Source organism: Dipteris shenzhenensis, chromosome 5 (genome assembly GCF_047967505.1).
Source record: "Dipteris shenzhenensis isolate YYH24624 ecotype China chromosome 5, Dip_SZ_1.0, whole genome shotgun sequence".
NCBI classification, from domain to species: domain Eukaryota; kingdom Viridiplantae; phylum Streptophyta; class Polypodiopsida; order Gleicheniales; family Dipteridaceae; genus Dipteris; species Dipteris shenzhenensis.
The window spans coordinates 14,068,218-14,212,396 of record NC_141600.1 but is presented as its reverse complement, the minus strand read 5'-3'; the positions used below and the strand labels follow the sequence as shown (position 1 = coordinate 14,212,396).

The 144,179-nt window shown below is 41.9% G+C and overlaps 3 protein-coding genes and 1 pseudogene across 4 annotated transcripts; 1 reads left to right on the top strand and 3 right to left on the bottom strand.

Annotated features, from left to right (window-relative positions):
• Window positions 1–21,709: 21,709 nt before the first annotated feature.
• On the bottom strand, window positions 21,710–23,074 carry LOC147901655 (uncharacterized; annotated as a pseudogene).
• Window positions 23,075–36,705: 13,631 nt separating this feature from the next.
• Window positions 36,706–43,151, bottom strand: LOC147901654 (putative ubiquitin-conjugating enzyme E2 16). The gene is made up of 6 exons (XM_087374539.1): window positions 42,871–43,151; window positions 42,659–42,762; window positions 42,451–42,553; window positions 42,244–42,307; window positions 40,101–40,189; window positions 36,706–37,469 (listed from the first exon to the last, which is right to left on the bottom strand). Exons 1-6 carry the CDS (start codon window positions 42,889–42,891, stop codon window positions 37,374–37,376), a joined length of 477 nt encoding a protein of 158 aa, XP_087230665.1. The 5' UTR covers window positions 42,892–43,151; the 3' UTR covers window positions 36,706–37,373.
• A 15,153-nt stretch (window positions 43,152–58,304) lies between these two features.
• KEA3 (K+ efflux antiporter 3) lies at window positions 58,305–121,158 on the bottom strand. 2 transcript variants are annotated; one of them, XM_087374599.1, is made up of 19 exons: window positions 120,448–121,158; window positions 92,517–92,900; window positions 91,930–92,031; window positions 90,662–90,742; window positions 90,412–90,513; window positions 90,038–90,115; window positions 88,683–88,751; window positions 88,465–88,515; window positions 88,247–88,360; window positions 88,063–88,164; window positions 87,831–87,965; window positions 86,711–86,892; window positions 86,297–86,438; window positions 86,109–86,177; window positions 79,138–79,239; window positions 60,205–60,366; window positions 59,951–60,040; window positions 59,347–59,508; window positions 58,305–59,043 (listed from the first exon to the last, which is right to left on the bottom strand). In XM_087374599.1, exons 1-19 carry the CDS (start codon window positions 120,517–120,519, stop codon window positions 58,471–58,473), a joined length of 2,772 nt encoding a protein of 923 aa, XP_087230725.1. In that variant the 5' UTR covers window positions 120,520–121,158; the 3' UTR covers window positions 58,305–58,470. The 2 variants fall into 2 exon arrangements, with proteins under 2 accessions (XP_087230725.1, XP_087230726.1); XM_087374600.1 differs by lacking the exon at window positions 92,517–92,900.
• A 20,896-nt stretch (window positions 121,159–142,054) lies between these two features.
• On the top strand, window positions 142,055–143,066 carry LOC147901652 (calmodulin-like protein 5). The gene has a single exon (XM_087375054.1). The coding sequence runs from the start codon at window positions 142,284–142,286 to the stop codon at window positions 142,908–142,910; it is 627 nt and encodes a 208-aa protein (XP_087231180.1). The 5' UTR covers window positions 142,055–142,283; the 3' UTR covers window positions 142,911–143,066.
• The last annotated feature ends 1,113 nt before the right edge of the window (window positions 143,067–144,179 follow it).

Genomic DNA, 144,179 nt, shown 5'->3' with positions numbered 1-144,179 from the left:
GTTGAAGGTCGACATGAAGATCAAGAAAGAGATCTTGCCAATTGGTAGCCGTAATGAGCGGAGGACCAAGCACCAAATCCTTAAACTCGTCGAGAAGTCACATAAATATCCACCCTCCTCGTGTGGTGTGCATCCATGAAGTGGACTTGGAAAAGTTCCAAATCGGCGATCTAGCAGGAGATGTGAATAGAGCACATGAAATGAAGTACTTTTGCTTTTTACAGCAAGAGTAACCTCCCCATGGTTAGAGAGTTACAGTTCCCGAGATTTCAATATATAAACAAAAATCATTACATTTTCATCACTTCCAACTTGTTGGCCCAATGATAAGTCTCCCTTTTGTGAAGGGGGAGGCCTTGGGTTCAAATCCTACTCTTTAATAAAAAGAGAGGAGAGGAGAGGAGAAGGAGAAGAGAAAGAGAAGGAGAAGAAGAGAAGAGATAGGGGGGGCACGGGATCTGCTGTTACAGTTTTGCAGAAACTCAGAAAAACTGTCCGCGACCAGGAGACGCAGGAGCCCAGGAAACTGTCGCGCGGGTGAACACAGTAGATGCGCGAAGCGAGAAAATTGTCCGCGACCAGAAGACGTAGGAGCCCAAAAAACTGTCGCGCGGGTGAACACAGTAGACGTGCGAATCGAATGCGTGTGCAAGAACTCAAAAGGAGCACAAATGTTACAGTTCTGTAGATGCGACCGGTATGAGCAGAAGATTTGCTAGCCAGAATACACGTAGGAACTATGAGCAGAAAGCAGGCAGACTGAAAGTGCAGAAGCAGGGAGGTTTTGCAGTCGTAGGGACAGGGAAGGTACACAGTTTGGAGGTGCCAAAGTAGAGAACTGTGCACGGAAGAGGCTACAGAGCCGCACCCAGTCGTAGGAGTAATAGGTTTTACACCACTAGCCATGGAGATTTCAATCCCAGCAGCCACACCATTTCTATTAGCCGAAAAAGAAATCAGGACTAGAGGCTAGAGGCTAAGCATGGCGACGCTCAAGGGCCATAGAGGAAAGGAGAACGTGAGGGCGAAGCGTTATCATGGGAGGGGAAAAGGAATTAGAAGGGGAGGGAATGAAGAGGGAGACTATGATACAAGGGGGAAGGGAGAGGGGGAAGAGAAGCATGTACATGATGGGAGGAGGAATGTAAAGATGGAGACATCAAGGAAAGAGGACCATGCTTTATTTTGAAAGGAAGAGAAGGGAGAAATCAAAGTACTAGCTAGGTGGCTTTACAAGAATGAGCGTGTCACATCAAGGAATAGCCCCCTCCTTTTATAGACAAGAGAGGGGGTCTCTCCCAATAAATGCATCCTCCCACATGCATGGTGTGTGTGGAAAAGTCTCCCATGTGGGCTAGGCAGTTATGCACTCTCAATTGTGTGCGACAACCCTTTGCCTCATTTTTCCACATAAATCAAGCCTTATATCTCAAGTCTATGATACTCCCTTGGTCTCTTCCCAATTTTATAATACGTTCAAACCTCTAGGAGGATAAGTGGAGGGTTGGCACAAGGAATCTTGCCACCTCATCCTACTTTCCCCATTATTTAACTTGCTCTCTTGGACCTTCTATACCTCCCCCACATGGGCCTATCCTATATGGAGGGAATAACCCAATATAATATCCATCTCGACCTATTTTATATTACTTCTCCCATGGACATTGAGCCAGATCTCACTAAATGCAGCCTAGGGGGAGGGGTGGCACATGGAGGAGCCATGCCACCTTACATTTTATAATATTACTATCATGGATCACACCTTATGGATCCTCTTACGTGGAAGGGTGGCACATGGTCATGCCCTGCCACCTCAACCCTGGGCGCTATGCACTCTATATTTTATTATACTATTGCCACACATACAAGCACACACACATATTTATGCCTTTTTCATTGGTAAAATTTATCCATAATAGTGCGCGTTCTACCACATGCTCTCTACTTCCACAATATTTGCATGAAGGAGCCATATGCTCTCTCTTCTCATGTTCACAATCGAAAATGGCTAATTGCTTTGCACCAGCATCAGATTGCTTGTAGGCACAGATTGTGTTGACTTAATCTCTTTGATCATTAACTGTCTCAGGATTCGATTCATTCATTTTGATTGTCCATCCCCTTGCGGCAGGTAAAATGCATGCGGCTTCAACATGTTGACTGTCTTCTTCGTCTTTCAACTCCTTTGCCGCATTCGATTAAAATGCCCAATTTATTTGCAGGATTGCCAGTGTAACATGTAGAGATTAGATCCCGATTTTTACCTATTAGTAGAAATATAGCATCTTCAAGAATGCATTCAGAACTTCCAAAAGAGAACACATCAACTCGAGATCGAGTGCAACATAGTCGATTAAGGTAAATAACTGCATCTTTCTTGTATTGCAAATGATTCTGTCATAACAGCATGTATGGAATAGGCATAAAACTAGAGAAAACAGAGTCTGATCAGGAACATCATATCCGCATTCAGAATACTGCATGACAGGTATATGAGTCGAACAACTGACTTCCTACATATGGTAGTTGCTTGCTAACTTGCAGACATGCTGCATCAACGGTTGCACAACTAACTCCCATTAAGGTTTTCCATACATCCTATATCATTGTTAAAGATAAATAGTTCATAAATGTGTTTGAGCTACACTCGCCCACAGTGACTATCCTTAATGATAAAAAATATCTCAACTAAAAGGGTGACTTCTAAATTGGTACATTTAACAACAGCTAGTTATCTCAATCATCAATGCTTTTGATACACCCATAGATGAGAGTAGAACCTTTGTTGGATGCCTTCTCATACCAAATATTTCCAACCACTACTTCCCACTTCTCATAGGTTGGGCCCCAATGATGTGTAAATGCTTCCATCACCTTATGTATGGGTTTGATACACTACCACACAAAGTAAGGTTCATCTTCCTCATTCTCCTTAGACATAGCTTTAATTGGAAATTTATTCCCCTCTTCTAGTGCATGAGTAAGGTCCTTGGATTCCTCCCCAAACCACATTCCACTATCTTCTCCTCAACATAATCATCATGTACAAGATAAATTTGGCATAGCTTCCATTGTTTCATACATGGATGATTTTTTCATGTTAGTTTCGTTAAGAAGTGAAACTTTTATATTGGTATTGAAAGTTTATATGGCTTAATAAAAATAAATGTTTGAAACATTCGCCAAGATTTGAAACTTTTATACAAAAAAATTTAAAGTTTCGCCAAGTTTTACATCTTTTACTTCAAAATTTAGAAGAAAATATATAAAATTAGACTATGCTCTATCAATATTGTGAAACTAAAAAAATTAACTCGATAAACTATCGCCAAGATTTTATATTAATATATAAGTGTAGCTTTGATAAAAACATCCATGGTTTCATAGTTGAAATGCCCTCACACTCATCATAATCACCCATGATGCATGCACTACAAAAGTAAGAAAGCTGATGTTTTTTGAGACAAAGGTGGTTGTCTAAAAATCGCACTACCACACAAAGTAAGGGTCATCTCCTCATTCTCCTTAGACATAGCTTTAATTGCAAATTTATCCCCCTCTTCTAGTGCATCAATGAGGTCATTGAATTCCTGCCCTCCACTCTCTGTCTCTTTAACACAATCATCATGTACAAGACAAATTTTGCATAGCTTCCATTATTTCATAGTTGCAATGGCCTCATACTCATCATAATCAACCATGATGCATGCACTACAAAAGCAGGAAAGCTGTTATATTTTGAGACAAAGGTGGTTGTTTGAAAAGACCCATATGCTGTGCAAATTTCATGTCCCCTTAATGGTGTTATAGAAATATGTATTTCTCCTCTCTACTTCATCCACCTTCACCTCGTGGAACACTCTATGCAGTAAACTATTATTTAGACTCTATTTACTATATATCGACTCTTCCCCTGTGGATAGGTTGTACAAGCCATGTTGTTTCATCATGGGCATCTTGCAGTTACTTATCTTGACGGCATGTTAACTAATGTCAATAAAGAGCTCGGTTAATAACACACCATATCCATAATGTTTCCCCTTGCCATGATTGATCCAAAGAAATTCCACATCACATTTAGACCATTGAGGGATCTAAACCTTGCAACAAAGTAGAATCCATGGGTTGATATAAATTGAGAGGATGCACCATCTGAGAACACCAAATGTTGTTTTACTATTTCCTTTAATTGGGGATCATCTTTGGTAAACCATCCCAATGCAATAGAAAAACATGCTGGAAAAACAATGTGTCATGTTCTTTTTAATCCAAAATGTAGAAATGGTATGTGTGCTACACTTTCTTAAACTCCATAGAGTCTATTGGAAGATTGGTATTAGTCATAGAGTCTAATAGATGGCTATAGCTGATATGCACCAAAATTGTTATCTAGTTGTTGTACCAGTGTGCACTTTGTATCTTTTCTTGTTCTTGAAAAGAGTTATTTTCAGCAAAATCAATCACAAAGATAATTGTGTTTTTTGGGAAATTGGCAAGGTAGAACCTGAATTGCTTGTCTTGCCAATATGCTACAAAATTGTGAAGTGCATATTTTGTGATGGATATTACCATGCGGTTAATAAGATCTTGAGGTGGAGTGGCTCTTATATGACAATAGCCATCTCTTCTTGTTTGATCCTTCAACCTAGGTCATTTCAAACTTTCTCCATTTTATTTCCATAGGGTTCTCTTTCTTGTATTCATTTGGGTAGACAAATTATTTCTCCTTCACACCATCATTTGCCATGATGCACTCAATCTAGTGTCACTCTAAATCTCCCTTTGGACAAACCATTGGCTCCCACATAGAATGTAGTGTCTCAAACTTGCATGTCCTTGCAAGGCATGATGAGGATCCAAGTGGCCCCACATAGTGGACATTCACCTAGGAGACATGAATCTATCTCCATGCACTATTACAACCACGTCACAGATCATTCAAAGCTTGGCAAGCTAAGTAGTCTATGCGTGTTTTGTAGCAACACACATTCTTATCTTTGAGTCTCTTGACACACGAAGGTTTGAAATTCTTGAAGCTCCTCTACCCAACCCTTATGTTAGGGTTCTCAACCTTAAATATCAGGGATAACTCTATTTTCTCATCAACAAATAATAAGGAGTATTCATAAAACCTATGCAGATTGAGAACCTATGAAGACTAAGGTTGCAACTAGCATGATGGTTTTGACTAACACAGCTGCTTCAACCAGCATGCCAACTTCATTTAGCATGATGGCTTTTATTATTTCAAAATAGTACTCTCTCTCTCTCTCTCTCTCTCTCTCTCTCTCTCTCTCTCTCTCTCTCTCTCTCTCTCTCTCTCTCTCTCTCTCTCTCTCTCTCTCTCTCTCTCTCTCTCTCTCTCTCTATCTATCTATCTATCTATCTATCTCTATCTCTCTCTCTCTCTCTCTCTCCCTCCCTCCCTCCCTCTCTCTCTCTCTCGCACCACCAAAATTTCATGAGATGCAAATGAAAAAGTATCAGCACAATGATTTTGAGGAAAAAAGATAACCAAAGACAACCACTCTATTAAAGAGAGGATTTTCTCTCAATCTAATGGAACATTTTGCCCTTGGTTCCCACACTCTTCTCCATGATGTCCATCTTCTCTCCCACTCCCCAACATGTGCTATCAGAGCCTTTCTATCCTCCTTGAGCTTCCACCTCATGATCCTAGCCTAGTCCCTAGCCTGCTGATCCTACCTAGCCTAGTCTAGCCTCTAGATTCCTTGATTCTTTCAAGATTCCATCATCTTCTCCATTTTCCCCCTTTCAAGCCCTATTTTGGAAGGCTCCATTCTCCCTCTTTGAGGCCTCATTCCCCAAGCCCTCTAAAATGGAGATACCTTGTCTTGGGGTGAAATTATGACCCAAAGGAATTAAGGATTGGTAGTCTCTACTACACATGCCAACAAGAAAATAGTATGTCAACAATGAGACAAAATTCTGATGGAATCCTCAACTATACTCTAATTCCTTCTAGCCATGGGTGGGCAATGCCATAAGCTACCATGTGCTGAAGTTTGAGCCCAAATGCTTGCTGGAGCGAGGAGAAATCACATAAATACCAGTCGGAATAGGTGAGTAGGTCTTACCACTTGATATGTGGCAGTGTCTAAACTCTTACAACCAGTATTTCTCAACACAAGTCACCAATCTCCAAAATGATGACTATCCCTTTGCAAATGGCACTCAAACATAGACAATGTAAACATCGTCACCATAAATGACAAGTACCATGACACTTGTGGCATCCATTTTGGATTCAATACTTAGTCAAACAGAGATATATTAGTGCAGCCAACTAAAACAAATATAGAACAACATGTTTGGCTCGTCAAACCTTTGGGATGGTCAAACTTTGATCAAATTTTGACTGTTTCCCCCAAATCAAACAATCTGAAGCTGGAGGCCAAAATTTGAGTTGAAAGAAGAAGCATTCAAGAGGGTTTTGGCATGGAAATGAAGCTCTTACTGAGGACTACTTCTAGTAAAGAGGAATGGAAAAATGTCATGTTGTATCACCGTGGAGAGAGAAGGAGAAGGAGTTGCCCAAATGTACTTACTTGTTCATAGTAACATATATAGAAGATCATCACTTTTCATTGGGTGCTCTGCCCTAACCTTGATGTCTAAAAAGATTGTAAGTGATAAGCTTGGATGTGATATGATAAAGATGATAATGCCTTAGCTATGAAGAGAAAGAGGAAGATAGTGAGGGGGAAGCCCTGTCGAACCAAATGAGAGAGAGAAAAGGACTCGTGGGTGTGACCACATAAGCATCTGGTTAGAACTCCCTGCATAAAGGGTTGAGACCCCTCTAACTACTGCATTAAGGGCTCTAAGAAGGACCACGCCACCCTATTATAATCCTTCTCAAAATCCAAGAAAAGGATACGAGGCTGAGACTCCTCTCTAGCCCAATCCAAGGCCCCTAAAAAGTGAGGATGTTTTCTAAGATACTACGCTTCTGAACAAAACCTGTTTGTGTGTCATGAATAATATATGCTAAATGTGGTAGTAACAACAAACTCAAGACCTTAGCTAAGATCTTTTATGCGGCATCCAATAGCATAATCAATCTCCACTAGTGGCAAAGATCAGCCCTGTCCCTGGGATCAAAAAAATCCAACCGTAACTCAGAGACTGTGGAAGAGAACCTAAGTCGAAACCTCCTGGAAGGCCAAATGAAGGGTTAGGTTTATAAATTCCCATAAGAACCTAACGAAGGTCAGTGATGATGACAATCCATCCTCTCTAGGGCACATTTGCAAGGGAAGGTTTGTAGGGCCTCCAAAACCTTTGCATCAGTGAAAGGCTCCTAGACCTGTCTACTCATGCTCAAAGAGACCACTGTCGAGTATGAGTCCAAATCACCTCATGAGCTACAAGAGCTTGAGGAGATTCCTCCTCAAGCCACAACAATATTTGGTAGAAGTTTGTGGTCATCTCTACAATCTCCTAAGGGTTAGATTGCATTTGTTCACTCTCATCCCTCAACTCTGCAGCAGCAACTGGGTCCCTGTTGATGAAGGCCCAATGGTCTAAAAAAGGTGTCTGGTCTAAAAAAAGGGTCTAGTCATCTTGTCACCAAATTGTATCTATTGGGCCTTAGATGAGTGGTAAGAAGACTCTACATGGTAGATCTTTATGCCTTGAAGGTTGATCTTTGCACACTTGTATCTATGAACAAGGCACTCAAAGCCTAGGTCCTACTCCATGAGATGCTCAATGGAGACTAGGTCTCACCTCAATGCTCTTAGCTATGCTTGGAGGTGGCTTTAGTGGAGAGTCTAAGACTAGAGCTCCTCACTACCATAGATTGGATCTATTACTTGTAGGACCCAGGCTCCCTCCGGTGGTTCTTGGGCTACCACCAAATCTCAATGATTGCATGTTGTTTGTACCTCCTCCTCCTAGGACAAGGCATTTAGAATGTGGGCCCCTTTTTGAAGGAGACCTTGACTCTATTCCTCGAGGTGGAGAACAATTGGTAAGTAGTCCGACATCATGAAACCTACCAAAATGCCAATGGCTCCCGCCCCTACCACCCACATAAAACATATCCAGTCTCTCAAGGAGGCCATCATGGCAGCACTATCTAAAAGAGAAACAGAGGTTGCTAGAGAGTTTGGAAAACTCCACCTCCCACCAAGGATCCCTACCACAAATTGTGAAGATAAATTACTCCCATGTACCACTGTCAAGTACTGGCATGTCTAAGAAGAGGGCTCCACCTTGTTTGTCCTCCCCAAAATCAAGTTTGTTGAAGTCTCTTCCAACACTGCAACAATCCACCTTAGGGAGACCTTCAATCAATCACCTCCAAAAGGTGGGGCAATGCTATCTAAAAGCAAGGTGTACACATTCAGAATGCCAATCCTAGAGTCACCCAATCATAACCCTGGTCATAAGCATATGCAGCCACCACTTGCATAAGTAAAATGCAAACCCATCTATTGTTTACTACTAGGGACCAGACATTAGGGCCTCTCCTTGGGAGAAGATGGTGTTGGATTTTGACACCTATCACTGAGAACATATGCTCTTAGATCATAAGAAAGTCAATTTACCATCAACCACTACCCTCTATGGCTCCTAACAAAGTATTAAATGCTATGTCTACTATAACACAGAGTTGTGAAGGCCTTGCACATTCCAACTCAGTATGTTTCAACTCATGACAAGGAGGCTATTGAGAATAGGGATTGCTTTTGAATGAGATCCTTCACAACAACCTCAAACTTCTATGGCTTTGAGGGAGGTCTAGAAGGAAAGTTTTTTGTATATGTGTGGTAGTGCACCAAAGGCTTAACTTGCTCTATGCCTACATTGAGGGCCCACTATATCATGAAGGAGATCTATATCCCTTGGTTGGTATCACTACTACACACGGGCCCTATTTCGATGCTTAAGCAATGACATTTAGCGCGCACAAGTGCTAATTGTTGGTAAGCAAAGTAGGATTAGTCAAGTGTCGCTACCTAGTAGTAAACAAGAGTGCACTGGTGGAGATTGGCATATCTATACTAGGCCTCTCCTCAAAGAAGCCAAGAAGATAGCTGAGTCATCGAGTGAGCCAAGGATCTATCCTCTGGGAGCTGATTTATTCATCCATCATGTGAAATAAGAGCTCAGAAAATCAAACAAAGTGTGGTTCCACTTCTCTTCTCTTGTGGAGGAAAGGTGGAAGCCCCAAAAAGGAGAGCATGAAAACCAACCACTCCTATGGAGCCACCTTTTTGGTGCTGCAAAATCATCACTACGAATCTAAAATACTGATAGACAGCCAGTACATAACTTTTATGGCTCTCTCATGCCATCCTTTACATGGGTGCAACTCCTGTTGATTGGGAACATTAGCTGGTTCTTGTTCAGCTCCAATAATGAACTCCCAATAGCCTTTTCCCTTAAGGAAATTTGTCATTCTAAACTTCCATGCTATGAAGTTGTTCTTGTCAAGCTTTTCACTGATAATCTGTGAAAGCGCATCAAGCGCCATTACAGAACACCACAAAATATTCTGTCACTACAAAAAACACAACTTTTGCCTCACAAGGGCAAATCTGCAAAACCGATGAAAGTGGTATTTGACCACATAGTCACTTCCTAGTGACGATTTTGCATCAACAGGAAATAAAAATGATTATGTCACTCCCAATATCTCTGCGCACAGGCATACGATGCAATTTCTGCATCAACTTTTCACTAACCTGCGGAATAGTGGTTGCACAGCCAAAACAGGGCACTTTTTTGAGTGCCTGCGAAAAACTTCTGCCACCAAAATGGGCCCCGAAATGGCCTCAAACAAAAAAAATACTGCCCTCTCGCTACACCGCGAAGGGTGTCCCAATCTGAGATAGTGCACTCTTGCATTTTCCAGCTGGGCTACCTGCAGAGATTTGCTCCCAAACTTGAAAAAGGAAAGCAACACTGATTCTCTTACCAAGACACTGCGAACTTGGTTTGCTTCCTTGAGCTCCTTACCATGAACCGAGCTCTGATACCATGTGAAAAGAGTGGGAGAGAGGTAAGGAGTCTCACTTGCAACTTTCTCACATCATATGGGGGAATACACACAAAGGTGGAGGCTAAAAATAGTTTTCCTCTTCTTAGTTGTGAAAGCCAAAATAACTCTCTCTTAGTACAAAAGGAATAGATGAACCCTATATGTGGGTCTCAAACCAAACTCAGCTAACCTAGGTGGCATACTAACTAAGCCACTAACTAGAGTACATAAAGATAGCTGTCATCCAGCTATTATTCATGGGAAGTGTACCAACCGCATCCGCAGCTAACAAGTTAGTGACATAAATGCACAACAGTCACCCTAGCATATCACAAGTGGAGCTCGATATCTCAACACTTAGATGTGTACTTGGACTTGTGGCAGCAGAGGATATGGAGCTTATGTAGATGGATGTCAAGACAACTTTCTTGCATGGGATCTGCATGAGGAAATTTAATGGTATAGCTGAAAATCTTTAAATAAAAGGTCAAAGAACATTTGGTTTGTAAGCTGAAAAAGAGTCTCGATGGCCTTAAGTAAGCACCTAGAGAATGGTATCAGAAGCTTGATGCCTTCATTCAGTCCGAGGGTTTCAAAAGAAGTGAGATCAATCACTGCCTCTATAATACTAAAAGGGCTAAGGATAATAGCCTGATACTCCTAACACTTTATGTGGATGATATGCTATTGGAACACTTATGATCTGGATGCATTAAAGGCCAAGTTGCATGAGGCCTTTGACATGAAGGATTTGGGACCTACAGGTCATATTCTTGGTATGTGCATCACATGTGACTAGACTAGGAAACTCCTTTGGCTTTCACAAAAGGAGTATGTTACAAAAGTATTGCAACATTTCAATATGGAGGGGGGGGAAGGTAGTAAGTACTCCATTTTCTCCATATGTGAAACTAAGTTAGACAGATATTCCCAAATCAGATGAGGAGAGCGCCATGATGGCCAAGGTTCCTTGTGCATCAGTGGTTGGGAGTCTTATGTATGCTATGATAGCTACTAGATCAGATATTGCATTTGCAATGGATTTGTTAGCCCCGGTATATGGCTAATACAGGAAAGAGGAATTGGCATGCAGTTGAGTGCATCATGAGTTACATGAAGGGTACCAAGGAGATGTGCATCTACTTTGCCTGAGGAGAGATGCATGTACTTGGGTACATAGATTCAGACTATCCAGGGCAATTATGTGTTCACCTTTGTAGGTGGTGCAATGTCATGGACATCACGCACAGAAGTGTGTTGCTTTGTCTACCATAGAGGCTGAGTATGTTGTAACCATAGAGGGTTGCAAGGAGGCTATATGGCTTGATCAGCTAGTGGGAGATTTGAGGATCCATGCAAGTGTACCGACATTGCATAGTGATTCCATGAGTGTTATTCAACTAGCACGAAATCCGGTCTTTCATGCAAAGACCAAACACATTGAGGTCAGTTACCATTTCACCTTGGAGGTACTTGAGGACAAGCGTATAGAGCTTGTCAAGGTTCATATAGATGATGATAACCCTGTAGACATACTGACAAAGAGTCTACCTAGTCAGCCATTGTGTGAAGATTTTTGAAAACCTCAAACTTGTCTTGTACAAATGAACATGTTTGATGTTCAACCTATGTGTGTGTTTGCTGGCATTCAATCAGATTTTGTGTAAGTAGCTTTTGAGCACTTCATGGTATCCAGGGTCGGGATTGTGTCCATCATATGTGGATGGTCAGTGGGTGATTAGATGCTAAGTGATTGTGGCATGCATTGGTGTGTCAAAGGTTGGATATAGGCGCTAATTGCCTTGGTATAATTTTAAGGAAGGATTGAGAGAGTGGTGAAAAGTCAAAAATGATGTGGCTATAATCAAAAAAGCATGCATGCAAGGTGGCTACGTGATTCTTCTGGACTGCGAGCTGGAGCTGCATGAAGGTGACGGCTGGTAGTAGGGAAGGCCGGGGATGCACGAGAGCTCTATGAGCAAGGGATGAGGCTGTGTGAAGGGAGGAGGGAGCCGTTGTGCAGAGAGGAGCTCTAGAAGAGAGTGCAGTCGCTGTTGAGTGGCTAGAAGGAGCTCAGGAGCGCGAGGGGCAGATATGCGCATCGCCACTGGAGGCCTGAAGGGAGGTCGAGGGTGACACAGATAGAGGACACCATAGACAAAGTGAAAGGCTTGGAAGGTGGGGAAGTGCAACCATGAGTGGGAGAAGGAGTTATGAGCACATGGAGAATCGCGACTGTAGTTTTTGGTAAGGAAGCTGTGAGGAGATGAACTGTGATCAGAGGGGGGGTCTCTAATGACGTGTCTTGGCGTAGAGAGACTTCTAGGTGCTCGGTGATGATGAGTACAGAGGAGTTGGTGGTGCTTACAAAGGTCCTGTTTCCTGAGTAGTGGGTTGTGTGTTGAAAGTGTGGTTGAAGGAGAGGCTAGGTGATAGAGTCCGTGAGTTCCACGAAAGTTGAAGGCATGGGTTGACTGTATTTGGGGGTACACGTTCACTTCAGAGCTGACTCTAGGAAGGTTATGACTATGTAGATGTTGGTGGTGCTGAGAGGACTTTGGTATTGGAGATTCCTAGAGATGATGATTCGTTTGTAGTTGGCTGAGTTGGGTTTTCTGCTAAAAGGTGGCCTTTGTTTGTACATACAACTCTGGGTAGGAGAAGCTGTAACATAGCTTTGATCACATGACAGAGAGAGGGACGAAGGAATTGCAGGATAAGGCAAAATAGAATGTGACCTTCATCGATGATGGTTGTCCTAAAGGAGCTGGGCACTCTTCGTGGAAGAATGAAAGATTGATGCTTGCTGCAGATGTTCGTCAATCACTGATTTTCTACTTGTGAGGGAAGAAAAGCTATCCTAAAGGAATTGGAAGCCTCTTTGACATGGTTGTGATCTTATGTTGATTTTGATCGTGAGAGATTCCTGGGTACTGATAGAGAGGGAGAGGAGGTGGCACTGTTGCAGCTTTGCAAAAGTTACAAGCTGTTGTCCTTGATGGAAGCTTAGGAGTGTGGGCTGTGGGCTTATAGTATTCTGAGGCTGACTATTCTTTGAGTTTTGTGAGGAAGTTGAAAGATGAGAGAGTTGCAAGGGAGAAGGAAAGCCATGAGCGGCTGAAGGTCTGGGGAGGTATGAAATCACCTTTCTTCAGGTACGAAATCATTGCATTGCTTTGCATTGAAGGTCTGGGGAGGGAGAAGAGATCGTCAGTTCCGGGGATGGAGAGTAGCTGGAGGCGGAATATCATCACATAATGGGAGTTTGGGCAGCAGAACCGAGAGCTCTATGGTGTAGAGGAGAAGTTGCATGGCTGCAATACGTATGTAAACTTGTGTTGAGCTATCAAGCTATAAGGTAGTCCTCATAAAGGAAGAAGATAACATAGGTGGCAGCATGCTTGTGACTAGCTAGTCATAGAATGCACACAAATATGCTTGACACAATGTAAACCAGTAAATGTCATTGCATTGTGCTAGGTTGTCTTAGATCTCATGCAATTGTCTTGAACCAGCTAAGTGGTTGATATTGTTGTTTTTTAATATTTCCATTGTTGAATTTCCATCTTTTTTTTTTGCAAAAAAAGAAATTCATTTTAATAAAAGCAAAAATACAACCGAGTTACTTTCAAACACCGAGTTGGATTAGAGTCCTAAATTGACCTAGTGCTTGGAATAGCTATATATCATTGAGCTGATTTAGCTCAAATACTAGCTAATGTGATGTTACCAACCTTGTGGTTGGAATAGATATAAAAAGTAGCCACAACCAGCATAGCGACTGCAACTAGAAGGCTCATTAGTTGGACATATCTAAAAGCTTTTTTGATATGTTGACAGAATGCTATTTTCCTTCAATGATTGGATATGTGTAAAAGGATTTTCAAATCTATCAAAAAGTATTTTACACATATCTAGCCCTTGAAGGAAAATAACATCTATGTTTAGACATTAAACAGGCTTTTAGGCATTTCCAACTCGTGAGGGAGAATCAAAATCACTAACGGAGGATTTAAGGAGAAGCATTCTTAACTATACACACATTGCTCCACCCAAGCCAAATGTATATATACTTTGCATCATGTGTTATGTTTCACATAGGGCTAAAGAAATATATTTAACATCACGTGCTAGGTTTTGCAATAGTTCAATGTGTGATTTTGCATCATGCACAATGTCTTGTAGTAGTTTAGTGCATGATTGTAGGTCAAACACTAATTAATATGATATTGTGATTGTATTCAATTAATAAAAGTCAATAGGCCTCCCCATCAAGAAGAAATGCTGTATTAGTGAATTTGTTCGTGTTTTGGGGGGCACCACGATGCTTAATTAACATAAGGTATGTGGTTACTATGTGTATTTAATTGAGGGAGGGGGGCAGACTAGTTATCGTTGCAGTAGGAAGATTCGAGAGAAGGGAGATTCTACTCTCTAGAAGCTTCTGCTCCCTAGAGGCTACTATATAAGAGCAAGCTAGTCTCAAAGGAGAAGGATAGAGGAGAAGGGGGGCTGTGAAAGCCTCCCGTGAAGGAGGAACAGGAGGGGAGGGTTGAGTGGAGGGAGAGGGAGGGGAGGGAGAAGGGGGGGTGAGCACAAGGGAGAGGGAGGGCAGGGAGAGGGAGGAGAGAGAGAGGGAGACATGAGAGGTTGAGTTCATGGGAGAGCTGAGCGCAATAGAGCAGGAGTGGAGATAGCAGCGAGCCAGACGGAGGGGAGATAGAATTGCACGAATTAAGCATATGTTAATCTAAATGAGGGGCACGATGGAGTGATTAATTAATAGGAATATGTGAGAACGCAAATAGGTGAGAATGTGATATAAGTCAATATGGCCCTTGAGGGGTCCCCTTTAGGGGCAAGGACCATATTGCAAGCCACATATGTCTCTGTGGCATCATTCAACTACAAAATAAAAAATAATAATATATTTCACATGTATTGTATTTTGTTATTGTCTAATTGATATTCTTTGCATTCCCAAAACTTAGTAATGTGTTAATGTGATAATGTGATTGGATTCAATTATTCAAATTCACTATGGCCCTTGAGGGGTCCTCTTTAGGGACAAGGGTATTGCGAGCCACGAGTATTGATGGCATCATTCACCTACCCAAAAAAAAAATCAATATATATTGGTTATGATGTGTTTTGTTATTGTTCAATTGATAATATTTGCATGCACCTAATTGTGCATATTCAGGATGCAAGCATGCCGAAGGAGGCATGGGATACTTTGACAAAAATGTACAGCACAAATATGCAAGCCAAGAAAATGCAGCTCAAGCAGGAGTTGCATAATGTGCAGAGAGAAAATATGAGCATCAATGACTACCACATGAAGGTGAAGAAGATTGCAGGTGCACTTGCTTCCATTGGGTCGCCAGTGGAAGATGATGATTTAGTTTCTGTGACCTTGAATGGTCTAGGAAAGGATTATGCACAATTCCGGACATCCATTGCTATCCGTGAAAAATTTCTTGATTTTGACGAGTTGATTCTCTTCTAATTTCTGAAGAGCAGAGAAATGGTGGTGCATCTTCTTTAGGAGGAACTTCAAAAGAAACTGTCTTCTACTCAAATGCTAGAAGAGGTAGAGTAGGCCGATCTGGAGGCTGTGGTAGAAATTAGAATATGCAGCAAATTCAAGAAAACCAGCCCTATGGAGGAGGATGTGGTAACTTTAGAGGCAGGGAGAGCCAAAGAGGTCATGGTGGATGGCAGACAGGCCAAAATGCAAACAGCAATGTTGAATGCTACTACTGTGGTAAATGGGTCATATGGCTAAAGACTGCTACAAAAAGTAGAATGACATCATGAATGGAAAATTACAGCAAGGCAATTATGCATCCTCTAGTAGACAGGGTGATGACAGAAATGAGCATTTGTTTATGGTGCAGCACATGACCAATTCTATGACAAGTGGAGAAGAAAGCAATGATGTGCGGTATGTTGACTCAAGTGCATCAAACCACATGAGAGGTCATGCAAAATGGATGTAGGATGCAAGGAAAATGGAAAGACAAGGATTTGTGGAGACTAGTGATGATACTGCACATCCTATTGTGCAGATTGGTAAAATTCCTTTGTCTATGTAGGATGGGACCATTTTATCTACCAAGAATTTGTGTGCCCCATCTAAAGTAGAATGCTACCTTGAGGGGCCCCAAACTACAAACCAATGTAGCACATAATCATGCAAATAGATCTCACTAACCATCAGAAGGGATGGCAAATATGTCAACCTAGCAAGCCCAAGTAGCACCCCATTACATGTTGATGCTTAGAATGCACTTTTAGCACTATTTGTCAGTTTTTGGGAGTACTTTTAAGCTCTCTTAGAGCATGCTCATGATCACACAAAGACTAGCACAAAGGAAAAAACGTGATCACATAGCAACACTGATATTTATATCAAGAACTAGACTATCATGTGCATTCAAGGGTGGTCATGCACATGGACTTATTGACATGTGAAATAACTTCCTCTATCTAAGAAGCATACAACATTCTAGCATCCTACACATGACTTAAATGGATCAATTCACCATTTTATATATTTACTCAACTCAACCTTTATGGAGATTCATCCTTCCTTAGCATTGCAAAAACTCCAGTAATATTATTTATATGGCATGATCCACGTGTGCATGTGACCCATATAATATCCGCAAATAAATTGAATCATTGTGGGGCTCAAATGCTAACCTCATGGATTGGATTGAGTAGATTGCTGATCCAATTAAGTTCTTGCAACATATCGCCCACTCTGTGGTCATGGGAGAGAGCTATTACCTCTTTGGAGATAGCTAGGAATAAGAACAAAATAAGCTGGACTTGGAGGTGGGACATAGCATCTAGAGGGTGGAGACAAGGGTGAAGCAAGAGGTGCAGTAGGAGGAGATGAGGATGGGAGACAAGGGTGAAGCAGTGTGAAGTTGAGAAGGGGTATGGAGATGAGGATGGATCAATGTGAAGTCAATGAGGGTGAAGTACTGCAAAATCAATGAGGTTGGTGGAGATGACAAGGGTGGAGAAGTGTGAAGTCAGTGAGGCTACATGGCATTTAAATGACTAGTGGCCACCTAGCCACCTCGATGAGAGATTGGCTATTTTGATTAAATTTCCAGTTGATCTACCTATTATTATGTTGAAGGGGCACTACAAGAAATTTTTCCAATGTGGAACTTGGTTTTGAAGAAGGGACGAACCCCCTTTATGCAGACTTTGCTGTACGTAGTAGCGGTGGATTAGATGGTCATCCCATCATGCAAGCCAAATGGATGTAGGAGCCTAGTGGCTATTAAATTGGTTGCAAGATTAACAATCCCCATAGGGCTGAGAAAACTCGTAGCACTTTTATATTTTGGTTATTACAGAGTTTTGTATTGGTCATCTTAATATAGCTGTGCCTGTGTTCATTGCTTTGCTTTCATACTTTATATCACATGTGAAATCCTATCTTCAAGTTTGAGGTTTAATTCAAATAAGGTCTCCTAGTTTCAACCTTTTCTCTAGTAAAGATAAACAATGGGCTTACTAGCAAATGAATCTTAACAAAATGCAATCTATTATGAAGCAGAACTACAGGATCTCTCAGTTTGGGTTGATGATGACGCTAAGGTAGTTTTTCTTAGTAGTCTCCCCCCGAAGTATGCTAAATCAATAACTATTCTATGCTTGAATTTAGATGCATTAACCTTCTAAGAGGTGGTTTCAATATTGTTGAGTGAAGAAAGATGAGAAGAGATGCATTTAAATGGCAATGGTGAGCAAGCATTTTTTGCTAAGGAGAAAAAGAACACTAAAGACAATGCAAAGAAGCTGATGGTCACATGCAAATATTGTGGGCAAGAAGGTCATGAAGAGAAACATTGCTACAAGAAGGCATATGATGACAAGCATGGCACCATTTGAAGGATTTCCTACTTAAAGACAATGGTACAAATAATTCACCCATACATTATTAAGTCCACCCATGCCTTGATCCATTAAACAATAGACTATTGCAATGAAAAATATCCAATAAACATTGTTTCATATTGTATTAACATATATCCTTTTATATAAAGAATTATATAAAGTAACACAACACATAAGATCACAAGGATTTTGATTCAGATGATAATAGGCTTGCTAGATAAGCTTGTCAAGAGTATGAATTATATTCATAATTCATCTTTCTCTTGCAGAGTGATTTTCCATGATTCTCTTCAACTTGGCTTTCAACTTGGCCTGTGGTGCAGCAGTTCTTCTTGGACTTAGACAACCTCCAACTTGCATAGTACACCATGTGGTACCACTTGACTCATGTTCTTGCATCACTACATCGAGACTACATCACTGGCTAAATTGGAAGCATCCACAAAGACATGGAATGGAAGTCTAGGGCTTGGACACTTAAGGCATTGGCCAATATGAGCTTCAGACGTCAGAATTCCAAGTCACACTCTAGAGATAGAGTGATCAAGACTTTGTTGAGTTGTTCATGGAGGGGTGCAGCCACATCGACGAAGTATTAGAGCATTTGATTGTGCCACCAAACTTGGCGTAGGAACCAAGCCCCATTCTATTATGAAGGTGGTCTTCTCTAGTTGACTTTTCTCTACCATTTGGACGTACTTATAGAAGCTAAAGCCATCCAGGAAGGAAGACATATGATGGCTAGCAACCATGTCCAACATAGAGTAACAGTAAGGGGTTGGGTTACCATGGCAACATTAAACTTGCGATAGTTGATGTAGACCCACAACTTATTTCTCTACTAGGGAATAATAACTATATCCAAGTTGCATGGTTGATCCAAGAAATGAAAATCGACATGTAGGAACTTGTTGAACCTCCTTGACCTTCTTGGCATAGTTTGGATTTGCCCGATATCTATGCTGGTGAACTGGCTTCATAGAATCGTTGAGAATATTTTGGTGTTGATAAAAGTGAGGGTTTATGCCCTTCATATTTGAGTAGATCTAGGTGAACACATCTACAAAAGAGACTAGCCGCATGTTTGTCATTTTTATCAGGATTTCAAAGTTAATTTTGAGTTTATGATAATGATTTGTGGGTTTGTTGAGCTTGAGATCAAACAACTCATCTTCCTTTACTTCAAAGGCTTCCTCTGCATCAATGATTTTGTTGAAGTTTTGGATTGAGATCCAATTCCAATATATACAACAATTTGGAGTTGCTTACTTTGGAAGCATCATCAAACCATGGCTATTCATCTTGGGGCAAGTGATCCTTTTTTATAATGGACACCACCTCTACTTTGAACAAGCTTACCAGGTCAAAATTGTTCTTGAGGTACTCATCTTCTTCGTAATCATCAAGCTCGTCCATCATATTGACACATTCCACAATCTGGTGTTGAAGACAAGTATTGACTAGACATTCCTTGGGTGACTAATAACTTCACCTCTTCTTACCCTTGTGGGTCATAATATGGTTTGGAGTGCAATCTTATTTATCTTAGGCTTGTCAGAGCCAAGGCATACCCAACAACATGGGGTATGTATCCTAATATCTTTCATGCGTAGGATGACTTTTGCGATGATGAATATCATTTCTGCTATATTATTATTGTAACTCTATAGTAGAGAAGACCTATCAATTGTACACACCGTTGGTCCCCCATTCGAATCGCAAAAGGGGTTGGCTCCCATCTAGAGAAATCTAAGTGCCTGCACATTCTGTCTAATAGTATGTTGACACGAGAGACTCTATTAAGAAATTCCTAGACTTATTTAGCCCCTTAATGTTGTTATGATAGCTACCATATTTTTTATCATAAATTGGTCCTCTAGTCCATCTAGTCAAAGGTCGGGCTGTGCTGTGTAGACTGTCAGAAAGATAACCTTTGGGATTGGCGTGAGTCAGCTCCCCTAAACTTTGAATTTGCTTGCATACTTGTTATGAAATGCTAGAGACTATTCAATAGTTGGTGAACTGCCATTTTGAGTGGAGGTCCTTCAAACCTTTCCCCAAGTCGTAATTAGATCCAAAAGATGACTCCCCCCCCCAAATTGGGGTCCATTGCGACATTATTTTGCACCCTCAACCACTAGTAGGGGAGTCTTTCTTTGATCACTTCTTCTATTGTTGTGATTTGTATTTGTTTTTTGTAGATTTATACCCACACCAACCTAGAGGCTTCCTCTCTTAGACCTAGTCTAACATAATGGCACAAATTTCTTGCTTTTCTTGCCAATTGATTGGCATTTTACCTCACTATATGGGTTGGTAGTCAAGCAAGGTTAGACCCGACAATTTCTTCATCACCCTTGCATAGCCATGATTGGCATCATCATCATTTGGTAACTTATTTGGCTCATCCTAATCAACAATCTGGACCATTTAACATGTGTAGAAGAAGTCAACAGTGTGACTTCATTTGGGTGCAGTGATGCTCCTTTTCTTGCTTGATGTTTTTGGAATAACTCACACTCAAACTTTCTATATCCAAGGAATCTATAATATTAACAAACTATTTGTTGAGGTGCACCACTATTAGAAGCAGGTTCTCATGGGCGATATGGCAAAGGTGTCCACTAACTAGACGTTTGCTGGAAGTTGGACAAAGCTCGGATAGGTTAGAGTCAAATGAGTCAGACCTACTACAAATTTCAAGCCCACAATAGTGCTAGACCAATTTTGATTTTATACATAGGTTTTCATTTCAACACACAGTAGTGCTAGGGGTATTATCTAGGGAGTTTTAACATAGGAATGGAGTCACTCCCTCATCATCCAATTTTGGGGCTACTTGTAAATATTATACCATATTCTAAGTTTATAGTTTGAAGTGTTACAAAATTATTATGAAGGGATTCAAATAACTATATGCATGTACATTTGATAACTTAAACTAAAGATTACCATAAGGATACATTATATCACCAAGGATAAAATGGAGTAGGCTACCCTACTAGGATATTCTACTCTTTGAGAGAGGTATGGATTTGGAAGAGGATATTTTAATAGTATATCCTAATACGCTACCCTACTAGGATATTCTACTCTAAGAGAGAGGCGTCAAGCCTTTGGTGGAGGTATGTTATATGTAGATGGATCATATTTTTCTTTGGTTCTTTATATATTTCTTTTCATGAATTAATTTTTCCTGCAATGACCTTTTCAAGAACTAGCACTTGATCAGTCATGCTAAAATATAACTACAATGGTAATGTCTATTGACAAATTAATAAAGATAGTTAGTGTATACATGGGAACTTTACTTCTATGATATAAATGCAAGAGGTGGAGGGAGAGGGATGTGACCCAAATGTGGAAACTAGTAGGTGAGCAAAGATAGCAAGATGACCATGAGAACTCAAAATACAGTAGCAGTGATGATAGTAGATTAGGTAATTAATATTAAAACTAGCGTCACATATAGAAGAGAGGGAGAGGAGGGCACTTACTTATAGCATATATGAGTACTAGTTGATCGGGAATATTGTATAATTAGCACATGAGGGGAAATCAATATATTATGGAAGGGTGAGCCCTGCGTATGAAACACATTTGCATGAGCTAATATACTTCAAAACTAGCGTTTCTTACAAAAAGAAATAAGATAGAGAATCCAAATTAGGGTTACAAAAAGAAATAAGATAGAGAATCCAAATTAGGTTTACAACTTGACATAGATGATGAGACTTTCTGCAATATTCTTTAGGGTAGCTCTACTATTTCTAGCTAGTATGGCCTCAAATTCTTTCGAAATTTCACGCCCTCTCCTTCTCGGAACTCATAGATGGTTGTGACTCCAAGAAGTATTCCTGTTCCTGAACCCAGAGCTCCCTTGAAGTCAGCAATCATCGTCAAGGCGCCAATACACATGCCACCAAATGCAGCTGCCGTGGGTATGTAGCGGTTGAGTTCCTTCTCCAAGTCAGACTCGCGATGTCCAGGCATAACCAGCCGTTGTTCCTTTAGCTGTTTGCCAACATCTCGTGCTGATGAGCCAGAGACTTCAACCCAGGTTTTTGACAAGAGTGCACACGTTGTCAGCACGAAAAAGAGATAGAAAAACGCTCGGAAAGGGTTTGCTGCAATGTCGGCCAAACATGGAGGGGTGACGTAGTAGAGTAGACGTCCAATAGGCCTGAGTTGGTGATATTCAGAAAGAAGCTGCGCAACGGAGTAAAGGGTTGATACCAGGGCCGAATGAAGGACGATGGGCATGTTGGAAGTGTAAAACATTCTAATCGGATAGGAGCCCCGCTGCCCACGAGCAATTTTGGAGCGCACCGGCAAGACGACTCGAAACCCCTGAAAGTAAACAACGGTGAGAACGACGAGCACCGTGGCTAGTAAGTTGGATACATTGGGAAGGTGCTGGCGGTAGAAGGTGTTCGTTAGAGCCCCAGCTTTGTCTCTGCGGGTGATCAATCGGTGCAAGAGAGCAATGGCGGTCCCTTCGAACTCAGCACCAAAACCCGTGTCTATCGTGGTGGGACTGAAAGCCTTCCACATGATATTCTGGCAGAGACTGGTCATAAGAAATAGCGAGATGCCAGAACCACCCAAGCCATACCCCTTCTGGAAAAGGTCATCCAGGCAAGTCGTAATCATGGAAGTACAAAATAGCTGAAGGATTACCAGTATCGCATTCCCTGCGCCCAGATCGCTGAGATGACCATACGTCCCGGAAAGCGCGTAAGACATAGCCATGCCGAGGGTGACGATTATGGTAACAAGCTTCTGAGCAACGTGAAAGAGGGCCCGATCTTTCGCTACACTGTCGAAGACCTGAAGACTTCTCAGAAGCTGCATGACCAGGCCGGATTGAACGATGGGGGTGATCCGGAGCTCCATGACGGAGCCTCTGCTGGAAGCAAGGAGGAGACGCAACCAGGAGAAGGTGTCGGAGGTAGCAGAAGCAGAGGAGCGGGTGCCATAGTAAATGGGAAGTTCGCTACAAAGTAGAAATATGATGAGAGAGAGCAATGAGTAGATGGCTTTGTGAAGGAATGGCAGGTTGGCAGGGGCGTTGTGGACCTCGGGAAGGAGTGAAACAAAGGGACGGAGGATGCTCAGGACGTTTCCAATTCTCGCCATATCCAACCAAAGGCAAGCTGCTGATCGCTGGCGTCGAAGGCAACAACAACGTACCACTCATCTTGCCCTTCTTAATACTTATACCCAAACAAACGACGCTTTTGCATTTGTTGCATTTGCTCTTGCCCTTTTCCACACGTCAAAGTCTTTTGCTCTTGCTTTTTGCCTCACTTCCCGGTCTTTGCTTTTCTCCTTAACAAAGAAAAGAAATAGCTCTTCTACATCGCTTACGCCCTTTAAATCCCTCAAAACTGTAGGTTCATAGAAATCCACCCATTGCAAGCCATCTTCTACGTGGGATCCTCCAAGCCACATATTAACTCCTTCTCTAACAATCATATGCAATACAAACTATCCTTCATCACATCCTTATCACCTAAAAAAGTAGACCTCCACTGAAGGGGAATGTCAATGTGCACATTCGCCAACCACAACGATGCATGTGATCCTAGGTAGATCTCGTGAAAGCATAGCTCCACAACAAATGAAAAGAGTTCTCTAATAAAAAGGGCACATTGGAGAAATTGGCTTCCATTTGCTAACCCGATCCTTTGTTGACAAATATCGCAAAGCAGTGATTGCCATAAAATAAAATTTAATATATGAGAAGGCTTGCTGTGCCACACTCTTCTGTGGCTTTAAGGTTGCAAGTGATGTACCTCCAAATGTAAAAAGCCAATCCTCAACATAAATACATATATTTGAACAATGATGGACTAGCCACCATGATAGTTTCGCAAGCATACACTTTCCTCCACCATTTAGTCAAGTGGCATTAGCAATAAATTTATTAGAATCCATTTGGTATAACCACTTGAGAACCTTCCTCCATCGACATGCCAATGTGCCCATGAACATTCCACCTCTCCAATAACCCATTCAATCTCTCTTGTTCTTGCTCATGCTCCAATCGCTACACTAGCCAGATGGCAATTGCTAACAACGATGATGGATTTTGCATAGAGAATGCTAAAGATGTAGATATTGTTGATTTGGTAGCCCAAGTCTTGCATCCAATGTTTTGATAGCCCGATGTGGAGCTATTGCTACGTGTTCTATCTCCATAGTTCCTTACTTTTGAATGCAAGAAACAAAGAAGTCTATGCACTGATAGGGATGGGTATTAGCACAGTTGCAGTTCAATTTCACTCACTCTATATTGTCACTTATGAGTAAGGAACATTATGGATGGTGTGAGTGACGTTTTATCATGTTTTGGATTGTTTTCATCGCGCTTCGTCGTCTTGAGAGTCCTTAATGGATTACTTGTGTTGATTCATGTACTTATGCGAACCATACACCTTCTTGCACTTATACTCACAAGATGGAGCCATGGCATTACACCTATTGGACATTCTCTCATGTGAGAGGCACAATGCACTTTGTTTTGGGGTGTTATTGCTTCTATGTTCCATGTATTGAGGTGATGTATCATTGATTAGAAGTTTGGTGACCATATGTTCATGCATGAAGATATCATGGCCCACATAAATGAGTGAGATTTTTTGTGCTAGTTGATGATGATTTGGTACCTACATTGATGATGTTTTGCTAGTATATAGGAGTGTGTGACTATGTTTATTTGGATTGAGCCAGTCCATTTGTTTAGATAGGTTAGAAGTTTTTTAGTTAGTCATCATGGGGGTACACTCAGCTACTTTCAAGGATTTGCTATCAACTCATTATACAATCTATCTAGTTGGAGTACACTAAGTACTGCAACATAGCATGGTCTATGTTAGGGATAAAGGCCTATGGAGGTAGTCATTGTTAGCATTAGTATGCCATGGGTAAAGTTTGTAGGGTTGTAGTTAGTAGGCTATCCAAGGTGGCAGACACTTGACAATAATGCATGCAAGTTTTGACATGTTCATGGGCAAGACGACGATTCTCTAGAAGGTGTCTCTTCTCCCCTCCAAATACTTAGCATATAATCTGAACTTTGGCACTAGATGAGAGTCATTCCAAAAGCTCGTGATGACCACAATTGGAGCACATATGCTAGCAACTGATAGTCGATATCCACGGTGGCTCTTACAACTGTGCATAAGCAGTGAGTTTGCTCCTATATGGTGACTTCTACTTGCAGAGGAATGTGTCTCCATTCATTAGAGCTGTGTGCTCATTCTAGAGTGTAGGACATCTCGGTCTGTTTGGCCTTCTTACTTCTCTATGTGCCAGACAACCGTCAAGATTGCATACTCGACTCTGTGTTGAGATTGATAGGACCTCTTGTAAGCTACAACTCTCTCTCTCTCTCTCTCTCTCTCTCTCTCTCTCTCTCTCTTCCTCTCTCTCTCTCTTTCTCTCCACCTCCCTCCCCAAAATTCCATATGATGCAAAGTAACCATTTTGCAAGGGGAAAAGATAGCTAAATTTTCACTTTGCAGGTCCAATACTGAGCTGTGTTGTGTCAAGCATGTGTATGATGTACTCCTTGTACTTCTTGCATCCCCTCTGTAGCCTACAGACACCCTTCTTGTTTAGAGGAAATCTTGTGTTATTGTGCCAAAATAATGTCAATGCAACGATGACTTCCTCACCTCCTCTTTGTAGCTAGCTCACTAGTAAGCTATGCACTCCTTTCACATTGTCGAGGTGTAGGGTATAGCTTTTAAGGAAACGAGCTTGTTAGTCCCCTAAATGACCTAATGTTGCGGCCTCAAAGCCATGGAGGTTTTCTTCTTTGCATTATCTCTCCCTCTGCATTTGTTGCAAATGTGTCTTCTATTGCATTGGGATATTATATCATCGGTTTCCATGGCCTTCAACCTATTCCTCATAGTTTGATAGGGTATATCAACATTCCTAGCTCATAGCCTCTATCTAGTGAGCTATGCAAGGATATCGTTTTCATGGCAGTTGAAGCCCAATCGTTCTATGGCTTCCACCCCTCATCTCCTCAATGCCTACTAGTGACACAAACCAGGGCAACCGAAGGAGAGGTGATCAAGAGCATGCACTCTCATTGTCTCTTTGTTACTAAATGCTAGACGTGATCCAATACCTACCATCTCTTAGTCTTTAGTCGGACCTATATAACTCTAGGGGATATAGCGCCATAGCATGCATGGAGTGACACTACCAAAAGAACAAATGTGCAAAGAGGGATCCCACAGTTATCCAATGCCATCGTTTCTATGAGAGGCTTTCATGTTAGTTCCATCGCTAATAAAGCAACTGTGCCAAACCATGGCTATAAAATGTTCTCCAACTCATACGAGGTGTGTATGCACAGTTGGGCTAACGTATGGCTTCACCAAACACATGGTCGATGAGCTCTGCATAAGCATGACTGCAACAGCGTCACCATGACCTCTTCTACCATGTTTTCTCTATCATTTGCACACAACACAAGCATCCACCATCACAACTACAGAGGAGTATCGCACTTCCGTTGCAACCTCCCAACCCGCGACCCAGTGCCAATGGTGTCAACATATTCTTTTTGGGTTGGGAATACTCAAAGTGGAGAGATGATACAGTTCATCCTGTGATCCATCCTTGTGCATGCTTTGTAGCAATTAGGACTCATCGGTAGAGGGTAACTAGCATGTGGCTTCCTACCAACCTGAAGCACCGCGCTTCATGCTCTAGTAGTAATCTCCACTCTATTACTCCACTCAACAACCGTGGAGGTAATACTAATGATTCCAAGACCCCTCACTTGGTTGTCATCCATGCTTCTCCTAGGGAGGTGTGTGCCAGTTCGCGGTGTCTTATATCATGCTCCTAGCTCCACGTCAGAGGCCACCCCTCAAGGTCATTAGTCTTGCCAGAGCTCCTAGGTGCTACTTGAAGGCTGATCCTATATGTGCCCCAATAATGGAGTACCAAAACTTTTTTGATCCATGGTCTTCCCAATAATATTTGGAATGCTCTCAATCATTTGGAAAGATATGATATGGTGAGCTATATAGTGAAACTAACTCAATAATTTTGGTTGACACATTATCAAAATTTCTCAATGGCTTCATCTTGGAGTGATGGGCTAGTCATATGTTGAATGTGGCATCTTGCATTGGTGGTGACATCCTTTATTTTAGGACATTGGCCAAATAATTTATGCTCCAATAGGGCAATCACATTTTTTATTTCATCCCTGTCACCAAATTTGATTGAGATATCCTTATCTTTCACTTCTAGTGATAAGGGACCTTATGCAATTCAATCCAACCCTTGAAGCTCTACCCGATTGTAGGGCAGTGTCTCAATAATTTCCAATTGGAATTGTGATGCAGTAGCTAGCTAAGCTCAATAATGGAGCACCTTATGATTGGGACTAAGGTGCATGTAGATCCATTAAACTTTGGTTAGAGGGTGTGTTTAATCACTATGTCCATACTAGGTGGAACTGGTACCTTGGCCTCTACTACTATCTTGTTTGCCTCAAATTTCTCTTGTTCTTGTTTTACCCATTGCTTCAAGGCTTGATACTGAGCTTTCTCAATTTTGGCATTAGTGGGGAAGAATTATTTTACTTCTTGAGCAGCATTAGGGGTAGATATGCTTAGCATTTCTACACTTTGTTCTCGGATTGGCAAGACTTGTTTCACTCTCAAAATCTTTGCTTTTTGAGTGAAAGATAGTTTTTATCATGGGCTGCTTCTTTTTTCTTCCTTGTTATCACAATTACCATCTAGGATATAACACTTTGCATTGACACACTTTGAATTTCAATGCTAATGATTCCTATGTTTACATCTAGTTTGACTTCATTGATTTGTTGAGGCTTTTCTCTAAGTGGAGAATCCATGCATGCATGCCTCACTCTCTGCACACAGGCTCAAATGTATTTGGGCTGCCTTTGTGTGAACAATCTACTATGCAGTGATTTGTCCCACATCCAAAGCAGTTGATGGGTTTTTGGTATGCGGTTGTATCACTTTATTTGCATACATCAAGATGAGTCCTTTTGCATCTTCCATGTAGTACATGGGGTGCTCTAGTTCATACTCATATTTTTATTCAAGTTGGAGTTGTTAAATTGGGCTAGAGTAGGACTGAGAACTTTGGGTATTGTGGAGGACTAGATTTTCTCAACAGTTAAGCACTTGTGTCCTCACAAGAATGGGATTGAGCCTCGACATCTATACATTGTTGGGGGCAAGTGTTGGTTGCTTGTACACTGGGATTGGGGCCTATTGATATTTTGAGGCCTAGGGCAAACAGAATAGCCTTGGGGCCTAGGACACTTCTACTGGGCTAAATCTTCTTCTTAGGATCAAGCTAGGACACTTCTTCTGGGCTAAGTCTTGTTGGGGGCTAGGACACTTCTACTACGCTAAGTCTTCTTCTTAGGATCAAGCACTCTTTTGTAGTGTGGTTAGCCATGCAATGTGGACACCACACATTTTCTCTTCTTGGATATTATGGGGTTGAGATACTCATAGCTTCTACTCTATGGCCCACATCATTTCTTCTTTCACTCTTGGGGCCATGGCTTCCACTCAATCCCCAGTGGTGCGATCCTTGGTGGAACTAGTTCCCTTCTTGGAAGACCTATTGTCATGATGACTTGATTTATGGTCATCACTATCAGTGTTGGAGTAAGTCATGCCATCCTTGAAGTAAATTGCACCTACATGGGCATCGATGTAATGCTCATAGTTTCTACCTTTTGTCATTTCTTTTCAAATGGGATTGTTTAGATAAAAAATAAACCATGCATCTAAATACTTCTGGTGAGTATAGGAAACACGCTGCACACTCTTCACAATCAATTTCTTCATTCTTCCCAAGTATGTTTTAACCTTCTCTTTTTTGTTGTGCTTGATATTCTCAAGCTGTAGGGTAGGTTCATCTTGTAAGATTTTGGTTTGGAATCTCCTTTTAAATTAATTTGAGAGAAGATACCATGTGTCTCTTTCATCCACATAAGATACGAATAACCATTTAGAGGCCTCATCAATTAAGGCCATGGGAAACCAGACTACTTTTGTGTCATCTACTTGGTCTCCACAAGCACACCATGTCACAGCAAAGAGTTGAAGGAATCTTTCAGGGTTTCCTCATCCATTATACTTTAGCATTTCCTCATCATGGATGATTTTTTTGTGTTAGTTTTATTAAGAATTTAAACCTTTATATTGTTGTCGAAAGTTTGTATGCCCTAATAAAATAAATATCTGAAGCATCAAGATTTGAAACTTTTATGCAAAAAATTTTAAAGTTTCACCAAGATGTACATCTTTTTCTTCTAAATTTAAAAGAAAAAATATAAAAAATGTACTATCTTCTATCAATATTGTGAAAGTAAAAATTTATAAACTTTTTTTTAATTAATATATGTGTACCTTTGATAAAAACGTCCATGTTCCTCATCTATTATTTCAGGATCTCCTCATCCATTATACTTTAACATTTCCAGTTTGCCAAAGTGTTCATCTCCCATTGTTGCCTGGCATCATTGCATTATTGATTGAAGAAATTGTTTCCATACACATCTTCAAGTACTTATTTTTCATCATGTAATCATTCCACCATGTTTCTCACCAAGAGAGAGAGGTTAAATTTGTTGGATAGCATTGGGAGGTACAAGAAAGTTCTCAAAAATGGTGGGTCTAGCCTTCTACTTGATTTCAGGGGCATAATTAGCCACAAAGGCGTCTCCAAGAAACCCTAAAATGATTTGCAAAAGCAAGCATCTTGTAGCATCCATCTAGTACAAAAAATATTTTCTTTCTAGTAATATCTGAAATTGAATAATTGAATTGAGGCAAACAGATTTGGGAACATCACAAGGTGAGTTAAGGAAGGAGGCTTGTATAAATAACATTATCTATGCATGACTTTAAAGACTATATTTCTCTACTAAATAGAAAAGAAGTCATGTTGTAGGAAAGGTGTGTCCACTTAAACAAGCAAAGCTTGCTTCTTATGGTCATGAAAGGTTTTGTAAATGGATTCCCTTCTTGTCTAGGAGAAGATATGTAACATGGAAAAAATCTTACAAAATCCCAAAGAAAGCTTCAATGATGAGTGGTATTCTTGAATTGATGCATTCAATCATACATAGTCCACTTAATTTGAGATCAATACTATTTATTTTTTGACATTCATAGATTAGTCTTCAAGGAAGACATGGGTGTGCTTCCTCAAAGATTAATTTGGTCCTTTAAATACTTTAAGAAATTTATTGCCATGATTGAGAACCTAAGTGGCAAATGTGTCGTCTCTTGGAGGCAATATAAATTAATTCGGTTGTTTGAATTTAGTAATTAAAAGACAACATAACAAGTTAGAAAAATAGTGTTGCTAGGACCATGAAGATTACTATGCTTAAGGAAAACATTACGCATGTCTCTAGGCTAAAGCAAGAGACATAATTGTGTTAAGCAACAACCACAATGTGCAAATAAATGAAAAGGCAACATAAGCAAAAAACAAGGTTTCTAAGAGAATAAATTTTACTATGCTTCAGGAAAATATTATACAGGTCTCTAGGCTAAAGCAACAAATACACTTGTGTACCTTGATAACTAGAGTGCAACTAAGGTGCACCTTCATTACTAGAGTGTACCTTCATAACTAGAGTGCAAAGATATCCTAACACGACCCTTGAAGAGGCAATCACTAGTAAAAATCCTAAAATTAATCATTTGAAGGTCAATTGATGGCCCAAATTCCATAGATACTCCAAATTGGAATGGGCAATCCAAGGTATACTCATAAAAACTCTGGAAAAATATGCATGACAAATGAGAAGCAGTCGTGATCAAACCCTCAAGTATAGTGCCAAATATATTGAAGCATTGGCAATAATCATGAAAATGTCCCCAAATACAGTGAAGCATTGGCAATAATCCTAGAACTCTCCCCAAATACAGCAAAGAATTGTCAATAATCCTAGAAGTCTCCCCAGCGTCTACCCATGTTCAGCTTCAAACCAAATGAAGAAATAAATGCTCAAACTACAAGTCAATTGTTCCAATGCATCATATCACTTAAAGGATGATACATTTGTCTATTTGTAAAAATGATTGATACTTGCGTTTTTATATTTTAAACAAAAACCTTTAAGGAGCTTTAGCACTACAAGGAAACAAATCCACAACAATCTCGCAAACTTAGACACCAACAATACCTCTACCACAATAGCTGGGTTAAGAAAACAGCAATACAGTCTGATTGCATAACCAAGCATTGCCCAAGGATAGGTAACAAACCAGTCTAGCAGCATTGTCAACCCTATGGCAACAAGTATCAAAATGATAGTTAAGAGAAACCAATATGAGATCATTATGTGTGTGGAGTAGTAGCATAGTTCTGCTTGTAATAACTTAAGCTTGAGAGTAAATTTGATGGATCTAGGATAGTTATAGCCAACACTCTCTAAAGAAGATCTAGCCATCACTTACAAAATCATGATCTAGAGAGAGAAAGGCTAGAATCCTTAACCTCAACTTTGTGCTGGAGAGAAAAATACTAAAATCCTTTACCTACACTTTGTGTAAGAGAGAGGAGTACTAAAATCCTTGATATACACATTGTGCACAGAGAGAGAGAGAGATAGACAAACAGACAGACAGAGAGACAGAGAGAGACAGAGACAGAGACAGAGACAGAGAGACTAAATTCCTTAACTATCACTTTGTGATGGAGAGAGAAATTTTAAAATTATTGACCTACACTTTGTGATAGAGAGAGAAATCCTAAATTCCTTGACCTGGCAAATTGTTCCGGTGGGCTATAAGCCGTGATGAATTGAAGGGTTTCATAGAAAGGCTAAAATTAAAGGCGTTGGCAAAGCCAACACTCCCACAACTACCATAGTAGCGGCGTGTATAAGAGCCGAAATAGGTGTGGTTCCTTCCATTGCATCGGGCAACCATACGTGGAGTGGGGACACTTTGTGCTAGGGAGAGAAACTCTAAATTCTTTGACACACACTTTGTCTTAGAGAGAGAAACTCTAAATTCCTTGACCTACACTTTGTGTATGGATGAAAACTCACAAACATGTATAAGTTTCTCTTGATGGAAAGAAGCTCCCACTCTTTGGGGCTCAATGTTCATTTTAATTTTGTGTTCATGTCCTTGATCTCCTGGTGTCCATGCTCCCTTACACTATCAACATGTTCTAGCATGTTCTCACCCTTGCAACCCAAACTCTTGCGCTCCCTCCTCCTCCCCCCATCTCCTTCCTCCTCCCTCCTGCTCCTCCTCCTCCTCCTTCCTCATCCTCCTCCCCCCCTTCCCTCCTCCTACTCCTCCCCCATTCCTCCTCCTCCTTCTCCCTATAGCTCTTCTTCCTCCTCCCTCCTCCCTCCTCTTCCATCCTTCCTTCTTCTCCTTGTCCTTACCCTTGTTCAATCCTTCCCAACCATTAACCCCATGAACCCATGAAGGAGACTAAGCTCTCCACCTGTCAACTTTGCAGCTCTTTCAATCCTACAAATCTCTCTCAACCTTAAACCCCTAGTTAGATTCCTCATCCCTATCCTCCTCTCAGCACTAGAACCCTTCCCTAAACACTTGAATTCCTATAGAGGTGAGAATCTATTGTGATCAATACTTCTTTCTCATCTAAGCCATACCAGAGACACTTTCCATGCTTTAGCCTACATCTCTTGCTAGAAAATGACTCGAGGACCTATGCTACAATGAGAAACAACATAATTGTAGGTGACTAAACCTTTAGAACTTGAAAATGAGAGAAAAAGTGACAACACTTTGGCACCCCGTTTTCCCTCCTTGCTTCTATTTTTCCCTCCCCACTTCTATGTTTCCCATATTCTGAACAACCTCCTTTCTCCTCTCCTTCCAGAACTACCTTGCATTCTCTTGTCTGCTCCTACTACATTGTTATCTCAAATCCTTCCTTCCCACATTTCTCTAAGCCCTCCACACCCTAGCTTACATCCCCCCCCCCTTAGTTGTGACTCCACCTCTCTATCCCACTTGTAGTCCACACCTATTTTTTCCATCCCCCCTCCTAATTCTTTCGGCTCTCCCCTCCCATGCCTCCCCCCTTGTCCACCATTCCCATTTCTTTATTGCAAGCTCAGTTACAGGCACAACTTTGGTATGGATTGATGGAGATCTCATATGAAATTTCTATTATCTTCATTTTATGAGGTATTTACTATATCTCCTAGATGCTCATCCTAGTTCCTCAACGCTTATCAAATAGTCTTACACTTTCTCAAATTCTAGGCTTTATGTCACATCAAACCTTTCAAGTTGAAATTTGTCACCACTTTCGAGGCTCTAGGCTCTAGCCAAGCTAACTTATAGGCACAACTTTGGTATGGACTAACGTAGTCCCATATGAAAATTCTATTATCTTCATGTTATGAGTTATAGTATTTATATGCTGATCCTACACACACACACACACGCGCGCGCGCGCATGCAGGCATGCACACACGCACGCACAGAGGGAGGGAGAGAGAGAGAGAGAGAGAGAGAGAGAGAGAGAGAGAGAGCTAGTTCATCTTCATCTTCATCTTCTTCTTTCCAAGTGGAAAATAGAACCTAACTAGGATAGGGTAGAATCAACCTTGGGTTAGAGCAATATAGCTATAGTTAGTCCTAACTAGCACATCTAACATTACTAGACACTTAAAACTAGTTAGTTCAACTAGTCCGATCTCTAACTAAACCCCCATGCAACTCAAATTGATCTAGTTCTTTGAAACTAGATCTATTCACACCTAACCTTAAAGCCAAAGACCTCAAATTGATCTAGTTCTTTTAAATTAGCTCCATTCACACCTAACCTCAAAGCCAAAGACCCCTGCAAAAACCCAACTTTTACCCTAAGTCAATTTGGCCACAACTTACTGAATAAACTAGCCCCAATCAAGACGTAGATTTCACATACTATAATACCATGTTTTGCAAAAAAAAATCAACACATTTGATCCAACTTTGAACATAATTTGCAAGACCAACCATTGTGCCAATTTTAGGTACATATTGAAGGAAAAATCTTCATAATTCAGTAAATCGTGTCAAAAGTGGATGCAATCTTCACCAATTAGTTCAACCATTTCCTAGACAACATTTCTACTACAATTTGTAGCCCTGTAAGTAAGTCGTTGGTTGGAACACCGCCCATGTACCGGGGCAAACATATAATAACAAATCTGGAATTAGATCCATTTCCCCCCCTTTGGTTCCAGACCTAATTTATAGCTTGTTAGTTTTTCTGACTCCTCACAGATGGGTGCGACGGATCTGGAACCCAAAAAGGCTGTATAGGGAATAAGGATGGATACTAGTAGGAGGATCCAGAAGGAATCGTGTTTAGGAAAAACATTTACATACTCCTCCTGGTTCAGGATTTATCTTCTCACCCCCATGCGTGGGTGTAACACCTTCGTGATAATTGAAGGGGGGGTTGAGGTGGGTGGGGGGAGGGGGGTTGCTGACTTCTCAATTGTTGATCGGGGATGAGATGAAGGCGCTAACGCTTTTGCTTCTCCCTTGCCAAAAGCTTTTCCCTTGGGAAGTCCTTTTGCAAAGTTTTCTCCCAAAATCACACTCACCTAAAGCTTTTATCTGGAAAAAGATTAGCGTCGCGGTGGTCCACGTGCCTATCGGATCTCTCTCTCTCTCTCTTTTGCGATAGCGTTAACTTATCCTAGAAGAAATTTTGAATAAATCTTCTTTACTAAGGTGAAGACAATTATTTGAGCATTTGTTTACATAAAATTTTGTTGGAATATTTTTAGGAATGTCTCTTCCCCTAAAGACAAAGATCTACGACTATCGAGGTGCGAACCAAGGGAAGCTTCTCTTAGTTTTGAAGCAACTAGATTCAAAACTATGGATATCCGATATAAGAGACATTGGACTCCTAAACATTTTTTTACTTAATAGCAAACTTTGCAACGCATTAACATGTCCTAAAGAATTATCAATGAAAGGAGCAAACATTTAATTTGATGCAACAATGGCTTTTAAGAATGGCTAGTTTTTAATACATTTTAAGGTTTCTACTAACCTCCACACCTTTTTTCATGATGATTTCATGTATTTTTAAGCTATCATAGGATGAATCCAAACTTCTTTAACAAGGATAGAACTCGTAACTTGAGGTGACCTCAACATAGAACTTAAACCTATCTTGTCAAGATCGGGAGAGGTAAATATAGTGATCATAAGCTTTTTTCTTAAAATGGAAGCGCTTTTAAGCCTAACAACTTGAGATTTTAGAAATTTGCTTAACAACATTTTCAATTGACTGCAATGCTGATTTCTTAATTGAAGGTCGAAGTTTTCTAAGACAAAGGAAAAATAAAAATGAGTAAACAAGAAAAATAACTTAATAAGCAAAGTTATACTTCTGTTTGCATCAATATCTTAGCATAAGCTACCATCTGGGTTTCAAACGACTTCGAAATCTCTGGGGTAAACCTTGTGGTTACCAAGCTTTGAAATCACAACCAAACAACAACAAAATTTCAAAGTTGTGAGCAATTCATTTCAACTTCTCAAGCTTTCTCTAACATTACGTATTCTCTATATGTATGAGAGAGAGAGAGAGAGAGAGAGAGAGAGAGAGAGAGAGAGAGAGAGTTAAATTAGGTGAAATTTCCATCACAACCCAACCTAACCCTATAAAGTTTTTAATTGCAAAAGAAGCAAAAAGAAACAACTAATGTGCTAACACATGAAAACAAAGATAAACCAACGTACATATAAGACACCAAATTAAACACCAACACAAGCACTTGTTTTCATTATTTTGTAATTAGTTGTCTTTTTATTTGTTTAGTTCAATTTTAAAATAACACAAAATTACCTAGGTGGCATGAATAGAACTAAGAGGTTGGGGGCTACAAAGATGTTTACTCCTAAGATGTCAACAACAGAAAAGCATACTCACGTGACAACACGAACTCTTACATTTAATAAGGTAAGTACTAACCCATATGCACCCTCAAGATAAATCAATGAAGCATAGCAACTAGCCACCACTTGCATGAAAATTCTTATGGAAGTTTCATGTCCGCTAAGGTAACAAAAAAATATACTAGAATATATATATATATACTCTTACATTTAATAAGGTGATCCATATGCACCCTCAAGATAAATCAATGAAGCATAACAGCTGGCCACCACTTGGATGAAAATTCTTATGAAAGTTTCATGTCCACTAAGGTAACAAGAAAATATACCTTAATAAGACTAGAATATACATATATATATATATATATATATATATATATATATTACATAATTTTAAAAAAAATGTGTCTTGTGTGTCTGTGTTTGCGTTAGTTTTCTTATATTAGCTCCTTATTTTATTATCATTATTAGCTCCTTAATAATGATAATAAAATAAGGAGCTAATACAAGAAAACTAACACAAACACAGACACACAAGACACACATTTTTTTTAAAATTATTTATTTATTTATTTTAAATTAAACAATAATAATAATTAATAAAATAAGCGAGTGGGCAACAAGTATCAACAAGTATAACAAGTATTAAAAACAAAACAAGATGGCCATCTACACCATACACTGTCAAATGTACTCACCAAGAGCGCCAAATCATTTGCAAAGCAATTCCCTATCATTATTGTAAGCACTCAATTCAGCAGGCAGCTCCTACAAGCTAATTTGCAGGAGCTCAATTCAACGTTCTTTTAATGATTCAACTTTAATTAGAGAGAGTAAAGCAAGAACAATTTCATTTACACACCACTCCTGAGGTTTTTACTATTCTTATCTACCTTGGTGGAATCCTAGAATATCCAAATAGAGGCCATCCCTATCCCAAAAGTCTTGCCTACTGACACTTGCCACATGAACTTTAATGATTTTTTCATCTCACAATTTTGTCTTTCTTTATCAGTCAAAAGGAGCTGCTGCTATACCCGCAGAGAGACATCCAGCTACCACATCCAGTACGACAGAAACAAGCTTGGTTTGTCTTCATAAAATAAATGTGCGGAAATGTACAGCTATGCCCTGTAATCTGCAGGCAGCATTATTGAACACTGTCATCACCACACGTTATAAGGTCCGGTGGCTGAAACTCAGCATTTTGAGGTGTTATTTTGCGGAGGAAGGCTTTCCTTTCCTCCGCACAGTTGGTCCCACAAGCATTCTTGAGACTGTCACTTAACTACTGCCACTATAAGACCCATTCATGAACCAAATGATAGTAAAATATATATAGCATAAGCATAAAGCTTAAAGTATTGGACTACAGAACAAGGCCTGCACTTCCAGAAACTTTGAGCTCATGAAATTTCACGAATGTTTTAGATTCCCACATCAGGAGTGTGGAGAGAGATCCATGAAAGCATTGATTTGGGAAGTAATCTCATATTTCACACTTTATCATCATGGAACCACCATCTGGTTTCTTTGGGTGACTTGCCATTCCGGCAATTTCGAACATACCGATCATTGTCCACTGGCCTAGCCTGAAATCAAGAGAAGAATTAATGTAGCCTCAGATTACCAAAATCATTGTCAGTTTAAGGCCAGACAACTACTTTGAAGGACTAAATTAAGGAAAAGAGAGAGAGAGAGAGAGAGATTTATTACAATTTTGTTCAAAGAAAACAAACCGGCACAATAATGATTGTGTTGCAGAGTTTACAAAAAGAGATGTTCGCTTATAGTGGAACAATTCAATCCCCTTCAGAAATCCACTAGAAAATGGGAAGATTAACTTTGCAGAAATCATGCAATAGTGCTCTACACTAAGCTCACCACCTCGGAGGGAGGGGAGCTTGCAGGAGCCCTTCAAGCAGCTTTCCAAAACAGATTAGAGTCTTGGCCTTGTAACCCTCAAGGGATTATTCAAGGCTCTACTTGGCTGCCTATTCTCTAGCTGTACTTTCAGCATTGTCTAAGATCTTTTTACTTCTTTATTTAATGGAGAAAACCCTATAATTGAACTCAATCCAGCGTATTAGTTACTTTCAAGAGGAAAATTAGGGACAATTTCACATCGGTGTTTTTCAATTTAGACATAAGCATTTGCATCAAAACTTTCAAGCAATCGATATATTTACTTCTTACTCTTTCGCATAAGATTAGCATGTGAGTCTAACCTCTTGGATTGTTTCTAAACATGAGATTGGTTAACTCGAGGCTGTTTCTAAACATAAATCAATAGACTGACAAAACAAATAGATATCCATGATTTTCCTTGAGATAGAAATGTTTCAAAGCTTGCTGCACGTTTGGGAACATAGAAAAGTGTGCATGCAGGTTGGATCCATTCAGCCTTATCAATTGCATGTGGAATTGGTAGAATCCATGTCGTCACAGCTGATCACACCAGACGACACTGAGGCCACCCAATGCTCTTGCGCTAAGTCGCCGCTCCACTCACAGCTCTCAAGCCACTCAAAATGATGCTCAGGCTTGTGCGGGTGACGCTATACATGTGAGCTAAGCTCTCCGTGAGAAATGAAGATAGCAGGGCTATTGCTGGAAGTGTCTTCCGTCGGGTTGGTGCATGGTTGGTGATGATTCATGGATTAGGACAGCTTGAGGCATAGCTGTGTATCGTTTTCTGCTAGCTGAAGGACTTTGGGCAACAGAGACTCCATGAACTCCGTATGCAAAGAGATAGAGGGGCCAAGGAATTGCAGGCTAAGGCGCAATGGAACGTGACCTTTCATCGATGATGGTTGTCCTAAGCGAGCTGAGAAGGAGAGGAGGTGGCGCTGTTGCAGCTTTGTCGGAGTTACAAGCTGTTGTCCTTGATGGAAGCTTAGGAGTGTGGGCTGTGGGTTTATAGTATTCTGAGGCTGACTGTTCTCTGAGTTTTGGGGGAAAGTTCAGTTTAGTTCTAAGTTTATCTGTTTCGGGCTGTGTAGTCTTTTGGCTCTCTCTGAGTCTGTGTGATCCATGTTCAGTCAGGTTTTGTGGGGGGTTTGTCTCGGTGCCTAATACAAAGACACCTGCTCTGGAACCTGGTTCATAAGCTCATCATCTACGAGCCCACATTGCAGCTGATCCCTATACAGTCTCAGCTATCTGACGTGGTGAAGTACATAATTCCTGGTTGTCTTTCCTTTTTTTTTCCTTATCAACGTTATTTGGATTTCCTATTTGAGAATGGATTCATGGACCATGGCCATTGACATATGTGAACTCCAGTCTAGAATTAGCAATGAAATCTACAATACGAGTTCCATACTTAAGCATTGTATGCCATTGTCTGAGCCATATTTGAACATGGCATATATATGTGGGACATATTATACACAATTTTGGCACCAGAAATTACAAATGTATTTCAAAACTTTTCCCTTTTTTTTTGAAACGTTTCACCATTCTACCTTTCAAAAGACTATGGTGTCACACACACACTTTTTATTCATTAGAAAAATTATGCATTCATAGATGTCTCAAAACGAGACAGCTACTACTCAGAACTAAAAACAGTAGTAAAAGACTTCTAAGTGGACCAAAGGAAGGTCACACACACACACACACACACACACACACAAATTCTAGGCTAGCGAAGGCATTATTAAGAATGCCTACCAAGCATACAAGCTCAGCATCTATCTGGAAACAAAGAATTGGACCTTCCACAATGTGACATTAATAAATGCACTAGTTCGGAAAGTGCAAGGAAATTCAGAATATACCTAGATGAATCCAGGAACATTCCCAAACTCATCCTCTAAAAACACAACATAGTGCAGTTTCAATCTCATGATAGTCACTCACAAGGTTGAAAACCATAAACTCCATCATGCATAGCAGGGACTAGCTACTATGACATCCCCACTGACGTCATCAGCGCCCAACAGTGGGTGTAGACCATAGTATAAAAATATGCTCTCACACATACAAATCCACACACCCACACATACTTGAGCATCCATTTATACAAAGTCTTCGTACTGAGTTTCTGTCGGCACTCCGGAGGTGAAGGGCAGACTCAGCCATGATGAAGGCTAGCACTAAAGGAGAATACACAGATCAACATATCCAAAATATTGACACGCCAGCAAGATTTTGGATAATCAAACCATCTAAAAGCAAACATGTTCCACTCTCCAAAATTAGAAAAAATATCAAAATACCTTCTCAGTAGAACTTGATAGCATGGACAGGATGCTGATGCAAATAGAACTAACAGTCATCGCTGGTGACCATGAGTCGTACAAAATATCTGTCAATTTCAAAAACACTAAATTTTCAGAGCAAGGTTTACTTCACGTGCCATTACAACCCAAAAAGAAAAAGAAAATTTTAAGAGCTGCTTGTGGGAATATTCAACATTCTAAGGTAAAAGCTGCTTATTGAAACTCTAGAGCAATTGTCATCAACAAGGATCTAAGTTTCCAGACTGCTAATGTGATATAAAAAATATAGGTACCATACAAACTTGCATGCATAAAAAGGCTTGCAAATTGACAGTGAGTCACACACACACACACACACACACACACACGCACAGAGGATTACATAAAACCTTCTAGATTCCTTCCAAAAGCTTGACGGAAGTGCTAAATACTCCATTCACAAAGCTTCCAACAAAGATTCTCATCAACCTCCTCCTTATAAGGTCAAATATAAAGAGAGAGAGACAGAGATTTTATATGGATACACAAAAACATGCCTTCTTTTCTCAATCTATGTCAATCAGAATAAGTATGAGACACGTTTTCATTACTTGCAATGCTTTAACTGCAAAGGTAAAGAAAACCTGAACATGAATACTGCTAGAATAGTTAGTCTTATGGGTCTCGTGTGTGTACATATCAACCACTGTAAATATCTGCATATAAGGTTTTATATACCTTTGTAAGACTAGAATAAGTCCAATCATACAAATTTAGATTTTTTGTTGTTCTAAAGATAAAAAAATCTACACAGAAAATAAAAGGGAAAATGAAAGAGAAGAAAAAAGAGATAAACAAAAACTTTTATGAAAAGCAAAAGGAAGACATACTTAGCAGGCAAAGCAGCAGTTATGTCGTCATCAGTGCCCAAGAATAAGCAGCTATACTGGGTTTCTAAAGACCCTCGGAGTCTCTATATATAAGATTTATTTGTTTTAATGCCACAAGACCCAGTCTATATTGCACCAAGAGTAGGTCGAAAAGGTCAAACCCACAAATGGCGTACACCAGCAGCACTTGCTGATCCACCTCAGTGGAAAGCTCTACATCTTGCTCCAAAGCTACTCAACACTCTGCTTTCGCAGACTAGCTTCAATGGACTTGCAGTGAATAGGGAAGCAGCATCCCAGGCAAAAGATGACGTCATCAAAGTTCCCAAAATTCGGGCTCCCAAGTTGACCATTACAGAGGTCGAGACAACTGAAGATTCCGAGGATCCAAATGTCATGTGCATGGATTCTATCTGACATGTGCTTAGGCGCACAAGACTAGCTTTGATAGCCTGGGGAGGCTAGTGGCTTGGCAGGCGACTCTCAGGTTGGGTTGCAAGGGCAACAGACGAGTTAGGGTTCCAGCTATTTTAGCGGCATTGGGCCAGAGCCTATATAAGGGGCCCAATGGTTCAGTTTCATTCATGCAAGCCAGAGAGGCCTAGCTCTTCCTTGCTGGTCTGGATCCTGGATCATGCTACGGACAAGCACTTGGTTTCTAGCATAGCCCAAATATTCGGCACCCCAAATGAGGCTAACAATTACATCACCACCACCATCATCATCATCACCTCCCTCCCTCCCTCCCTCCCTCTCTCTCTCTCTCTCTCTCTCTCTCTCTCCCCCCCCCCCCCAAATAAATAGTATAGTGTGTTACAATTGTTGGAATGCCCTGTTGCTTCATTTTCTTGTGTGTTGCTGGCTACGAGCTGTGACAAATACAGTTTTTCATTCTTTGTGACGTTAAGTGTAAATAAACTCCACGAACTTAGATTATGGTGAAAACAGGTAAATAGGTGAATGCAAACTCTTCACCTATGAGACCAAAAGTGATACAACCAGTTCATAGGAGAGACAGAAGGGAGAGTGTCTGCCATTACAAGCAATTAAGGACTGGGGTCCGTCTGAGTCTCATCATGCGAGAGAGAGAGAGAGATAGAGAGTGGACCACGATAGATAGGAGATGTTTCATTGTAAACGAGTTCCAATTTTAAAGCAAGCAGTAAAGAGCTTAACTGTGAAAAAGCACTTCCAAAAGACGCCTCTAAAGTTCCACAACTTTGCTGATAGTTTCTAGTTAGTGTATGTAAAGCGGTAGCGGCAACACTCACCTAAGCAGATATGCCCGTTACTATAGATGTGGGGATGAAGTGGCGGATTCTGCGTGAATATTACCTGTTCAACGTCAGATGTCAAAAGCGATGTCATATACATATCTAGATGAGTATAGCAACATGTCGAAACGTGAAACAAAACCCGAATTGCCCTACTCCAATTCAACATGAAGATTCTGAGCGGCAGGTTTTACAGCCACAAACCTGAGGCGCTTCCATCGGATAAATTTCAGGAAAATCCACTTGAAGATAATATGTTTCGTTCTCGTACAGAGTCCCGGAAGCTCCATTCACTTCAATAATCCACCTGTCCTTGCAGAATGTCAACCAGGTAAAGAGAGCAAGCTCGTGAAAATCTACAACACTACGACACCAACGCAAACTCTTCAAGAGAGACTCACCCGATAAGTACCTTTGCAGATTGTCAGAGACTCTGTGTTTGAAACCGGAGGGAGGATTCAACTGCCACTCTTTCAACTCCTTTTGCAGTCGATTGGCAGCAATTCTGCTGAGCCCCTGCACAACCCACGAGAGCAATGAAGGACAGGAAAGCCTAGGAATGCTGAGTTGAGAAGAATCGGGAGAGAGGGGGGAGGGGGGTAAAATATGCAATCGAGAGGAGACCTTGGGGGATGAGGCACTCATATTGGGATTGATGCGTGGTGGGTTTGTTCTAATGGAATCTGTGATGTTTGAGGAGGCGATTGTGGGATGGTTTTGCAGAGATGGAGATGGGTTTTGCAGAGATGGAGATGGAGATGGAGATGGAGAGGCTATCTGCAACGAATTGAAGATGAAATGAAGATGGTTGTTGTGTTTGGCTATATTTTGCAATTCCAAGCCGGCTTTACTTTACATTGGGATTCTTATAGTTTGCCTCTACGCTGTCTTCTACAATTACAATTTTTACTTGCAACCAAAAAGGGGAGTTGAAAAAGTATCGGGCAACGAACGCATTGGGATTTCACTCTTTAGATTGAAAAAGAAAGAAAGAAAGTCTATGGTATGGCAAAACACTAGTTAATCTAAACACGTCTATGGTATGGCAAAACACTAGTTAATCTATTCGTTCTCCAGGTCCCAGAAAACCAATTTATACATCCGTTTCTTGAGGGCACAACAATGAGAGAGAGCGAGAGAGAGAGAGAGAGAGAGAGAGAGGTGATATTGATTATGATACCACTAAAGGCTACATATGACCTAGCAGACTAAATGCCACATTCTAATAGTGCCATCGCAAAATGTGTGTGCCAACTTAGTGGTCATTCGCACTCAAGTGTGTTACTACTAATAAGCAAGAGAGAGACTCAAAGACACCACACACACACTTTTTTTTTGTCATTATATTCCTTTAGAAAGGGACTATCAACTACAAGCGTCACAAACACATTACTTTCTTTTTTGTGAAAACACACAAACTTTTTTTTGGGATGAAACGTGAAAACACACACACACAAAGAAATCAGGTGAAATGAAGTGTGTCTTTTGGAAACCTTACAAGATCTATGGCACAAACTTAATGAAGATAAGCATAACCACTCATCACAGATTATGAAATATAAGGCGCTCTCACAATAGTTCTTTCTTAAGTTTTCAATGATTCCTTTTCATGCTTCCATATCTCTCCCCGATTAGCTCCCAACTTTGTTGGAAGACAATTTAAAAAGATTGTAGGGGGTAACCACGTGTTTTGGATGTCAAACTCCTATACGAACTTATAGTTGTTGCAATAGAGTCATAGTTGAACTCCATCCTCTACCAATGCACTTGCAATTAGCTTGCTTCTTAGCTAATATTCCTCCATCGACTAGTTTCCATTTTCAAATCATCAAAACTAGGACATACTTGCATATCATCTGCCTTTACTCCATCTTAAAGGTCTTCATAAAAATAATTAGGAGATTAAAGTCCTTCTTGTAGAAGGCCATATCTGTTTAGATGTAGCCCATATTTCATCGATAAAATTTTGTTACACTACTACTTATTACCAATACTTCTTTCAATATGCCTTCTACATCATCCCTCATTTCTCCAACCATTCAAACCCCTTCTTGTACCATCCATTTTGCCTCATTGCTTTGAGAGCCCTTAGTTTGAGTCCATCTTTTTCATGTAGTGAATTGGCAAAGTGCTTCTCATTTAGAGAGAGCATGCTTACTTTTGCCAATAACATTAGTTCAGGATTTTGTGCTTTGGTTCCTTCCTCATGTATAAAAGGCCATGAACCTCTTCTGGATGGATTACATTATTTTCCATGCTTCTTATGCTAAGCCATGCACTCAGCAATTAGAAGAACTTGTTCTGCAACGTAGCAAATATGAACTCTCTCATTTTTGGCAGTTGCTTTGCACTTCAAAGAGTATTTTCTATCCTCCTAGCACGTGTTGGGAAGAGAGGGGAGAGAGAAGACAGAGCTGGAGAGCAAGATTAGATGAGGAATCAATGGAGGAGGTGAATGCAAACAAGGATAGGCCAAAGCCTAAAGGGATTGCATTAGCAATCACCCATACCCTCCTTGTGCTCCACCCCAAATACACAAGATACCACCTATCTCATAGGCTAACAAGTTTCCATCACCCAATCCAAATCCTATCCATGATCCACATCCACCAAGCATGTTTGGTGTAGATTTATAGCCCTCTAATCACCTTGATGTACAAATCTCAACACTCCCGCTGAATACAAAACGGCGGGTAGTAGTATTGCACAATCATCAGGTGATGTAAATGTGAAGAAGCCTTTATCAGCTACAAGCTTATTACAAGGTTTTGGATAATCAAAGAGAATGGTAATAAGTACAAACTAAAATCTAGAGAAGAGTAGATGAAATTTCTTTCCTCCTTTTTGGTGCTACACTCTCTACTAAAGTGGCATTGTTCGCCACATTTCCCACATTTCTTAAGCATAGGGTGGTTCGTGAATCATTTTGCTTTGGTATGCCCTTTCTTTTTACAGTAAGAGCATTAAAAGAGGTTGATTTATTACCTTGTGTAGATGCCTCAACGATTCGCTTCTCCTTGTCACTCATGAAGAGAAGGGACTACCCCCTTGAGCATTGAATTCGGCACATTCTCAAGGTTCTGACCAAATTACAGTATGGTCTTGGTCTCAGCCCTGACAAGCACTACAATTGCATTGTTCTTATCAATTAGAGACTTCATAGATTCTAATTAGGCCATAATCCCCTTCACTGATGAAATAAAAGTGCCAAGATTATTGGAAGTAAACTAAAAACCTCAAATTTAAAAGTAGTTTTAGATTTGTTACCTTTAGCACCATATATTTTTCCCAACTCATCCCATTTCCAATTCAGCAGTTTTGCAAGCTTGTTAATATGATGGATGATACTTTTATCAATGGTAAGCATGATGATTTCTTCCTCTCTCTGACCATCCTCAACCTCATCATCCTTTGTTGGAGACCTTTTGTTGTTTGCTGACATAGGCCACAAGCCTTCAAACATGAGCAAGTGTTTGATTTCCATTTGCCAGGAATGGAATCCTCCTCCTTTGAACTTCTCAAATTTTGAGTTTTCCTTGGCCACTGAAGCAATTGAAATGGGCGTCTAAGGGATGCTTATAAATCAAAGAGCTTTGTGAAGGATCTTCTTGTGCAAGAAAGATGCAGTCAAAGGCAAAGAGAAATTCATCTTATAGTGGCCAACAAGACCTTTGGAAGCTTACTCAAAATTAAGTTTGATTAGTCAACTAAACCATGGAAAAGAACCTTATCCAAGAGATAAAATGTACCGCTACACATGTATGAATTAGAAGGTTACGAATCCTTATGAAAATAACTTTGGAAAAAGAAGAAAAAATACATCACAAAAGCAACCAGATGATTAGATTTTTTTGTTTCTACATTCACCACACTTTAGATGAGTTTCAAAGCTCTCTAACAGAGGAGTTACAACAATAGTAACTACTTAGATTGCTAGCTTGAGAACTACAACATAGGCACATAATTAGAGAAGAACATCTATGCTCTCGTAAATGAAGAACATCTATGCTGTTTTGAGAGAGGCGCTATGAAGCAGCAACCAGAGTATATTGCTGTGAATAGAAAGGTCTCAAATATCAAATCAATAATAAAGAATTGTATTTAGGGTTAGAGCTAGAGATTAGGTGATGCACAACATGTTGAAATGGAATACGTTGTAATAGTTTCCTTAAGTGCAGCAACAAAGAGATACTCTGATAAAACAAAAATTTACATTTGTATATGTGTGTGTTTATTTATTTATTTATTTTGTACTTATTTGTATGTATGTGTGTGCATATGTGTGTGTGTGTGTGCGCGCGTGCACGTGCATGTGCATCTGTGTGTATGTATGTATGTGTGTGTTTAGATTAAATATTCCCATCAATAATTGAGCCATACAATTAATTCCATCAATTGAATAAAACATTAAAAAAGGGGAAACATATAAGGAAAAAATGTTTGAGACATCTAAGTTGAAAAATGCAACTAGAGTTTGCAAAAATTTCGATCAAAATTAAGAATTTTTTAATAATATTGAGTTTGACAAACATAATATTGAAAAAAGATGTCGAATCCTCAAGCAGTCCAAGTTCCAAGGTCGGGGTCCACTTACCTGCCACCATCCAAACAAACTAGGTGTTAGAACATCATAGTTATGTTTGAGTAGATAGGTAATGCCTATTTTCCTCGGCTTGTTATCGCTTTACCTAGGAATATAGACAACCATATGGATTCTTAAGTGAAGTTTAAGTCACAAGTGGAGTAAGGAGCTAATGAGTGCATCGGTTAAGAAGGGATTAGAGAAGGTATGGGACGATTAGTGGGCTTGGTATGTGGGGTGGTTAAAAAGAAAGTGTGAAGGGAAGATTTCATGGGGGTACATAAAAGAATAATTCATAGTTAGGGAAGTATTCATGTGTGTGTGTGTGTGTGTGAGTGTAAAGAAATAAGTGTCTGTGTGTGTGAGGTACATTTACTAATCAAATTTATTGTGTGTGTATGTGCGCGCACGCTTAATTGGGGTTGAATTTCTCAATTCAAAAATAAGATCATTTCTTTATTATATTTCTCCTTAGGCTAATGGAGAAATTAGATGAGAGCCAATATTTATCTGAGAAAGAATTTATATCTAACTTCCCTCAAAAAATGGATCCCCATTCTTCTTTTTTATTCCCATGATCACCAATTCTATTGTTGCCTCCATCATTGAAAACTTGTGGAATTGTTAGGTTAAGCGTTTTTGGGGATTTGACTTGTTTTTTGCCAATAATGCCATAGCACCTTCATATGCTACTATAATAAGGACTTATGTAGCTTTTTGGACATGCTCTCCTTGTCTTTATTTTCTAGTTTTCAAGTTCATCTATGAAATTCATATGTGCATGTCTCAAACAAGGTGCAAAAAGTGTGCAACCTTGTTTCACACCAATGTACTAGTAGATGTTTCTTTTTCTTCCCCTTTTAAGCCATCTATCATGCATGCTACTAGATTATCCAAAAATTTTTATATAATCTTAAGGGTGCATCCCTTACATCCAAAGGGACTTTCAAAGATAACATTCTTTCCCATAGCTTTTTCATGTGTCAAATGGTTTCTTAAAGTTGAATGCTTTTGCCTTAACAACGTGCCGAATGCTTTCTTGTCATATGCTTTTTTGATTGATACCTTTGTCCACCTCCTTTGCTAAATAAGTACTCAACATCTAAGAAAGAACTAACTTCTTGCTTTTTTCTTCCACCTACACTCAAATAGGACTCATAGAGCTTTTCACACGCTTCCATCCCACTTTACCTCTCGAGCTTCAAACTTTTAAGTTGATACTTTCTTCCAAAATCTTCTCAACAAAAGTTCCTACGACTACTTTCATTGTTTTTAAAAAATAATATGTTTGGTTGTCACCTTATCAATTATTTGTATTCTTGATCTTTTCAAAATTTTCATTATCTTGGGCATCCTTCAACCTTGTTGTTGGTGTCTTGTAGCCTTCCAAACCATGCATTATTGGTCATAACTTTGCTCCCTTTTGAATTTCTCATGGGTTTTTCCATTAAAGCACACCTCAACTTTGCATTCATTTCTTCCCAGCTTGTTGCATATACTTTAACTTTGCCTCTAAGGCTCATTTTTATTGTGTAGCTTTCCTAAAGTCAAATCTAAAGGAGAAGGTTTGCATGACTCCTTGAGTTTTTGAAATCTCTCTTTAATTCCTTTGAGATCAAAGTTGATGGGCATTTAGTTCAACAATTTTTTCTCCTAGCTTATGTTACATATGTTATGGATTAATTAAAAGAATTTTCTACCCTAGCTTAAAGTTACATATTTCATGGATGGAATCTGAGCAAATATTTTCCCATTGGTGTAATTTCTCCTTTTTCCTCTAAGACCTTGTTTGAATTCTTGTGTCCTCTTTATTCCCTATCCATGTTTAAGATCACCCCCTATGACAGTATCCCTATTTATAAGGAGTCCTTTCCCAAGTAATAGAAGGGATTGTTTGTGCAAATATCGACTCCTTTGTGAATTGGGGATTTAAGGTAGCAAAATAGCATATTGCTAATGAACAATGCGGTACTTTTGTCATATAGCATGCAATACCCCCATATCCACTCGCCCCATATAAACTCCTTGTTCCATATTGAATGAAAGTTAAATTTATATATCTATGGTAGTTCATTTCCTTCATGGTCCCATGTACTCTCTACCACAATAAAAACATTAGATGAAAGTTTAGAGCAATGATGGCCAATGCTTTCTGTTCAATGTCCTCCTCATCCATAGTGATGTCGGTCTGCTTTATACCTTTCACATAGAGCCACAAACCTTTGTACATCAACAAGTACTTGACTTGCATCTATCACGTATGAAATGGTATTTCCCCATCAAATGGCTTGATATGAGCTTTTCTTGGGTACCGCTTGCTCAGGATCATTGAGTTCACACTAAGCAAAGACTAACTAATAATGCATTCCTATCAAATGTAAAATATAAATCTATACATTCTGAGCTAAGAGCTTTGACCATTTCTTCCATACACTGCTCTATTTTACTGTCACTTCCATGAATTCATTGCCATTTCATATTGAGCTCAGAGTTCTGACCAATTCTACCATTTCCTATCACTTTCATAAACTCTAACCAAGCATTCTCGCATTTTTTTATCCTATCCGGAATCTTGTCTTCCCATAGCTATTATAGTAGCAAAAAATTTTTTTTTTAAGGGAGATCTAAAGATGGTTCAATCCGCTTAGCTGGTAAGTTTTTAAATACTTCTTTCTTAGCTCCATGACCCCTCGAACAAACAATCATGGAGAAGCTCTAAAGAGGGGCTTCTTGGATAGTTTTTTATAGCTCCATTCCTAGAAAATAGGGAAAGTAGTATTGGTTGTTTGAGGCTTTGCATCACTAGATTTGGCAAGCTGTGACTTTCATCCCTTCTCAAAGGAATTAAAGGAATTAAAGAGAGATTTGATCTCAAAGGAATTAAAGAGAGATTTCAAAAATAATGAAGTAGATAAGGTTTACTTGAGTCTAGGCATAGCCTTAGGGGTTGAACAGGTTTAAAGGATAAGGTCATTAATCCTCATGCTCACCCTCCAAAGTATGTGTGCTCTTGGATCTTGCTAAGCAGGACTTCCAGATAATCTATTAATTTGTCCAAGAAAGAAGGGATGAAAGTCACAGCTTGCCAAATCTGGTGATTCAAAGCCTCAAACAATTTCCCTCTTTTCTAGGAGTGGAGCTATAAAAAACTATCCAAGAAGCCCCTCTTTAGAGCTTCTCCATGATTGTTTGTTCGAGTGGTCATGGAGCTAAGAAAGAAATATTCCGAGACTTACCAGCTATGCGGATTGAACCATCTTTAGATCTCCCTTTAAACAACAAAATTTTCTTACTATAATAACTATGGAAGATGAGATTCCGGCTAGGATAGAAAAATGCAAGAATGCTCAGTTATAGTTTATGTAAGTGATAGGAAATGATAGAATTGGTCAGAACTCTCAGCTCAAAATGAAATGGCAATGAATTCATGGAAGTGACAGTAAAATAGAGCAGTGTATGGAAGAAACAGTCAAAGCCCTCAGCTCAGGATGAAGAGATCGAGATAACAACCAAGGGGAACCTCAAGGTAAAGACAGTTGAGAGCTTGTTTCTCAAGATGTGGTATTTCTAGGGGAGGACATAATATTTTACGATCAACATTTCTAAGAAAAGCAAGTAACAACAAGAGCAAGCTCAAAAAGATCCTAGTGAAATAGAATTTGGATGCATTTAGCCCACGAGATCATGTCAATAAGAAGAAAAAGAATGTCAAGAAAGGAGGTTAAGTCTATAATGTTTGTATCTTTGTACTTTGAGAATCGACTCACTTTGGAGAGGTAGGGAAACTATCGAATGTGAAGATCAACTTTTGTAATCATTGTATTTTTTGTGGCAATTTGATACAGACCCATATAATTATGTAAAATTTTAGATAATTAACTAGCATTATTACGTACTCACGTTAGTAACCTTGAATCACATGTTAGTAGTACTCTTGAAACATAATCCATTGATAGGGATTGTTACCTACATCCATCCAAGTACAAGGTTATGCTAGAACATAAAGACCTTTTGATTTGGGACTAAAGGTGCCATATGGTCTTTGACTGCATGTTACCACATTACGAAAAATACAATAGGAGTACGGAAATGTAGATGAATGCAGACTTGAAAATAGAAAAAGATAGCACGTACGAAAGAAATTGAAAGATTAAAATTTTCTCTTAGAGGACGGGAAAAATGAGGGAAGAGAGAATGCAAGAATTGGGGGTGAAGAGAGGAGTAAGAGAAAGGAAGACATGGAGGATGAAGAGAAGAGAGGCTCTAATGGTGGTCATGTAAAGTATGAGGAAAAATAGAAGAAATGAAAGTATTTCCCTTGCAAATTTTGATATATAGAGATACTATATGCACAATGACATGGCAAGAAATACAAAGTGGAGCACAGCAGAAAATATGAAGCTTTGGAATAATGATGGTACACGTAATAGAGGGAGGGACATACGAATGAGTTTTAGAGGAATTTTGAAATACAAATTATGGTAAATAATGACAAAAGCTCCTAACAAAAAAATAGGGAAAGATAAGGAAGATGGTGAAGTAGGAAAAGCAATGGGCAATACTAAGGTGATCATAGAAGGAATAATGAAGGGCTTGAAAACAAGGAAACAAGAGGTTCACCAATCTAAATATGAGGAGCAATCGTTTGCTAAAGGTAAAGTGGTTGCTTTTCTGGATGAGGATAGATTAGAGCAATCCATAGATTGGCTTTAATCTCATGCTTTAATTGGTTATCTCCTAGGACCTAGACCTCCTACTGCTTTTCTTGAGGGTTGGCTGAGGAACAACTAGACTAGAAAAGGTTTAGTCGTCACTAGTGTGAGGTTTTTGAGAAGAGGCTTCTTTTTCTTCTGATTTGAGACTGAAGACATGGCTTGGAAAACCTTACACCATGGCCTCTGGACTATTAGACATCAACCTCTCTACTTAGAATTTTGGACCTAGGATTTCAACCCTCATAAGCCTAGATCTACATTTGTCCCTGTGTGGGTTAAACTCCCTGACCTCCCTTTTTCTCTGGTAAATCAAGCTCCTAACCTTTGTAGAAGCTTAGGGTAGGTCATTGACGTAGAGAAAGAATAGTTTATTAATCCCAGAGGACATCCTCAAGTATGTGTCAGGTTGGATGTTGCTAAAGAACTCCCAAATTCCCTGGTAATTTTCAATAGATTCCCTAGTAATTGTCAATAGGAATGGGAGTGTTTTCATGGAACAACCTTTGGTTTACAAGAACCTGGCTAATTCATGTTTTTTGTGTGGGTTGTCTACCCATACAATAAAAAGTTGTCCCTTGAAAATAAATGGGCCTAAGTAACCTCAAGTGGACTATTAAAGGCAAACAGAAAAGTCAAACTTAGGAGAAGAGTGCAGAAACAGAAATTGGAAATGTACCAGACATGGGGGCAGAGGAGGAGAAGATTCCTAAGGTTCACCTAGTGAAGGACAGGGTCACTTTCCCCTTGGCCACAAACAATGTATATGAAGCACTAATAGATCAAGAAACTGAGCAATGGATTCAAGATGCTAAGATGGAAGAGGATGAGGTTAAACTTGGATGGTCCAAGGAGTTTGAAGAGGATGTCAATCAACAAGATGCTAGCATGAGTGACTCTGAGGTAGGGGATTCAGAGGAGGAACTCCCTTTGGCTCAAAAATAGGAAAAGAATACTGAAGCCCCTGTTAAACCTCAAGCCATTGTTCAAAATAAGAGAAGAATGTCTCAGGTCAAAGGCAAGAGTGCCCCCATAAAAATCCATGCCCTCAAGGCAAAAAGGGAAAACGTAAGAATGGTAAGTAGCCCTTACTCATTCCTCACACTCAATGTTTGTGGATTGATTTACCCATGGAGAGAGCTAGCAAGCTGGCTAAAAGGGAATTCTCTTTCTCCAACCTTTCTTGTTTTGCAAGAAGTTAAAGTCACTAATGAGACATTGGAAAATAGACTCAAGAGTATAGACAACAGAAGGATATGGGTTTACATTGATCATGATGAAGGCAGAGGAGGAACTTCAATTGGAATACTATCTCACTACAAAGACTGTGTTCTTAATTGCCATCAGGATTTAAATCATAGATGGCTTGCTCTATAATCCAAGTTGAAAAGGATTTCTTTTACTGTAGTTTTAGTTTATGCCCCAACTGGATCAATGGACAGAAGAGCCACTTGGGATGTAATGATGAACTTGGGCAGTGACTGTGTTAATCTAAGGGATTTCAATATGGTTGAGAGCTCAAAGGAGAGGTGGTACACAAAAAGGGTCTGTACTTAGAGGCCCTAAACTTCAACTTTGGGAAGACCTCAAGGAAAACCTTTAAGTGGTGGACATAGGTTTACCTAGCAGATACACTTGGTGCAATAGACATATAGGTGATCTAAGAAGAGAAGCAAGGTTGGATAGAGTTTATGTTGCCCAATCTCTGGTAGATCAAGCTTTGGAAGTCAAGCAAGGAACCTTTTCCTCTCTCACTCTTTCAGATCATAAGCCAGTGTTAGCTTGGATTGACTTGGGAAATGGAAAAAAAAGTAATTCTTGGTTTAAAGCAGACCGCTCTCTATTCAAACTCCAGGCTGTGCAGAAACACATTATAGAGAGATGGAATATAGCTTTCTTTGCTATAGATTCTTGCTCCTAGGGATGACAATATGCTGTATCAAGTGTGCAAGCAATTTTAAAAGAGGCCAGAAAGGGCAGAGCTGCCATCAGGGCAAGGAGGATGGATAAGTTGAAGAATGAGCTGGAACAACTTGAACAAAGGGCAAGAATGAAGGACAACAATGCCCAGCAACAACTCTTGGAAAAAAGAAAGGAAATCAGAATCCAAGAACAAATCAAAGATCCATAATGCTAAAATATATTTCAAGGAATGGTGGACAGAAAAAGTTGATAGACCAACCAAAGAAAATTTTATGAGGATCAAAAAAAGAGAAACCAGGAGGAAATCCCTCTTTTGTAGAACAATTGAGGAAAATGTGGATATTATTGTTAATCATTTCAAGAATTTACTAAGTACAGTTGACCCAAGTGATGATAAGGTTCTGGAGGCTAGAGACAGATGCCAAACAATTAGACAATGTAAAGTTTCTTGTTTGGACAGAATGCAACTAGAAAATGACCTTTCTCTGCAAGAACTAAAAGAGGGAGCCTTCTATATGATTGATGGAAAAACTCCAGGGGAGGATGGTCTTCCAGTAGAATTTTACAAGATTTTCTGGGACACAGTGGCCCCTTCTCTAATGGTAGTTTGGAGAGAGAGTGCTGAACAGGGCTCCTTACCCAACCACCTAAATGAAGGAGTTATAAAACTCATTCCAAAAGATGGAGACAGGACAATGTTAAAACATTGACCATGTTAAACTGTTCTTACAAGATCTATGCCAAAGATCTTGCATTGAGAATGAAAAGTAAGATGGATAATTGGATTATGTAGGAACAGAAAGGTTTTATAAAAAACAGGAACCTTTTAGAGGCAATCAAAAACCTATGGGAAGGATGCACCCATGCTGAAGAGAGTAAAGAAGAGATGTGTCTAATAAAGGTTGACTTTGACAAAGCTTATGACAAGCTTAGTTAGGATTTTCTTTTGCAATCCCTCAATAATCTAGGGCTAGGGACAAAGTTCACATCCTTTGTTGCTTTACTGCTCTCCAATGCATCAGCAAAGGTCTATGTGAATGGAGAAATGTCTCAAAGTTTCGCTGAAGAGAAAAATAAGACAAGGGTGCCCTTTGGCCCCTCTATTATTTGCCATAGCTGCTCATGCGTTGGGATGGCTAATAAAGGACCAAGTGGCCAGTGGTGCAATTAGAGGTATTGAGCTCCCCTTAGGAAAACATCTAGTGAATCAACAATTTGCAAATGACATCACTCTCACTATTAGAAATACAGATGCAAACATTCAAAGGGCTATGGATTGTATGGACATATTTTGTATGGCATCTGGTTCTAAAATAAACCACACAAAAACAGGATATGCCTTGCTCACAGGTGGCTCTCAAATGCTTCTAGATCAAATGGGGTGCAAAAGAATTCCACATGGTTAAATCTTCAGGATGTTAGGTATTCCTATGGGCTTTAAGGTTAAAATGAAGGACAGATGGGAGTGGTTCCTAGGCTAGATTCAGAAAAAATATAGACATACTCAAAGGGCTACAAGCAAATCTTGCAAGGAGGAGAGTTGCTTTAAACCATTGCATTCACCCAATTGCTATTTTTTATCTCTTATTAGTGCCCCTCTAAAACAGGCTTAGAAAAGTTCATTAGAGTGTGCAAATCCTTCTTATGGGGGGGTTGTGATACAAGAAGGAGAATGTCAAAGGTTAAATGGTCCTTTTGTACCAGACCTAGAAAGGAAAGAGGATTGGGAGTAATCAATATCTAGTTGGCAGCCTATAAATTGGCAACCACTTGGATAATAAAAACTATCACCTCCCCTGAAAGTGACTGGGCTAACCTCCTCCTTAGAAACCTTAAAATTTTCAAACCCTACAGGGCCCGTAGGTGGAAGTGTTTTCCTCTCCTCTCTACTATTGGTAACCCGGAGCCCTGTATGATTAAGGGGAGTCAACCTTGGAAAACTTTACGGGGGGTCTTTGAACAGATCAAGAGCCACATTGTCCTCTTTAGGAAAGGGAGTTTCATGACTTTGGACTCAATTTGGGTTTCTGTTCAACAACTAAGTGATGAGGACTTTCTAAAAGCATGGCAACTTTCAAAGAAAGGTCTAGTCACTTGGGGAGATTTATGGGATAAAACCAACTTCAAGTGGAAGACATGGTTGGAGATTGGAAGGGAATTCAGACTGAGTAATGCAGATCAAGAGTTGGTCATAAGAAGATTACAAATGTGGGAGGGAGACATTACTTGGAAAGGAGGCAGGGTCTTAAACTTCACTAGAGAGTTTAGCTAGGTCGGCAGCTCATCTTTTCTACCCATCCCTACTCCTTTCGAGGGCATTCAAGAGGTTGTTTCCACTCTCAATGCTAGATGGAAACTAGATGATGCTGAAAGGAAATGGGATATTAAGTTCTCACTGATCTGGGACAAAAGGATACTAGAGAAAATGTCTATTCTTTTGTCGCTAATTCTACATAAAGCTATGTGGACTAATCACAGAAGCTTGAGGATTGGCAAGGGAGATGGCACTTGTAAATCTTGTTTTGGACTCAAAGAAGATATATTCCATCTATTTATTTCCTACCCTAGGGCAAGAAAAGTCTGGAAGGTGATTCAGCTAATGCTAGGGGAACCAATCAACTGGAAATCACTTCTTTTGCGAGATGCATTCAAGTTGCCTTATGCCACATGGGTCTACATCAAAGCACATGCACTATGGTTTATATGGATTTCCAGGAATGCATATCAATTTAATGATGAGGTCATGCATGTTGATCAGTTATTTTTGAATTGGTATGGAAGAAATGTTCTTACTAACTGATTACTACCTTCTGTGGTCCAGGCCAAATTTTTGCTAGATCATGAATTTCATAACTTTAATGAACAGATCTCACAATTACAGGCTGAATTGGATGATCACATCAGAGATGCTAGGAGATGCACCAACTCTAGCATGGATCTTCAAGCGCAGCTCTTACCTTCCTTATTCCGTGTCAAAGATGAACGTGCAAGCTGACTGTACACTCTTCCTTTCTACCCTGGAGCTATCTGGATGCTATCAAGCCACTAGAGGGAGCAAATTTTGGCTTTTTTCCTTTGAGCAAGAGCTATTTTGTTTACAGGCTAGTTATTCCTCTTTAGAGAGGGGTCTTTTATACTTATGGAACTTATGTGTACAAAGCTTATGATCATAATATAATCAAACTTTTTTTTTTGCCCAAAAAAAGAAGAGGGAATAGTTTAAAGGAATATGTGCATTGGAGACCAGGACGTATAAGGATTGCTCTATAGAGGTGTTGATGGGAGTTTCACTGAATGTTGGTTCAAGAAAGGCCTTGGATTGCAAGCTTCTAGACAAGTAGATTTGGTACTTCAACTTGTCTTACTACAATTTTCTCCAATCGTGTTCAATTCCTACATGTCTTTGACAATTCTTTTGGGATTCTGCACATTGTCAAATTTGCATTACCATATGGTTAATCAAGTGGATGGTACATAATTTAGTTGTAACTTTAAAATATGAGAATAAAGATACTAACATAGTTTGAAGCCATCCTTTCAACTCAAAATTCAATTTTGTTCAATAATAACTAATCCATTCTTCTAGGGGTTAAGAGATCGACCTTAGGGGAGATTTGGACTCAAAAAGGACCTCATAAGGAATGAATTAGTTAAAGAAGATAAGGGCAAACCATGCCTACAGGGGGTCCAATTAGCCCAAAAAAATTGTACCTCTAGGCTTGGGAGGTCCCTACACTACCAAAATGTGAAACCTCCCACTTCTAGGAGGGTCCCCTATCTTCAAAAAGTGTCTAGCCGTATACGAATAATTCAAAAAAGTTGAAATGTTCCAAAAAGTACCCAAATGCCCAAAATCATACATCTTCCATACCCAAATCCTTTCTCGACCTCAGTCATTGTTTTGAAGGATGCATGCAATGGACAGTGTCATGTAAGATGGAGGTGCGTTCTATCCTCACTCCAATCAACAATGTCATGCAAGATAGAGGTGCATTCTATAGTCTTGGAAGACGGAGGAGCAAACCATGACAATCTAAAAATTGCTAGCTCTTGATGCTATAGGGCCTTCTCCATGCCACCAACTCGACTATTCTTGGTGTACATGTTTAGAATGTGATATTCTAATCATAAAATTTTGTCTTTTCTTTACTGTTCAAGTGCAAACTTCCATCCTTCACCACATCAATTATTCATATGGATTGCAATTTGCAAGACTTGAGATCAGTTGAAGCAAGGCTAGAGATGAGGTACTTGTACAAGTACAATAACTTTGCAATAGCATTTGGAGTAGTGTGCACCCTATCTAACAAGGAATGTGTGTCGCTCATAAGAATTGCAAAAATTAGGATCACTTGAAGCAAGAGCTGATGTACTCTAGAGGCATCATGATTTTGCATTAGCATTGTAGGATCGTGTAGTCTGTCTAATGTGGAGGGTGCTAAAATCGGCAAGATAATTAGTTGCTCATTGGCGATCTTGATCCTTGAAAGATACCTAAAGCAAATGTAAAAGGAAAGAAAGATTATGATAAATTCTTATATATAAGTATGAGGGCTCTTTGCTAAGGGATTCAACATCATTTGCATGGAAGATAATGATGCTTTTGTGTTTGCAAATGCAATATATGCACATGAAAAAAGTTTCATATTTACACTTTGTAGGGCTATATTTAGGAGTTACGTCCCCTCACCTCCCAATTTCTTATTGTAGTCTATTGGAAGAAGAGGACGGAGGGAGCTTAACCTTCCTTGACGGTGGACTTCAATATAGTTGGTTCAGACATGTCTCCCTTGATGCAAGTCTAGTATCTTGCAACGTTTATTTAGGTTGTTGGCAGAACTGTCAAATCTGTCCTTGCTAGTTGACTTGAGACTATGATTGCAATCTCACATTTGTAGTTCGATAGGATACAATGGAGCTCAGCCTTTTTGTAAAAATCAACAAATCATGATACAAGTATACAAAAAAATCAACTATACATAAGAATGACTTGAATAATAGTTTAATTTAATCCCAACTTTGCTTGAATTCAACTCTTTGATTGATTGCATTGTTCGTTGGTATGCCTCTTTCCAATTCCTCAAAACCAGAGTCGGTAGTCAATGCACACCACGTCACTCCTCTTTCGTCTTCACCATCATGAAATGCTTTCAGTTCTGAATTTGAACTTTTATGGAGACTAGAAACTTTCATCCTCTCAAGCCCTGTCAGCTTTACCTCGTCTTTACTTGACAGAACCGAATTTTCAGGCTTAGAAATAGTAGATATAGTGGCAGACCCGCTTCCATTCGCTGCCTCCCCCTCTTGCATTCTGTCTGTCACTCCATACTCAGCAATGATGTCTTTCTTTTCTTGGCCTCCTGAAGCAGCTTCCACTGGGGTTAATGATTCTGTTGCTCTCTCTGATATACCCTCTGATAAGCTTCCATTGGAAGACATTGGTGTCAGTTTAGCATCAGACATTGCACGTGCAGGGAGGTCCTGTTGTATTTCATTATTTCTTGCTTGGGAAGAGGACTGCTGAGTTCCAACAGCAACTGTATTTTGCATTCTGGTAGCCCATGTCTGTCTGACTTTAGCCTGTTAAATGACATAAAAAAGAAGGAATCTTTACAAAGCATCAAAACAAGCCTCGACAGAGACAAGCCCACTGCAAAACAAGCGGTGTACAGGTGCACATTGGCCCAACGTGCTAGCAGTCAGCGAGTTGTGGTAGATCCAAAATGTTATTATTCATTTTCAATTCTACCGTTTAAAAACAAATTGTTTGTAAAAGGGTTCATTTTCTAATTGGCGCCCTGGAATAGCCTTTATCTCAAGACTATCCATCCTAAAGGGGAACAAGGGGGTCCTGAGTAAGGACCAAAGTTAAGTGTTGGCAACCTGAAATGGTGTCAGCCAATCCGCTTCTTTCTCATCGCTTTTTTCTAATGCAACTCTGGCACGGAGTTCCATGGATTCCCGCATGATGCGGGTCAAGAAACTTACGTCGTCAGATAGTACACCTAATCCTCGAAGAAGGACAGACCCTAGCTGTAAGCTGGTCTGCAAATCAACAAAACCAACACAGCAACCACCAATCAATATGACTTGCTTTACAATAACAGGGAAGAAAGGACTCACTTTGCAACCACACCTGCATGCAAAGCAATCACACAGGGGCATTTTAAATCATTACCAGACCCAAAAAGTTCTTTTCCCAAATTAAATAGTTTTAAGCTAATTTTTTATATTCTCTTCCAACTTTAATGATGGAGTCTGATGAAAATGTTCCACAGATTGTATGCCTCCAAGGCATACATAGATGAAAAGAAATATACATATTAAGTGTACAGAATATGTAGGATCCATATGTGATCACAAAGAGGAAAGCATTGATGCTGGACAAATACGATGGCTATTAAATCATACAAATCAAATAAGTGATCATGTATTGGAGCAAGCATTTTCAAATCCTGGCAGTCAGAAAACAAGTCCATGAGACAACCTCAGTATCCTCAAGAATAGCATCTGTAGCTCCTGCTGCCTTCAACTCAAGCAAGTGCCCAAGATCTTGTGCACGAGCATATATAGGTATCTGTTCACAAATAAGGAAAAACACGCAATTAAATGTAGGAACGCAAAGACAAACTTATTGGTAAGCAAATTTGCCAAAATATAGCCAGAGGCAGAAGGAAGCCTACAAAGGAAAGCTATTTAGCTAATTTGGACTTGCATGAACAAACATATCTTTGGCATTACCCCAGGAAAGGCTAGTCGCAACCTCTCGACAGCCTGCACTGCCTTTTGTCGAGCAGTATACATAACCATGACTGCCTTAGGCATAGTGATACCAGCTGTTTGCAGCACAGCAGGCCGTGAACCATCCCCATAAAGTACTGGGAAGCCTAATTTCCGGGCAGCCTGATGCAACCACGTTCACTATCAGATGCAGGCACTATTTTGAAAATTATGTTCAATCTAGAAAAATGTGACCATACAAATTTTCATCCTGGATTTTGTGGTCTTACAAGCCACATTGAAACACACAACATCATATAGAACCTCCTCATTTTCTTAGAACATCAGTCCATTATAACAATCCGAACATCACCCCCTCCTCCTCCAACCCATGCACCCCCATCCCCCCCTTGTTGAACTCCGGTCGAGTAGAGAGACTGGAGTACAAACAGCTTCAGCTCAATGACCAAAAACCTTCAAATGCTTAACAGAAGGTGATAGGCCTTGTGGGGAGACTTTCCTCTCATCGCCTTGTTGAACTCCGGTCGAGGAGAGAGACTCGAGTACAAATAGCTTCAGCCCAAAAATGTTTGGTAGTCCCTTGCCATCTAGTATTGACCTTCCCTTGTCCATTTTGTGATCTTCCTGTGCCAAAGTGTGAGCAGGTGGCATCCAGCTGCGTCTGATCATCATGTAAATTAAGCAGATTGCAGCAGGGGGTGTGTGGGGAGAGAGAGAGAGAGAGAGAGAGAGAAAGAGAGAGAGAGAGATCTGTTAAGCATTTGAAGATTTTTGGTCGAAGTGTTTCATGCATGCTCCAGATGAACGTAGGACAAAGCCTGAAGTGATGCTTCACCATCTGGACATCCAGTTAGTTAAGATTAACACTTGTAAGGCCCCAAAATAAGGAGAAGCCATGAGCAATAGCATAGGTGGCAGTGTACGACTGCAGCACTCAGCCATGCAGTAGGTCATTAAAAAGAAACATGGTGGGTCAAGTACTTGGTACAGTCGGCTAATGACATGGCAAATCTGGCTGCCTCCAGGTCGGCCAATCCCCCGCTGGTCGGCTAATTGCCTTGGGAAGTCGGCCATATGTAGGCCTGCTAAAGGTGAGAGTTGCACTCTCCTCTCCATCAGCAAATTATCTCAGGATTCCAGCGTCCACTCATCTAAAGTAGAAAGAAAGGAGTAGATCTTGTGCCTCCCATGTGTCCTTCACATCTCCTATCTTACGAGCGTGCAAGGAGGCTATAGATATCCAGTAGAAAAAGAGAATAATTACCTGTTTGGACTTATGGTGGAGCTGCCATTTTCAGTTTTATTTGGGCAGCATCTTTACAGGTCTACTCTCTCTCTCTCTATATGTGTGTGTGTGTGTGTGTGTGTGTGTGTGTGACACACCTTTTTTTTTTTTTAATAGTGAAAACTTTGAAGGCTTTATATTACAAGATAGCTATCCCAGAAAAACTCATAACCCAAAAGATTACATCAAGAGAAAATCTCCGTGTAGGAAAAATATACATCACACACACACACACACACGCACACACACACATCTTGTTGGAAATATTGTAATATTTAAAGTAGTGGCCAATGTGTTAGTTAGCCGAGAGGGTTAGGGGAACTTTTTCCTTCTAAGGTTTCCCCCCTTAACCATAGTCAGTGGTTGAGTTAGTGGTTCAATGAGTTTTATCTCACCCTCTTTTGTATCTCAATTCTGGCGATGTCAATTCATCTAAGCTCTACATTTTTGCACTCTCCACCTGCTGCAATTTTCAAAGCAGGCTGCCCCTTGCTCTCCAGCACTCCCCGCTCCATTCCAAGCTTGGGAGATCACTTTTGCTCACTTCTGTCATAAAGAACTGCAACTCTATCGCACGAATCCTTGCTGTCCGGCACCGGTGATGGGATAAAAATTGTAAATATTTTTTCATGCTTCAGAGTTATATGTGGGTAGGCACTCTGCACATATTTGTGTAGGTATGGGGGTGTTTGGTTTTGCCAATGTGATTGGGATCGCATGTAATAAGGTTGGCTTTGTATTTAAAGATACTAAAATTTTGCTTTTGCAAGGACTCCTGGGAAGTGATGAAATGCAGTGTAGGTGCACATGCACTCCAGAGCAAAGTATCCAATGTGTCATGGTGTTGATAGTGGATGACATATGTCCGTCATAGTAGTCCTTTGCCAAGAGTCCATATTGTCATGAGTGGTGTTCCGTATTGTGGTGAAGTCATGTGAGCACTCATGTACTCCTTGGGGCTGAATTATGTGGTCATGTGCGGCATGCATGCATTAAATGCCTAGCTTGAGTCTTGTATAAGAAGTGTGTCTAAGGTTGGGGTTTTGGGCATTAATTGCCTTGGTGGGGAAAGGAATTGGAGAGTGGTAAAATGGAAGTGGTGATGTTGCTGGAATTTCTGGAAAGATTGGCATGGGCATGCAAGGTGGCTGCGTGGAGAGAATCGTGGTGCTTCTCGATCTACGAGCTGGCAAGGTACGTGGAATGGTGGCTGCTGGAGAGTCTTGGAAGAGAGCTTGGTAATCATGATGAAAAGGACAGTCGCAGGGGAGAGGGGGGGATGAGCGGATGAGGAAAAAGCCTTTTGCTGGCTGAGGAGAGGTGAAAGCTGCTGGCTGAGGAGAGGTGAAAGCTACTGGCTGGTCGATGTATGGACTGCCTATGTTTGCTACATATCATGAGCGGAGAGATTAGTTGCTGAGTACGGGTGTGTGAGGACCGTGGGCTGTACATATGCAGCTGAAGAGGACGGGCTGAAGTGGATGGCGGGGTGGGTGAGCATCGATGGATGTAGGGGAGCTTTCCGTACGGGATTTTTTTGCAGAGATCGTGAGTGGTTTGTGGGCTGTCGAGAGTGTTGATAATGAAAAGTTTGTTATGGCATGCGTGGCTGATGGACTTGTGAGAAGAATGAAGAAGATACTTCTTGATGTTGCACTATGTGGATAAATTGATGTTGCAAGTGCTGATTGTGACAGTTTTTTCTTGACGTGGTGAGGAAGAGCTTGCCCTGTTTATATGCAGCTGATTCTCTATGGGGAGAAGAAGATCATGGTTCTTTTCATAACTGGTTCGGGCTAGATGTCTAACCGTAGTTCCGATATCATAGAGACCTGGTTACACAAATGGGACGAGGCCTTCGCCATTTGTGAAATCAGGAATGATATGAAGAAAATCCGCGAGGCCACCTACATGTTTAATGAGGCAGTGGATAGAAGGTGGATAAAACAACAAAAAGATGAAGTGGCATCCCCTACTTGGGAGGGGTTTAAAAAAGATTTTAGAAAACACTTCTTACCTCCTGACGAAGCATCCCGAGCTTGGGATCAATATCGAACCTTCATCAGAGAAATTTATCAGTGGCGGAATATACTGATAAGTTCAGAGAAAGTATAATGAAAGTTTATGAACCTCTACCTCAGTCACTGCAGGTAAAAGATTTTATCTTTGGACTGAATGATAGGATCAAGATGGAAGTTTGGGCTAAGTATGTGAACACGCTAGATGAAGCACATAGCCCTGAACTATGAGGATGCCAAAGAGAACAGACCAAGTAGGTTGGGACTCGATATGAGTACCCGAAGAAAATTGGGTTTAAGAAGAAGTGGATTAGCAAAGGGAGTGCCTCACAGCCTAGTGGCCAAGCCAAGCAGGCGAAGCCAATTGAGACTCCTTCTAAACCAAGTACCACCATTGGAGTGAAAAGAAAAGTAACACCAATGGCAGCCCGGGCTTGGTCGAAGTCTTCTTTGAACCAAGAGCAAAGAGAAAAAACGAGGAGAGAAGGCTTGTGTTTTGGATGCCTTTAGCCTCATCAATGGAAAGATTGTCCACGAAACAAGGATCGTTGGATGGCTGAGATGGTGATCTCAGAATGCGACGTGGAAATGAAGGAAAGTCCCAGAGCAGAACAGATGCAGATTCAGCTAGCGGGATCTTCTCAAAGATCAGTACCTGTTTTATCATGTGTGTCTGTTGCTAAGCTAGTAAACAGTGCACCTGATAATGTCCTATCAAAGCCCACAACAACGGGGTATACAGCCTTTAACAATACGGAGTTAATTAAGATGAAAGGGCAAGTAGCATCCCATGAAACTCTGGCCCTAGTGTCCTCAGAACCATCACCACCACTCCACAGAAAATTCCCAAGCAATCTCCTCACCTGGCGAATCGAGTCAGCATGAAAGCACCAACATGACGCAACGTACCACATAGTCGCAAGTAGAACCTGGTTGAGTACCAGCGCTCTTCCGGCCAAAGAAAGTCTAGCCGTACTCCAGTAGGCTAGCTTCCTCCGAATACTCTCAAGAACTGGGGCAAACTGTTGCGTCGGGGACACCTCAATGCCAACTTGGAAGCCTAGATATCTCGTGGAGGTGCCTCTGGGTATCCACACAAAGCCTCTGTCTCCTCCCCATGCTGGGGTATCCTGCTGAGCTGCAGTCCAGATGCCTTTGAACTTGGGGTTCTTGATCCGGAGATGCAGAGCAGAGCCGAGCCCTTTTAGTCAAACTTCTTGTTAGAGGTTTGACTCCAGGAGATCAGCCGTGGAAGCAGTTCCTACTGCATGGGATTCATCAGTGCACCCCCACAGCAGCAGGCCAGTGGGCAGGTAGAGTCAGTTGGATCTTCCTGGCGGACCAGCATTCTCAGTCTCCCTCACCACTGGTAAAAAGGCTTATTCACATCTGGGATCTTTTTCGACAGCACCTCATCAGAGCAGTTCCCTCCTCCAGAGAGAAAATTGCCCGACAGCCACTTTACCATAACCCCCTGGTTCGGTATCAGGGATCTTCCCTTGGTACAGAACTTAGGACTCCCTTGGCCAGTTGGCATGCTCAGGGGGTTGTGACAGTTGGAGATTGGTTCAGGGGAGGTGTGGAGATGTCAGAGGAGGTGATCAGAGATAGACACGGGCCACTTAGACAAGTTGCTGCTACCAGATTACTGATCATGAGAGCTATTCCTCAGCAGTGGAAGGATATACTCACAGATCCTGCCTATATTCACCCCATCTCTACTTGGTCAGGTTGTTTTAGTGAGGCTGGGCTATGCATCGGAGTTCGTTTAGGACCGGCACCGTTTATCTATTTTGAGACGGACTCCTCTCACATATTGTATTCCACTCTAACCCCTAGATCGGCAGGAGCTCCTTTGGCAGAGAGTCAGGGTCATTGGTTGCCTGGGTAAGGAATGGGCCACAAATCCTTCCAGGTTGACCATTGCAGAGGATATTAGATGGAGACTTTGGATTTTTCATGGTCGACCTCTTGGGGAGCTTGACTGGGACCCAGGTGAGTGGGCATGGCCTGCTCCGGTGGCAGGCGATCGTCCTCTTTCCTTTTTCCAATACTCGACGAGGGCAGGTTACAGGCTTCAGCAGAGAGACTCTCATCACCTACCATCTGCCTCCCATCATTGGCGCGCATAGGGACTTACTGCAGAGCTCTTGCTGAGCTACTGAACTCACTTTTGGGGCATCAGTAGAGCCAGGAAAGTCTCCTACTTTCTTTGGCTCACTATGCATAGAGGCATACATGTTGGTACTTGGCTTCAGCAGATGGGTAGACCCTCCTTGTGTATGCGTTGTCATCTTGCAGAGGAATCTAGTAAGCATTGTTTATGGATCTGCCTCATCTCTAGAGTGGTTTGGACAGGTATCTTCAGGTTGTTCTCATACGTTACATCCGAGTCTTTTCTCTTAACATGGGGCGCTGTCCTTTGGGGGAGAGAATCTGGAGCCTTTACTCTCTTTGAGTCAGAGCCTGGAGACCACAGTTTCTTCATGCATTGTCGCAAGAAACGGGGTCCCACAGAGGCCAGCATCATGGAGCCACAGGATTTGCTTTTCGTACCTGTACCAACTCAGGATTCCCTGCCTACTTCAGCTGCAGGATCAGCCTGGGAGATCATTTCCAGCATTACCCTATGGCGGATATGGTGCTCGCGATCTTCTTTTGTCCTTGGGGGTCATTTATGCTTGGAGGCTGACACTCTCGCTTCCATTTGGGCGGAGATTATCTTCACTCTCGGGAGTTAGAGGGAGCGGTGTACAGGCACCTCGTTGGCAGCTCGTGGGAGACTTATATCCTTCATGAGGACATGGGACTGCTCCTTGTTTTTTCATTTGACCCCTTTTGGGATGTCGTGGCATTTTAGTCCACCACCATGGCTTTTTTGCCACATTGTTGAGGCTAGGGATAGAGTACTCTCTCCCACCTATTGTATGATTTGTTTTGAATAGAATATATCACTCTTTATTTAAAAAAGGGCAAGTAGCCAATCATGATGTCATTGTGTTGTTTGACTCAGCGTCAATGCACAATGTAATTAACTCCGAGCTTATAAAGAGGCTGAAATTAAAGACTAGCCCATCTGACTATGCATATACAGCCAAAATGGCAGACAGAAAGTTCAACTGAAGTATGGGACCAAAGGATTACCCAGTTGGAACTTCGAATTCAGGACTATGTAGAGAAGCTTGATTTTGAAATGACAAAGCTTACTCATGATGACACAGCCTTGGGTAAGGCTTCGCATGCTAGCAAGAATCCAGCCAGAAATTGAAAAAAGCACATTTATCAATTCAAGATAAATGATGTGATGTATGTCTTACGAGGTGAAAAAGATATACCTCAAGGAAGTTCGAAAAGCTCAAGAAGAGTTTTTGTTTCTTTGTACAGCATCGGTAGAGCCAGTTGATGGTCCTTCGGCTAGCACTGATGTTACCCAAAATGGAGAGATGGCCAAGTTGGCTGATCAAATAGCAGAGGAGTTCTCTGATTGTTTTAGGGATGAGTTACCTTATGGGTTACCTCCAGAGCGGAATGTTCAGCATAAGATTGAACTAGTCCCGAGGGCAGAACCTGTAAATAGACCTCCCTGTAGGTTAAGTTTTACCGAGAGCAAAGGTTCACCCAAATTTCAAAATCTCACCCAAGAGCGCGTCGCGGCATGGCCCCAAAATGCCCCAAAAACAGTTCCTCTATTGACTACACCCAAGCAAACGTTGACCCTTTTATTAATGTAATATCTTTAATTCAAATTTTGCTCCATGAGCCTCTAAATATAAACTGTCGATCGATTCCCCCCACATCTGCATGTCACCACCTTGAATGGCATGCACACCTCTGGCCTCTATATGGCTATGCTCTATGGATTTCCTGGAGACGTTGACGAAGGGATAAGAATTTTCACAGTAGAGTTATCTCGTCTTGTTGGAGGGGCGTATTCTGAGTCCTACATTTGTGCAATGTGTACAGTCTTCAGCCTCTCCATCGTCTCCTCCATCAACTCTCCAAATATTCGAATGCAGCAAGCTGCACTGATCTCTGTGAGTATCAGCAATCGGCAATACTGATTTGTATAAATATCATCTTGCTATCAGCAATCGACAATATTGAGTTGTATTGTTGCCATCCTATGCACCACCGTTCATGGAACAACTTTCATGAAAAACAAGCTAAGAAGCTATTTGAGACATATGATGCAACAAGAAGTACCTTATAAATCGAAGGCAAAGTCAAAGGGAGCTAAGACTGCGTGGTGAATGTGTTCGCATTGCTACCAGGAAATGAACTTACCCGCTCCCCCATCTACAATGGAGGGTTTTAGCCAAGTGATTTCTCGTCTTCCCAAGGACAATCGATGTTCACAATTTTTGTCTCTTGTTTGAGTACGTTGGAGTAAAAAAGAGTGGTTGTAATGTGCTGCACTCCTTATTGCAAAGAGGTTGCATGCGAGAACATGGCTACCCATAAATTGGGCACAAACCTTGCATGAAGGGCTGTAGGAACAACTCAAAGGGTCAACTCTAAGGGTATGCTAGAAAGCAAAGGCACTAAAAGCTCGGCCCACACCTTTGTGTAATACAAGATAGACTACTTAGTGGTTGTGTAGATTGGCCCAAAGATCCCATCAATAGCACTAATGGCACGACTGGGGAGAAGTAGGGGACATCCGAGCCTATGACACTATCATCAAGAGATAAGGCAATAGGGAAATTGGATAAAAGAGCCTCTCGCTCATTCACCACCACTTTGACTCTCCCCTCGATCAAAGAAAGCAATCAAGGAGGCAATTTACTTTGTCGAGACATATTCTTACAACCCTCTAAGGGAATTTTACAAGCATCCAATTGCCGAAGGCTGAGATGCTTGTAAAACCACAACCGGCCCACGCTTACTGAAGCGCTAACAAAACAAGGCAGCACTAAAACCCCAAAAATTGACGAGGTAGTAACCCCTGACATATTCTTCTACCCCATGGAGGGTGGACAACAAAAGTTGCAACTACTTTGAAGTGATGCAGTCATGGAAGCTAACAATATTAATTGACCAAATAGTAAGCTGAGGGAGCAAATCGACAAATTGAGGGAGAAACCTTGCAGCTCTAGAAATGATGTGGCTCAAAGTAAGAAATGAATAGAACAGATGGATGACTAAGAAGCTTAGCTTAAATCTTTGGGACAGAAGCTGGAAATGTAAAGAGCCCAAGCACAAGAGGAAAGGCCAAGTTGGATGCCCACGTAGCCCAAGCACAAGCTTGGAAGAAAGAATTGAACCAACATGACAACGGGTGTGCTGAACATTTCTTGGATTTGACAAAAAAGACCAAAAAGGAGGACAAATATTGCCACCACTGCATCCACCAAAGTAAGAAATTGAAGCAACTTGAAGGCGAGATTACTCTCCTAAAAGAGCACCAAGCAGCACCAACTCTGAGCTGACCCAGATAGTGGAGAAGCTGACTTTGAAGGTCAAACTTGTGTGCTAAGAGAGAGACCAAATTGAAGGTTTTAACGGATTTACACCCTTGGCTTCAAAAGCCTTTTCAAGCCCATGCCGATCACCCCACAAAATCCTCTTATCAGATGGATTCCAAAAGATCTAGACTTGGGAACCTTCAAGGCTCCCGATGGACCAAAGATAGCTCAAACGAGAGCTCCATAGACTCAATTGAGTTTAATTGGCACACTGAGATCACAATGTGGGAAAGAAGACTTGGCAAAGCAAACCAAGTACAGTAATCTTATCCATGGATCTGTTAATCCCATTTTCAACATCACAGACATGATAACTATGTCTATGGCCTAGCTAATTCTATATGATGAAGAATTTGCCTGCAAACAGATTGAGCAAATGCACACAAGCAAGACGAGGATGGGCAAACCCTTTGAGAAACAAATATGGGTGGATGCCAAGAAAAACCTTGCCATGAAGTAGAAGTTACGTGAGGCGGAAAGAGGCCCTAGTTATTTCATGAAGGTGGTACTCTGGTATAAGAGGAGTATGGATGTTTATGGGGTGGCACCCTGCCCAATATGCTTTTGCGTCCTGCAGGCAGATCATGGATGATATTGCAAATGCTTACATTGGCATTGAATATGCCAAATACATGCATAACAATGTTTTGATCCTATTGGTGGATATTGAAAAAGTTTTGACACTAGATGGGATTTCATTGCAGATGTTATGCAACGGCTGGGCCTTGGACCCAAAATGCAAATAATTTGGTTTATTGGCTCCATGAGGATGACAAGGCATGTTGCCTCTTATATGATGCCCTCTCTTCTCCGTGGACTTTGAGCGGCTCTATTCTCAAGGCTTTCCTCTCAGTGTTTTGCTTTTTGCCATTGCTACTCATCCACTATCGATGCATATAGATGCCTTAGTTTCGCAGCAATGTTTGCATGGCATCGATTTTCTTGGAGGTGTGCCTTTTGTCAACCAGGCTATGCAAATGACTTTTTTTCTCGAATTTAGAAACATATGTTAGGCACCGTATACATGCACTTTGATTTCTTTGTTCTTGCAACTAGGCTGAAAGTGAATTTCACTAAATACAAACTCCTGTCCTTGCATGAGTGCGACTAGCATGGCCTTTTGTGGCTTGGTCTCTTGCCGCCACCTAATTAGATTGTGCATCATTTGGGCTACCCCATTGGATGGCACATTTCTTTGACACAAGAGAGACTTTTGGTACTGCAAAAGCTATTTCATAAGACAGACTATTGGAAATTCTCTGCTTGGCCACTTCATCTTCGTCTCCGGATAGTGCAGCCCATTCTTGTGCAGTTTCATTTGCCTACACACTTCTTTTATTTTGGGTGAAATCCATGTGTTGAAATGTACACACACACACATTTACATTTACATTTATATATTTCTATATTTATTATCTAATATTGGGAAAAAAATTTCCTTGGGTGGGTGCATGCACACACGCATGCATGTGTGAATACATGTCTGTATCTACACACTACACATGTTCTTTTTGTATATGTGTGTCTACACATGCATATATACAACTGAAAAGTCTATCTTTAGGGGAATTACTTCTAATATGCCATATAATTGATTGGATGATCTTCCATTGCAGAAAATGTATTGACGTGGGATCCTACTTATGTGTACATATGCATGTGTGTATATGCTATATGTGCATGCGAGTGCGCTTTGTTTGGGTTTACTTATTTATATGCGGTGTACATATTTACGCACCACATATACACGCATGAATAAACACACACATGTATGTACATATGGGTATGTGCGTGTATGCGTAGGTAGGTTGTTGTCACGATCTGTGACATATTCCTTTCTCTATATCTAGACTTATGGATGGTTTGATGAATGGACACTTGTGAAAGGGTATGCCCTTTCGACGGGACACTTCCTATGAGGCACAACCCTTCACAAGAGACATTCTATGGAAGAGACACTTCTATTGTAATGTACCCTCTCATGAAGGGTCACACCCTTCACAAGGGGTACACACCTCTTCATGCACATACACTTTGGAGTACACACCTTTTCATGTGTGACTCTGCACTCTCTATATAAGAGAGGCCCAATTGTATGGATGACACACTACAGATACACTACAGACACTCAAGCAATACAATTATTCCTTGTTCTTTGCTATTTCAGTCTCCTTTCTGTTCCTTGGCACATTTCTAAATATAGTAAATCTAGAATTTCTTACAGTGGTATCAGAGCAAATTTCACTCCTGCCTGTAGGAAATGCCCCCCACCTTCTAGCGCCGATCTGATACATCTCTATCCGCTAGAAGGATATCCGAGCACATTGTGCATGGAAGAGATGGAGAGAATGAGCGTAAAAATTTTTAGCGCCAACCCTGCCTAAAGTCATCAATGGCCTCTCCATCTCCCACACATCACGAGTTGATGTGAATGGACACGATTTTTGCCAACCCTGCCTAAAGTCATCAATGGCCTCTCCATCTCCCACACATCACGAGTTGATGTGAATGGACATGACAAAAATCGTGTCTTTTCATGTGCTTGGGCTGTCCCAAAACAAAGGGACGCACCTTTTCCACCATCAGACACACCTTTTGATGAAGAGTTTTGACTCCTCACCCAAGGGACACACCCCATCGTGGAAAAAAGGACACACCTCTTCGTGTGGGGACACCCCTTTTAAAAACAGGGACACACCCCTTCATGAAAAGGTACACCTATTCCAAGGGCCACACCCCTTCGAATAGGCACACCTTTTGGCACCAAGCACTTATAAAACAAAAGGGTACCTAGAGGGGCTAAAAAGGAAAACCGAGCCCCATACCTTAGGTCTAACCCTAGACTAGCCAAGGGTCAAATAAACCCACCCTTTAATTTTTTGGGCAACCACCCAACCTAGGCAGCCACAAACGAAAAAAAGGGACGCACCTTTTGACGCCCGTACAAACTTCGTCAAGCAGGCTCGCCTCCCTACGCAGCCCTCCTGCCCTCGCCGGTTTGCTGCCCTGCCCCCTCGCCATATGCAGCCCCTGCCCCTCGCCGGTTTGCTGCCCTGCCCCTCGCCGGTTTGCTGCCCTGCCCTCACCGGTTTGCTGCCCTGGTTTCCTGCCAGGCCCTGCCATTGCTGCTGCAAAACAGCCTTTGATAAGCCCGCAGTCTGGTTCGCCAGCCCTCTATCGCGATACAGCATTGGAAGCCGCAGCCTGTTTCGTCATAGACAGCCTTCCCCCCCCTTTTTTTTCGCCACCTTACCTACCAGATCAGCAGCGGTGCAGCCTTTCTATCACGATGAAGACAGCCTGTGAGATTCGCCCTGTTGCTGCTTTCCAGTCCTGTCCAACCAGGCCAAGCTTTGCTCCTCGCACCCGCCAGGCACTTGTTCTCTAAAATCAACGCAGGAAATCTGTCTTTTCTGCATCCAGCCTCTGCGAACGCCGCTATCTTCCTCGAAAGTCTACTCGGCACCTATTTCTGGTTCACACAGCCACGTGGATTTGCAAGAACAGCAACATGGACCTCCGGACAGAGATCTGCAGGCCTTCTCTACACAACTAATTGGCAGCTTAAATCAATGCCAGGTGGATTCTTTCCAGTCTACTTCTAAGGATTCTCTTGTCATTATCAAATTACAGCAAATGAAAGACGCTTCCTTAAAGCATGGAAACCCCTGGTAATTCACCCGGCCTTTCAAGGACACCTCAGGCATCATCTACCACATAATATCGTGTTCAGATTGCACAACCAGCCCATTTCGGAGCTTTGGCATCATGGGTCAGCACAGTCCAGGTTGTGTTCCACGAGACACGAAGATACCCAGAACCCGATATTCCTCACGAGTTTGCTGTCCATCTTTGGAGAGATTTTTACCCCTCAGCTTCAGCATCTCCAGGGTACTCTCCACCTCCTTCAGCTCCCAGATATCCTCCCATACGGGTTATACCTTCCCTAAGACAGTATTTACACTCTGAAGGCACTCCTTCTCCTGGATATCCTCCACTCCCGACAGCAGCTCCTTATCCTTTCTCAGATCCGTGGACTCTGCAACCTACTCCTGTACTCTCACGAGCGGTAACACCCATTTCGGCATCACCAGTGTTACCTCAGACAGGACCTCCTTTACCAGATTTCCACGGGTGGTTCCATCCTGCCTCGCCTGCCCCCTCCAACATGAGCAACCTCAGGGAGCAGCCCGAATCTTCTTCCAGGAATGGTACAAACTAGAGCGCAGGTTCGTGCTTTTCTCACGAGGACCTCAAATATGTCGCAACGCTCGCGTGCAGCCTCTCCAGAAATAAGCGACTCAAGTCCAAAAAAGATCCCTGAAGTCAACATACAAGGCGAAACACTACTGCAACTTCAAATTTCCCAGCTTCAGGACAGCATCTCCGATTTCGTCCAGAAAGTCCAACAACTCCAAGATTCTCGCAGTACCACACATACAGAGGATGACGTGACGCAACCAGACGACTATGTGAACTCATTCCCACCAGAGGTAGAAAACATTGAACTCCGTGCCCTCTACCGTTTACTCCAAGCTTCCAAAACTAAAAGACTTGACAATAAACTTCCGAAAGCCTACACTGGTCAACGAAATCGCCGAACAGTTGACCAATGGCTCGCAAAATTATGCATGTACTTTGATACTGTTGACCTCTCTGAAGGCAAAAAGATTGCCTTGGCAGCCTCCCTCCTTAAGGTTACAGCTTTTCTATGGTGGTAAAGATGCTTAAAGGACGGCAAAAGTGTGTTAACATGGGAACGTTTTGAACACGTGCTCCGTAAGCAGTTCATACCTGCCAATGCGGACTTCCAAGCACATTCAAAACTCCGACAGTTAGAGCAAACAGGCTCCCTGTCTTCCTACATCTCTCAGTTCACCACATTGGTGCTGGAGATTGATGATTTAACTAAGGATGATCGCCTTCATGCTTTCATCTCAGGCCTAAATCCCTCGTTGCGCATTGATGTCCTTAAAGCAAACATCACCACCATAGCTGGCGCTATTGCTTACGCAGAGCGCATTACAGATTTCCAAAACACAGGGAAGCAGAGTGTTAATCGAACACAGAACTCTACTATGGCCAAAGGTGCTCGCCCTCAAGATAACCCCAGGTTTAGAAAAAACTCGAGTAATCAAGGTCGGCGACAGTCTCAAGATCCCCACAAGTCTCAGAAATTGTATGCTGGATTCCAATAGAAGCACTCCTCCAAGGATCGCGCCTCTTCTTCTTCACAAAGTCATCACTGTCATCCCCAAAATAAAGGTGCGGCCACTGACAAGAAGAACAACTCCAGCACAAAAGGACTTTGTACCATCTGTACAGGCGACCATAGATGGTTCGATTGTCCCAAGCGACCAAAGCAAAATTCCAATATGAAACCTAGCACTTCCCAAACAGAAGATGCTACCCCAGCACAAGACAAGAAAGGCAAAGCTATTCGAATGGCAAATACCATCCACCTGAGCCTTGCCAGCAACCCCGAACCTTCCCTGGCCACTCAAGTACTTTGTGTTCAAGGATCGATTCGTGGAACAATGGTCACTATCCTCATCGACAGTGGCTGCTCTCATAACTTCCTAGCTAGTTCTATGGTCGACAAACTTCGGTTGACCACCAATCCTAGTCTCATGGACTATCAGATTGAACTCGCAAATGAAACTACCTTCTTGTGCAACACCAAGATCAAAAACTTGTCTTTTCGCATCCAACATTATACGGACAAGTTGAACTTCGACATCATGCCTCTTTCTCGGTACGATGTCATACTTGGACAACAGTGGCTCTACGACTATGATCCATCAATCAGTTTTCGCAGCCATACTATCCAGTTTGTCCACCAGGGAAAACTTATTGAGCTAACTGGTTCTAGGGACTCTCCTTCAACCCCAGTTACCTCTGCCCTACAAGTAAAGAAGTGGGTTCGTAAACGTCAAGTAAAGACTTCACTTCTGTTGGTTATGGCAGTAGAGGAGACACCAACAAAGGATCCTCCTGAATACCTCAACCAACCTTTTTTCCAGCCCTACTTGGATATTTTTCCACAGGAATTGCCAAAGCAGTTACCACCTCGACGACCAGTGGATCACCCAATCGAACTTATTCCCGGCAGTAATCCACTGTCGAAACCTTCTTATCGGATTTCTTACACTCAAAATGAAGAAATCCAAAGACAGGTGACCGAACTACTCGACAAATGGAAAAAAAGAATAAGTCAATGCGCCTCTGCATCGACTACCGAGCCCTCAACAAGCTCACTATAAAAAACAAGTATCCATTGCCTCGCATCGATGAACTCTTCGATCAACTTCTACACGCAACACAATTCTCAAAGATTGATCTTCGTTCAGGTTATCATCAAATTCGCATACGAGAAGGCAATGAGTACAAGACAGCTTTTCGAACAAAGTATGGACACTATGAATGTTTGGTCATGTCTTTTGGGTTAAACAATGCCCCGGCCACATTCATGACACTAATGAACGACATCTTTAGGCCTTTCCTCGATAAGTTCGTCATCGTTTACCTCGATGACATCCTCGTTTTCAACAGATCCCTACATGAGCACAAACAACATCTTCACCAAGTTTTTGAAGTTCTCCGCGCAAATTCTCTCTACATTAACATTGAGAAGAGTGAGTTCTTCAAGACCCAACTTGAATATTTGGGACATGTTATTTCAGCTCAAGGCATCTCTATGGATCCCAAGAAGGGCGAGGTAATCCGAAACTGGCCTACTCCTAAGAATGTTCATGATGTCCACTCTTTTTTCGAATTGGCAAACTTCTACCATACAAAGGTCTATCAGTTTTCTGAAATCGCAACTCCTATGTCCGAATTATTCAAAAGCACAGCAGTTTTTCAATGGCTTCCCGAAACAGAGTATAGTTTCCAACAACTCAAGCAAGCACTCACTACCGTTATGGCTATTGCTGACCCAAACCTTCCATTTGAGGACATGACCGATGCTTCCGACATCGCTACAAGAGCAGTCTTGATGCAAGAAGGCAGAGTTATTGCTTTTGACAGCCATAAACATTCCGATATCCAAACCTGATACCCGGTTTATGATAAGGAGTTTCTTGCTGTTGTACATGCTTATCGCTCTTGGAAACATTATCTCATAGGAGCCGACTCTGTGGTCAAGACAGACCATCACTCTCTAAAGTATATCTTTACTCAGCCAGTCATGAACGCTCGACAAGCATGCTGGGTTGAGTTTTTGGCCAACTTTCACATGACCATTGAGTAAGTTCCAGGACTACGCAATGTAGTTGGAGATGCTCTCAGCAGGTTAACTCTAGCATCAACTATGGTAATCTCTACATTATCTGTGGATGTTCCGAATTCATTCAAAGGGAAGTATTTCAATGATAAAGACTTCGGCACAGCAGTACAAGTTCTTTCAAAAGATCAACCTTCGACTTCCGAACAGAAGATTTTCTCATCCTATTCTTATACGGACGACCTTCTGTATTATCAAGATCGCGTCTGTGTACCACATGACAAGGATGTTCGACGTCTTTTGTTAAAAGAGCATCATGTAGTTCCTTTTGCTGCCCATCCATGCATCAACAAGACTTATAGGTTACTTAGTGCAACATACTACTGGCCTCAGATGAAAAGCGACGTCATCAAAATGGTTACATCTTGCTTATCTTGTCAACAAATGAAAGCAAGCCGACGACTTCCAGTTCCAACTAAAAGGTGGGAAAATATTTCCATGGATTTCATTACAACACTACCACGATCCTCCCGAGGTAATACTCAGATTATGGGAATTGTTGATCGATTGTCCAAAATGGCACACTTTGTTGCTTGCAAAAGTAGTGCACAGGCTCCAGACATAGCCAAACTCTTCATACAACACATCTTCCGACACCATGGATTGCCCAAAAATATCATATCCGACAGAGATCCTAAGTTTACCAGTCACTTTTGGATTTCACTGTTCGAATCTTTGGGAACAACTCTACTGTTCAATTCAGCCTACTACCCAGAATCAAATGGCCAGACTGAAAGAGTCAACCAAGTTCTGGAAGAAATGCTTCGACGTTATATTCATTCACGCCTAGCAGCTTGGGAAGAGTATCTACCACTCCTTGAGTTTGCTTATAATAACTCTTTCCATGGTGCCATCAGCATGACTCTATTTCAAGCAGCTTATGGACACGCTCCGATCGTACCAACGAATTTTGTACTTCAACATCGAGTGGCCCTAGCTGATCAACTGGTTCAAGAAATGCAAGACATTCTACTCCAAGTCAGGGATCATATGCGAAAAGCGCAAGAGCGGTATCAACGGTCTGCCAACAAACATAGACGTCACCTGGAATTTCACACTGGTGACATGATGCTATTATTTGTAGCCCCACATCACTATAAGACGGTTAAGTCTGTGTTTCCTAAGTTGCGACCAAGATACTATGGACCTTTCCGGATCATCAAGAAAAATTCACCTTTAAGTTACAAATTGGAATCACCACCATCCTGGGGTAAAATCCATCCGACATTTCATATTTCTTGGCTAAGGACGTACATTCCAGGCGATGAAGCAGTTCCTCCTGCAGGTGATAATGTCCCAGAAATCGAAGACGATTATGTTCTCCTTATTCCTGAGCGTATTCTGGACCATCGACAGCGAGAGACTCGACATCGACTTATCACGAAATTCCTTGTTCTTTGGCGAGATCTGAATGACTCCGACGCTACTTGGCAATCTGATGAAGACTTACAGCAGTACCCTGACATTTTACAGCAGTATTTTCAGAATTTACCGTGATATTTTCTACATCAGTTCATTACCTCCACCAGGGTCTTATTTTGAATGGGAGGGGATGTCACGATCTGTGACGTATTCCTTTCTCTATATCTAGACTTATGGATGGTTTGATGAATGGACACTTGTGGAAGGGTATGCCCTTTCGACGGGACACTTCCTATGAGGCACAACCCTTCACAAGAGACATTCTATGGAAGAGACACTTCTATTGTAATGTACCCTCTCATCAAGGGTCACACCCTTCACAAGGGGTACACACCTCTTCATGCACATACACTTTGGAGTACACACCTTTTCATGTGTGACTCTTCACTCTCTATATAAGAGAGGCCCAATTGTATGGATGACACACTACAAATACACTACAGACACTCAAGCAATACAATTATTCCTTGTTCTCTGCTATTTCAGTCTCCTTTCTGTTCCTTGGCACATTTCTAAATATAGTAAATCTAGGATTTCTTACAGTTGTGATTTAGCTCAGAGTGCAGACTGAGATTCAATTAGAATATAATAACAGGGTCCAACATTAGTGGTACAATAATAAACGTTGAAGCTACATTTGGACTGGGATCATCACTTAAGATATGAAATTGATGACACAAATTCTAGGGGAGGAGAGGTAGTAATAGAGCTTGAACCACATAGGTGAGCAGAGGTTATAATAGAGCTGCAAGCACTAAGTCATAGAAACAGAGCTGCATATCTCTTTGAACTGTACAGCATACACTTATATGAGAAAAATTCAGGAAAATTTTGACAAAACGATGAAATCTGCAAAAGGGAAATCAAACACTATATGGACATAATTTCTGAAAGTCCTATAAACAACAAAAAGAGAGAACGAACCCAAGCAATCTCTCAAGTAGATATGATAAAAACTCATACCGGCTGAAAATACAGTTTCTTAACACCATGATATTTCACAAATTTGCAATATTTCATTGAGACCCACACACTAAAGTATTGTCCTGGGTCCCATATAGATAATGCTCTCTCTCTCTCCCACCTGCACTATCTCCCCCCTCTGCCCCATTTTTGGTGCCCCCCCCTTCTTCTTTGTATCATCTGGAGGTGGACACATATTTTTTGTATCAGGACTAGACACACAGTCCTTCATAACCTCTTTTTTGTAGAAACGGTTGGTTGGCCCGTTTTGAGACCACCACCGTTATGCTCATTGTATCAGTTCTCTTTAGTCTCATAGACCTTCACGGTCTCCCGAAGACTTTAATAAACTTTCTTTCTTTCTTTCTTTCTCTCTCTCTCTCTCTCTCTCTCTCTCTCTCTCTCTCCCCCCACCCCCCCACCCCCCCCCGCTTCGGGAAAAAAAAATTGCATGCTACATAAAATTATCCCAAGCACATCCATAGATTGGCATACCTTCACTCTTCCAGGATCAAGGTCAAAAGCTACAAAGCGACATCCTCCAGAATCATCACCTTGGCAACTGGCCAAAGGAGTAGACAAGAAGTTTGCAAGCACCTGCAATGCAAGTAGTTCTAGAGCAATTAATGTATGCACTAGACTAGTCCTGCGTCTGTAGTTTCAAAACTCAAACCAATATTTCACTCTTTTTCACCCGGCATACAAATTTTCTTAGACTTGAATTTAATCACGTCTCAAATTTGAAATAGCACCTTTTAGAAGCTACACATTTTGAGAAAAGGAAGACAGAAAAAGGAGGAAAGAAAGAAGAGTAAAAGAGATACGGGAATCCCAGCAAAAGCATTAGGTGGGACGACCCCGCCCCCGCCCCCCAAAGAAAAGGGAAAAGAAAAAGGGAAGGAAAGAAAGAGAGGAATATATTATTTTTTTCTGAAATAGACCTATGCAAAGATTAGGAAGAATGGATCAATCAAATTTCTAACAGCAAAAGCACTCTTTGCCACACGGATTCAGCCTCGACTCCTAGAAATAGTTAATCTTCAAAAAAACCCAAATGCTTTTGGATCTGATGCAAATGCTGGAGAGAGGAAGTGAAATAGATGAAGAGATACCCATGTTTGCACTCTTCACTACACATTTGGCCTTTCTTTTTTACAAGAGAAAGTTATGAAAAACTACACTGAAGGTCAGAAAAACTAAACACAAAGGTCTGCTAGGCCAACATAGTTTTCTACAAATTAACGTCTTTATGAGGCGACAGCAGACTCAAGGCCCTCAACATACAGTCCTCTCATTTCTTGAAATTAAGTTCTTTCATCTTAGGGCTCAATCTCAAGGCCTCTTGAGACCTGATCCAATCGCAATTCCCTTTGTATGAGTGTCCATAAATATCACCTACATCAAATCCTATCATAGCCATCCTAAAATGTACACCAAATGTGAGGATTCAATTACCAATTGTGACATGGGGTATCAATCCAAGGCCTATCCCCATGCTTGGGAATTGGTGTGGCATCCAATTCATGTAGCAGTTGGAACGATGTCAGACAAAAGTTTCATCATGTACCACATTTTTGTGAGAGAATACACTATGCATGCAATGCAGTCAGCAAAAGCAATCTTCAACCAAGAATAGGTCATCTATCAGAGAGAAAGAGAGAGAGAGAGAGCAAGAGGAGACAACGTAGATCTATATAAATACAGCCTAATCATGCTGAAAATTGAAGCTCCACCATAGATGCAATTTCTGGAAACCATGCTTTCCTCTGCTGGATGTTAGTAGCCTTCCTTGCACTCCTAAGCAGGGATGTGCATTGTGAAGGAACAATGTACCACACTTCAATAATGCCTGAACACTCTTCCATAACTCTTGAGACACAATGTGAAGAGACCTATGAATGTGACGTAGGAGGGACGTGCAAGCCCCACATTATCTTGCCCATGCAATGGGTCGCTTTGGGCCAACCCTTGGCCTGAATCTACCAATAGTCCAACCTGGGGCCTATTTGCTGCTGACTGGCCAAAAATGCTAGGTGGCACTTTTGCCATGTCATCAGCTAACGCTACAACGTGATCTATAGTGCTTGGCATGTGGTTGTTGCTACGTCACCTATTGACATTTGCACACGGCTGTTTTTCCACATTAGTAGGTCACCGTACTACATATGTGGCTAATGAGACACATTACCTCTCGAGTCGTGTCCAAATGGTTGTGTGCCACATCATAAACCTTGTTGGTGACCGACAAAAACCACCCTCAACATGCAACCCCTCCCATAGTGATGATGGTGGATGGTTTCTCAATGATACACATATCTCATCTTCACACATGCCATAAAATGCTGATGGATTCTCTTCATATGGGAGACTTGTAGATGAGCAACTAAGCTATCACGTAAGGTCAACAAAGGGTGGAGCATTGACCTCCAACACCCAAACTCTAGACTATTGCTTGGGCCAAATGCTGAGAAGCTTCTAAGAATTGGTTCCCCTAGATCCTTAGCTTGCGCTCCCTCCAACATCTTTGCTGGTTGTTCCTCCACTTCCTCTTTATGTCTTGCATCCAAATAGCATGTACTACTGCTGGGGCTTAATCTTTCTCTGGACTATCATGCACTTGAAAGACGATGTCCTTGCTAACCACAATTTTCTAGGTGGTTGAATTTATCCCTAAAGTTTTTTGTTACACGCCAGATATTTTCAACTAGAAACCTGAATATTGGTTACGATACAAAATCACGGGCGATGGCACAATTATGTTCCACCCAGCTCACAGAAACCAGCAGAAACAGCTCGAAATCATCCCAAAATAAGGTGACCAGGTCCATGACTGAGGCACCTTGCTGCTGTTAGAAGGATCCAAGAGCACTCCAAGAGACAAAAAGCAGGATGGCTCATAAAAAACGAAGTGGAGAGCAACAGTTTCCGCAACGAAAATCGAGTTTTTGCCACAGAAATCGAGCCCCAAGGGTGCAAGAGCTGAGGAGAGGTGTGTGGGAGCAAGGGGCAGCCTTCTCTGATACCAAATGTTTAAGTTAGTGATGCAGACTCTCAGACATACTCTCAATTGAAGTAGGGGAAACCCTTCTCTTTGAATGGTGATTCTCTCTTCAATCGGATCTACAAATCATATCTTTGAAAACACATTATATCTACCTAGACTTCAATTCAAAGTCCTTTTGTAAGTCTCATGATTTGAAGGTCAACCGGGGTAAAACCAAGGTCATGATCTTCAATACATCTCCAGCCGTCGTGCGCCAAGAGCAGTTCACATTTGATGGGTCACCTGTTGAGATAGTTTCATCATACACCTATCTTGGGGTTGTCTTTTCCGGACCCATCTTCACACTAAGACCCGTGATGCAGGCACACTTGAGCAAAGGATATGCTTCATTGGCCAGACTAGAGAGGCACTGCTTCCACTCGCACTTTCAGGATCCACGGACCAAGGGGTTGCTTTTTGACTCCTTGGTCCACCCAGCAGGGATGTACGGCAGCCCATGTTGGGGGCTAGACTTGTCGGATACAGAGTGGGCCTGTGTGGAGTGGCTACAGGTTCTCATGTTATCACGGATGATTCATGGTAAGCCATCCGTTCCTCACCAGATCATTCAGGCTGAGTTTGGGTCACCCCCTTTACAGCTAGATGCTGCATTTTAGGTCATCACGTATCTGTACCGAGTCAGGGAGTATGGGGATTACACCTCTAGGTGTAGCACGCTACCATGGCTAGCTCTATCCTCTTCTATGGCACTTGCAGCAGGTGGGGACCAGAGGTGCTGGTATGCACGCACAGAGAGATGGTTTGAGCGACTGGGGATCTACATGGATAGTCTACCTCCCTTCCAATACAACATGGATGCTCCGTTTTCTCCCCTCCTATCACACGAGGTCAACCAGGTTGTCTGTGAGGATCTATTACAGCTACACACATTTCGGACCTGGTTGAGACCGAGTGAACTCCCGGTGAAGCTTAGCTTCTACAGAGATCACTTCTTACTTATCACAGCGGAGGGTTTCATTGACCCACCAGGATACACGCAGATTTACCTACCCCACTCACTAAGGATCTCTCTTGGGCAGTTCCGGGTCTCTTCACACAGACTTTGTATCAAGAGCGGCAGAGCATAGCAACTACCCAAGGAGAGGCGCATATGCACATTGTGTGACATGCAGGAGGTTGAGACAGAGGAGCACTTCACCTTCCGATGTCCTGTTTACTATGAGATCCGAGGGCGTTTCTACTGTCCCTTCAGAGATAGCTATGTGATTTTGGCCCGATTCCTCTCCTACCCAGACCAACGGTGTTTGGCAAGTTTCATTCATGATGTATCAGACACTGCGAGAGGATACTCCGAGCGCGGAGACAAGAGCAGACTTTTTCCTTGGCTGAACTCTCTTAGAGCTCTATCACGGAGTTCTTTCAGCCAGATCACATGGACCCCCACGAGATGAGTCCTCGACATGACCATGACCCGGAGCTTGTGACCCGACAGCTCAAACGGAGGGTTGACACACAGATCACACTTGGGCACATCCCCTCCCTCGAAGCCCGACCGACGGGGGTCACAGTAGCCCTGGTTAGACATAGAGCTACGAACAGGAGACGTGCCAAGTTTGCACCTTTGAGTGGCCGACAACACTCTATTGCCGATTTCATGCCCCCACAACTCATTTGTACCAAGTTTTTCACAATCTCATAGACCCATCGGTCTTCCGAAGACTTTAATAAACTTTCTTTCTTTCTGGCATTCCTACATAACTCCTAACCAATCCTTGCAGCACCTCATATCTTCGAAGTTAGTCTGACAATCATACATACTCCTAGCCAATCCTTGGCATCTCATATCATCGTAAGTCTTCCCAAGACACATGCTTAGGGTTTGACTAAGTCATGGATTCAACTCAAACCTCGACTTTGTCAAAACTGATTATGGATAGGTTTTGATTGAAGTTGGACCTCTAATTGATCAAAGCTTACTATACTACTGAATTCCCATGTGAAATATTTGTTAGATCTTTCCATTCCTCTACAAATATCAACATATTTATTTATTCTTGTACACAAAGAAGAATAGTAGATGCACTCTAAAAACAAGAGAGAATTCTAATTCATGAGCCAAACATTGTAATAAGTCGAGAACTAAGTATCGTGTAGATACAAGAGGATACTTTCCAAATCTCAAATAGTCTATGGGCATCAGCAGGTATATCTACACACATCTCGATTCCTGAAGAGTTGTATGAGGACATCACTAAAATCGAAACATGCTCTATCCTAAGCACATCTGATGGTCCTTTTAATAGAAGCAAGGGGTCTACTACGCATATCCTAATCCTACAAGTTTGTTTAAATTGTAGTTGTTCCATGTCTTCTAAATTCTAGGGACACCAAAGATTTAGACTCAAGTGCCTATGTAAGCATAATCAAGCTATGGTTTATAGCCATATGCTTATTATAATTGTGGTCCTCCACTGGAATACCTCTCTCAATCTGGTGGTCCTCATGAGGCGCACCTCCTCGACATATGATCAATCAACCAAGCTTAGACTCCGTTTCCTTTCAAAGAAGCTGCTTGCCTTCAAGTGTCCTGTCAACTTTGAGCTTTGGCCACAAACTAAGTCCAGTTCAAATATATACCTAGATGAATCCAGGAACATTCCCAAACTCATCCTCTAAAAACACAACATAGTGCAGTTTCAATCTCATGAGAGTCACTCACAAGGTTGAAAACCATAAACTCCATCATGCATAGCAGGGACTAGCTACTATGACATCCCCACTGACGTCATCAGCGCCCAACAGTGGGTGTAGACCATAGTATAAAAATATGCTCTCACACATACAAATCCACACACCCACACATACTTGAGCATCCATTTATACAAAGTCTTCGTACTGAGTTTCTGTCGGCACTCCGGAGGTGAAGGGCAGACTCAGCCATGATGAAGGCTAGCACTAAAGGAGAAGGCTAATCAAAAGGTAGTCCAAAATCTCTTCATTCAAGCTACAACTGCTTGTGAAGTCTAAACATTTTCATTTTAGTCTCTCCCCAACGAGCATCTAAATCTAAATCTAGCTGATAGGGCAACGCACCATTTAAGATAGAAAGAATTATCACAATACCAGCAGGCCGCAACTTGGACGAAAACTTCACAAGGTGAAATTTGCATGTCCGCTAATACGGCAAATACTTGAATTACCTATCCTCTCACACAAATTGTGTTACCTATCTTTGGTTATCTTGGTCCCGGATAATCTTGTGGCAAATACCTTGTTTCCACTCAAACTTATTGTCTTGGTTAGCACTTAACCGCGTAGTACCGGTCCCCGGACATACAATTATTGGCCGATTCAATCAAATTGTAGGTTTGTGGATATCAAAATTTTTATTTTATTTGAGTTTTGCAAGAAAGAAAAGCTCTAGTAAGCGTGAGTTAAATCTTGTAAGAAAAATCATGCTGTCATAACTCCGGAGAGTGGAAATGTCATGAAGGCCCTATAGTGGTATTTTTTATTAATAGACCATGGTTCCACTCTCTCATGAAGCTCTCCTAGCCATTGTGGCATGTGAGAAGCTCTGAATTTTGTCCCAAATGGCCATGAGGATGTGAATAATGTCCTACATATTGGTACTATATTTAGAAAGATAATCTGAGGAATTACTCTCTTATCAAAAATGACCCTGTTCCAATCTCCTACCTCGTAAGACACCTAAGGACCTGATGTCAATCTCAAATACTTTGCTAGTGGAATAGCAATAATTTTCATGTACTTTTAGGTCAACCTACTTGAAAGTCTAGACATAGGATGTGCATCAAAAGACAATATTTTTTAAAATACATGTTTATAAAACATTTCATAGTTTCTCTTGACAAAAAAAAGCCTTTTATATTTCCTTGTCCAGGATTTCAAAATGTGTAACATGCTAGAAGAAATATACTCATATACAACAAGAATTGAATTTTGCATTCATTGCATCTACAAGAGTATATTACTTTTCATCATTCCTAAGGAAAAACGGTCTGTATGCTTAAAAGGATCACAAAAGTATTTCTAATTGCAAAGCTAAGGCAGTTAGTTTCTCTAGTCATCTAAGTCACAATTTGAATGCCACCTTAGTTGATGCAACCAGAACCTAGTTCAAGAATGTCAAATAGCAACAAGTATAATATTCAGTCCCAAAAAATGATGTTCTAACTCTGGAAAACAGGAATGTATCCGTCCATCTTCGTTCCTCCTGGGTACTCTTTCTGGAGTATTTGCATCTATCTCTTTTGGTTTTTCTAAGTTTTTTAACTTCATGCAAAAAGCATGCTCGTGATTGAAAGAAACAGCATATTTTAATTTACACCTAACATTGTTTCAATTATCAACCAACTCACAATGCAGGGAAACAGGTTTTTACTGAGCAACTATTATATCTGTCTAAGAACACAATCATCAACAAGGGCCTGCAGATTACCTGACCCATTTGACCAAAACCAATGATGACAACAGGATCATTGACCTCAAAGGCTTCTTCATTCATAATCTGTTCCACATAGAACGTTTCAGCAAAACATGTTAGTATAAAATAAGTTTTCCCTATTTCCAGAAGACAGAAATCTCACCCCCCAAAAATTTCCACCTTTGCAACCCCAGATCACTTACATTTCCCTGAGGGATATCAAAGCGTGTCTCAATTATTTCTGCCACCTTCTGACCCAGTTCATTCAAGAAGGGAGTTAGAGACATGGAGAGAACAACAACAATGATCAAAAGCCTGTTCAGCTCCAATGGCAGTACTCCCAATCTGAAACATATGGACTGGCGATAAGTCTACAAACAGAAGCTACGGAGCTTAATTAATATAGAAGTGCATGCCCTATCAAACAAAGAATCCTTACCTCTAAAAAAAGAGATGGCATTCACATTTTTTCATAAATTACGATGTTAGCTAGGGAGATAGCCAGATTTTTTTAATTCTCGCGATTTAAGCCCTGGTCAAGTAGCAGAGCTAAATAAAAATAGAACCCTGATACTGTTATCATGAATCTGGACTCACAAGTAAGATGGATGAAAAACCTGTTAGCAAGAGAGAAGACAACAAATGCAAACTCCCCCCCTTGTGAGAGCAGTAGACCAATGCGCACACTTTCTGGTAGAGAAAGCCCAACACGGGGTCCCACTGCTGTAATAATTGCTGTCTTGATAGCAATTAATCCTCCTAGAAGCGTCAACACATTTGGCCATTCCCGAATCAAGAGCTGAAAACAGAAAGTGTCATCAAGTCAAAAACAATTCTCAAAACCCGCCTCCATCAACATGAAATACTGAGATATCTTTCTTGTACTTTCTTGGTATTCAAAGATGGAAATCGCATCATTGTCATTAAGAGATGCTTTTACACCATTCAAAGGCAAGTATCCTACTTTTTTCGTCAATTCTTTTGTCATTGGACCTGTCCATCAGTAAATAGCATCTCCCTTTTTATATTCCTGAGTAATTTTCTGTTTCTAATCGGCCACAACTCCCTCCAAAATGTCCTGGAGTTGTTTAACCTTCTTCGTAAGATCCAAAAGCTCCAGATTATGATATGGAATGCATTTCATATTGCAATAATGAATACTATATTTTGTCGCTTGTGAGGAGTAACCTGCTTACTCAAGAAGCTTTGAGGCATGAATGTACAACACAGAAAAGAGGGAGCACCAATTTGCAATAGCTGATTTCATTTATCTTTTTAGCATATAATGAGATAAAAACATTCCGATGTTTTCACCCACAGAATGATTGCCAGCATTGAAACTCGGCTATAGTCAATTGATATAGCATTCAATTGTCAGTCTTTTGGTTTTAAAGACAAAGGCCAGAAACCTATTCTACTTTAAAGCAATACATTCATTTCAAACTCGAAGAAAACACAATGTCGGCAGAACAGAAGTACTTCCTTGATATAGCACAGGCAATGAAAGCAGCTTGGACAGGACACCAAAAAATGTACCAAGCAAGAAAGAGAAAATGGGGTCATGAAAAGGGATAGGCGACTGAACACCATGCCCCAACCAGCCAGCCAATAGACATGACACAAGTCTTTCTCACAAAAAATGAGAATGTGATTCATTTGTCAGCTATGCATTCAGCTGTTAATTACAACACTTCAGCATTTTCTTCCATAAGAGGATTACTGGTATAACGGTCAGACCTGGATGTCAATTGATGTCCCTGTTGTGACAAAAAAAAGACCAAGCAGCAATCCCCTGAATGGCCGAATTTCAGCCTCTATTTGTGTTCGAAAATTAGTCTCTGCCAGCAGAGCACCAGCAAGAAAAGCCCCCAGCTGTTCAAATGGAATGAACTCTTTATTACATGAACTATGAAAATTAATTCATGACATTATCATTAACAACATTGAAATCTAGAAACCTGTTATTTACCGTATCACTGAAACCAAGTTTTTGGGTGACTAGAGAGGTCCCAGTCACTGTCAAGAGGCAAAGTGCGTTGAAAGCTTCTGCGCTCCTTGAATCAGCCACAATCTGCAGTGCAAGGAATCCACAAAACTCAACAAACGGCACTCAGAATTTTCTTCAGCAACATTTTGAGATATCGCAGGTTCACCTCAAAGATCCTACGAAGAAAGATTTGACCACCAAGGGAAAGGGCACCTAGACCACCAAGAGCTTTGAGACTTTCTGCAGCCAAAAGTGGCCAAACGCTTTCTTTCCCCAGAGTCTGCATTAATCCAATTCAAATCAAGTCCATCTAAAACTACATGAAGAAGAAGCAATGAAATATAAGGACAATTTGTAAACTGTCGTGTAAGAAAGATGCAATACCCCACTTTCAAGTATTGGCAATATCACTAATAATGGAACAACAGCAATGTCCTGCAAAATGATATATTAAAACTGCACATATTACTGCAACCTGGGGTTTGTCAGCTTGCAAGAACATGAGAACGCTAATAGAATATAGTTTTATAATGGCACCACCCAAAACCACCCTATCTGACCATAACTTCAAAAGACTTCATGTGAGTGAAGGAAGAAATTGCCTGAAATAGAAGGATTCCAAGTGTAGCTGAACCAAGTCGAGTAGGTAGCTCACCTTTCTCAGCAAGAAGCTGGAAAAGTCAAATCATTACAATTGAAACCTGTCAGTAATGCAATCATTGAATCCTGGATACATACTGGTAGAGTCACAATAAGCACTTCAACCAAGAAACTATCATGTCTGTGCAATAACTAGCCAGCTACCAACACCTACAACAAACCATGTTCAGGTCTACAACATACAGCAATCATCTTTTAGAAATTTCTATTTGACCAGATGCCTCAAATGGGAACTTTGTTTGTCAAAAGAAATTAGAAGTCATTAGCGAGCTCACTTCTAGTATGCATTGTAACATTAGATGATCAAAGTCTGAGAACTCTTAGGTGCGTGAGGGCTAAACACATGAACGGTTAAGAGATACCGTCAGTAGTCCACATTGTGCCCCCTTTAAACAAGATCCATGGAGCATCACGATGCCTTGTCATATTCACCTTTAGATGCTGCTGAAAATAATGCTGTGTGATGATCAAGGGTTTCCTAGAATGCATGAGCATAGACCATATACCTTAATACATTAGCCTGTGCGAGAAGTCCTAGACACTCAAATTGCAGTTATGAAGGACCAAGATGCCTTGTCAAATTTAGCACAAACGATGCTGAGGGTAGTAGCTTTTCTGAGATAGAGTCATGGATTTACTCCAGATGTCAGAGCTCTCCACACAGGCATCCCCTTCCATATCATATCTATCTTGAATTGCGCTTATTAGAAGGGTCATTCAAGGCAAGTAGACATAAGCTTGCTTGGTTGATTCTCTTATTTTCCATGCAGCTAGCAATAAAGGGAGATGAGGGCTCGTATGCAGGTGTGACCAAATATTTTCACTCACTGGTATGCCCATAGAGCACCCCCACCCAACACCATGACTTGCTGGATTCGCCCATGTTGTACTTGACACACCAAGAGACCCACCAAATAAGGAAGGTTTTGGGTACGTTGTACATTGATTGGACCTGCCATTGTGAGCACTCAGCACTCAGATGGCATGTTACGGAGAGTGCTTCCTCCACTTATTGAGGTTTCATTCAGATACGGGAAATGCCTTCACACCTCTTCTTTTCTTCTTTATTGTCGCTATTTACCATGGAAACATGAGAGACCAAGATAAATAGACAATAAAACTGCTGGCATGAAAGCATTCCGGTTCTTTCATGTAAATAAACTGTGTCACCTGTGCTTATGACCATTAAAAGTTGACAACAATCCATTTTCCACCAATAATTCTCTGGTGCATACAGGTCAGAAGTTTAAGGGCAGTGATTGGTTGCTTTCTTTTCCATATAATAGACCAGACAAACCTGCAGGACAAAAGCCGACGATGACATAGAGAGTGCAGCACCAATAACAACAGCTTCATCTATTGTTCGAATGTTCACCTGTGATTCACAAGTTGTACTGAGGAACATTAGTTCGAACACTGTGTAACTGCCCTTTTCATTCTTCAAACAAAAGGACATTTCGAAGTACATTTCTTAGCCTTTAGTGTCCTTTCAATGAGAACTCATTGAGTGCCCTTTGGACTATTTGGAATTCGTGGACAATGAACGTATACAAATAATAAGCTCATGAACCAGACAAGCATTCACGGGAGACCAAAAATGACACGTGCAATCTTATCACTGCAATGCTTTAAAAAAATGCACGAACTTCTCACATTTGTTGAATGTCTTACCAGATCTGGCCTTGAATGAAACAAAAATTCCAAGACTTTGGTCCCGATGGCACCATTGGGTGGAAGTTCAAAAGCTGTGAAGGCCAAAGTGGACAATAAAACCTGTGCAAAAACCAAATGAATAAGAGCATTCCAAGCAGACCTATACACAAAAAAGTTCAAGTGCAAGTAATAACATGAAAATTTGTACTTTAGTCTGTCCTTCTCACATGATGTGAACATCTACAAATGACAAGTAAAAGGATCAAACCTGTGCAAGGCCCATTCCAAAAGCAAACTTGGCGAGCGCTCTTAACCGTGCCAAAGATAACTCCAAACCCATTTCGAAAAGCTAGATTTGCAAAACCATCATTAGCACTTGAATGGAGATATACATATATCTAGATGAAGCCAGGAACATTATAGCACAATCTGTAAATTTACTTTAATAAATCAAATGTATGAGTCTAATCCACAAACTTGGCTTCATTACACCCCGTAATGATGCCTAGTCATTACAGAAAAGGATAAGCACATCAAAACCCTTTTTCAAAATTTCAGAATGAGAAGACTTACATGTGTTCGATGAATTTGGCACAAGTGAACACAAAGGATGCCATTGAACATAATGTACAGGCTTAGCTTCAGTATAGCCAAATAAATCAAGTCTTCATAAAAGAAAACCATACATTAAAATTTTGGCAATGTGGTATGGAACTTAAATCAGTTTATACATTTAGCCCTGAGTGTGTTGGAAGTTGTTTTATTTTTGTTTTGTTCTGTTATTTTTTGGGGTGGGGGATTATGCCCATGGACAAAGGCATTCGCTGATTAGAGTTGAGAGAAGAACTCAGGCTCATTTTGCCAAGGGAAGGGAGGAATCCCAACCAATTGAGTATGAATTGTAGATCCAATTATTGATCTAGATGCCTTAAATCTAAAGAAAGCACATTTTAAAATATCACAATAACATCAACACTTGACATCCTTTCAGTGGCTTTAGACATTTGATGATCGAAGATATTTGGTCACCCCCCTGCTGTGTGGAGTTATCTTGCCTTTCCTTTTATAAAAGCTTCTAGAATAGACTATCTAGTTAGTTGTGCTCTGCTCATAGTGTGAGAAGGTAAACCTCCCAAGATCCCATCTTAATGCGAGGATATACTCAGTTAGAATTTCCAGTATTCCGTTGAGTGCGCTTGCACTGCTCCAGTGGGTTCACCGAACAGTCGTTAGGAAAGGTCACTATCAAGCAAAACTACTCTCCAAGCCTTGAAAATGCAACAAAAATACAAATAGAAGTAGCCCTCATGAATAATTTTTTAACAAGAAAAGGTTGAAAGCATTGATAACACACAATACTGCATATGCCTACAAAGGACTAAGATATATCCACCCTTACAAACCAAGAAGCTTTTGGAAACCCAAGCAAGAATTGGGGAGACGGTGGAAAAGAAAACAATTTTGAAGGCGCCACACAATAAAACATCCCAAAGCTTCTAATACTCCACTTTTGATGAAAAGTATAAATGTACTTACAAGGAAAAGAATGCCCAATTCAGATAACGCCTTGACATCGATGATATTTCGTATTAAACCCAACTGGTTTAGTACAACGCCAGAAAGAAAGAACCCCAAAATCTGAAACATAATTACTCTGAAGTGAATTAGACAGATTGGAAAACAGTCAATCTGAGGCTATAAAGAACTTTTAATACTCAAAGATATGACAATTCATTTTATGACATGTCAGTCAGTTACTTGGGCAGTTAATGCATTATTTAACTATAGCCATGGGGATTCCCCTTTGGAACAGAAGGAAAGAAAAACATAATTGAACATTCTTTGCAGTATAAACAGGTTGGCATTCCTGAACAGAATCTCGTGATTAAAAATTTTGCAAGATCTGTAAAGAATACTTGAGTCTCTTAAATAAACTCGTTGCAAACTCCACGCATTCTAAGGTTTTGTATACTCTTTACTGTGAAAGGCTGTAAACAAGATGTACTTTATTAAGAACGTAGGTTTTGCATTTATAGAGCCCAGGAAGGCATTTTTTTGTGAGGTTACTTGTCACCATGATTCCTGAACTCTACTGCTGAGCATATCAAGGAAATAAAGCATACCGGGCTTGCTTTGACAGCCTTGAAAGCCGGCACGACCAGAACAGTTACTGCAAGAAATGTTAAGGTATCTAGACCCAAATCATTGATAACTTCCAATCCTGTGGCAAGGCTAACTTCAGCCCTTGGAGCCAACTTGAATCTTCTTAGGTGCTGTCTTCGAACACCTTCAACAGTGTTTAATTTATTACTTCTGTGAAAGAGCTTCCCATCCTGCAATCTGGGAAGCATACCACCATATTTACCTTTGAGATCTGTACCGGTTATTTGCACCTGTGCTAATATATTTGTGTTGACACAAGTTGTCATACACCTTTGGCATTTTTCCCAAGGACTGAATGCTGCATGACTCGAAAATGGATATTTCTGTCGCCTTGCCTTTTTCACCTGCAAATATGTGAACCAATAAACAGGACAAGACTAATCAAGTGATGCACAGGGTAAACCTGAAAACTCTGTGGCACAAGTTTTTGGTGCATGTAAAAGACTCGTGTACATGATATCGTCATGACCAGGGAAAGGTGGCCATCTAAGTTAACAATAGAGAGCTGGAAAGTGTATCAAAACACAGTAGTAATTTTGGCATTCATACCAATCATCTCCAAAAATCTGGACTAGGAATCAAAGCTTCTGCATATAAACGAAGCACACCACAAGCTTAGAACAAGAGAGAAGCTAACCAAGCTTGGAAGCCACTGGACACATAGCCTGACGTAAAAGCATTTAAATGGGGTCACAACCTTGTAAAAATTTATGCACATTTTCCTGCTTACCAAAGCGCATGATAAGATATGACAGGTTGATGTCATAACCCTCTCATGGGGATTGGAGGATTGGGTTTCATATCTTGACAAAGGCAAAGGACAATGACTACTATAACTAGAAGAGAATGGTGAGAGCCTTGCACCCAGCCGCACTTCCCACCTTCTCCTACTCCACAACCTTCCTGTTTGCTCCCCTTCTTCCACCCCTTCTTGCCTATCTTCTAAGTTTTTCCTCATCCCTGCAGCAATTTCGCTCAGTGTGGTTTTGCCTCATACTCATTCTCTTTCCTTGACCGCGTCCTCCAAACCTTAAGCTCACTTTCACCTTCCTTCTCACACATTTACATCGTACTCATGTCTTCGCTTGTTCTATAACTCATTTTTCTTTGCTTAGCATCTTCCCTTTTCTCAATTAGTCATTTCTCAGCCCTTGTACCTAAATGCCTGCCAGTTTCCTTTGTCTTTCAATTCACCCTCTTCCTACTCATTTCTTTATGCATTCCATTAGCACTTCTCATCCTTTTTCACATTTAGCCATATCTCTCTCTCTCTCTCTCTCTCTCTCTCTCTCTCCCTCCACATGGACATATTACCCCCCTTCCCGTACAGAATTGAAGTGCCATCTCCCCCACTCAGATATCACGAGGTCAACCAGCCTACCAGGTCATACGCAAGGACCTCCTACAGCTACACAATTCAGGACCTGGTTAGCACCGAGTGAGCTACCAATGAAGCTCAACTTCTACAGGGATCATTGCGTGCACATCTCTAAGGAAGGCTTCATTGATCATCCAGGGTATACGTGGATCCATCTCCCACATTCATTGAGGATCTCTATTTGACAGTTCCGCGTTTCATCACATCAACTATGCAATGAGAGTGGGCAAGATGGGAGAGTACCCAAGGAGAGTCACATCTGCACTTTGTGTGATCGACAGGAGATCGAGCAATTTGTCTTCAGGAGCCCTATATACTATGAGATTCGAGGCCGCTACCATTGTCTCTTTTCGGACTCCTCTCCCGCCTATCCTATCCAGATCAGAGATGCTTGGCCACCTTCATCCATCAAGCAGTTAGGCACAAAGAGCCCTTACTCAGATCGCAGAGACATGGACAAGACACACAGACAAACTCATCGCAGAGTACAATTATGGAGTTCTTTTAGCTAGATCACACAGACCACCAGATCACAGGTGGTCGGTGAAGTAGAGATCCAGAGCCAGTGACACGACACACTCAACAGAGGGTGGACGCACACATCATGCTTGGGGACATCCCATCCATGTTCAGGCCGGAGCACGACCGACAGAAGTTACCGTGGCCCTTGTAGGATGCCTAAAGAAAGAAAGAAACAAAGTTTATTAAAGTCTTCAGGAGACCGTGAAGGTCTATGAGACTAAAGATAACTGATACAATGAGCATAACGGTGGCGGTCTCAAAACGGGCCAGCCAACCGTTTCTACAAAAAAGAGGTTATGAAGGACGGTGTGTCTAGTCCTGATACAAAAAATATGTGTCAACCTCCAGAGCCATCGCTAGGAGGCCACAATGGACCACACCCATAAACAACGTTTTATCTCTAACCGCATGCTAGTACATCCCCACCCACCACTGGACCCATCATGTTCTCTCCTTTTGTGGCCTCCACTCACGTATCTGATGTATCTAACCAGACCAGACATTGGAACTGATTTGGTATAATGATGATGTTATGACTATGTAGTACTTAGTTTTCACCAACTGGGGGGCCCTATTTAGCATGGTGATGATGCTCATTTAGGAGCTCCACCCTTTCAACGTATCGTATTAGGTTTCTCACAGTCTCATAGACCCATCGATCTTCCGAAGACTCTAATAAACTCTGTAGGTGTGTGTGTGTGTGTGTGTGTGTGTGTGTGTGTGTGTATTTCATCACTGCATCAGTTTTTACAGAGCAATAATTTGAAGCTGGAGGATGCTGTGTTTGATCCTCCTCCAACTTGATATGTAACTTTTTACTTGGTTGCCTCATGACTTTTGCTCTGAGGCTTTACTTGTAAATTTTTTTCTTGTACTTATTTGGTGGGTTTTTACCTCTTTTTGAGGTTTCCCACACAAAAATATAAGATTTCACTAATTTAAAAAAATGTGTGTGTGTGTGTGTGTGTACTTTGTCCAATAGGCCCGCGAGGCCTCTTGTGGACGTTAATATATCTTTCTCTCTCTCTCTCTCTCTCTCTCTCTCTCTCTCTCTCTCTCACACACACACACATGCATGGCTTTGGGGCCCATCTCATTCTCCTCATCCACCTAAATTTGAGACAAGCCGACATCAAAGGCCTATGATTTGCAAATACCACTATCTTGGAAGTGTTAAGATCAAAGGAGCGATTCAATTTGGGAAGACACAACATCTGCAAAATGTGTGAAAGGGACACATAAGACTAGACAAAACCAAATCCATGTAATACAAAATTCAGGTTCCACAGACTAGATGACATGACTTACTAGTCACAACCAACAATTGTATTGCCTTATTGACACATCCCCGCACTCCTGAAACCTCTGATCTGCAAAACAAACACACACCACGTGAGAACAGAGCAGGCTGCTCACCACCCAACCATGACATCTACGGGATGTGATCCCGAATCAGTAGATGTCCCCTCCGAGCCACGAGCTGAGCTACTGGCACGAACTCCCAATCAAATCCAAACCAGCCTGGTGTCCCATACCACCAGGTGGCGCTGTGAAGCCCTGGATCTGCCACTGGGCCTTGGGCTACGCTAAGATGCAGGCGCGCGTCCGCGACTCAATCCACGAACAGACCTGGCACCTGGGAACGAAACTTGCTCCCAACTGCACACCGAGAACTGAACCCCCTGGGCCCCTTTTATAGACTTGGGCCCCAGCGCCAAAAATAGCGAAGACCTATAAATAGTCCGTACCCTTGCCACTCAACCTGAGAATCAAGCCTGCCTAGCTCAAAGCCTCCCCAAGTTACCTGAGCTAGTCTTGTGTACCCAGTACACGTCAGATACCAATCCGTGCACATGACATACTCCCCCTCCTCTAAGAACTCACTCCTGAGTTCGCTAAAAAACCCGGAAATGTTCTCGGAGGTTTTGTAATGTCTCCCATGTTGCATCCTCCTCAACACGATCCTTCCACTTGATCTTGTATTCCGTGATAGATCGATTACGAATCTATCTGTCACGAAATTCAAGAATACACTGAGGTTCGTGAGGAATAAAAGTCAAATCTGTAACTTCTATTATCTCGTGAGGAGAAACAAGTTGATCATCCGCACCCAATACTTCTTTCAGTCTACTGACATGAAAGACTGGATGCACTTTAAGATCAGGAGGCAATTCTAGTCGATATGCAACTGGTCCAATTCTTTTAATAAATGGGAAAGTATTTCCATGGATTTTATTACTGGTTTGCCTGGAACGCGCAAGGGTCATGACTCCATTTGGGTCATAGTAGACCGTTTGACAAAAATGGCTAGATTCTTACCTACTAGAACAACTATTTCAGCTGTTCAGCTCGCTCACGAGTTTGTGGACCACTTGTTTAAGCTGTATGGTTTGCCCTCTGACATAGTCAGTGACAGGGACTCAAAGTTTACAAGTAACTTTTAGACACTTGTTTTTGAGAAGTTGGAAACTACTCTAAGTATGAGTTCCTCGGATCATGCACAATCCGATGGCAGTACAGAGAAGGTCAACCAGTTGGTTGAAGACATGCTTCGAGCATATGTATCTAAGAGACAGTCTTCATGGGAAGATTATCTACCTATGATAGAATTTGCTTACAACAGTGCAAAGCATTCTAGTACTGGTTACAGTCCTTTTATGCTTATCTACGAGTTTCGACCTAAGTCACCAGTTATGGTTAGGTTAAAAGGAATTCAAAATGATGCTGCTAAGAACTTCTTGCTAGACATGCAAGAAATCTTGCAGTTTACCAAGGAGTCTATTAGAAGTGCCCAAGATCGGGACAGATTTTATGCTAATAGACATCGTTCACCTAGAGAGTTCTCTAAAGGAACGATGGTATATTTACGAATTCCTAAAGAATCCAAGAGCCTCAGTACTGGTTTGGTTCCGAAATTATCCCCCAGATACTGTGGCTCATTAGTCAATACAAGGAACTTTGAACCATACAAGTAGTGTCTCCAAACCTTAAGAGCATACACTACAGCATAAAGTTCCTTCTCGAGTGTGGGCCAACGATATTGAGTGTCATCTAGCTTCTTACTCTCGAAAGCTACAGGTCTGCCCTCTTGGAATAGAGCTGCCCTAATCGCATAATCACTCGCATCGGCCTCTAAAACATAAGGCCGGGTAGGATCGGGTAATGCAAGAACGGGTGCTTCCTTGATAGAAAACTTCAAGGTTTCAAAAGCCTTGTTCATTGCATCATTCCAAGAGATCGGCTGGGTAGACCTGCGTCCACGACCTTTCAATATGTTTGTCAAGTGTGCCGTGATATGTGAATAATCACGCACAGATTTCTGAAGAAATATCGTAAATCCTAGGAAAGAATGAAGTTGTTTCACAGTCTGAGGGATAGGCCATTCTAAAACCTTCTGGATACGATCCAGATCAATGCTAATACCTTCAGAAGAAATCTTGTGTCCTAAGTAAATGATCTCCTTCATAAAGAAGTCACATTTACTCATCTTGGCATAGAGCTTATGCGGTCTTAGAACAACTAAGACAACCCTGAGGTGTCCTATGTGATCCTCAAGCGTTCGACTATATACCAAGATGTCATCTAAGAACACTACAACAAATTTCCCAGAAAATCCCTGAACAAGTCGTTCATCATCTGCTGAAAAGTAGCAGGAGCATTGGTTAAACCAAAAGGTAATACAAGAAACTCGTAATGACCATACCTAGTTCGGAATGCGGTCCTATCTATGTGTTTAGCATAGATACGGATTTGGTGATAACCCGTACGCAAATCAATCTTAGTGAAATACTTCGCTCCGGCCAAACGGTCTATCAAATCATCGGAACGAGGGAGAGGATATCGATTCTTAATTGTCACTTTATTTAATCGTTTATAATCTATACACATTCTCCAGGAAGAATCTTTCTTCTTTCTTAAGAGGACAAGTGCACCCCAAGGTGATTTACTTGGGCGGATATAGCCCATATTCAGGTAATCCTGTAGCTGGGTAGCTAACTCATCCTCCTCTACCTGGCTCATCCTATAAGGTGGTACACTAATAGGTTGAGCCCCTCGGACTAAGTCTATGCGATGATCTACTGCTCGTTCTGGAGGTAAACCTTCCGGCAGTTGAGCAGGGAATACATCCTTAAAACTATCTAACAACATTCTCAATTCACGGTATTCAAACACACTTAAGTCATTTTTGTTTATTACAGAGACAACAAATGAAGAAAGCGGAATATAATGAGAAGTGTTTAATATATTCCGAAGCTGCATTGCAGATACAATAGGCCCCTGAGAAGAGGGAATTTTATCACACTGAATACAAAATTGGGTGTCCTTATCTACAAAAGAAAGCGTATGCTCCGTCCATCCAATCTGAATATTGTGGGTTTTAAACCACTCTATTCCGATCAACAAGTCTACATGCTCCAGATGCATAACATAACATGTAAGAGCCCCTGTGTAGGCTTGAATCCAGATAGGAAGCGCTTCAATCTTGTGATCCCAAAATTGCTTCCCAGCTGGAAGCTGCACCTCATAGGTGTGGTCGCTAGGTACTGTGGACAGCCCCATCTTCTGCACAAATTTGTAATTAACAAAGTTATGAGAGTTGCCCGGATCAAAGAGAATGTGAACCTGTTGGTCCATAACTTCTCCATAAACTCGGAAAAGATCATGGAAACCAAACAACAAAGTATTGAAAGTGCAATTACAAGAAAGTGGGCAGGTAATGACATTTACAGAAATACATGTCGTCGAGACTTGGTTCGCTCCCTTGGCTTTGGTACCTGTACCCGCCTGGAGCTTCGGTCCAAGCACCAACTTTTGGTTCTTGCGCTTTGGACACTCATTCTTGGTGTGGCCCCGCTCCTCGCAATAGAAGCAACGTCCTTCTTTCTTGAGCCTCAAAGTACGAAGGAAACGGGCTTTACCATTCTTTACCTGAGTTAAGTGTTTCTTGGAGGCGTTGTCCGTAGACTTCGTCTCCCCGATACCAGTCGTAGGCTGAAAGAACTTGCGTTTGTTCTTTCCACTCGTGTCGGAAACTGTAGTTGCTTTGGCACCGGCCATGGTATCATCATAAATGTGCGCATAATTCATGGCCTCCTGCAACGTTGTGCATTTGCTGTTCTTTATTTGTAACTTGTATGAATCTGGCAAACCATCCACGAAGAAACCTAACAAGGTCACTGGATCCATCTTTGTGGCCCTGGTTTGCAGATCCCGAAATCTTTGAAGATAAACTTCAAAGGACAAGTTTAACTTTGACATATCGAGGGCTTTAAGCTTGCCAACGATAACATAATCGTCCTCCTTCTTCAGGAACTCCTTCCTGAAGACCCCTTCGAAATCTGTCCATGTATCTGGCTTGGGCTATCTAGCTTAGGCTGGAGTTCCTTCCACCATAGCAACGCTTTACCTGACATGAAACCCGCTGCAAGCTGGATCTTCTTCTCATCTGGGTATGGGTGGAACTGAAAGTGTACCTGCCACTTGTGTAACCAAGTGTCAACTACCTCCTTCGTTCGAGACTTTTGATCTCCTAGAAAAGGATCTGGAGTTATATTCGGACCTAGCACTGAAGCCATGGCATCCACATGCGTGAGTGCCTGCACAGTGCTAGCCAGAAGAGTGAGAGTCGCCTGAATCCCTTGGAGTTGCTGTGTCAACCCCGTTTGATTTGCATTAACCTACTCGAATTTTCCATCAAGAGCAGTGGTGAATTCACTGAAGGCCTTTTTCGTAATCTGGTCATCATAAAGACCCTGATCCTCCTCTCCCACACGTGTGTAATCCAAATCCTGCTCTCCCATGGTGAACTCGGGATTTGCAGAATCAGACATAACTGAAATCTGATTTGAATATAAACTGAGAGAAGTGACTGAACCGAAGCGAAAAGGAGAATGGAGCAGAGGAAACCCGTCCCAAGAGATGCTGACGGAAGGAGATGCTGAAAACTGGCGAACCCGGAGGCGCAACAATCCCGGAGTCTGGCTGAACCCGCTGCCGGATGCAGCGTACGGAATGCTGACGTGGCTGTACGGACTGCTGACGTGGCTGTACGGCTGCTGACGCAGTCTGTACGGCGACTGATGACGCAGGGGTACGGATGGCTGGAGCAAGCGCAGCTGTACGGATGGCTGGCGCAAGTTCGATGGCGCAGTAAAGGCTCTTTGCAAGCTATGGCTGATGGTTGGAGCCCTGCCCATCTATATAGGGAGCAGGGCAGCCTAATTAGGAAGCCCTGCTTCCAAAAAAGGCCCACCCTCCTAGCTTTGGAGGGTGGTGCTTTTTCGAAAAAAGCAACCCTCTTCACAGACTGGCCGCACCCTGTTCCTGCACATCGCGCCTCTCCCTGCCCTGGCCGAATTTTCGTACCAGCCCTGGCGTCCAAACTCCGCCTCCCTCACAGCCCTTGTCAGTCCCCTCGCCTCTCTTTCCTTCTTCTCTGCTCTCTCTCTGCTTCCCACATCCTTCTCTCTCAGCCCCCTTCAGGAATTTCGAAACTCTCCCTCCTTTCTTCTACCTTTTTCCTACCAACTGTCCACCCCTGATAACCCAGGAACCACGCAGAATTTGCAGCAACAAATTTCGAGTTTTAGGGCATACCTGGAGAAAGAATTCATCAAAAATTCTCACATCAGAAGTTCCTACCTCAGGAGCTGGCTCTGATACCAACTGACACATCCCCGCACTCCTGAAACCTCTGATCTGCAAAACAAACACACACCACGTGAGAACAGAGCAGGCTGCTCACCACCCAACCATGACATCTACGGGATGTGATCCTGAATCAGGAGATGTCCCCTCCGAGCCACGAGCTGAGCTACTGGCACGAACTCCCAATCAAATCCAAACCAGCCTGGTGTCCCATACCACCAGGTGGCGCTGTGAAGCCCTGGATCTGCCACTGGGCCTTGGGCTACGCTAAGATGCAGGCGCGCGTCCGCGACTCAATCCAGGAACAGACCTGGCACCTAAGAACGAAACTTGCTCCCAACTGCACACCGAGAACTGAACCCCCTGGGCCCCTTTTATAGACTTGGGCCCCAGCGCCAAAAATAGCGAAGACCTATAAATAGTCCGTACCCTTGCCACTCAACCCGAGAATCAAGCCTGCCTAGCTCAAAGCCTCCCCAGGTTACCTGAGCTAGTCTTATGTACCCAGTACACGTCAGATACCAATCCGTGCACATGACACTTATTATGTCCATACACTACCCTAGTTGAGGTTAATTGATGTTTGACTTTAAAAACAACCCGTGATTGGTCCAAAAATGACATCAAAAATACGTAAAATTGAGCATTAACTTCTAACACTCTCCCTTGTAATGCTCAATTTTCTATCCTACAGCCTCATCATGTCCCCGCACCATTTAGATTTCCTACCACACATTGTTTTTGTAAAAATATTGGTACCTCCTGATTTTTGGTGCATAGTTTGACATCCTCCAGTGACGTAACCTTTTCCCTAATGAAATGGAAATGCCCTTCTATTTGCTTTGGTATTGCATGAATCGCATGATTTTAGCCCAAAGATTACAGTTTTTGACTATCACAAAACAAATTTGTGCCTCCCTATTGTGGCATCCTGATGCCCCCAAGTGGAATCCTCATTCATGTGGCTTCACACACTGCTACACTGGTTGTTTTGTACTCTGCTTTAGTGGAAGAGAAGGCAACTGTTTGTTGCTTCTTACTACTATCTGTCAATGCACCTGCACCAGTGAGAACATATTAAAAGTAGCAGACCTCCTTTCATCTATATTGGTAATTGGATTTATATTCTCCATCTACTAGTATCCGACCCTGATAACTTTACTCTTCTTGCCAATTTTTTGTACTTTAAATATTGTAAAGAATTACAATGCATGAGACTTTTATGCCATCATGTTATGGGAGAAGTAGGGTCAATGTCCCATTTGTGAGTCCCCCATACGAGGAGACCATTGATGCTTGACACCTGTGTAACACATGGGTCTGAGAGGTGCCATATGGACACGATGTAGTAGTACCACATGGGCACATGAGTTTGCCATAAGGACTGCTATGTGGGTGGCATGGAGGCTGCTATAGGGGCAGTAAGAACAATACATGTGGCTGTCGTATAAATAGCACAAAGGAGCAACAACCAGCCATGTGGGCACCAACCAAGCTGCCACTTGGGCACTTAGGCAAAAGCATGGGCAAGAATATAAGTCTCTGACATCTGTGGGTGATGTAGAGGGGTACTAACGGTATCACATGTAGAGAGAGAGCTAAGAATCAGTAGGGATATTATATTTGTTGAATCTAATGGTTTCTAGACTACAAAAGTGGTGATGTTATATTTGATGAATCTAATGGTTCTCAGACTAGAAACATCAAAAATAGTAGGCACTTGCTCTTCAGATTGAAGGGAAGATGGACAACCAGTGGTATAAGTTGAAGAGACCAGGCATGTGGATAAAGGCAAGCACGTGAACAAAGTAAGGAAGGTTTTGAAAACAAATCTCTTCCTTGTACACTTAAGAAGAATCTGTCTATCTAGAAGAAAAGGTACCTGATGAGAAGCCAAAATGCTTTGTAGACAGTGGGCAGGAACAACCTGTTGGAATATGGAAGCAAGAACTAGAAACTAGAAAACTAGAAGTGAAATAATAACAAGATTGAAAGACAAGAAGTACCTTGAGAAGAGTGTAGACAAGACACAAGCTAGACAGATAGATTGCAATGATGTGACCCATGAATATATGGGCCAAAGTACAAGACATAAAGCAAGAGTGCTTATGGGATAATTATAGAGGTGCCACATGGCACACACTCAAGACACAAAGACTAGACTAGACTTAGACAAATGTAGACTAGGGAAATAGTACACTTAGTGTGCACTTATCTCCAACACCCTCCTTAAGTGGACACTAGGAGTAAGACAGAAAGACAAGACTAGAAGATAGACATAAAGACTGATAGACTGAGAGACAAGACAGAAAACATGACAGACAAAGATCCTGAGACACCCCTCCTCAAGTGATATCCTCATATGGGTCCACAAGGGTAGGGACAAGATGGATCTAAAACAAAAAACAGTCAGATTGATAGACAAATAGACAAACAGACAAGACTAGATAGACAAAAGATTGACTGTAGTCGAACAGAAAGACCAAGACACTAGAACCCTTTGACCTACATCATCGGTGGTCAAAGTGGTAGACAAGAAATAGAAGTAATCAGAAAGCCCTCTTCTCATCATATGAGGAAGGAACAGCAGGATCAGCTGATGGAGATGTTACAGCAACATGGGCTGAGGTAGATGCAGGGGCTGATGTAGAGGGTTTGGAGTAGCAGTCCCTCTCCCGGTGATAATCACGGCCACAAATGGTGCATGGATGAGCCTTGAAGCAGTCCTTCTCCATATGATTAGTTTTGCCACAATGGGTGCAAGGCTTTCTTACCTTAGAACTTCCTTTCTTTGCTAAAAATGCAGTGTCAGTTACCTTTCGTTGTTGAGTTCTTTCTTCCTCTTGGAGAGCATTGATGATACCTTCAAGAGAAGGATTATTGTGATACTCGAAGGTAGTTACAAGAGTAGCATAGGTGTCAGGTAAGCTTTTGAGAAGCACAGCAATAGCAATATCTTCAGAGATGGGAGACTTTACTGATGCAAGCTGAACCATAAAACTGCGAAGATAATTGACATGAGAGGCTATAGTAGCTCCTTCCTGCATATGTAGATCAAAGAATGAGATCATAAGTGCAATCTTAGAGTTTTTAGATCGGGGTCCAAAAAGGGTATCCAAAGTGATCCATGCTTGAGGAGCAAACTGTATGTCGGAGATGTGATGAATGTAATCATCTCCAAGACCGAGCAAGATGATAGCATAGGCTTTGTCGTTCTTGGCAGTGACAGCTTGCTCAATGTCGGGATCTTCGGGAGCAGCACGGTGAACAATGTCCCAAAGACCTTCTTTCATAAGATGGCACTTAATTTTGATTTGCCAAGTGTGAAAGTTGGACCCATTGAATTTGTCGATAGACATGAGAGAATGAGAGGAAGATGCCATGTGGGAAGGTCTTACCTCTTCCTAAGATGCAAGGGTAGTGTCTATTCCCTTACAATATTGCAAAAACAAATGAAAGGAGAGATCCAAGAAGCTGGTTCTCTCACCACTTTGTCAAGGCCATAGCATGTGACAGCCCATCGAAGCAGGAGGAACCAGCAAAAAAAGTAACTGCTCAGCAAACTGAAAGAGGCAATGCACAGTACCTTAATCCCAGGCAAAGGCAGAGGCGCAAAAAGGAGCGCGGTCCAAGAGGTGCAGGCAGCGCGAGCTCCAAGGCAATCACGAACAGATGGCGCAGATCTCCGTGAAGATGGCGCAGATCACGAACAGCAGCTGGAGAGGTACGGCCTGTGCAGGTACGGATTCCGTACAGTCGTACGGACTGTACGGACAGTCTTGACTGTACTTCGAAATGTTCGTTCGTTGATGCAGGTGCAGGAGCGACAGCAGGAGCGGGAGCGACAGCAGGGACAGCAGGATCAGGAGCTACAGCAGCGCCACATCTGCGCAGATCTGACACGCAGATCTGGCAGAGAGCGGAACTGCGCAGCAGATCTGGCAGCGCAATGGCGTGCAGATCTGGCGCGCAGATCTGGCAGAGAGATGGCGGGCAGATCTGCAGCGGCAGCAGGAATGGCAGCAGCGTGGAGAAGACGGGCATAAGACGAAGATGGCGACCAGCTGAGCGGGGGAGAAATCTGAGAAGAGGCAGCTATGGCTACATCAGACTGAGGGGAGAGAAGAGGGATCAACTTGGCTCTGATACCATGTTGGAATATGGAAGCAAGAACTAGAAACTAGAAAACTAGAAGTGAAATAATAACAAGATTGAAAGACAAGAAGTACCTTGAGAAGAGTGTAGACAAGACACAAGCTAGACAGATAGATTGCAATGATGTGACCCATGAATATATGGGCCAAAGTACAAGACATAAAGCAAGAGTGCTTATGGGATAATTGTAGAGGTGCCACATGGCACACACTCAAGACACAAAGACTAGACTAGACTTAGACAAATGTAGACTAGGGAAATAGTACACTTAGTGTGCACTTATCTCCAACACAACCCATGTGCATATTAAAGAAGCCTTGGAGCAAGCATTAAGGGCTTAAGGTATTTCAGGATAAACCAGCATTCTCTTAGAAGGCTTAAGGAAGAGTTTTGCAGATTCAGAACCCTATTTGGGAAGAAATGAAGATTTGGTGCTTATGATTGTATATGTTGATGATATATTCGTTATTGGCAACAATAATGCACTTGTGGCAATTATGAAGGCTGACTTGTCTAGGTCATTGGAAATTATGGATCTAGGACCTATGCATTATTAGGTATTAAAGTGTGTTGGTTCAAGAGAGAAACATTATCTCTGTTATTGCTTGTTGGCGTTTGATTTTGCTTGTGCTTGCTGTAGGTGTAGGTTGCCTCCGCTCTAGTAGCTGCTGCTTGCGTAGGTGGTTGGTTGTGCAGCTGAAAGTCCTCTCTACAGCTCTTCTCCCTACCAGAGAGCATTCTCAAAGCGATCTTCAAGGCAGGATCTGCACCAACAAGTTTGGATATCACTCCTTTTGAAACAACGGATACTAATGAGCTTCTTCAGGAGAAGCACCATTCCTAGAGTTCGTCGTTGAGACAACCCTGCACTGTAGTTCAAACGTTAAGGATGTAGGCCATCTTCTGGTGGTTCTAGTGATGTCCTATAGGCCATGGTATGTGCCTTGTAGGCATAGATATAGGCACTTCTAGTTTTAGTGCCTTTTAGGCCACTTAGGACACTTAGTCCTATGTGACACCTAGGACACTTAGTCCTAAGGTCTAGGTACAAGTATTTTGTACTCTTTCTTTTTTCTACTCTAGTTGACGTGATGGCTGAATCTATCGACTCTTTGCACTTGCTCTTTCATCTAACGATCCTACAGTGGTATCAGAGCTGGGTTTGACTAGTCTCCTGCTCCGTACTGCGTCGTACATCTCTCAATACAGGCGTACGGAAGGTCTACTACCTGTTCCATACTGCATCCAGTACTTGCGCCGCCGTACAACCTGCTCAGTACTACGTTATGTACCCACTGCGTATTTGCACCGTCGTACATCGTACTATGTCGTACATGTTCCGTACAGTGTCTCGTAAATGCTCCTTACTGCTATCGTACACATTCCGTACAGCCATACGCTGTGCTCCGTACTTGCCCTACACTTGCTTCCGTACAGCCTCCATACAGTGTCCTTGGGCCGTACATTGGATTCCGTACTGTTTCATATAGCGTACTTGCATTCGTACAGACACGTACTTGCTTCCTTACACTGCACTCAGTACCTACACCGTACGTTGTACCTACACCGTACTTGTTCCGGGATCCCCGTATAGGTTTGGCACCTGTGAAAGCTATATACAGGACATTCTCAAAATTTGGGGCTTTTGAGGACTTTTGCTGTCCTTACCTTCCTTTTACTGTTTGAAGTCTTATCAAACTATTTCAACAGTTTGGAAAACCTATTTCTTGAGGCTTATACTTTGGGACAGTTGCATTTTTGCAGTCACTTTGTGGACAGCAAGTCCTAATTTTGCAGTTACAAGCCTCGAGGCTAATTCTTTTGGGATTTGGTCTACAATTTCTCATTTGATTGCAATACATTGGGTCAGATTGGAGAACATTGAGTCACATTTGCAGGACTTTGAGTCAAATTTTCAGACATTGAGTCTTTTCTGTAGGACATTCAGTCAGATTCTCATACTTTGGGTCACATTTGCAAAAATCTCAGGAAAATTTGGGGCTTTTCTGAATTTGTCCTCTCTTTGGCCTATTTGCCCTCATTAAATTTGGGGCTTTTTACTAGATTTGCTGTTTTTGCAGTGAACATTGCCTGACACAGTCACATTTGGGTCAAATCTGCATTTGCCCTTTCGATTTAGGTTGGAAATTTGTAGATATTTGCTGTCATTTTTTGGACAGCCAGCTCTTTGCAGTGATAGCCTTGAGGCTTTTGGTTTTTCAGGTCTCTTTCAGGGTATCACATTTGCTATGGCTGGGAACAATCAAGATCTATTTGGCATTCTTCGTGAAGATGATAAGTTGGATGGCACCAACTATCCGATGTGGTCTTATCTCATGAAACATATTCTTGTTGCAAAGCATTTGTGGAATATTGTTTCTGGGGTTGATCTGAGGCCAGCCAATGCTACAGTGGTTGCCTCTACCGCTGGTCCCTCTGCAGGGAGTACTCCTCCTGATGCCTTATCTTCTAGCACTCCTGCTACTGCTCCCCCAACTCAAGAACAGTCAAGATGGGATGCAAGAGATGCAAATGCACATTCATGTATTGCTTTATCATGCAAGAGAATCATTACTCCACACATCCGGTCTTGCAAGACAGCAAAGGATGCTTGGGACAAATTGGCTTCTCTCTATCAGATTCGCAATGAGGCACGTGTTGCATATTTGAGAAGGCAATTATAGGAAGTCAGTATGAATGAAGGTGATTCTATGGATGCATACCTAGACCTGATGGAACAACTTGCCAACATTGATGAGGTGGTGCCAAATTCACAGCTTGTCAATACCACACTCAATGGACTACCAGATACATATCAAGGGTTTGCTACAACCCTTCGATTAGTGGCCATGGGTAATCCAGACCACTATTCTTTTGATCAGCTAGTTACTTTGCTTTTGCAGGAAGAGCGAGTCATGCTAATAGACAAGCCATTATTCCTGATCATGCTTTTGCTTCACAGCAGACAGGAAGAGGCAAGGCTTCCAAGCCTATTGGCAAGCCTAAATTTGCGCATAGCAGCTGTCATTCCTCCCATGCATCTAAAAATACAGCAGATAAGTCAAAGAAGAAAAGATGCAACTATTGTCACAAGCCTGGACATGACATTTCAGAATGCAGGAAGCGCATTGCTTTGGAGAAAAAGAAAGCAGGATTGACAGTTAATGCCAGTTAATGCCTCACATGCTATTGAATCCCATGAGCCAGCAGATGCTTCACATGCACATGCTCTCCAGGATGATTGGGCATGGGCTGTCCATTGCTCATTTGATCCCTCCAAAGCTGATGCACTCTTAACTGCTAATGATGCTCAATCTTGGTATTTTGATAGTGGTGCTTCCAAGCACGTCACACCTTGCAGACAGTTGTTTCATTCTTTAGTTGATGCACCTCGAGGGGGAACTGTCACATGTGCTAATAATGCTTCCTATGCTGTAAAAGGAATTGGAGATGTGCAGCTCACATCCATTTCAAGCCATCCTGTCACTCTGACAAATGTTCTTTTTGTGCCTAGAATTGAAGTCAACTTGATTTCAATTTCAGCAATTACCACTTCAGGTTTCAGAGTGATTTTTGATGGCTACAGATGCCTAGTTTATGATCTTCGTGATGACAATGCCATAGTTCTCACCTCACTGGCACTTTGCAAAAGGGGCTTTATCACCTTGATCTTCACTCAGCTGCACTTTCTATTGAAGCATTTGCTATTTCAGATTCACAGCTTGCTAAAACTCATCTTTGGCATGAGAGAATGGGTCATCTCAATTATAGAGCTCTTGCAAAGCTACATTCATAGCAGATGGTAAATGATGTACCTCAAACTCACACAGTTTCCAAACATGTGTGTGAGGGTTGTCTTTTGGGTAAGATGCATCGGTTTCCTTTTCAAAAGAATTGTCCGAAACTCTCACAAATGAAATTGCAGCTAGTGCACAGTGATGTCTGTGGCCCAATGAAGACAAATGCCATTGGGGGGTACAAGTATTTCATGACTCTCATTGATGACTTCACAAGATATTGCTGGGTATATCCTTTAAAAGCCAAATCTGAAGTTTTCTTATGCTTTCAGAGGTGGCTGAATATGGTTGAGAATGAATCAGGATGCAAGCTTGTCACCCTCAACACAGATACGGGGGGGAGAGTATATGTCAAAGGAGTTTGATGCATTTTTGTCTTCACAGGGTATTGTTCACTCATGCACTACTCCTTACACTCCTTAGCAGAATCCTGTTTCTGAAAGGAAAAACAGGTCCACAATGGAGATGGCCAGATGCATGCTTAAGGCCGAGGCTTTGCCCAATAAATTTTGGCTTGATGCAGTGATGTGTGCCAACTATGTGCTGAATAGATCACCTACAAGGGCATTGAGGACTGTTACACCTTATGAAGCATGGAAAGGCAGGAAGCCTTCACTTTCACACATGAGAGTTTTTGGGTCTCTTGCATATGTTCATGTACCATCTCAGCCGAGACATTATCTTGACGACAAGGCAATCAAATGCATATTTATTGGTTACATCCAGGAGAGCAAAGGGTATCGGTTATACCAACCAAATACTAGGAAGATTATTGTCAGTAGAGATGTAATCTTTGCTGAACATTCAGCTTCTCCTCTTGTGGACTGCAAAGCTAAGCCAGATGTTGACATGTTCGATGCCTTTGACTCTTGGTTACCTCTGCCTTCCTTAGAGGAAGACTTTGACCAGCAACATGAGCCTCCTGCAGGCCCTCCAACAAGCAATGATCAGCCACTACCCCATGCTGATTTGCAGGTTTCTCTTCCAGCACAAAATGATCCCACTAGTCATGATGCAGTGATTGAAGAAAGAACTGTCAATAGACGACAAAGGCAAGTTCCCAGATGGCTTCTTGATACATTGAGGGACAGCAAACAAGATCAGCCTTTTGCTGCCCGGACAAGATCAGGGAATAGACAGATGCATGGTCACTTTTTTGAGTTTGCACTCCTTGCTACAGCTTGCAATGAAGAGCCTTTGTGCCATAAAGATGCTTTTGACAGCAAAGAGTGGATGGATGCAATGAGAGAGGAGTTACAATCCATTGCCAAAAATGACACATGGGAATTAGTAGATCTCCCTCCCGGCAAGCATGCCATTGGTACTCGGTGGGTCTACAAATTAAAAAGGAAATCTGATGGCAGTATAGATCCATACAAAGCTCATCTTGTTGCAAAAGGGTATGCCCAACAACAAGGCATTGACTTTGAGGAGACATTTGCTCCCACATCCAAGATTACTACCATCAGATGTGTCATTGCCATTGCAGCCCATCACCATTGGCAAGTGCACCAACTTGACATCAAGACTGCTTTTCTTCATGGGGATCTGCAGGAAGAAGTCTATGTCACACAACCTCCCGGAATTGAGGTTGTTAGTTCTGAAAACAAGGTATGCCGGCTTAGAAAAGCCCTTTATGGTTTGAAGCAAGCACCCAGGGAATGGTATGCCAAAATTCATGCACATTTACTATCTCTTGGTTTTCAGAATAGCCTCACAAAACCCACTCTTTATGTCCGTGGGAGTGGATCTGATTTTTTAGTGCTAATTTTATATGTGGATGATATGCTCATCACGGGCCCAGATACTCAGCATATTGCAGTGGATGATATGCTCATCACGAGCCCAGATACTCAGCATATTGCAGCTTTCAAGGCTGATTTGCAGCAGGTTTTTGAAATGTCAGACATGGGCCAGCTCCACTATTATTTGGGCATTTAGTTTGCTCATGTTGAGGGGGGTATCATGATGTCATATCATAATGTCACAATCCAAGTACATTGGACAGCTCCTTGATTGTTTTCAGTTCGAGGATTGCAAGCCAATCTCTACTCCAGTGGACACTGACTTCAAATTTTCAGCTAATGATGGGAGCCCACCATGTGATATCACTCTTTATCAGCAGGCTGTTGGATGCCTTATTTATTTATGTCACACCAGAGCTGACTTACAGTATGCACTATCTCAGCTCAGCAGATTCATGCACATGCCCAGTTCACAGCATTGGCAGGCAGTAAAGAGAGTCTTCAAATATCTCAGAGGCACTCAGGATTTAGCCCTTTTCTATGGTGATCAGGGTTCACTTACCATGCATGCTTACACGGATAGTGACTCGGCAGGATGTTCCGACACCAGAGAATCACATACCGGCAATTGTTTTTTGCTTGGCAATTCATGTATCTCTTGGCTTAGCAAGAAGCAACCAGCAGTTGCCACATCTAGCTGTGAGGCTGAGTACAGGGCAGCTTTCACCGCTACAGTAAAGTGTGTTTGGCTTCGCCAGTTACTTACAGATCTTGGTATTCGCCATACATCCTCCACTATGGTCTACATTGACAGCCAGAGTGCTTTGGCCATTGCGCGTAACCCAGTGTTTCATGCGCGTACCAAGCATATTGAAGTTCACTATCATTATGTTCAGGAGCGGTTGTCAGCAGGAGACAGAGAGTTGTCCTATCTTCCCACAGAGGACAACATAGCAGATATGTTTACAAAGGCACTTCCTCGTCCCAAGTTCGAAGTCTTCTGACAGGCTTTACACTTGGTTCCCTTTGTTACATGATCTGACATCCCTTGTACATTCATAGGTGGCTATATCCTTTTGGATGAACATGTGCCACCATGATCAGAAAATACCAGGTATTCTGAGACGTTTCCATAATACTTCAGCCCATCCCATGGAGGGGGGTTTGTAGGCCATCTTCTGGTGGTTCTAGTGATGCCCTATAGGCCATGGTATGATAGGCACTTATAGTTTTAGTGCCTTTTAGGCCACTTAGGACACTTAGTCCTATGTGACACCTAGGACACTTAGTCCTAGGGTCTAGGTACAAGTATTTTGTACCCTTTCTTTTCTCTACTCTAGTTGACGTGACGGCTGAATCTATCGACTCTTTGCACTTGCTCTTTCATCATCTAATGATCCTACAAAGGATGCTCAGACTGGAAGCGAGAGTCCACTTACTGCGGAAAATGCCAAGGTGACATCTCGGGCAACCTTAGATTTTCGCACCAGTTTTAGGTGTTCTGTATTCACCCGAACTTCGCTTAGTGAGCAGCCAAATTGCCATGTTATCTCATAGCAATCTCATGTCAGTGATTCAACATTAATATGGACTTTGACAGCACTAATGCTAACTTAGCCACTTAAAGGTAACACAACAAGGCATCAAGATACTATAGCAAGAGACTATAGAAAGTAGGGATATTTTCACAAGAGGCTGAGTGGCTGTATGCTATGGAGAAGCAGTTTGAAAAAGAAGATGATGCAGAACCTTCCTTTCTCATTCCTTCACATCCTTTCAAACTGTCTCTCAAACCTCTCAAGGACACAAAGAAGGAAGCTCTCAAAGCACACAAACACTCAAGAGAACATAAGTGAAGCTCCAATCGATGGAAGCGGAAGCTTTTTGACTCAAAATGAAGATGAGAAGGAGATCTGCAAGGTGAGCTCAACAAAGAATGAAGATGCCTCAAAGGAGGGCTTGTGCCAAAAGCAAGGGCTTGTATCTTGCCAAAAGCAAGGGCTTAGTAGCCCACTAGAACACTCCGGTGTTGTCATAGCGTTTTCCTAGCTTTTCAACCAGTGGCTCCTGCTCCACCAGGTCCGGCTCCACTTTCGCACACCAGCCTGGTACACAAATCCATCCAAGGTAGCACCTAATGGCACCACCACCTTCAGTCACAAACCCACCTTCGAACTCAAGCACTTCTGAAACCAGCATCCTCCAACTCTCCCCTTCATAATGGGTGAACAACCTGAAGTCCTCTAGGCACCAAGCTCCCATGGTCTATTTCAACCCATCCTTCGTCTGGCTAGGTCTGCAACCAAACAACATGCTATCCTAGGCATAAATCCAGATTACCTAGACCGTGAAGCTCCTCTTGTGGTTCTGTGTTGTCCCCCTCTAAGTCACAACGTCCATTTGACCCTGAGTCCTTAGGTCCTATCAAATAATTCCCCTCTCCTTCAACAACACCAGCCAAGCACCCAGATGACTCCAGGCACTCATTCTCAGCAGCACGCAGAGTTGCCACCAAGAAGAGTCCCTCTTTCACCACCAACTAAGCTGCCTCCTCTCGCACCCTTCTTCTTCTTTTCAGCCTTCTTCTTTTTGCAATATTTCACAAAATGACCTAGCTCATCACAATAGAAGCAATTCTTCTCTTTCTTTCTCTTCTTCTTCTTGTCTTCATCTACCTTCATACTTTCTTTTCCGAGCTTCTTGTTGCAGCAGCAATGGAACCAGCTCCTCGAAAGTCACCGGTGATACCCTTTACCCTACAATTCTTGTAGTCACAAAACTACTGTAGCTCCGGGGGAGCATTCCCAACAACAGCCTTGCCATCCTGGTTGAGCTCGTCCTTTGACCAACTGCGCTAGCTGATCTCGCACCACCCTCATCTTGGTGATGTGTTACCAATCCACATTCATCCATTCTCATGCCATATAGCTCCGTCTCGAGGTCCAAGATCCTCGCCTCGTTGTTGAGCTCATACATATCCCTTGGGCCTTAATGTTGTCCAAGGCTCGAAAGAAGAGTCCGCCATCTGTATGTGAGGAAGCACCATATCCACCATCGTACCCACAATGATAGCCAAGGCTTCCGCATCCCCGATTTGCCATGACCTCACTAAAAGAGGGTCTGCTGGTGTCAGCACCGCTACTGTCGTCGATGTGACTGGGGTGATCACGGTGGCCTAAGACAACATCTCTGTCCCCGTCACAATTCCCCACGACTCCCTCAAAACTAAGTGGCTCTGGGCCTTCATTTTCCACAATGGTGTGTGGATAAAAAGGAAAAATATTTTTCACTTGTTGCATGTTGCTGGGTGAGTGCATAGCTATGTACATAGCTAGCTGGTTGTGGAAATGAGCTGTGGGTGGCCTCATGACGGACTCCACACTGAAGATATATTGTCGTGAGATGGAAGACACTTCTACAAGGACTTCTGGGAGATAATGAAGTGCAGTGAAGGAGCACCAAGCTAATCCAGAGCATGGCCAGAGTGTGACGAGGTTTTGTTGTGGGATGATATGTACTCTTCATGGTTGTCCAATGCCATATGTGCAAGAAAGCATGAGTTTTTTGTTGAAATGCCTTGCTTCCAGTGTGTCAGGATTGGCTTCATGGTTGTATGTTAGTCTGTGGGGAACTGAGCATTACATGCTGGTTAGCAGGTTATGTGCATTAATGCCTAAGGTAGGAGTATAGGCACTAATTGCCTTGGTATAGTTTGAAGGAAAGAGTGGGAGAGTGGTGAAAAAGGAAATGCATGACGTGGCTTTAATCAAAGGAGACCACTTGATGATACCCTCATGGATTTTGCATGTGTGGTGGGCAATGACAAGAAAGAGTGTGCTAATATGTTTGAGCATTCTACAGGTGGGAAGGATGTTTGTTTTCTTCTTGATGATCTTGATAATTCATGTGATGGGTTGAGTTTTGCAGCTTCGAAGGTTGAGGCAATAGGGTATGCTGAGAAGTCCCTAATCACAGATTATGAGCTGGTTGTGCCCGTGAGATTTGTGTGTGAGGTTGTGACCTCAAAAGATGTAGCTCATGTGAAGATGGGCAAGACTCATGATATAAGTGTGACGGCTGATAGCCAGTGGAGTTGTGTAATATCTTGGCAGGATAAGATATGGGATCCTGGAGGCTTAGTGAGGAAGTGGATATATGGAGGGAGCTGGTGGCTACATCAAATTGGTGTGTTGTTGATGCCTTTTGATCCAGGAGGATGGTGGATTATGCATATCTGGCAGTGGAGGGTTCAAAGTTATCCTTTTGATCCGGGAGGAGGAAAGCAGAGGCATAGAGCACTAGCTTGCTTTGTTTTGATCCAGGTGGTTTGCTGATGTTTTTCTTTAGCTGCTGGACATGAATGTCACAGCAGAAGAGTAGGGGTTGCTAGAGATGTGTGGATAAAAAGGAAAAATATTTTTCACTTGTTGCATGTTGCTGGGTGAGTGCATAGCTATGTACATAGCTAGCTGGTTGTGGAAATGAGCTGTGGGTGGCCTCATGACGGACTCCACACTGAAGATATATTGTCGTGAGATGGAAGACACTTCTACAAGGACTTCTGGGAGATAATGAAGTGCAGTGAAGGAGCACCAAGCTAATCCAGAGCATGGCCAGAGTGTGACGAGGTTTTGTTGTGGGATGATATGTACTCTTCATGGTTGTCCAATGCCATATGTGCAAGAAAGCATGAGTTTTTTGTTGAAATGCCTTGCTTCCAGTGTGTCAGGATTGGCTTCATGGTTGTATGTTAGTCTGTGGGGAACTGAGCATTACATGCTGGTTAGCAGGTTATGTGCATTAATGCCTAAGGTAGGAGTATAGGCACTAATTGCCTTGGTATAGTTTGAAGGAAAGAGTGGGAGAGTGGTGAAAAAGGAAATGCATGACGTGGCTTTAATCAAAGGAGACCATGCATGCTACGTGAAAAGAAAAGAGGCTTCTCGTCGACAAGCTGGCAGGAAGTCACGTACGCGGAGAGGACAGCTTGTAGGAGGATTCCGGAGGGAGTACGTGGGCTCTCGGGAGGATAGACACATGAACAGAGGGAGATCTGGTTTAGAAGCTTCACGTGAAGGAGAGAGGCTCCTCTGGATGAAAGTGACGACACGATACAGACAGCTGTGTGGGGAAGGCAGTTTAAAAAAGGAAGGGAGGGAGTGCCTTGAGGAGGGAGGCCGTGCTCCATGAGCAAGGGAAGAAGCTGAAGGAGAGCGACTTCACGGGGAGTCTGGAGGAGTCGATGATGCCTCAGGGGGGTCTCTACGATGGAAGAAGGAGTTTGGAAGAGGGAGTCATTGCCTCACGGGAGCCTGAGGATCAGAAGGGTTCTTGCCAGGGGACGCACGTAATTACAGGAGGATTCGAGGTGACTTGATGGGAGCACCTGGCAGCTCCTAGATGGTTGAATGGTCGCCACTACACGAGCGCTGAAGCTGAAGCGTGGAAGGACCTTCGTGATGACGAAGGGTAGCAGCTGTGAGATCTTGAAGAATCTTAGAAGGAGAAGCAATTGATGGTAGATGGACGAGGATGGTCGTCGCTACAACTATCTTCGTGAATTTTCGGTGAGCAAGAGAGGTTCCTAGTGGATGGAAGGTCGTGTGAGCAAGAAGCTAAAACCGGAATGTGAAGGCATACGTACGTGATGAGATGTGGATTTTCGACTGCATGCTTGGCACAAATGGACTCCAAGTGCTCCGTGATGACGAGCTCTATGGTGCGGGTGGCATTTACTGAAGACATTCAGAGATTTGGCTAGGTGTCGTTACTGAAGGGGAGGAGTGCAGAAATAGGACAGAAGGTTGTGAGCTTTGTGTCCTTTGTAAGATGGAAAAGTGCAGGAAGCGGCTATACTCTATAGCCGGGTAGCGGATAGTTGCTTTTTAGGAAAGGAAGCTGTAGCAGTTGGTTGTTCATATGGGATGCTAGAGCTTGGCGACACAGAAGGAGATGTTGTGGCGCAATTATGATCGCATGCTGGGTTACGAGTTGACGCTCCTGTTCAAGGTTAGGAGACTTGGCTATGGAATCTCAACGACTGCAAGCTTGAAGTAGATGGACTTCGAAGGCTTTGTGATGATGAGTGAAGCCGCATTGCTGGGTATCTTCACGAGAACGAGAAAGGCATCGCAGATGCTGTGTGAGTACAGAAGAGGAGGTTGTAGTACTTGGTTGTGGTTGGGAGGTATATGGCGACGTGGTTATCGTGAAGGACATTCAGGCTGGAATTTGCTGGGTGGAAGTGAAGCATTGCTAGTGCATGGGTTAGAAGAGCCATGGAAGAGATCAGTGAGTTTAGCATGCTAGGGAAGCTTCATGTGAAGAGGGGGTCTCTTCTTTAGAGAGTAGGAGAATAGCTATAAGGTAGCTATTATAGCTTGAAGGCAGAGATGAGTAAAGAATGGCATGTTGCATCATTATTGTTGCTTGTTGACGATCTTTGAGGAAATATAAAAGTTTTATGATTGTGGCCACTTTGTGGGTGATTGTCCAATGAGTTGTGGGATTGGATGCATTATGTCTTCGTATGCTTTGTGAGCTTGAGCTCAATCACTAAGAGCTTGTGTTGAGTTGTGTGGTCCACTGGGTTTTTGTTTGAGGGTGTCTGGCTTCTGGAGAAAGTGTGGCCAGAGTGTGAGTTGTATCACGAGGCCTATAGAGAGAAGGATGTTGAATGGATGCCTTTTGCCTTGTGATGGTGTTGTTCGGGTGTTTTGAACGTGGATGAGTGTGGCTGTGAAGGTGGGTTAGGCTCTACTGCTTTTGTCCATCCAACGGGTAATTAGTCCCATCGAGCTTGCCCGTCCCATGAAAATTTGGGATCTAGTATGCATTGGCCATGATAATGAACTGAAAGAGGTAAAGAGTTTAGAGTGTTGTACACCTGCCTAAACCTAAGCCTCCCACCTTGGTACAATCCTTCAGACGCCTGCCTGAATTTGCGCCTCCCGCTTGGATACAATCCTTCATACCTTGAAGCTAATTCCTCTGAACAACGAATCAAGGTCATCCTTCAGCAAGGTCTTTGCCTTCAGGCTCCACTTACCAAGAACTTCCGTCGGGGCTCTGATATCCTATTAGAAATTGGAAATCCCATGAGAGGGTATCCCACAATGGAAGATTGATAGATGAGCCCAGAAACTACATGCGGAAGTGTTTCACTATGGCATCAAACTTCATACAATGTGTGTACTTCACAACCATTCATGTGTGTGTGAAAGCTAGAATAGACAGTGCATCCAAGACAAATATAGAAGCAGCACTTAAATATTTCACAAACTTGACACAACGCATTACCAAAATGTTCTCCTACTATATGCCTGGCACCTCTAGATCTATGAGCCCGCATGCTCCACTAAGACTATGTAGACTTTGTGTCCAAAGATCCCTTCCACCTTGCTGTCCGGAAAGCCAGCCTAGGTGGGCTGCCACTCTTGAGCTAAGTTTGTTACCTATTGTAGGTCTCCTTCACCTCCTGAATGTAGGCCCAAGGATGGCTACTTGCTGCTCCTTTCTGCTCCTCACAGGGCTGCTCCAAGTGATGAAGAATGAGGCCCCAAATGGCCCCTTTTATAGGGGCTGATCCCCTACCAAAAAACCAACCAGCAAGGGGGCATTCTGGCCGACTCAAACAGCCCCTCCACCGACTTTTCTTTGCAGCCTATAATGCCCACACACTTCCAGGCCTTTGGCTGGCCCTGCTTGGCCACATGGCAGGCTGCAACTGGCCCAGGCAGGCCCGCCCATGTCCAGCCTGATTTCCCGGCCTATAGGCCCTCCAACACACCCATGCTTCCTGCCCTTTGTGTCAGCTACAGATCCACCTCTATTCAGGTCACTGCCAGCCTCCGGAAGAGTCCGTACAAGCTGACATGGCATTCAGTACAGATGCTGATATCACCGCTGATGTCATCCAAGACTTGCTTGCTGGTTTTCCCTGTGCAGTCTGTCCTCCCCAACCATGGACAGCATCTGGAACCTTCTCTCCCAGATCTCCCTCCATGGTGGATCTCCTCTGCCAGGTACTTGCCCTCTCTCTCTACTAGCGCACATGGCAGCCCATGTGCTGCCCATGTGGCAGCCCCATGTCCCAACCTATCATACTATGGTCTACCCCCCCTTGCACTCCTCATATGCAGGCTTACAGGTGGGGAGGTGACCATCCCTATTCCAACAGACTAGTGGCAAGATTTGATCAGCCCATAGGCCTATTTATAGGCACTGCAAGGACAAGGACGAGGCCTGGTCTGGGAGGGTCGGCCATTCTAGATCTAGGCAGATCTGACCCAAGTCGGGTCTATAACAGACCAGGGTTGGCAATATCCTTGTCAGCATAGTCCAGCAGGCAAACAGCCATATGAAGTAGTGGTCTATCCCTATAAATACAGGCCCTTATGGTCCTGATCCACTATCCACTGAAGCCCTTAAGGCAGCAGGAGTGTGAAGATCATTGTGCTCATTTTGCATACCCATTTCAGTGTTAATCTTTCCCCAAGATCTGCTAGATGTTTGCAGGGCCTTCTAGGCAGGTTTTCCCAAGTAGGAGGCTTCTCCATTACAAGGCCTGTGATAGGGAGATGCCATCTAAACGTAAACGTAGCTGCATGTATTTGCTTTCTTACAAGCCACCACACCTTTCACATCCTGCTCCTCCTGCTCAAACTCTTTTCCTCGTAGTCATTTCAACATAGATTGGAAAGAGGCGTAGACAGAGTGCAGGGTAGGGGGGGGAGGCAGGGTGGGACGTTGCGTTGGGTTTGAGGGATGGTTCTGCATTTTGAAAAGGCCACTCTGACCCTATTTTTCCTTACAACGTTAGCATCAGCCCCTAACCCCCCTCTTGCTAGACTTTTCAACTTCCAAAATTATACACAGAGCCTCCCTTATAGAGAGAACAGGAAGGAACACCAATTTAAAAGCTTTTCATGATTAGTGTTTATGCATTGTCATCAAAAGAGGAATTTTCCTTTTCTTTTGGAGGGTGAAGGTTTTCTTTAAGGCCAATCCAATTCAAACTTTTGGTTGAGACGACTAAATACATAAGTTCAGACAATGAATTTACTACCTCATCCAAAGTCATGAAAATGTCAGACCTACACATCTTGCTGTGGTGATTTATGTTACAGGATTTCAGTCCTTGGTTTTAGCTCAGCCACCTGAGTTCTCCTATACACAACCGGCAGCCCATAATAGCACCACCTGGTCACATCATGGTGCTTTTTGAACATGTTTGTAACATTTGACATGAATGTGAGGACAAATGCAGCTAAGTGTTGCCAAAATTTTATTTAAATTTCCTTGTATCGAGAGACGATGAAAATAGCCTCTTGCCTGTAAAGGCAAACAGCAAAGCTCCATATGGTGTAGAAAATAAGGAGCTTCACCATTCAACCTAGTATATAGCTTTTTACTAAAGAGCACAAAAACTAAATAACAAGAGAAAACAAGGGGATTCCGGCATTTGGCTAATCGTATGATACTTCAGGAAGTGCATTAAAGTGATGCAGTTCCCTGACCGCAGAAATATAACAGCAATCAACTAAGAGTGTCTTATGTCAAACCAAGCAAACCGCAAACAAAAGCAGCCACTACAACACCATCGCAAACTAAGTTTAACTGTCTTTCTAAATGTCATCGCGCATACCAGGATAACCGCTTCAATTGGTGTCCACTTCAGCACTTTTTGACTCTGAAAAGCTCCGACATCTCCCACCATAACTGCCTTTTTATCAATTTCGTGAATGAGGAAATTGAAAGCTGCATGCCTCAAGTGTGAACGGATTTCTGAGTCTTCATAAATTATTGTTGTTGATAGAGCGAAAACGCAGCCACATCGAAACTTCAGAATTTTTGCATATTTCGTATCGGTCTTCCATTAGCCAATTTCCAAGGAACCTTGATTCTTGGGGTGCACGGGTAGTTTAATTGCTGTGAATCCAACGAACGTGGGCGGGAACGTAAAAGGTCACTGATGGATCGAAAGTTGGCTGAGTTAGACCAATTCACAACGGTGCGACGTTGCATCTTGACAAACAACCTACGCAGGCAACAGAACTGGCATCAATTTCAGCTGATCGGGATGGTTCCAATGCGAAGGCTACCGAGAGACATACACTCGGGTGAGCGATTTTTTACAACCGAGAGCTGAAGAGTGACTTCCGTGAAGCGGAGAAAAGCGAAATGAGGGGAGGAGTAGGCAAGCCAACAGTGTTGATGGGGTTGGGGTGATGAAACAATGAGGTGAGAGAGACGGGTGAAGAAGAAATTGATGAAATGGGGATGAAGAGGGATAGAAAGATACAAATGGGTTTGTTGAGTGGTGGCCTTGTAAATGGATAAAGGTGTATAGTCGTGGATGCTCAATCACCATGTGTTTTGGTGACCATGAGGCTCTCTTTTTGGGCTCTCTTTCTATATGCAACATTGGAACTCAACACCCCTCTCCTTCCTCTCCCTTCTTGGATAAGGTACATTTAGGGGGCCTCCCTCCCTTATCACTTTGTGGTAGCTTTCTAGGAAATGGGAAAATTCAATTCATCCTTCATGTTCTCTTTTGTGCTCAACATGACTTTTTTTTTGGCCTTCCATATTGTGTTAGATTTATATATAGCTTTGTCAGACTAGAATATATCCAATGGTACAAATTCATATATTTGTTGTTCTTACGTTAATATGTTTACCCTCACCCTAACCTATTATAAGTTCATTAAGGGTTACCTTCCACTTCAACCCCTCTTTCTTTCGTTAAGGTAAGACCATTGGCCATTTTAGAAAGTACTTTTTAATAGGCATTAAAGGTTGTGTTTCTTTAGTGCTGCCTCAACTATACTTCCTTTCATTAAAGCATCTTGTTTTCCCACAAAACCACTGAGCTCTTGAGGTCAATAGATTTGTGGGAAAAAAGACTTCTATGGGTTAAAAATGACAAAAATTCTAGCGGTTGCACTAAATTTTTAACATGTAGAATTAGTTTTTCCCGTAAAAACCCTTTTTGCATCATGTCATTTATGTGGGGAAATAGGGTGGAAAAGTAAAAATTGGCCCCATCCATATTCAATTGTATTTCTATCCTCTTCCCTTCCCACCATGTGCTATTAACCAAGGAGGAGAGAGGACACAAGGTATCATTTCATCAGGTTAGGGGGTGGGGACAAGGACACGTGGCATCATTCTATGCTTTCCAATCCCTAAAAAAGGGGATCCCATTCTAACTCTCCACGTCTTCCAAGCACGATCATAGATGGGAGAAAATGTGGCTATTCCCATCCTAGTTTAAGTGGTCTAGGATGGGTGAAGAAGTTGTTATTCCCATCCTAGTCCAAGTGGTCTAGGATGAGAGTAATGAGATTCCTATCCTAAACTCATGCTAGTCCCATCCATGTGCTAAGGCTCTAAAGCCTTAATGGCATGCTGGGAAAAGAGTTTTAATGACAAAAACTAATCCCCCATGTTACATATCATAATGTTTGGTGAAAATATGAATTTTATGTCATTTTCAACCCTCCAATCCTTCCCAAAGTCTTTTTTCCTTGAAACCATTAAAACCATTGACTTCAAGAGAGTGGGGAAAAAATAGAAAGGTGGGAAACCATGTGCCACCTTCATGTCGAATTTCCCATTTTCCACAAAACCACCACAATGTTTGACAACCTTAAGGTGCCTTTCCCCTTTACATAACAATTTTGGGTCTCCCTATAGCTCTCATTGTCATCACCCATCTTTTCACTTGCCTCCACAACACAAGGCCTCCAATGTGTAACATGTTAAACTTGCACCCTACACAAGGCCTCCAATCTGTAGTATGTTAAACTTGCACACAAACTATAAAGAAAGAGAAAAAAAAAACTTGTGCCCTACACATGTCTCCTTTGCTTTTCTGTGTTGCTCTCATCCTCACTTGTTATTTCAACTCTCAAAGTCTTACCCACAAGGTTTAGTTTCATCACATAGTTTATCTATGATTCCTGCAAATACTCTTATAGTTTTTATTATAAGGTTACCTCCCATCTTGTAACATTTCTAGTTCCTCTGATGTATGCACCTATAGGCCTTGGATGAAATCAATGAGTAGCACTTGTTTAAATTTGCTAAAGTCTACTTTAGCAATCCACCTCTTAAATTATGTATAATGTCACATCACAAACTCTTTTACACTTTCTCTTAAGCAAGGATACACAAATTTCCACTTTGCTTCAAATGAAGATGTAGACCAGTTCATATGTTGTTGTAAAGCAAGGGGCTTTGTCAGCCTTAGATGGCCGAAATTGAAGAAGTCTCACAACATGTGCATGTGAAGCTATGCGGCTTAGAAGAATCTTGTCACCATAAATAGATTACTTGGTAAAACAAAGTCACCTACATAGTGTGATAATCAATTAGCTCAAGCCTTGGCTATATCAATCAAGGATGAAGCATATTGATGTTAGAGATCATGTCATCCATAAAAGAGTGCTCAATGGAGATATCACACAAGAACACTGTGCAAGCAAAGATAATGTTATAGACATTTTTACCAAACTACTCAAAAAAGATCTTTTCCACTAGTATTGTTGAGTGCTCGGTTTGACCCTGATGAAGGACATTCCCATTAAGGGCATGTGAAAGAGCAATCCTAGAATCATCATCTGTAAATGCATACTCAAAAAGAGTCCTTGTGGAGTATATGGGGGTGCATCTATGTTCAAAATACAACTTAGTGTACCATTAGTCGAATTGGTGTCTCTAACTCTCTCCTTCTCCACACTTCATGTTAGTGTGTGTGACTTAGTTCTTTTACATGCCCAACTCTACCTCCATTCTTTTCGTAAGGAATATTCACTTTGAGTGCAAGAATGCACTCTATAAAGCCTTTAGTAATAAGTATGCTAATTCACATTTTCAACATGGTATTGATTTGGAACACATTGATTTTTCCAAATCATATCACCTTTTTATTATGTTTTATCAAATTTTCAATAACTTAGGGCCACTTTACATCAATATATGACTATGCAAAGCATGCAAAAGATGAAAGTAGTTTGATATGCAAGGAAAGCACAATAGTATTCATTAATAAAGTTGAAAATTTATCTTGGACTTAGATACAAGAAAACCAATGTCACAACAACTTTAAAGATATCAAAATGTTCTTTATCACTATCTTAGAATATCTAATGTTCAACGAAGACAATGGAATGTTCAAGATGATATTTCAAAAAAGTCAAAAAATATGCAAGATACAACAATAGTTAATTTCAAAGTGTCAACATTTATGACACCTCTAAAGAGAATCAAAATCAATTACTACTTCAATATAAATTAGATGTTACATTACGTTAGTCTCAAAGAAAAAGTGCATTGACATTTCATGAAGAGAACCATGCAACAAATCAATCTACATCATCAACAACAATTGGATTTGTTAATAATTCAACATGAAGATAGCAAATATATGCATAGCAAGAGGCCCATTTTCTTCTATTGGGGACCAAGAAAATGTTGGTCGTTTATCGAATAACCAAGAATAGCACCATGTGCTAAGAAAACTACATATCATTGTGTTGATCTTCTTGCTTCATGATTACGGGCATAATCATTATCAGAATATCCATGTAGTTATTGAATGACTTCCTTTACACTCTTTTTGTTTTTTGCTAGAAAAAGGAGTCTCCTGAGTAGCTTAACGCCAAAAACAAAACCACCGGTCTTATTTGTTTGGGCTAGATCTTGAGGACGTGCTCTTCAATGATTGTAACCTGGAGCTTGAAGACGTGCTCTTCAATGATTGTAATCCTTTGCAAAGGGATGATTAGATGGGCTGAATTAGTGTGGTTGCCTCCCACATGCATCCCTTTTGGGTTAGGTATGGAGAAGTGGACACCGACGATGTTTGATGCCATGATGGATAATATGATATAATGGATGATTGGATGGGCCCATATGGGGTGGATCTCTGGCTCAAGTATGGGGCATCTTCTCACTTTTAGCTCGATGTTACTCCAAAGAGGCTGGGCTTTGGGTTGGCAGTTAGAGTGATTCGCCTGCCACCCTAGGTAGTACTCACACAATTGCATCACTGGACACTGCATCACATTACTAAACATTGAATCAGTGCATTGAGCCTTTTGGGGTAGATCTCTCTTTCATGTTGCAGTGGGCAGGAAGGTTGGCATAAAACCGGTCATGATCTTGGTACATAAATGCACAGATAGAGATTACACCCCCTCCAAATCCCCTTTGAAATCACTGACATCCGATTCTCAAGAGCAGGCTCCTAGACAGGTGAGCTTGTTCTCTACCACCCCTCCTCATGAGTTGGACTATGGTCAGTTGGAACATGCATGGCGTTCCACGACCATGCACCTAGTTAGCCAAAGTACAACAAGAGTTGTAGAGAGTAGTGGTTGGATGGGATATGGATTTTCTTTTGATTTAGGAGCACATATTCTTCTTCTTTTTTTTTTTGGAGCACATATTCTTAGCAGCAAATATTGGATGTCACCACCACCTCCTCCTAGGTAAGGGCCCAGAGGTTTGGTCACTATAGTAATAGACAGAAGTGGTGGGGTCTAGATTTCAATCTCTAAGACAATAGCCCCAGAGGCAAGCTCATTGCAGGCAGGGCAGTTTGGATGGGGGCTAAGTCCAAAATCGGGATCTTGAATGTGTATGTGCCCACTTGTAGGCAGTGTTGCCCTCCTTTTTGGGGATGGTTGACAGAATGTCTTCTAGAGGTTAACTCTTGGATTATTGGAGGTGACTTCGACAATCTAGAGTTCATAGAGGACGAACAGTGTAGATCCTCCTTTCCTGAGATGCAAGCAACAGAGAGGAGCACTTGGGAGCAGTTTATTTTCGTGGTCAGTGGTGGTAGAGACCCCTAGAGGGAGGCAGAGTTTACTAGTATTCCTAGAAACCTTCATTTTTCTTTTGGACAGAGGAGGCATGACAGCTTGTTGGAGCACCTCGACAAATTTTATGTTGGGGACTAGGCATTGCAGGCTCCACGGGCATCTTAGCAAGCACCACTATGTCAGATCACTCTCCAATTGTACTCCACCTAGAGCAGCCTCATCAGGGACTCCCCCAAAAGGGCTTCGCATTCTAGACGATCTCTTACAAGAGGCAGAGGTTTAGCAACAGGTAGTAGCCAATATCTGGAGGCAGCCACGTGGGGGGGGGGGGGGGGGGGGGGCTCAAAGAGGGTTGGGCACCGTGGATAGTTGATACAATCCATGGAGTAGCCAGGAGATGCAATCCCAGGACCTTCAACGAATGCATGCTCTCCAGCCGAGGGAGAGAGCATTGCAAAAAGACTTGGCATCCATTGAGGGGCTTAGAGAGCAAGACTTAAGTTCCCAATGGCTCAGTGATACATATGAGAGCGTGCGGCTTGACTTGTAGGCCACGAGACTCGTCAAGCTAAGTTCTCGTACCACTCCTCTAGGGCTAGTTGGGTATAATAAGGGGATAGGGTTTCCAAATAGTTTTTCCATACCACTGAGTCGTGGTTAGCTGGGAATCAACTTTAGAGGCTGAGGGACAAGAACGGACAGATGCACATGGACCCTTGAGCTGACCACAGATTTTTAACAGCAGTTGTTTCAATCACAGGAGGAGTCACCGATGGCTCTGATATCTCAAGAGGCAATTTGCATTAGGTTATAGTGGTTGTCCCACAGAGCTTGAGTAGACAACTAGAGTCCCCATTGATAGATGAGAAGCTTTGGGAGGCTCCCTCCTCAAAAGTGCCATGGGAGGATGGCTTGGCCCCACCGACCTTTTTCTATTATTTTTGGGAGCACATATGCACTCCGTTCTGCCTGGCTTGCCAAGAGATTTTTTACTTAGGCTCCCTCCTGCAGTGCTTGAACCGAGGCTAGATATGCCTCATTTTGAAGGGGGGAGATAGATCTGATATCAAGCAGTGGAGAACTATCACCTTATTAGACACTGCTTACAAGATCTTGTCCAAAGCCTTGAGCTTTGTGATTAAGACCCTGACAAAATATTAAGAGGGGAGAGGAGAAGAGTGGAGATGAGGAGAGAGGGAGCAGTTAGAGAGCACACCACAAATGACTAACTGTACACTAGATTTAGTTGAAAATATAGAATATCTACAAACCCTTTTAGGGTTAGGGTTAGGGCATCTAACCCTTTCCTTTATAGCACTCTATTGGGTTAGTGATATGCACATATCTAACACATGATGTTGAGATGGTTTCTCAACACCTTCCCTCAAGATCAACATCATGAAGTAGGCCTTCCCTCAAGATGATGACTCTGGGGAATCAAAGAAGGACTAAGCATTACATTTCATCACACCCCTTTAATGGGGATGTCCTTCCTCTGAGTCCAAACCAAGAGCTTGTTAGTGCTTCTTGAAAATCTCTTTGCCAAGTGGTTTGGTTAAGATGTCTGCAACATTCTCTTTGCTATCACAATGTTGCAGTGTGACATCACCAAGTAACACTCTTTCTCTAATGAAGTGCTCTTTGACATCAATGTGCTTTGTCCTGGGTGATATACTAGATTCTTGGCCAATGCTTGAGTCGATTGATTATCACAATATATTGTTGTTGGCTTTGATTCATCAAAGTAATCTATTTCTAACAATAGTCTTCTAAGCCATATAGCCTCACATGCACATGTAGTGAGTGACCTATATTTTTCTTCAGTTGAAGACAAAGAAATAGTTGGTTGTTTGTTTTGACAAAAATGATATAGCACCTTGACCAAGGAAAAATGCATATCCCTATGTGGATCTCCTAGTCTCATGATCTCCGGCATAGTCATTGTCATAGTATCCATGCAACCTTAGATGACATTCTTTGTATTCTATTCCAAACTCTCTTATACCTCTAATGTATCTCAAGACTCTTTTGGCTGCATTCCAGTGAGATTGTTTTGGACTTGACATAAATTGTGCTAGTGAACTTATTGCATAACAAATATCTGGCCATGTGATAGTCAGATATATAAGAGATCCAATGATTGCCAAAAGAATCTATCATTGAATATAGGCTTTTTTGAATCTTTTGTAAGTTTCAAACTTTGTTACATGGGAGTGGCTACAATCTTGCAACCTACCATATGAAACTTCTCTAGTAGATTGTCAACATATTTTAGCTTACTCATCAAGGTGCTACCTGAATCTCTCTAGAACTCAATTCCAAGACAATAGTACATAATTCCAAGATCTTTCATGTCGAACTCTGCAGATAAGTCTTGTTTCAACTGTTTGATGAAGCTATCATTGCTTCCGGTCACAATCAGATCATCTATATATAAAAGTGCAATAGTGATGTCTTCCCCTTGAACTTTGTAGTAGAGAGTATGATCTGCATTGGATTTCATGTATCCCAGGCTAGCAAAATATTTGTTGATTCTATTGTACCAACTTATGGGTGCTTGGTTTAAGCCGTAGACCCAACAATATCTGCTGTAGTCATCGATGAAAGTAACAAGCTGCTCCAAGCGCTCCTTAGAGGCCACTGCTACTGCAGTGAATTGTCTATATAATACAGGCCGCCTATAGGACTGATGACCAACCTCTTGTGCTATCCATAGCCCTAGTGCTTGGAAGTGCAGCCCCAAGTTGGCCTAGGTAGAGTACTATGAATCTCCAAGGAGCTATTGTTAGCTTATCTCGTGAACTAGCCCAGCACGCAACAAAACAGCCCATTGATGCTGCGGGTCTCAATATAACCCCATACATTTGTATGTATCAAATCAAGAATACCTCTAGCTCGAGAGGTGCTTCTACAGAATTTGGTTTGCTTTGTTTACTGAAGCAACATGCTTCACAAACTTGTGACTTGAATGTCCACCACAATGATTTCATCTTCCTCGAAAATTCCCTCGATTGCTACTGGATTGACCACCTTGGTCGTACTGCTTCTTGCGACAATCTCATTCATAGTACCCAAACTTATGATAGTAATTACACTGAATGATTAATGCATTGGTGGATGCATTCCCTCGTCCTTGGAATCTTCCTTGGTTGGAATGATTTCCTCTTGGATTTTGATGCTGATGTTGCTGATGCTAACTTTGACTTTGATGCTAACTTTGGTGTTGATGATGACCACATCATTGGAATTGTCTATCGCTGCCTCTGCTTCTATCTGAAGCTGTGAATGCTTGATCATTGGAATGATCTTTGTATGCATGAATGGATTTCGTCCTGAGTTCTTCACCAAGTAAAATTGATTGTAGTTCTCCCAATGTCAGAATTTGCCATTGAATGGCAATACTCTAGACTACATTCTTGTATCCCTCTCCTAGTCCATTCAGGATGACTTGCAACAAGTTGATTGTTGTAATCCTTGATTTTGAGTATGTAAGCATGACCAGTTTCATTGTTGTTGCGGAAACTCTACTTTATCTGGTTTCTTAGTGTGAGAATCCTGGAAGTGTTCTTGGACTCGTAAAGAGCTGCGAACATATCCCATGCTTCTTTTGATGTCTTGACTGTGTTGAGGTGTCCCAACATGACATCTTGGACATTTTGCTTGATCAAATGATATGTGCTCAAGCAATGGCAAGATCAGCTACTAAGGTGCGGTCATTGTTGGTCCCCTGTTGGTGTAGCTGTAGATCTTGTGTGGCAACAAGTGGAGTAGAGCTATTGCTGGCTAGATTCTCTAATGGTCTAAGTGTAGTCCCATCGACATACTCCCATTTGTCTTGAAGTACAAGAATGGTCTCCATTCGATATTTCCATGTGCCGTAATTGGAGTTTTCTAACTTAGCAAATGCCTCCAAATTGAGGTTGCTAGTCATAGACATGGTGCAAGAAATGTACTCAAACCATATGTGAAATCACTGTCTGAATCAACTGCAAAGCACTGACTGTATCAACTGAAGTCTGAGCTATCGGTGAAGATAGAACTGCAATATATAATCTAATCTATTGCAAGGCTTGTGGCAAATGATGCCGGGAATAGCCAAGAGGCTTTACAGGGCTTGAATGATGTGCACAATGCCAAAAAATAGCCAAATAGGCTTTACAATGATGGCATGTGTGTGTGAAATCAAATCATGTGCAATCTACCCACTGAACAATCAATAAATTCCTCTAAACACTATGGAGTCTGCTCACTAAACTATGGAACATCAGGTTTCAGAAAATGTAATGATGTGAAACCGCATGTGAGCGAAGGGACTGACTTCGAGTAGGAACTATGATGGCATGTGTGTGTGAAATCAAATCATGTGCAATCTGCCCACTGAACAATCGATCAATACCTTTAAACACTCTGAATTTTGCTCTCATTGAACTATGGAACGTCAGGTTTCAAGAAATGTAATGATGTGAAACTGCATGTGAGCGAAGGGACTGACTTTGAGTAGGAACTATTTAGGAATTTTTTGGCATGGCTTCAATTGGCTGCTTTGGAGTTCTCTCCGCTATGGATGATCTAATGCACTCTGAACTAGATTTAGACCAATCGTCGAGCGATGAAAAAGCAACAAATAATTCATTTTCTTTGTTTGTTTTAAGTGCTGGGTCAGATGCTTCGATGTACAGGCTGATGTGCGTGCAAGAAGTGGATTTGTCACCGAGGCTCAAAAGTGTATGATACTTGCATTGAAATGTATGTGTTATGTGAGGAGCGTGTAGAGCACAAATAATTGAGCATTTTTTCTTGTTGGAGTGCCCTCAAATTCTTCCTGGATTAAGAGATACTGCTTGATCTAGGTGGAGGGGCAAAAAAAGGTGCAAAATGATGATGTGGCCACTGTGTTAACATGCAGTGACTGTGCCTGGCAAGAGGTGTGCCTATGGGGCACTACTATGGTGTCCGAAGGGTGTGCCTGCAGAGGGGTAACTATGCCTGTGAGAGGTCAATGCCACATGGCAGATGACATGGATGTGCTGATGTGGCACATTGACTAGTTAAAGCTGATGTGGCACTTTGACTTTGATTGGTTGATGTGGTAGTGCTGACTCAACATGATGATGTGTCACTTGGGTGATGTGGTGTTGACATGGCCTAACTGGATGATGTGGCAGGATGGGATTGACGTGGTATTGACATGGCCTAACTAGATGACATGGTGCTAATATGGGCTAACTGGATGACGTGGTAGGATGGGGTTGATGTGGCACTGATGATGTGTCACCAAGGCCAGCCCTATTGACATGACGGATAGACTTGCCATGTGGTGATAATGCATGTGTGGATTCGCCACATGTTAGATGGTTGTGTTGCCACACGTCAAATTCCGAGGCCACCACATGTGTCAATAGACTAGCCAACCCTTGGTGATAAGGTTGGGTGACCTGTGACGTAATCTTTGGAGGTTCCGATGGAATCTCACAGATTTCGTCGATGGGTTTTTGGAGTACTTGGAGGCGTGGCTTTTCCATCACATTGCGTGGAGGTGCTTAAGCATTGGTCATCAGTGAATCAAGTTGATGTGGTGGCTTTTCGCATGTAGCTCCTAGCGGTAAAGCCGTTGATGGAGCCATCCCTTTGTTGAGCACGGTGGAGTTGTCCTAAAGCTTGGCGTTGTCGTCAATGAAGTGTGCTAAAGCCACAGATGTGGTGCTGAGGCTATAGTAGATAGGTCATTGCTCGTTGTGCAATTTGTGCTGTATCAAGTTACCAATCTTGTGAAGTTGCCTTCTCTACTTGCGATGACTCGTGACTTTCCCTGTGAGACTTGGGTGTGAACGTAGGCTAGAGATTAAGCCCGTGTGCATGGAGCAGGAATTGCTAGCAGCGCAGTTGGAAGGCGAGGAGTTGAAGGCTATTGGGTCAATGAAGGGCTGTAGGGCCGTGTCATTAGAGCTGCAACTATTGGATCCAAGCATGTAGAAGCTTTTGGGATGAAGATGTAGGTCATTGGGGGTGTAGCTCGAAGCATGAGTTGGTTGGCCTTACTGTGAATGAGTCGCTTTGTAGGTCATTGTAGTAGAGATGCCAAAGGAGCCCTAGCTTGACGTATAAGCCTCTATTGCAAAAGATGCTCTCTGTTAGCTAGCCTTTCAACTTGCGAGCTCTAGCTTTTTAGCAATAGGATAGGATGCTCGTAGCTCTCTCTCATTCTCTTGAAACATAAAAGGAGTTCGAGACTCTCAAATGGTCTAAAAAGGCAAATGAAGGGAAAATATGAGCTCTCTCTCTTTTTCTCACTCCTTATCTCACCAACAATCCATAGAGCGAGTAGGATCCAAGTGTGGGGAAAGAAATGAGGGGGGTTGGTGTTGCTTTTATAGGATGTGGGGGATTAAGGGTTAATTTTGGGTGTTTAGTGTATTAATGTGATTTTGTAAGTCAACATTATCTTTTTGTACCATTTGGAAGCTTTTTTTCACTCCTTTGCCTTGAGGGATGTATCTTGAATGGTTATTCGAAGGGGGTTCTTTTTCACACATGCAAACACATGCTCCGCTTTTGCTTCAGGTGCTAACCTGTGAATGAAGAGTTTGAAAGAGAGCTTAAGGAGTGGACAGATTTGAAAGGGAAGTTTTTTTTTGTGTGGGATGGAAGCCATCGCCTAAAAGCTTGGCTTGCAAGAATACACAAGGGTGGGTGCTTTATTATTCAAATTTTGTTTGCTAATGTATTTGTTATATTTCAAGAAAGAGAATTGGGATGAAGTGATTGTTTTGTATGTGCATGTAGCCTATTGCCATTCTTTACCTCACCATGTGTGGGTCAAGTGTCAATTCTTGTAGGTTGATAGGCAAAAAGAAGGAGAACCTCTCCTTGCATTTAATGCAACAAATTAGTAAATGTAGCATTAAATACTTGCTTTGCTTTGGACACATACCAACTTTCTTTGTGTGGTGATATCTTGTTTTCTTTGTTGCATGAAGCATGCCACCTAGCAAGGACTCATGTGGCCCTGTTAAGCTAGGCAATCTCCAATTCTCGAGGACAGGATAAACAGGTACAAACACCACTGGTGACTCTCCGAACCCTGTCAAAGAAACCCCGGATCGGAGGCAAAATCCACGAACAAAGATCTGTCAAAAGCCCCGATTTAGAGGTCAAACAAAATAAAAAAATTATTAAAATTTTTTTTTCTGGACTGACCAAATTTGGCCAACCAGATTTGGCCGACCAGATCTGGCCGACCAGATTGACCTGGTCGGTCAAATCTGACCAGGTCGGTCAACCTATTGGTTGACCGACTCAAAGCCCCTTCCTATTTAAAGGGGGGGGCTAGGTATTCATGTATCTCCTCTCTTCCAGCTCCAGTGGTACCTGCACACCCTGAGCCACTTCTGCCTCCCGGCTGCCTCCTCTGCTGCCTCCACTTCTCCCTCCTGGCTGCCTCCTCTGCTGCCTCAATTTCTGCCTCCTGGCTGCCTCCTTTTCTGCTTCAGATCTGCCCCTCCTTTCTACTCCAGATCTGCCCTATTTTCTGCTCCAGATCTGCCTTCCTTTCTACTTCAGTTCTACCCTCCTTTCTGCATCAGATCTGCTCCAATTTTTTTGCTCCAGATCTGCCTTCTTTTCAGCTTCAAATTTGTCCCAACTTCTGCTCTAGATCTGCCCTCAACTTCTACTCCAGATCTGCCCTCAACTTCTGCTCCAGATCTACCTCCACCTTCTGCTCCAGATTATGTTCTTTCTATTCCAAATCTGCAGCAACCCTTGCAACAGTTTGCTGTCTCGGATTTGGTTCAGTTCCAACTTGTGGAGCTAGTACAGAAGTCCACTACAATTGTCAGGATTGACGTTTGCTTCCTCCAGAGCTTCTCTCATATCTTCACTTGTACTGAGTTCCATTTGTGATATATATATCTTCTTCAGCCATTAATTGTCTTCAGTATTGTTTTATTTGTCTCCAAGTATTTTCTTTATATGGTATCAGAGTCAGGTGTGCCAATCGACACCTGAGCCTTGATCTGGAAAGCTTGGAAGATAAATCATCACCTGAAGATGTCTTCTCCCTCTTCCCCGAAGCGATCTCAGCTTGAATCGACCTCTATTCAACCACCACCTTTGACATATGTCGAGAGAGAGTCTGCAAGGATTGAAGGTGATGAATACCTCTTTAAACTCTTTAAAGAATTTGCTGAATTCCAGAAATGGAAGGAACTTGAAGCAGGTACCCACACACCTCGTGCCTCTACCTCTCCACGGTTCTCTCCAATACGTCAACAAGGACCTCTATTCAACTCAGAAGAAGCTGAGCAACATCTCAAGTTCGGTGCCAATGAAGAACAAGTATCCCCTAACGAAAGAGGACAGGACGGCATGAGAACATTGGATTATTCGACAGTGCCTATTCCACAAGAATCAGTGCAAGGTATGTTGCCCTATTCCCTTAGTGCAACTCCATCTATTATGCAAGGCATAAGAACAAGTAATCACGAGGACACAGATCCATACATGCATGTGAACACTTGCAGACGAGAAAGGAGAAATGCATCTGACAATGAGCTTGCTTTCGGTTCACATTCTTCCCTCCCTCCCATCCCTCTCATCTCTTCCGCTGCCATCTTTCCTCCAGTGGCTTCTCATCCTCCTCCTTCTCCCATGCCACTGGATTCTTATAGTTTATTTCCCTCTATCTCTCCTGCTGCCTCTTTTTCACCTCTCATGTCTTATCCCGCCTCTCATATTCATCCCTCCCCCTCAGGACCTTTTCCAAATTCTTTTATTCTCCCTATCATTCTCTTTCTTCCCCTCACCCTGTCTCTGCAACAGCCAAACATGCTTTCACTGATATGACTCATTTTAATGGGTCTAATTATACCACATGGTCAAATCTCATGCGCCATGTGCTTGATTCTCAAGACCTATGGGAACTCGTTCAAGGTACTGAATTGCCACCTGATCCTCATGTTTATCCTCCTCAGGTAGTTCGTTCGTGGCGACATCGTAATGCCACTGCCATTGTTGAAATTATGCAAGGTCTTTTACCTGAATTTCACTCTCAATTACAACATTTTGATCTTGCCTCTGAGCGATGGGCACATCTCACTGACCGCTATGCAGCTCGAGATCGTACTCGTCGCATCAATTTTGACCATGATCTCCAACAATTCCAGATTCTTGCTGACGATGATGTCAAGGTTAAACTAGCAGATTACCGGCGGTTAGTTGTTGATATTGCCACAACTGGTCCTCCCAAATCCGAGGATGACCAAGTTACTTTCTTTTTAAATACACTTCCGCCCAAGTATTTCAGTTTTATGCAACAAATCATTTCTCAACTTTCTCTTCCTACTTTTTATGAGTTTGAATGTCAACTTTTGCGTTATGCTCGTCTTTACTCTCAGGTCCACCAAAAAGATAGCATTCCTGCTTCAGAGGGGGCTCTTCTCTCCGGGATTCCAAAAGATCAACCTAGCTCCGGAAAGCCCTCTCCTACTCCTAACCCCTCTAGTAGTAAGTGGTACCTGCACACCCTGAGCCACTTCTGCCTCCTGGCTACCTCCTCTGCTGCCTCCACTTCTCCCTCCTAGCTGCCTCCTCTGCTGTCTCAATTTTTGCCTCTTGGCTGCCTCCTTTTCTGCTTCAGATCTGCCCCTCCTTTCTGCTCCAGATCTGCCCTCCTTTCTACTCCAGATCTGCCTTCCTTTCTGCTTCAGTTCTGCCCTCCTTTCTGCATCAGATCTGCTCCAATTTCTGCTCCAGATCTGCCTTCTTTTCAGCTTCAGATCTATCCCAACTTCTGCTCCAGATCTGCCCTCAACTTTTGCTCCAGATCTGCCCTCAACTTCTGCTCCAGATCTACCTCCAACTTCTGCTCCAGATTATGTTCTTTCTATTCCAAATCTGCAGCAACCCCTGCAACAGTTTGCTGTCTCAGATTTGGTTCAGTTCCAACTTGTGGAGCTAGTGCAGAAGTCCATTACAGTTGTCAGGATTGACGTTTGCTTCCTCCAGAGCTTCTCTCATATCTTCACTTGTACTGAGTTCCGTTTGTGATATATATATCTTCTTCAGCCATTAATTGTCTTCAGTATTGTTTTATTTGTCTCCAAGTATTTTCTTTATAGGCCCCTGCCTTTAGCCACGAGATTTTTTTGTTCCAGAAGTTTGGAATGGCCAACAAGGCCTCCTTGTTTGAACTCTTGGCCCCCAAGGATAAGTAATGGGTTGAGGTAGAGATGGCTCTCGAGGTGAAGAACCAACACACCATCCTTAGTACATTGCTTCAGCAACAATGCTTGTCTAGCTTGTTTGGAAGGTAGTCGACTGTCTTAAATTCTTCTTCAATATTTTGAGTCTCAAGGTTCATCTCTCTCTAATATGCATGGGTCCATCAGGGTCCTAGTATCTTCTTCGCTCTCTAAGTTTCCATTGAAGGAGGGTCCACACTTGAGGTGGAACCGAGAATAAATAAGATGGTTCTCCATGAGATGCTTGGTGGGTGTAAGTGCCTCGCATAGCAAAGCCGACTCTCAAAACAAAACAAAATGTAATATGTCTTTGTTTGCTTTGTCATAGGATGAGCTCACTGCCACTGTGAGAAAACACATAGGGGACCTTTCAAAAGACATAGATGAGGCAGTTGAAAGATCTGAAAAGTATGTCCAGTGTTTGAAAAGTGTGGAGCATCTTTTCAAAGAACGAGCCTACAAGTATTTGGCCGTAGCAAATCCAACCAATGGTGATTGATTTTCCAAGCACTACTCAAATACAATTGGGACACCAATGGCATGGTTGCCATTACAAAGGACAAGCTTTATGCCTTGACTTCAACAAAGATTAAAACAGAATGGTAAGCATAGATTATAGCTACTTACACCTGTATGCGATTTCCATTTCATGTTTTGTTCAAGTGGGCTTAAATAACATGTTTCTTCTTCCTTTAGGAAGAAAGACATATTGCAAATAATTTACAAGTGCAAGACAAAGAGTGCGGCTACATCCCACTTTGAAAATTTTGCACATACATTAGAAAAGAAGCCTATTGGGGCTTCTTGCTAGAAGAGGGGAAGCTCTTCTTGAAAGGGTTAGAGGATGAGATGGATGGAGAACTTCCATTTGGATTGGATGCTTCTACTTTAGAGAGTAGAGGCGCACTCACATCCATGATGCATTTCCTGCTCTTTGGAAGGACATGAAGAGCTCCCTTAAGAGTGACAAACAACCTGAGATAACACATATGTCTTGTAGGCTTGTGTACAGGTGCAATCTGATTGTTTTTGTATATATCTAGATTTTTGTTTTAGTGGTACAATCTTACCCTTACAACGTCTACTATTGTAGTTTTTGAAGACCTTATTTTCTTGATTGCCAGGTGGCTTATGACATTGCTACACTCAGGTGCTATTGATGAGCTCCCACCAAGTAGTAGAGGGTGGGTTCATGCACAAGGTGAGAATGGCATGTATCCAAGATCTTTGCAGGAGAGGGGACTGTCTAAATAGGAGCAGGACAAGTGTCCATGGTGGGTCGACTACCCCATTGGGAAGAGATCCGTATCATAAGATGAGTTGTATGCCCGTGAGTGTCATAAATCTTGTTGCATAGTGCTGCTTTAGAGTTTTTTCTTATTGTTTAATTAATTTAGCATTGTTGTGGGTTTCAATGCATGAAGAGTTTGTGGATATAAAAGTGCGTGTGGATGGCAAGGATGCTTACACACAGCCAAATGAGTCTCAAGCTACTACTAGTGTGGAGGAGGGAGAGGAGAAGGAGGCTAAAAATTTAGTACGCAAGAACAAGAAAGGAAAACTTAAATTGAAATTTAGGAGAGATGACCCCAATATACAAGTGGCAGCCACTACCTATGTGCATATGACATGGCAAATAGGTTCCTCTCACATAGCTCATGCATGTGTCCATGCGAGTGTTTTACGTCATCTATGATTGGACTCTTTCTAAGATTTCTTTGGATGTGCAAGCACAAAAGAGCTCATAGTGGTAGTGTGCTTCTAGCAGATGTGGAAGACATGGATGGTGTAGGACGCTGGGAGTATGCGCATCCTAGTCTTAATTTGTGGTTTTTTCTCATGCCAAATTATTTATGCTTTTGAGAATATGTGGTGGTACTTGCAGGCTGTTACTTTTCTTTGATAGGGTGAATGTAAAGGATCTTTCCTACAAAGGAGATCCTTGCATGCATGTGGCCAATTTAGTGTGGGCAGACTTTCCGACGTCACTGGGAGTAGCATAGATTGATTCACTTGAGTGTCATGAGTGGAACATTTTCTCACCTAGCCTATCAAATGCAGTGGCCAAATTTGCAAATGAGTTTGTTGCAGATGAGGATTTTATATTAGTTGCTACTTGGTTGCTCATTTTGTTTTTGTCCATCATCATGCAGCCAAAAAGGATTTTGTATTGCATCGTACCATCCCCATGTTGTTGGATGGTGGGTACTTCAAACAAGACACAAAAGACCAAGTAACAAAACCTGAATCTCATCTCTTTCCATTTGTAGGGTCCCTATAAGGCCATTATACCTATGGAATGTCTTGCAAATTGTACTTGTTTATGATGTGGGTTGATGACGTACTTCTCGGTATTTTCTATCATGATGGGTATCCAGTTCTAGTGATTGATAGAGAGTCAGGTGAGGCTGTAGACCCACAACTCTTTTAAGCACAAAAGGGCACTATCATGGAGTCATTGCATAAAGGCGAGACTCATCAAACAAGAGCTAACACAACTCTTGTTTGTGGTGGAGCAAAGCACTCTCAATTATTCTTTTAGTAAATGAACACACATTTAATTACTCCTCTTTGTTTAAGCTATTGCAATAGCTACTTTCATTGCATGTGGTTGCCATGTGTGTGGGTGAGGGTGGGTGGCTGCTCAGGACATTCAGTGAGTCTAGATCTCACACTATTGTTAAACTGTTTGTAGGTTGTGGGCGACTTGGTTTTGAGAGAATCACTTTGCTCCAGCATTGTTTTTGCACTGACAATGATCCACAAGTGTACCATGCATGTCTTCAACATGTGCCATCTAATTCTAGCTTAGAATAGTCATGAGGGAGCTTGAGTTTTGGTGGATGCTACATTGGTTTTGACATATTCCTTTCATAGAAATTTTGTGTGGTTTTGACATATTTCTCTCCTTTTATGTCTGGACATTTAGACTTGTTTAGAAATGTCTAAAAGGTTTAAATTAGACATTTAGACTCATTTTGACATGTTTATGCTTTAAATGAGAAAGAGTATACCTTCACAAAAGTAACCCTTACGTTTTGAAATGTTTATAAAGGTTTGAATTAGACATTTAGACTAGTTTTGACATGTTTATGCCTTAAATGAGAAAGAGTATAGTTTCACAAAGGTAAGCCTTACGTTTTCAAATGTCTAGACAAGGTTTGCATTAGATGTTTAGACTCGTTTCGAAATGTTTTTTATTTAAATGAGAAAGAGTATAGATTTGCATAAGTAAGCCTTATGTTTAAAATATTGCAAGAATACAATTGTAGATTATAACCTGTCTCCTTGCCTTTTCTATTCAAGAAGCTTTCTCCTGACCATCTGCATCCATGTTGAGCATATCCTGCAATTAGAACAAATTTATCCATGAAGAGATTTGACATTCTATAATGGGGGAATGTATCCTTCAGGGGAAAGAGAGACACCATGGGGCCTTAAGAAGTGAGAGAGGCGAAAGATGGGAGTGAAGGGATAGCAGACCACATGAGCAAAAGATGATAAGGTTGCATTGACGCTAAAGGATGTACAAGGGTTCAAAATGGATGGAGCCTATGTTTCCACAAATGTGAGGATGAGAGCATATTTGAGAGTGTCCCACAATAACTGAGAGCCCCCATTTATGTCTCTTCATTTATTTGCATCCCACATGCACAAGGTGGCTAGGGGCATCTTCCATGTGAGCATCTCTACCAAATATCTTTCAATGGGATGTGTCTTTTTCCATAGAAATCTAGATCCAGTCTCTTAAGTCTAGAGTGGATGACTCTTTACAAAAAAAGTTCACAAAATATAAACACCCATCTTAGACCAACAATCGTGAATTGAGAAATTGAAGGATCTAACTTTGTTTTAGAAAAGTTAGGTTGACATGATGTTATAGAAGGCCTTCCAATGAGAAGAAATCATGTTTACCCTTGTTTAGGTTGGCAAAGGAGCAACTAGTATTAAAAATTGAAGGATGGCTACAAATAGAATCATGGAGTCCATGATGAGAAAGGTCACTCTTGCCCAAACGTAGGTTCACTAAGGTGCTCTAATGTTAATAGTTGTTTTACATGGGGAAATTCATAATGGTGGAGGCCGTGATGCCACTATGAGCTTGATGACATTTGCCTTATGACTAAGAGGAAATTGATCCATCACCTCCTTTAAGATTCCTTACATAAGAAAATAATAATTGATTAGATTATATTGAATAATAATTTATTAGAGTATATTGTACGAGGTACTAAGTGTATATCAAAAAGTTTGGACCACAATTGACAATGAGTATAATATAGCACCCTATCAAATATTATTGGGACATGAGGTGAGGTGTACGTCATAGGTACATCTAGCTTAGTGGGTGAATCACATGTTGCTACTTGCATTGGAATTAGCACCCCTACTTGCCATAATGGGATTTGAATAATGGGAATAGTTCCATCTCTTCTTTTGGAAACTTGTAAGGATATTTTCTAATTATTTAAATATTTCCTTGCTTCTTGGCTCGCATGCTCATTCAATCACATTTAAATATAGAAGACAACCTTCTTTTGGGTCATAAGAAGAGAGTGAATATGCCTCTCCACGTCTATCATACTCTAATAAACGGTGATTTCATTTCTTTAATATCCTTGTTAATGTCCATAGTCGGAAGGTAGTTAGAGGGTGCCATTGGGTTTCATGCTCATCTTGCCCCCTTATAGCCATTTCATATTTCCACTTTGTGGAAAATTGATATTCGATTTTGATTCTTAATCCAAATCCTTCAAATCTTTATGTGTTAATGAAAGTGAAAAATCTTCTCCTATTGGTCATTCATAACCACTTGATTTGGCATCTATCATTGTCAATTTCTCTTTTTATCATAACTAGTATTGTCACTATCACAAAAATAGTAAAAAATTGAACAATAAACCAACTTTATATCTTACTCCCTCTCTACCTACCATCCAATATATTTCATTTTAAGAAGCCTAGGCAATGTACTTCACTCGCCTTCCCCTTTAACCTCTTGATATTGCACATAGGAATTGATTGGCTAGACTTTTCGGAACCCTTAGTGATGATGAGTTTTTGTATGTCTTAGTTAAGATGGTCATTTAACCAACTTGGTGGCCATACTCATGATTGAAGTGAATTTAGTTAGGAAAGCCACCAAAAAGATGGTGGTTGTTACCGTTGTGGAATTCTCAAAGGCAATAGTTATGTCAAACTTATTCATATGCACAACCATCCATTTCTTTGTACCCAAGTAGAATTGAAAATAAGCTTTCTTAACTATGGCTATCTCATCCCCTGAAGTTGCAACCCAGTTATGGATCATGTATTGGAGCTAAATGGGCTTCCTCAAGAGATTGAAAGTGATAGGATGCCAACTTCATGGGACATTTTTTGAAGGAACTCTTTTCAAAGATGGGCACAATTTTTCCAGGGACTCTTCTCAATCATGGGCATGACTTTTCCCTTCCCACCACTTATATCTAGCTTGCTAACACGTAGAAAAAATGAATTTAATAAATCAACAATAATAAAAATTAGTCGCCCTCTTCATCATGGAATAGTTGGATTCTATAATATATAGCGACCTATTATAATGAAGATACCATCGGATACCCTTCTACAACAACAAGGGCCATGTGAAGTGTCCACCTTGTTTGCCAATGTTGCAAATCCTTATCATTTGAAGGGTACAAGCTAGCAATCTAGATTAGATTGCTTGTTTTATTTTTCTTGATCTTTAGAAAAGATGTGATGATCATAAACTTTATTGAGAAGAAGGGCCTCACTTTGTTTTCAATGTTGGGAGTCGTTATGAAACCAAGGGTGGCATCTAGAGAAATTTTGTATTTGAAAGTGGGGTTGCTTTTACTAAGTCAAAGATGACGCATGCTCTTAGATGGACTCATTAGTGGGTACGCATGGTGGATTAGGGAAGAGAGGGAGGGTGGTAGTCAAGGGGTAACTTAGTTAATGAGAAAGAAGGAAAGAGAGGCAGGGTGGTAGTTGGGGTAGTTAATGAAGGAAGATGAACTATTTGAAATATAGATGGAATCTTTGAAAAAAGCTAATTGGAATAAGGAAAGCATGTGTGGGTAGAACTATTCTACCAATATTTCAAGGCATCCTCTTTCGAACTATTGCATCCCACTTGCCCTTTTATCGCGTTTCGTGAGCTTTCCTTCTCCTCCCTTCCACCACTATCTTTCCATACTCCCTTCCTAATGGAGAATACTTGAATAGTCAATGCGTGTGTGGGTGGAAATCTTCTTCATCCTCGTATTTTCGAAAGAAACCAATAGGCTTTTTGCCTTCTCGTTGTATATGAGGGCATCCTCTCTAGATTGATTCCATACCTGTCTGCTGCGTTTGCCTTCTTGAGCTTTTCTTCTTCTATACTATACTACCTCAGTCATTCCACCATGACCTTTGCAAACTCCCTTCATAGTGGCGATACCTCTTGTGCTTCTTCTTGCCATAAACCTCCTTCCTTAGATCTCCACTCCAACAAAGACTCTGCCGGCTTTGACTCCCTCTCTGCTTCCTCTAGCGTAAACAACGCAAGAAATCTCCGTGCTATCTTTGATGCTTTCGATGCCAATCACGATGGGCAGTTGACAATCGAAGAACTGACCGCGTGGGTCAGCAAACTGGGTCTCCAGGTTACTCGGGAGGGTATGCTACGGATAGTGGACAGCTGTGACTGGGACAAAGATGGTCGTCTGAACTTCACGGAGTTTGAGGCTCTCACCCAGACGCTCGATACGGTGGATACGACGAGTGAAGACGACGGTGGGTCAGCGTCCCACAGCAACGCTTCAAGCGACCCAAAAGAAGGCGAGCTGAAAGAAGCGTTCCGGATGTTCGACAAGGATGGAAATGGCTTGATTTCTCCCAAGGAATTGGAAGCCACGCTCTTGGATATGGGATTGTTAGCAAGGGGTACGAATCCGTTACGCATTCAGAGCATGATCAGGGAGGTGGATACCGACGGGGATGGCGAAGTAAGCTTCTCGGAGTTCCAAATCATGATGAACAAGAACTCTTGATCGTGCGTGTTCCTACTACATATGTAGTTACAGCAAAAGAGTAGGGAAAGCCTGATTGTTTCAACAAGAACAAATCAATTACATAGAAGTGTGCTTAAGCCTGGTTTCGATTCTTTCTCACGTTGTTATATTAGAGACTTTATATTGCGAAGTCATTTACCCAGGCGATATAGTAAAGATAGAGTATCTTGGTTAGTAGGCTACATCATGATGGAGGCTAAGCTAAGATTGTAAAGTTAATTTGAGACTTGATGACAACATGATTCTCATGATGGAAGATTGCACAATTAACTTGAGACTTCATGACAACATAATCCTCATTCTCAATGATAAAATAGATAAGCATGCTAAGTTTTAATTTTTATCTAATGGGCCATGGGTAGCTTCGATGGTGATACGAAAGGCTAATTGAATGAAAGGTTAAGTTTTAGAGAACAAGATAGGTAGAACACAACAATATAGGAGGAAGTTTGAAAAAAAGAGAGAAAAAGATAAGGTTGGAAAAGAGGTCATCATATCATGTTAGAGATTGTTGTGCCATGAGCATAAGAATAGAGGCAAGCTATGAGTAAAGGTATCATAGGCAAGAGGTTATTGCCACATGGTAAGGGGTGTTTCACACCTGTACGCCTACAAAATGGCGGATGGTGCCTCGACCCATTAGAAAAAGTGCTTGTGCGAAGGAGTCTTCACACGCAGTCATCCATCTATTAAAAAAATCATGCCAGCATTCGGGTCATTCCCGAGCTTGAAAAATATCTCTGGCAGCCTACATGCAGCCCCTAAGAACCTATTTGGGAGATCAAGACGAATCAAAGGTTGCACTCAAGCTTTGATCCTAGGCCCCTCAGCTTGAAGTCAGAGGACTCTTTAGTGAATTTGTGTTGCATCATTTATTATATGCCTTTACCCATTCACCTTGTTGTGAATAAAGTTGCAGACAGACATACAATTTCACCTTAGATGTAGGTGGACGCCCAAATTAGGGGCTTCACCCATCCATGGATGGATGTAAAACCCCCTAAGGAAGCATTTTCCCACATGTGAAAGGCAAGAACATGCTACCACATGGCAAGGAAGCCATTTTCCCACATGTGAGCTAGCAATGCAAGTCTGTATCCAATCTTATAAAAGGGTGGTCATTTTTATGCAATGACATCTCTTTATGAGTATAAGTCTCAATCTTGTAACCTCATTTCTATGCCTATTTTTTCTACCTCTTCATCATGTTTGCACTTAGGTTTCATCCCACGTTAGATGAGTCTATGA

Coding starts and splice junctions, on each gene's coding strand:
- LOC147901654 (XM_087374539.1), bottom strand. CDS start 42,891: ATGAGTGCCTCATCCCCCAAG. Junction 42,763..42,870: donor TGAGTGCCTCATCCCCCAAG/GTCTCCTCTCGA, acceptor TGGGTTGTGCAG/GGGCTCAGCAGAATTGCTGC. Junction 42,554..42,658: donor GTCTCTGACAATCTGCAAAG/GTACTTATCGGG, acceptor CTGCAAGGACAG/GTGGATTATTGAAGTGAATG.
- KEA3 (XM_087374599.1), bottom strand. CDS start 120,519: ATGGTGGGAGATGTCGGAGCTTTTCAGAGTCAAAAAGTGCTGAAGTGG. Junction 90,116..90,411: donor TTCATTCAAGGCCAGATCTG/GTAAGACATTCA, acceptor TGTGAATCACAG/GTGAACATTCGAACAATAGA. Junction 86,439..86,710: donor GTCTTCTCTCTTGCTAACAG/GTTTTTCATCCA, acceptor CATATGTTTCAG/ATTGGGAGTACTGCCATTGG.
- LOC147901652 (XM_087375054.1), top strand. CDS start 142,284: ATGACCTTTGCAAACTCCCTTCATAGTGGCGATACCTCTTGTGCTTCT.